This window comes from Castor canadensis, chromosome 10 (assembly GCF_047511655.1).
Source record: "Castor canadensis chromosome 10, mCasCan1.hap1v2, whole genome shotgun sequence".
NCBI classification, from domain to species: Eukaryota; Metazoa; Chordata; class Mammalia; order Rodentia; family Castoridae; genus Castor; species Castor canadensis.
Window position 1 is genome coordinate 93,459,767 of NC_133395.1, and position 144,179 is coordinate 93,603,945.

The window sequence follows — 144,179 nt, forward strand, 5'->3', positions numbered from 1 at the left end:
CCATTGAAGTGAAAGGGAGAAGCACTGTAGCTCTTGTAGAGAAGGATTAATTTTACAAGCAAGAGGGTCTTGCACCTTGTTAAGCTTGGTGAACTCTGTTAGTTTTTGAAAGGAACGCTGCCTAACTTTCAGCGTTTTCATGTGTGAGGAACATAAACTTTGTGCAAAATCACCGCCTTAAATAAAAGGGTGAGAAACTGCAGTTTTTGTAAGAGCATCCTGAATGTTAGAAACAAGAGGATCTAGCAACATTGTCAGTATCGTGAATTCAGTTTGCTCTATAAAGGAGTACTGCTTACCTCTCAGTGTTTTCCTGGATCAGCAACATCACCTTGCTGCTGATTCTCCCGATTCAAGTGAAAGGGAGAATCACTGCAGCTTTGTAAGGGAAGTATTAATGTTACAAGCAAGATGGTGCTGCACATTGTTAAGAATGGTGAACTGTGTTAGTTTTTGAAAGGAACGCTGCCTAACTTTCAGCGTTTTCATGTGTGAGGAACATAAACATTGTGCAAAATCACCACATACAAGTGAATGGGAGCAATACTGCACTTTTTAAAAGACATTCCTTAATGGTAGAAACAAGAATTTCTAGCAACTTGGTTAATATTGTGAATTCACTTTGCTACTTAAAAGAGTACTGCCTACGTCTCAGTGTTTTCCTGGATGAGCAGCATCACCTTTGTGTTGAATCACCCCATTCAAGTGAAAGGGAGAAGCACTGTAGCTCTTGTAGAGAAGGATTAATTTTACAAGCAAGAGGGTCTTGCACCTTCTTAAGCAATGTGAACTCTGTTAGCTTTTGAAAGGAACACTGCCTAACTTTCAGGGTTTTCATGTGTGAGGAACATAAACGTTGTGCAAAATCACCGCATACAAGCAAATGGGAGAAAAACTGCAGGTTTGTAAGAGAATCTTTAATGTTAGAAAAAAAGAGGGTCTAGCACCATGGTTAGTATTGTGAATCCATTTTGCTCTTTAAAGGAATTCTGCCTACTTAGCACTGTTTTCCCGGATGAGCAGTATCACTTTTGTGTTGAATCACCCCATTCAAGTGAATTGGAGAAGCCCTGTAGCACTTGTAAGAGAACGATTAACTTTACAAGCAAGAGTGTCTTGCACCTTGCTAAGCATGCTGAACTGTGTTAGTTTTTGAAAGGAATGCTGCCTAACCTTCAGGCTTTTCATGGGTGAGGAACATAAACTTTGTGCGAAAACACAGCCTTAAATAAAAGGGAGAAAAACTGTAGTTTTTGTAAGAGCATCCTGAATGTTAGAAACAAGAGGGTCTAGCAACATTGTCAGTATCGTGAATTCAATTTGCTCTATAAAGGAGTACTGCTTACATCTCAGTGTTTTCCTGGATCAGCAACATCACCTTGCTGCTGAATCTCCCCATTCAAGTGAAAGGGAGAAGCACTGCAGCTCTTGTAAGAGAAGCATTAATGTTACAAGCAAAAGGGCCTTGCACCTTGTTCAGCATGGTGAACTGAGTTAGCTTTTGAAAGGAACGCTGCCCAACTGTCAGCGTTTTCATGGGTGAGGATCATCAACTTTGTGCAAAATCACCACATACACTAAATGGGAGAAAACCTGCAGTTTTCTAAGAGAATCCTTAATGTTAGAAGTAAGAGGGTCTAGAAATTCAGTTACTATGGTGAATTCAGTTTGTTCTTTAAAGGAGTACTGCATTCATCTCAGTGTTTTCCTGGATGAGCTATATCACCTTTGTGTTGAATCATCCCACTCAAGGGAAAGGGAGAAGCAGTGCAGCTCTTGTAAGAGAAGCATTAATATTAAAAGCAAGAGGGTCTTGCACTTTTTTAATCAGGGTGAACTGAGCTAGTTTTTAAGAGGAACGCTGCCTAACTTTCAGTGTTTTCATGGGTGAGGAACATAAACTTTGTGCAAAATCACCACATAAAAGTAAATGGGAGAAAAACTGTAGCTTTTCTAAGAGATTCCTTAATGTTAGAAACAAGAAGGTCTAGCAACTTGGTTAATATTGTGAATTCAGTTTGCTCTTTAAAGGAGTACTTCGTAACGCTCAGTGTTTTCCTGGATGAGCAACATCACCTTTCAGCTGAATCACCCCATTCAAGTGAACGGGAGAATCACTGCAGCTGTGTAAGATAAGCATTAGTGTTAGAAGCAAGAGGGCCTTGTCACCTTGTTATGCATGGTGAACCGAGTTAGCATTTGAAAAGTACGCTTCCTGACTGTCAGTGTTTTCAAAGGTGAAGAATATCAACTTTGTGCAAAACAGCCTCTTTCAAGTGAATGGAGAAAAAGTGTAGCTTTTCTAAGAAAACAATTAATGTTAGAAGCAAGATGATTTAGCAGCATGTTTAAGTTTGAGAATTGAGTGTGCTGTTTAAGGCAATACGCTCTCCCTCTCAGTGTTTCCATGGGTGAGGAACCTCATCTTTGTGCATAAGGAGAGCACACAAGTGAATGGGAGAAAAACTGCAGTTTTTTAACAGAATCCATTTAAGTTATAAACAAGATGGTCTAGCAACTTGGATAATATTGTGAATTCAGTTTGCTCTTTAAAGGAGTACTGAATAATTCTCAGTGTATTCCTGGATCAGCAACATCACCTTTCTGCTGAATCTCCCCATTCAAGTGAAAGGGAGAAGCACTGCAGCTCTTGTAAGAGAAGCATTAATGTTACAAGCAAGAGGGCCTTGCACCTTGTTAACCATGGTGAGCTAAGTTAGCTTTTGAAAGGAACGCTGCCTAACTGTCTGCAATTTCATGGGTAAGGAATATCAACTTTGTGCAAAATCACCACATACAAGTAAAGGGCAGAAAAACTGCAGATTTGTAGGAGAATCCTTCATGTTAGAAAAAAGAGGGTCTAGCAACATGGTTAGTATGGTGAATTCAGTTTGCTCTTTAAAGGAGTACTGCCTGCCTCTCAGTGTTTTCCTGGATCAGCAACATCAACTTTCTGCTGAATCTCCCCATTCAAGTGAATGGGAGAAGCACTGCAGCTCTTATAAGAGAATCATTAATGTTCCAAGCAAGAGGGAATTTCACTTTGTTAAGCATGGTGAACTGAGTTAGCTTTTGAAAGGAACGCTGCCCAACTGTCAGCGTTTTCATGGGTGAGGATCATCAACTTTGTGCAAAATCACCACATACACTAAATGGGACAAAACCTGCAGTTTTCTAAGAGAATCCTTCATGTTAGAAACAAGAGGGTCTAGAAACTCGGTTACTATGGTGAATTCAGTTTGCTCTTTAAAGGAGTACTGCGTTCCTCTCAGTGTTTTCCTGGATGAACAATATCACCTTTGTGTAGAATCACCTCATTTAAGTGAAAGGGAGAAACACTGTAGCACTTGTAGAGAAGGATTAATTTTACAAGCAAGAGGGTCTTGCACCTTGTTAAGCTGGTGAACTGTGTTAGTTTTTGAAAGGAACGCTGCCTAAATTTCAGCGTTTTCATGTGTGAGGAACATAAACTTTGTGCAAAATCACCGCCTTAAATAAAAGGGAGAGAAACTGCAGTTTTTGTAAGAGCATCCTCAATGTTAGAAACAAGAGGGTCTAGCAACATTGTCAGTATCGTGAATTCAGTTTGCTCTATAAAGGAGTACTGCTTACCTCTCAGTGTTTTCCTGGATCAGCAACATCACCTTGCTGCTGAATCTTCCCATTCAAGTGAAAGGGAGAATCACTGCAGCTTTGTAACAGAAGCACTAATGTTCCAAGCAAGATGGTACTGCACCTTGTTAAGAATGGTGAACTGTGTTAGATTTTGAAAGGAACGCTGCCTAACTTTCAGGGTTTTCATGTGTGAGGAACATAAACATTGTGCAAAATCACCGCATACAAGTGAATGGGAGAAAAACTGCACTTTTTGAAAGACATTCCTTAATGTTAGAAACAAGAAGGTCTAGCAACTTGGTTAATATTGGGAATTCAGTTTGCTACTTAAAAAGAGTACTGCCTACCTCTCAGTGTTTTCCTGGATGAGCAGCATCACCTTTCTGCTGAATCTCCCCATTCAAGTGAGAGGGAGAAGCAATGCAGCTCTTATAAGAGAAGCATTAATGTACCAAGCGAGAGGGAATTTCACCTTGGTAAGCATGGTGAACTGAGTTAGCTTTTGAAAGGAATGCTGCCCAACTGTCAGCGTTTTCATGGGTGAGGATCATCAACTTTGTGCAAAATCACCACATACACTAAATGGGAGAAAACCTGCAGTTTTCTAAGAGAATCCTTATGTTAGAAGTAAGAGGGTCTAGACACTCAGTTACTATGGTGAACTCAGTTTGCTCTTTAAAGGAGTACTGCATTCATCTCAGTGTTTTCCTGGATGAGCTATATCACCTTTGTGTTGAATCACCCCACTCAAGTGAAAGGGAGAAGCAGTGCAGCTCTTGTAAGAGAAGCATTAATATTAAAAGCAAGAGGGTCTTGCACCTTGTTAAGCATGGTGAACTGAGCTAGTTTTTAAGAGGAACGCTGCCTAACTTTCAGTGTTTTCATGGGTGAGGAACATAAACTTTGTGCAAAATCACCACCTAAATGTAAATGGGAGAAATACTGTAGCTTTTCTAAGAGATTCCTTAATGTTAGAAACAAGAGGGTCTAGAAACTTGGTTAATATTGTGAATTCAGTTTGCTCTTTAAAGGAGTACTGCATAACGCTCAGTGTTTTCCTGGATGAGCAACATCACCTTTCTGCTGAATCACCCCATTCAAGTGAACGGGAGAATCACTGCAGCTGTGTAAGAGAAGCATTAGTGTTACAAGCAAGAGGGCCTGTCACCTTGTTATGCATGGTGAACCGAGTTAGCATTTGAAAAGTACGCTTCCTGACTGTCAGCGTTTTCAAAGGTGAAGAATATCAACTTTGTGCAAAACAGCCTCTTTCAAGTGAATGGAGAAAAAGTGTAGCTTTTCTAAGAAAACAATTAATGTTAGAAGCAAGATGATTTAGCAGCATGTTTAAGTTTGAGAATTGAGTGTGCTGTTTAAGGCAATACGCTCTCCCTCTCAGTGTTTCCATGGGTGAGGAACCTCATCTTTGTGCATAAGGAGAGCACACAAGTGAATGGGAGAAAAACTGCAGTTTTTTAACAGAATCCATTTAAGTTATAAACAAGATGGTCTAGCAACTTGGATAATATTGTGAATTCAGTTTGCTCTTTAAAGGAGTACTGAATACTTCTCAGTGTATTCCTGGATCAGCAACATCACCTTTCTGCTGAATCTCCCCATTCAAGTGAAAGGGAGAAGCACTGCAGCTCTTGTAAGAGAAGCATTAATGGTACAAGGAAGAGGGCCTTGCACCTTGTTCAGCATGGTGAAATGTGTAAGCTTTTGAAAGGAACGCTGCCCAATTATCAGCCTTTTCATGGGTGAGGATCGTCAACTTTGTGCAAAATCTCTGCATACCACTAAATGGGAGAAAAACTGCAGGTTTCTAGAGAATCTTTAACGTTAGAAACAAGAGGGTCTACCAACTTGGTTAATATATTGAATTCAGTTTGCTCTTTAAAGGAGTACTGAATACCTCTCAGTGCTTTCCTGGAAGAGCAACATCACCTTTGTGCAGAATCACCCCTTTCAAGTGAAAGGAGGAGCATTGCAGCTCTTGTAAGAGAAGCATTAATGTTACAAGCAAGAGGGCCTTGCACCTTGTTAAGCATGGTGAGCTAAGTTAGCTTTTGAAAGGAACGCTGCCTAACTGTCTGCAATTTCATGGGTAAGGAATATCAACTTTGTGCAAAATCACCACATACAAGTAAAGGGCAGAAAAACTGCAGATTTGTAGGAGAATCCTTCATGTTAGAAACAAGAGGGTCTAGAAACTCGGTTACTATGGTGAATTCAGTTTGCTCTTTAAAGGAGTACTGCGTTCCTCTCGGTGTTTTCCTGGATGAACAATATCACCTTTGTGTAGAATCACCCCATTCAAGTGAAAGGGAGAAGCACTGTAGCTCTTGTAGAGAAGGATTAATTTTACAAGCAAGAGGGTCTTGCACCTTGTTAAGCTTGGTGAACTGTGTTAGTTTTTGAAAGGAACGCTGCCTAACTTTCAGCGTTTTCATGTGTGAGGAACATAAACATTGTGCAAAATCACCACATACAAGTGAATGGGAGCAGTACTGCACTTTTTAAAAGACATTCTTTAATGGTAGAAACAAGAATTTCTAGCAACTTGGTTAATATTGTGAATTCACTTTGCTACTTAAAAGAGTACTGACTACGTCTCAGTGTTTTCCTGGATGAGCAGCATCACCTTTGTGTTGAATCACCCCATTCAAGTGAAAGGGAGAAGCACTGTAGCTCTTGTAGAGAAGGATTAATTTTACAAGCAAGATGGTCTTGCACCTTCTTAAGCAATGTGAACTCTGTTAGCTTTTGAAAGGAACGCTGCCTAACTTTCAGGGTTTTCATGTGTGAGGAACATAAACGTTGTGCAAAATCACCGCATACAAGCAAATGGGAGAAAAACTGCAGGTTTGTAAGAGAATCTTTAATGTTAGAAAAAAGAGGGTCTAGCACCATGGTTAGTATTGTGAATCCATTTTGCTCTTTAAAGGAATTCTGAGTACTTAGCACTGTTTTCCCGGATGAGCAATATCACTTTTGTGTTGAATCACCCCATTCAAGTGAATTGGAGAAGCCCTGTAGCACTTGTAAGAGAACGATTAACTTTACAAGCAAGAGTGTCTTGCACCTTGCTAAGCATGCTGAACTGTGTTAGTTTTTGAAAGGAATGCTGCCTAACCTTCAGCCTTTTCATGGGTGAGGAACATAAACTTTGTGCAAAATCACCGCATACAAGTGAATGGGAGAAATACTGCAGATTTGTAAGACAATCCTTCAGGTTAGAAACAAGAGAGTCTAGCAACATGGTTAGTATGGTGAATTCAGTTTGCTCTTTAAAGGAGTACTGCCTACCTCTCAGTGTTTTCCTGGATCAGCAACATCACCTTTCTGCTGAATCTCCCCATTCAAGTGAGTGGGAGAAGCACTGCAGCTCTTGTAAGAGAAGCATTAATGTTACAAGCAAGAGGGCCTTGCACCTTGTTCAGCATGGTGAACTGAGTTAGCTTTTGAAAGGAATGCTGCCCAACTGTCAGCGTTTTCATGGGTGAGGATCATCAACTTTGTGCAAAATCACCACATACACTAAATGGGAGAAAACCTGCAGTTTTCTAAGAGAATCCTTAATGTTAGAAGTAAGAGGGTCTAGACACTCAGTTACTATGGTGAATTCAGTTTGCTCTTTAAAGGAGTACTGCATTCATCTCAGTGTTTTCCTGGATGAGCTATATCACCTTTGTGTTGAATCACCCCACTCAAGTGAAAGGGAGAAGCAGTGCAGCTCTTGTAAGAGAAGCATTAATATTAAAAGCAAGAGGGTCGTGCACCTTGTTAAGCATGGTGATCTGAGCTAGTTTTTAAGAGGAACACTGCCTAACTTTCAGTGTTTTCATGGGTGAGGAACATAAACTTTGTGCAAAATCACCACCTAAATGTAAATGGGAGAAATACTGTAGCTTTTCTAAGAGATTCCTTAATGTTAGAAACAAGAGGGTCTAGAAACTTGGTTAATATTGTGAATTCAGTTTGCTCTTTAAAGGAGTACTGCATAACGCTCAGTGTTTTCCTGGATGAGCAACATCACCTTTCTGCTGAATCACCCCATTCAAGTGAATGGGAGAATCACTGCAGCTGTGTAAGAGAAGCATTAGTGTTACAATTAAGAGGGCCTGTCACCTTGTTTTGCATGGTGAACCGAGTTAGCATTTGAAAAGTACGCTTCCTGACTGTCAGCGTTTTCAAAGGTGAAGAATATCAACTTTGTGCAAAACAGCCTCTTTCAAGTAAATGGAGAAAAAGTGTAGCTTTTCTAAGAAAACAATTAATGTTAGAAGCAAGATGATTTAGCAGCATGTTTAAGTTTGAGAATTGAGTGTACTGTTTAAGGCAATACGCTCTCCCTCTCAGTGTTTCCATGGGTGAGGAACCTCATCTTTGTGCATAAGGAGAGCACACAAGTGAATGGGAGAAAAACTGCAGTTGTTTAACAGAATCCATTTAAGTTATAAACAAGATGGTCTAGCAACTTGGATAATATTGTGAATTCAGTTTGCTCTTTAAAGGAGTACTGAATACTTCTCAGTGTATTCCTGGATCAGCAACATCACCTTTCTGCTGAATCTCCCCATTCAAGTGAAAGGGAGAAGCACTGCAGCTCTTGTAAGAGAAGCATTAATGTTACAAGCAAGAGGGCCTTGCACCTTGATAAGCATGGTGAGCTAAGTTAGCTTTTGAAAGGAACGCTGCCTAACTTTCAGGGTTTTCATGTGTGAGGAACATAAACATTGTGCAAAATCACCGCATACAAGTGAATGGGAGAAAAACTGCACTTTTTGAAAGACATTCCTTAATGTTAGAAACAAGAAGGTCTAGCAACTTGGTTAATATTGGGAATTCAGTTTGCTACTTTAAAGAGTACTGCCTACCTCTCAGTGTTTTCCTGGATGAGCAGCATCACCTTTGTGTTGAATCACCCCATTCAAGTGAAAGGGAGAAGCACTGTAGCTCTTGTAGAGAAGGATTAATTTTACAAGCAAGAGGGTCTTGCACCTTCTTAAGCAATGTGAACTCTGTTAGCTTTTGAAACGAACGCTGCCTAACTTTCAGGGTTTTCATGTGTGAGGAACATAAACGTTGTGCAAAATCACCGCATACAAGCAAATGGGAGAAAAACTGCAGGTTTGTAAGAGAATCTTTAATGTTAGAAAAAAGAGGGTCTAGCACCATGGTTAGTATTGTGAATCCATTTTGCTCTTTAAAGGAATTCTGCCCACTTAGCACTGTTTTCCTGGATGAGCAATATCACTTTTGTGTTGAATCACCCCATTCAAGTGAATTGGAGAAGCCCTGTAGCACTTGTAAGAGAACGATTAACTTTACAAGCAAGAGTGTCTTGCACCTTGCTAAGCATGCTGAACTGTGTTAGTTTTTGAAAGGAATGCTGCCTAACCTTCATCCTTTTCATGGGTGAGGAACATAAACTTTGTGCAAAATCACCGCATACAAGTGAATGGGAGAAATACTGCAGATTTGTAAGAGAATCCTTCAGGTTAGAAACAAGAGGGTCTAGCAACATGGTTAGTATGGTGAATTCAGTTTGCTCTTTAAAGGAGTACTGCCTACCTCTCAGTGTTTTCCTGGATCAGCAACATCACCTTTCTGCTGAATCTCCCCATTCAAGTGAGAGGGAGAAGCAATGCAGCTCTTATAAGAGAAGCATTAATGTACCAAGCGAGAAGGAATTTCACCTTGGTAAGCATGGTGAACTGAGTTAGCTTTTGAAAGGAATGCTGCCCAACTGTCAGCGTTTTCATGGGTGAGGATCATCAACTTTGTGCAAAATCACCACATACACTAAATGGGAGAAAACCTGCAGTTTTCTAAGAGGATCCTTAATGTTAGAAGTAAGAGGGTCTAGACACTCAGTTACTATGGTGAATTCAGTTTGCTCTTTAAAGGAGTACTGCATTCATCTCAGTGTTTTCCTGGATGAGCTATATCACCTTTGTGTTGAATCACCCCACTCAAGTGAAAGGGAGAAGCAGTGCAGCTCTTGTAAGAGAAGCATTAATATTAAAAGCAAGAGGGTCATGCACCTTGTTAAGCATGGTGATCTGAGCTAGTTTTTAAGAGGAACACTGCCTAACTTTCAGTGTTTTCATGGGTGAGGAACATAAACTTTGTGCAAAATCACCACCTAAATGTAAATGGGAGAAATACTGTAGCTTTTCTAAGAGATTCCTTAATGTTAGAAACAAGAGGGTCTAGAAACTTGGTTAATATTGTGAATTCAGTTTGCTCTTTAAAGGAGTACTGCATAACGCTCAGTGTTTTCCTGGATGAGCAACATCACCTTTCTGCTGAATCAACCCATTCAAGTGAACAGGAGAATCACTGCAGCTGTGTAAGAGAAGCATTAGTGTTACAAGCAAGAGGGCCTGTCACCTTGTTATGCATGGTGAACCGAGTTAGCATTTGAAAAGTACGCTTCCTGACTGTCAGCGTTTTCAAAGGTGAAGAATATCAACTTTGTGCAAAACAGCCTCTTTCAAGTGAATGGAGAAAAAGTGTAGCTTTTCTAAGAAAACAATTAATGTTAGAAGCAAGATGATTTAGCAGCTTGTTTAAGTTTGAGAATTGAGTGTGCTGTTTAAGGCAATACGCTCTCCCTCTCAGTGTTTCCATGGGTGAGGAACCTCATCTTTGTGCATAAGGAGAGCACACAAGTGAATGGGAGAAAAACTGCAGTTTTTTAACAGAATCCATTTAAGTTATAAACAAGATGGTCTAGCAACTTGGATAATATTGTGAATTCAGTTTGCTCTTTAAAGGAGTACTGAATACTTCTCAGTGTATTCCTGGATCAGCAACATCACCTTTCTGCTGAATCTCCCCATTCAAGTGAAAGGGAGAAGCACTGCAGCTCTTGTAAGAGAAGCATTAATGGTACAAGGAAGAGGGCCTTGCACCTTGTTCAGCATGGTGAAATGTGTAAGCTTTTGAAAGGAACGCTGCCCAATTATCAGCCTTTTCATGGGTGAGGATCGTCAACTTTGTGCAAAATCTCTGCATACCACTAAATGGGAGAAAAACTGCAGGTTTCTAGAGAATCTTTAACGTTAGAAACAAGAGGGTCTACCAACTTGGTTAATATATTGAATTCAGTTTGCTCTTTAAAGGAGTACTGAATACCTCTCAGTGCTTTCCTGGAAGAGCAACATCACCTTTGTGCAGAATCACCCCTTTCAAGTGAAAGGAGGAGCATTGCAGCTCTTGTAAGAGAAGCATTAATGTTACAAGCAAGAGGGCCTTGCACCTTGTTAAGCATGGTGAGCTAAGTTAGCTTTTGAAAGGAACGCTGCCTAACTGTCTGCAATTTCATGGGTAAGGAATATCAACTTTGTGCAAAATCACCACATACAAGTAAAGGGCAGAAAAACTGCAGATTTGTAGGAGAATCCTTCATGTTAGAAACAAGAGGGTCTAGAAACTCGGTTACTATGGTGAATTCAGTTTGCTCTTTAAAGGAGTACTGCGTTCCTCTCAGTGTTTTCCTGGATGAACAATATCACCTTTGTGTAGAATCACCCCATTCAAGTGAAAGGGAGAAGCACTGTAGCTCTTGTAGAGAAGGATTAATTTTACAAGCAAGAGGGTCTTGCACCTTGTTAAGCTTGGTGAACTGTGTTAGTTTTTGAAAGGAACGCTGCCTAACTTTCAGCGTTTTCATGTGTGAGGAACATAAACATTGTGCAAAATCACCACATACAAGTGAATGGGAGCAGTACTGCACTTTTTAAAAGACATTCTTTAATGGTAGAAACAAGAATTTCTAGCAACTTGGTTAATATTGTGAATTCACTTTGCTACTTAAAAGAGTACTGCCTACGTCTCAGTGTTTTCCTGGATGAGCAGCATCACCTTTGTGTTGAATCACCCCATTCAAGTGAAAGGGAGAAGCACTGTAGCTCTTGTAGAGAAGGATTAATTTTACAAGCAAGAGGGTCTTGCACCTTCTTAAGCAATGTGAACTCTGTTAGCTTTTGAAAGGAACGCTGCCTAACTTTCAGGGTTTTCATGTGTGAGGAACATAAACGTTGTGCAAAATCACCGCATACAAGCAAATGGGAGAAAAACTGCAGGTTTGTAAGAGAATCTTTAATGTTAGAAAAAAGAGGGTCTAGCACCATGGTTAGTATTGTGAATCCATTTTGCTCTTTAAAGGAATTCTGAGTACTTAGCACTGTTTTCCCGGATGAGCAATATCACTTTTGTGTTGAATCACCCCATTCAAGTGAATTGGAGAAGCCCTGTAGCTCTTGTAAGAGAACGATTAACTTTACAAGCAAGAGTGTCTTGCACCTTGCTAAGCATGCTGAACTGTGTTAGTTTTTCAAAGGAATGCTGCCTAACCTTCAGCCTTTTCATGGGTGAGGAACATAAACTTTGTGCAAAATCACCGCATACAAGTGAATGGGAGAAATACTGCAGATTTGTAAGACAATCCTTCAGGTTAGAAACAAGAGAGTCTAGCAACATGGTTAGTATGGTGAATTCAGTTTGCTCTTTAAAGGAGTACTGCCTACCTCTCAGTGTTTTCCTGGATCAGCAACATCACCTTTCTGCTGAATCTCCCCATTCAAGTGAGTGGGAGAAGCACTGCAGCTCTTGTAAGAGAAGCATTAATGTTACAAGCAAGAGGGCCTTGCACCTTGTTCAGCATGGTGAACTGAGTTAGCTTTTGAAAGGAATGCTGCCCAACTGTCAGCGTTTTCATGGGTGAGGATCATCAACTTTGTGCAAAATCACCACATACACTAAATGGGAGAAAACCTGCAGTTTTCTAAGAGGATCCTTAATGTTAGAAGTAAGAGGGTCTAGACACTCAGTTACTATGGTGAATTCAGTTTGCTCTTTAAAGGAGTACTGCATTCATCTCAGTGTTTTCCTGGATGAGCTATATCACCTTTGTGTTGAATCACCCCACTCAAGTGAAAGGGAGAAGCAGTGCAGCTCTTGTAAGAGAAGCATTAATATTAAAAGCAAGAGGGTCATGCACCTTGTTAAGCATGGTGATCTGAGCTAGTTTTTAAGAGGAACACTGCCTAACTTTCAGTGTTTTCATGGGTGAGGAACATAAACTTTGTGCAAAATCACCACCTAAATGTAAATGGGAGAAATACTGTAGCTTTTCTAAGAGATTCCTTAATGTTAGAAACAAGAGGGTCTAGAAACTTGGTTAATATTGTGAATTCAGTTTGCTCTTTAAAGGAGTACTGCATAACGCTCAGTGTTTTCCTGGATGAGCAACATCACCTTTCTGCTGAATCAACCCATTCAAGTGAACAGGAGAATCACTGCAGCTGTGTAAGAGAAGCATTAGTGTTACAAGCAAGAGGGCCTGTCACCTTGTTATGCATGGTGAACCGAGTTAGCATTTGAAAAGTACGCTTCCTGACTGTCAGCGTTTTCAAAGGTGAAGAATATCAACTTTGTGCAAAACAGCCTCTTTCAAGTGAATGGAGAAAAAGTGTAGCTTTTCTAAGAAAACAATTAATGTTAGAAGCAAGACGATTTAGCAGCTTGTTTAAGTTTGAGAATTGAGTGTGCTGTTTAAGGCAATACGCTCTCCCTCTCAGTGTTTCCATGGGTGAGGAACCTCATCTTTGTGCATAAGGAGAGCACACAAGTGAATGGGAGAAAAACTGCAGTTTTTTAACAGAATCCATTTAAGTTATAAACAAGATGGTCTAGCAACTTGGATAATATTGTGAATTCAGTTTGCTCTTTAAAGGAGTACTGAATACTTCTCAGTGTATTCCTGGATCAGCAACATCACCTTTCTGCTGAATCTCCCCATTCAAGTGAAAGGGAGAAGCACTGCAGCTCTTGTAAGAGAAGCATTAATGGTACAAGGAAGAGGGCCTTGCACCTTGTTCAGCATGGTGAAATGTGTAAGCTTTTGAAAGGAACGCTGCCCAATTATCAGCCTTTTCATGGGTGAGGATCGTCAACTTTGTGCAAAATCTCTGCATACCACTAAATGGGAGAAAAACTGCAGGTTTCTAGAGAATCTTTAACGTTAGAAACAAGAGGGTCTACCAACTTGGTTAATATATTGAATTCAGTTTGCTCTTTAAAGGAGTACTGAATACCTCTCAGTGCTTTCCTGGAAGAGCAACATCACCTTTGTGCAGAATCACCCCTTTCAAGTGAAAGGAGGAGCATTGCAGCTCTTGTAAGAGAAGCATTAATGTTACAAGCAAGAGGGCCTTGCACCTTGTTAAGCATGGTGAGCTAAGTTAGCTTTTGAAAGGAACGCTGCCTAACTGTCTGCAATTTCATGGGTAAGGAATATCAACTTTGTGCAAAATCACCACATACAAGTAAAGGGCAGAAAAACTGCAGATTTGTAGGAGAATCCTTCATGTTAGAAACAAGAGGGTCTAGAAACTCGGTTACTATGGTGAATTCAGTTTGCTCTTTAAAGGAGTACTGCGTTCCTCTCGGTGTTTTCCTGGATGAACAATATCACCTTTGTGTAGAATCACCCCATTCAAGTGAAAGGGAGAAGCACTGTAGCTCTTGTAGAGAAGGATTAATTTTACAAGCAAGAGGGTCTTGCACCTTGTTAAGCTTGGTGAACTGTGTTAGTTTTTGAAAGGAACGCTGCCTAACTTTCCGCGTTTTCATGTGTGAGGAAGATAAACATTGTGCAAAATCACCGCATACAAGTGAATGGGAGCAATACTGCACTTTTTGAAAGACATTCCTTAATGTTAGAAACAAGAATTTCTAGCAACTTGGTTAATATTGTGAATTCACTTTGCTACTTAAAAGAGTACTGCCTACGTCTCAGTGTTTTCCTGGATGAGCAGCATCACCTTTGTGTTGAATCACCCCATTCAAGTGAAAGGGAGAAGCACTGTAGCTCTTGTAGAGAAGGATTAATTTTACAAGCAAGAGGGTCTTGCACCTTCTTAAGCAATGTGAACTCTGTTAGTTTTTGAAAGGAACGCTGCCTAACTTTCAGCGTTTTCATGTGTGAGGAACATAAACTTTGTGCAAAATCACCGCCTTAAATAAAAGGGAGAGAAACTGCAGTTTTTGTAAGAGCATCCTGAATGTTAGAAACAAGAGGATCTAGCAACATTGTCAGTATCGTGAATTCAGTTTGCTCTATAAAGGAGTACTGCTTACCTCTCAGTGTTTTCCTGGATCAGCAACATCACCTTGCTGCTGAATCTCCCCATTCAAGTGAAAGGGAGAATCACTGCAGCTTTGTAAGGGAAGTATTAATGTTACAAGCAAGATGGTGCTGCACCTTGTTAAGAATGGTGAACTGTGTTAGTTTTTGAAAGGAACGCTGCCTAACTTTCAGCGTTTTCATGTGTGAGGAACATAAACATTGTGCAAAATCACCGCATACAAGTGAATGGGAGAAAAACTGCACTTTTTGAAAGACATTCCTTAATGTTAGAAACAAGAAGGTCTAGCAACTTGGTTAATATTGTGAATTCAGTTTGCTACTTAAAAAGAGTACTGCCTACGTCTCAGTGTTTTCCTGGATGAGCAGCATCACCTTTGTGTTGAATCACCCCATTCAAGTGAAAGGGAGAAGCACTGTAGCTCTTGTAGAGAAGGATTAATTTTAGAAGCAAGAGGGTCTTGCACCTTCTTGAGCAATGTGACCTCTGTTAGCTTTTGAAAGGAACGCTGCCTAACTTTCAGGGTTTTCATGTGTGAGGAACATAAACGTTGTGCAAAATCACCGCATAGAAGCAAATGGGAGAAAAACTGCAGGTTTGTAAGAGAATCTTTAATGTTAGAAAAAAGAGGGTCTAGCACCATGGTTAGTATTGTGAATCCATTTTGCTCTTTAAAGGAATTCTGCCTACTTAGCACTGTTTTCCTGGATGAGCAATATCACTTTTGTGTTGAATCACCCCATTCAAGGGAATTGGAGAAGCCCTGTAGCACTTGTAAGAGAACGATTAACTTTACAAGCAAGAGTGTCTTGCACCTTGCTAAGCATGCTGAACTGTGTTAGTTTTTGAAAGGAAAGCTGCCTAACCTTCAGCCTTTTCATGGGTGAGGAACCTCATCTTTGTGCATAGGGAGAGCACACAAGTGACTGGGAGAAAAACTGCAGTTTTTTAACAGAATCCTTTTAAGTTATAAACAAGATGGTCTAGCAACCTGGATAATATTGTGAATTCAGTTTGCTGTTTAAAGGAGTACTGAATACTTCTCAGTGTATTCCTGGATCAGCAACATCACCTTTCTGCTGAATCTCCCCATTCAAGTGAAAGGGAGAAGCACTGCAGCTCTTGTAAGAGAAGCATTAATGGTACAAGCAAGAGGGCCTTGCACCTTGTTCAGCATGGTGAACTGAGTTAGCTTTTGAAAGGACCGCTGCCCAACTGTCAGCGTTTTCATGGGTGGGGATCGTCAACTTTGTGCAAAATCTCTGCATACCAGTAAATGGGAGAAAAACTGCAGGTTTCTAAGAGAATCTTTAACGTTAGAAACAAGAGGGTCTAGCAACTTGGTTAATATATTGAATTCAGTTTGCTCTTTAAAGGAGTACTGAATACCTCTCAGTGCTTTCCTGGAGGAGCAACATCACCTTTGTGCAGAATCACCCCTTTCAAGTGAAAGGAGGAGCATTGCAGCTCTTGTAAGAGAAGCATTAATGTTACAAGCAAGAGGGCCTTGCCCCTTGTTAAGCATGGTGAGCTAAGTTTGATTTTGAAAGGAACGCTGTCTAACTGTCTGCAATTTCATGGGTGAGGAATATCAACTTTGTGCAAAATCACCACATACAAGTGAAAGGGAGAAATACTGCAGATTTGTAAGAGAATCCTTCAGGTTAGAAACAAGAGGGTCTAGGAACATGGTTAGTATGGTGAATTCAATTTGCTCTTTAAAGGAGTACTGCCTAACTCTCAGTGTTTTCCTGGATCAGCAACATCACCTTTCTGCTGAATCTCCCCATTCAAGTGAGTGGGAGAAGCACTGCAGCTCTTATAAGAGAAGCATTAATGTTCCAAGCGAGAGGGAATTTCACCTTGTTAAGCATGGTGAACTGAGTTAGCTTTTGAAAGGAATCCTGCCCAACTGTCAGCGTTTTCATGGGTGAGGATCATCAACTTTGTGCAAAATCACCACATACACTAAATGGGATAAAACCTGCAATTTTCTAAGAGAATCCTTAATGTTACAAACAAGAGGGTCTAGCAACTTGGTTAATATTGTGAATTCAGTTTGCTCTTTAAAGGAGTACTGAGTAATGCTCAGTGTTTTCCTGGATGAGCAACATCACCTTTCTGCTGAATCACCCCATTCAAGTGAACGGGAGAATCACTGCAGCTCTGTAACAGAAGCATTACTGTTACAAGCAAGAGGGCCTGTCACCTTGTTATGCATGGTGAACCGAGTTAGCACTTGAAAAGAACGCTTCCTGACTGTCAGCGTTTTCAAAGGTGAAGAATATCAACTTTGTGCAAAACAGCCTCTTTCAAGTGAATGGAGAAAAAGTGTAGCTTTTCTAAGAAAACAATTAATGTTAGAAGCAAGACGATTTAGCAGCATGTTTAAGTTTGAGAATTGAGTATGCTGTTTAAGGCAATACGCTCTCCCTCTCAGTGTTTCCATGGGTGAGGAACCTCATCTTTGTGCATATGGAGAGCACACAAGTGACTGGGAGAAAAACTGCAGTTTTTTAACAGAATCCTTTTAAGTTATAAACAAGATGGTCTAGCAACCTGGAAAATATTGTGAATTCAGTTTGCTGTTTAAAGGAGTACTGAATACTTCTCAGTGTATTCCTGGATAAGCAACATCACCTTTCTGCTGAATCTCCCCATTCAAGTGAAAGGGAGAAGCACTGCAGCTCTTGTAAGAGAAGCATTAATGGTACAAGCAAGAGGGCCTTGCACCTTGTTCAGCATGGTGAACTGAGTTAGCTTTTGAAAGGAACGCTGCCCAACTGTCAGCGTTTTCATGGGTGGGGATCGTCAACTTTGTGCAAAATCTCTGCATGCCAGTAAATGGGAGAAAAACTGCAGGTTTCTAAGAGAATCTTTAACGTTAGAAACAAGAGGGTCTAGCAACTTGGTTAATATATTGAATTCAGTTTCCTCTTTAAAGGAGTACTGAATACCTCTCAGTGCTTTCCTGGAGGAGCAACATCACCTTTGTGCAGAATCACCCCTTTCAAGTGAAAGGAGGAGCACTGCAGCTCTTGTAAGAGAAGCATTAATGTTACAAGCAAGAGGGCCTTGCCCCTTGTTAAGCATGGTGAGCTAAGTTAGATTTTGAAAGGAACGCTGTCTAACTGTCTGCAATTTCATGGGTGAGGAATATCAACTTTGTGCAAAATCACCACATACAAGTGAATGGGAGAAATACTGCAGATTTGTAAGAGAATCCTTCAGGTTAGAAACAAGAGGGTCTAGCAACATGGTTAGTATGGTGAATTCAATTTGCTCTTTAAAGGAGTACTGCCTAACTCTCAGTGTTTTCCTGGATCAGCAACATCACCTTTCTGCTGAATCTCCCCATTCAAGTGAGTGGGAGAAGCACTGCAGCTCTTATAAGAGAAGCATTAATGTTCCAAGCGAGAGGGAATTTCACCTTGTTAAGCATGGTGAACTGAGTTAGCTTTTGAAAGGAATCCTGCCCAACTGTCAGCGTTTTCATGGGTGAGGATCATCAACTTTGTGCAAAATCACCACATACACTAAATGGGATAAAACCTGCAGTTTTCTAAGAGAATCCTTAATGTTAGAAACAAGAGGGTCTAGCAACTTGGTTAATATTGTGAATTCAGTTTGCTCTTTAAAGGAGTACTGCGTAATGCTCAGTGTTTTCCTGGATGAGCAACATCACCTTTCTGCTGAATCACCCCATTCAAGTGAACGGGAGAATCACTGCAGCTCTGTAACAGAAGCATTACTGTTACAAGCAAGAGGGCCTGTCACCTTGTTATGCATGGTGAACCGAGTTAGCATTTGAAAAGAACGCTTCCTGACTGTCAGCGTTTTCAAAGGTGAAGAATATCAACTTTGTGCAAAACAGCCTCTTTCAAGTGAATGGAGAAAAAGTGTAGCTTTTCTAAGAAAACAATTAATGTTAGAAGCAAGACGATTTAGCAGCATGTTTAAGTTTGAGAATTGAGTGTGCTGTTTAAGGCAATACGCTCTCCCTCTCAGTGTTTCCATGGGTGAGGAACCTCATCTTTGTGCATAAGGAGAGCACACAAGTGAATGGGAGAAAAACTGCAGTTTTTTAAGAGAATCCTTTTAAGTTATAAACAAGATGGTCTAGCAACTTGGATAATATTGTGAATTCAGTTTGCTGTTTAAACGAGTACTGAATACTTCTCAGTGTATTCCTGGATCAGCAACATCACCTTTCTGCTGAATCTCCCCATTCAAGTGAAAAGGAGAAGCACTGCAGCTCTTGTAAGAGAAGCATTAATGGTACAAGCAAGAGGGCCTTGCACCTTGTTCAGCATGGTGAACTCAGTTAGCTTTTGAAAGGAACGCTGCCCAACTGTCAGCGTTTTCATGGGTGAGGATCGTCAACTTTGTGCAAAATCTCTGCATACCAGTAAATGGGAGAAAAACTGCAGGTTTCTAAGAGAATCTTTAACGTTAGAAACAAGAGGGTCTAGCAACTTGGTTAATATATTGAATTCAGTTTGCTCTTTAAAGGAGTACTGAATACCTCTCAGTGCTTTCCTATAGGAGCAACATCACCTTTGTGCAGAATCACCCCTTTCAAGTGAAAGGAGGAGCATTGCAGCTCTTGTAAGAGAAGCATTAATGTTAAAAGCAAGAGGGCCTTGCCCCTTGTTAAGCATGGTGAGCTAAGTTAACTTTTGAAAGGAACGCTGCCTAACTGTCTGCAATTTCATGGGTGAGGAATATCAACTTTTTGAAAATCACCACATACAAGTAAAGGGCAGAAAAACTGCAGATTTGTAGAGAATCCTTCATGTTAGAAACTAGAGGGTCTAGCAACATGGTTAGTATGGTGAATTCAGTTTGCTCTTTAAAGGAGTACTGCCTACCTCTAAGTGTTTTCCTGGATCAGCAACATCAACTTTCTGCTGAATCTCCCCATTCAAGTGAATGGGAGAAGCACTGCAGCTCTTATAAGAGAAGCATTAATGTTCCAAGCAAGAGGGAATTTCACCTTGTTAAGCATGGTGAACTGAGGTAGCTTTTGAAAGGAAAGCTGCCCAACTGTCAGCGTTTTCATGGGTGAGGATCATCAACTTTGTGCAAAATCACCACATACACTAAATGGGAGAAAACCTGCAGTTTTCTAAGAGAATCCTTCATGTTAGAAACAAGAGGGTCTAGAAACTCGGTTACTATGGTGAATTCAGTTTGCTCTTTAAAGGAGTACTGCGTTCCTCTCAGTGTTTTCCTGGATGAACAATATCACCTTTGTGTAGAATCACCCCATTCAAGTGAAAGGGAGAAGCACTGTAGCTCTTGTAGAGAAGGATTAATTTTACAAGCAAGAGGGTCTTGCACCTTGTTAAGCTTGGTGAACTCTGTTAGTTTGTGAAAGGAACGCTGCCTAACTTTCAGCGTTTTCATGTGTGAGGAACATAAACTTTGTGCAAAATCACCGCCTTAAATAAAAGGGCGAGAAACTGCAGTTTTTGTAAGAGCATCCTGAATGTTAGAAACAAGAGGGTCTAGCAACATTGTCAGTATCGTGAATTCAGTTTGCTCTATAAAGGAGTACTGCTTACATCTCCGTGTTTTCCTGGATCAGCAACATCACCTTGCTGCTGAATCTCCCCATTCAAGTGAAAGGGAGAATCACTGCAGGTTTGTAAGGGAAGTATTAATGTTACAAGCAAGATGGTGCTGCACCTTGTTAAGAATGGTGAACTGTATTAGTTTTTGAAAGGAACGCTGCCTAACTTTCAGCGTTTTCATGTGTGAGGAACATAAACATTGTGCAAAATCACCGCATACAAGTGAATGGGAGAAAAACTGCACTTTTTGAAAGACATTCCTTAATGTTAGAAACAAGAAGGTCTAGCAACTTGGTTAATATTGTGAATTCAGTTTGCTACTTAAAAAGAGTACTGCCTACCTCTCAGTGTTTTCCTGGATGAGCAGCATCACTTTGTGTTGAATCACCCCATTCAAGTGAAAGGGAGAAGCACTGTAGCTCTTGTAGAGAAGGATTAATTTTACAAGCAAGAGGGTCTTGCAGCTTCTTAAGCAATGTGAACTCTGTTAGCTTTTGAAAGGAACGCTGCCTAACTTTCAGGGTTTTCATGTGTGAGGAACATAAACGTTGTGCAAAATCACCGCATACAAGCAAATGGGAGAAAAACTGCAGGTTTGTAAGAGAATCTTTAATGTTAGAAAAAAGAGGGTCTAGCACCATGGTTAGTATTGTGAATCCATTTTGCTCTTTAAAGGAATTCTGCCTACTTAGCACTGTTTTCCTGGATGAGCAATATCACTTTTGTGTTGAATCACCCCATTCAAGTGAATTGGAGAAGCCCTGTAGCACTTGTAAGAGAACGATTAACTTTACAAGCAAGAGTGTCTTGCACCTTGCTAAGCATGCTGAACTGTGTTAGTTTTTGAAAGGAATGCTGCCTAACCTTCAGCCTTTTCATGGGTGAGGAACATAAACTTTGTGCAAAATCACCGCGTACAAGTGAATGGGAGAAATACTGCAGATTTGTAAGAGAATCCTTCAGGTTAGAAACAAGAGGGTCTAGCAACATGGTTAGTATGGTGAATTCAGTTTGCTCTTTAAAGGAGTACTGCCTACCTCTCAGTGTTTTCCTGGATCAGCAACATCACCTTTCTGCTGAATCTCCCCATTCAAGTGAGTGGGAGAAGAAGTGCAGCTCTTATAAGAGAAGCATTAATGTTCCAAGCGAGAGGGAATTTCACCTTGTTAAGCATGGTGAACTGAGTTAGCTTTTGAAAGGAATGCTGCCCAACTGTCAGCGTTTTCATGGGTGAGGATCATCAACTTTGTGCAAAATCACCACATACGCTAAATGGGAGAAAACCTGCAGTTTTCTAAGAGAATCATTAATGTTAGAAACAAGAGGGTCTAGCAACTTGGTTAATATTGTGAATTCAGTTTGCTCTTTAAAGGAGTACTGCGTAATGCTCAGTGTTTTCCTGGATGAGCAACATCACCTTTCTGCTGAATCACCCCATTCAAGTGAAAGGGAGAAGCACTGTAGCTCTTGTAGAGAAGGATTAATTTTACAAGCAAGAGGGTCTTGCACCTTGTTAAGCTTGGTCAACTCTGTTAGTTTTTGAAAGGAACGCTGCCTAACTTTCAGCGTTTTCATGTGTGAGGAACATAAACTTTGTGCAAAATCGCCGCCTTAAATAAAAGGGAGAGAAACTGCAGTTTTTGTAAGAGCATCCTGAATGTTAGAAACAAGAGGGTCTAGCAACATTGTCAGTATCGTGAATTCAGTTTGCTCTATAAAGGAGTACTGCTTACCTCTCCGTGTTTTCCTGGATCAGCAACATCACCTTGCTGCTGAATCTCCCCATTCAAGTGAAAGGGAGAATCACTGCAGGTTTGTAAGGGAAGTATTAATGTTACAAGCAAGATGGTGCTGCACCTTGTTAAGAATGGTGAACTGTATTAGTTTTTGAAAGGAACGCTGCCTAACTTTCAGCGTTTTCATGTGTGAGGAACATAAACATTGTGCAAAATCACCGCATACAAGTGAATGGGAGAAAAACTGCACTTTTTGAAAGACATTCCTTAATGTTAGAAACAAGAAGGTCTAGCAACTTGGTTAATATTGTGAATTCAGTTTGCTACTTAAAAAGAGTACTGCCTACCTCTCAGTGTTTTCCTGGATGAGCAGCATCACTTTGTGTTGAATCACCCCATTCAAGTGAAAGGGAGAAGCACTGTAGCTCTTGTAGAGAAGGATTAATTTTACAAGCAAGAGGGTCTTGCAGCTTCTTAAGCAATGTGAACTCTGTTAGCTTTTGAAAGGAACGCTGCCTAACTTTCAGGGTTTTCATGTGTGAGGAACATAAACGTTGTGCAAAATCACCGCATACAAGCAAATGGGAGAAAAACTGCAGGTTTGTAAGAGAATCTTTAATGTTAGAAAAAAGAGGGTCTAGCACCATGGTTAGTATTGTGAATCCATTTTGCTCTTTAAAGGAATTCTGCCTACTTAGCACTGTTTTCCTGGATGAGCAATATCACTTTTGTGTTGAATCACCCCATTCAAGTGAATTGGAGAAGCCCTGTAGCACTTGTAAGAGAACGATTAACTTTACAAGCAAGAGTGTCTTGCACCTTGCTAAGCATGCTGAACTGTGTTAGTTTTTGAAAGGAATGCTGCCTAACCTTCAGCCTTTTCATGGGTGAGGAACATAAACTTTGTGCAAAATCACCGCGTACAAGTGAATGGGAGAAATACTGCAGATTTGTAAGAGAATCCTTCAGGTTAGAAACAAGAGGGTCTAGCAACATGGTTAGTATGGTGAATTCAGTTTGCTCTTTAAAGGAGTACTGCCTACCTCTCAGTGTTTTCCTGGATCAGCAACATCACCTTTCTGCTGAATCTCCCCATTCAAGTGAGTGGGAGAAGAAGTGCAGCTCTTATAAGAGAAGCATTAATGTTCCAAGCGAGAGGGAATTTCACCTTGTTAAGCATGGTGAACTGAGTTAGCTTTTGAAAGGAATGCTGCCCAACTGTCAGCGTTTTCATGGGTGAGGATCATCAACTTTGTGCAAAATCACCACATACGCTAAATGGGAGAAAACCTGCAGTTTTCTAAGAGAATCATTAATGTTAGAAACAAGAGGGTCTAGCAACTTGGTTAATATTGTGAATTCAGTTTGCTCTTTAAAGGAGTACTGCGTAATGCTCAGTGTTTTCCTGGATGAGCAACATCACCTTTCTGCTGAATCACCCCATTCAAGTGAAAGGGAGAAGCACTGTAGCTCTTGTAGAGAAGGATTAATTTTACAAGCAAGAGGGTCTTGCACCTTGTTAAGCTTGGTCAACTCTGTTAGTTTTTGAAAGGAACGCTGCCTAACTTTCAGCGTTTTCATGTGTGAGGAACATAAACTTTGTGCAAAATCGCCGCCTTAAATAAAAGGGAGAGAAACTGCAGTTTTTGTAAGAGCATCCTGAATGTTAGAAACAAGAGGGTCTAGCAACATTGTCAGTATCGTGAATTCAGTTTGCTCTATAAAGGAGTACTGCTTACCTCTCCGTGTTTTCCTGGATCAGCAACATCACCTTGCTGCTGAATCTCCCCATTCAAGTGAAAGGGAGAATCACTGCAGGTTTGTAAGGGAAGTATTAATGTTACAAGCAAGATGGTGCTGCACCTTGTTAAGAATGGTGAACTGTATTAGTTTTTGAAAGGAACGCTGCCTAACTTTCAGCGTTTTCATGTGTGAGGAACATAAACATTGTGCAAAATCACCGCATACAAGTGAATGGGAGAAAAACTGCACTTTTTGAAAGACATTCCTTAATGTTAGAAACAAGAAGGTCTAGCAACTTGGTTAATATTGTGAATTCAGTTTGCTACTTAAAAAGAGTACTGCCTACCTCTCAGTGTTTTCCTGGATGAGCAGCATCACTTTGTGTTGAATCACCCCATTCAAGTGAAAGGGAGAAGCACTGTAGCTCTTGTAGAGAAGGATTAATTTTACAAGCAAGAGGGTCTTGCAGCTTCTTAAGCAATGTGAACTCTGTTAGCTTTTGAAAGGAACGCTGCCTAACTTTCAGGGTTTTCATGTGTGAGGAACATAAACGTTGTGCAAAATCACCGCATACAAGCAAATGGGAGAAAAACTGCAGGTTTGTAAGAGAATCTTTAATGTTAGAAAAAAGAGGGTCTAGCACCATGGTTAGTATTGTGAATCCATTTTGCTCTTTAAAGGAATTCTGCCTACTTAGCACTGTTTTCCTGGATGAGCAATATCACTTTTGTGTTGAATCACCCCATTCAAGTGAATTGGAGAAGCCCTGTAGCACTTGTAAGAGAACGATTAACTTTACAAGCAAGAGTGTCTTGCACCTTGCTAAGCATGCTGAACTGTGTTAGTTTTTGAAAGGAATGCTGCCTAACCTTCAGCCTTTTCATGGGTGAGGAACATAAACTTTGTGCAAAATCACCGCGTACAAGTGAATGGGAGAAATACTGCAGATTTGTAAGAGAATCCTTCAGGTTAGAAACAAGAGGGTCTAGCAACATGGTTAGTATGGTGAATTCAGTTTGCTCTTTAAAGGAGTACTGCCTACCTCTCAGTGTTTTCCTGGATCAGCAACATCACCTTTCTGCTGAATCTCCCCATTCAAGTGAGTGGGAGAAGAAGTGCAGCTCTTATAAGAGAAGCATTAATGTTCCAAGCGAGAGGGAATTTCACCTTGTTAAGCATGGTGAACTGAGTTAGCTTTTGAAAGGAATGCTGCCCAACTGTCAGCGTTTTCATGGGTGAGGATCATCAACTTTGTGCAAAATCACCACATACGCTAAATGGGAGAAAACCTGCAGTTTTCTAAGAGAATCATTAATGTTAGAAACAAGAGGGTCTAGCAACTTGGTTAATATTGTGAATTCAGTTTGCTCTTTAAAGGAGTACTGCGTAATGCTCAGTGTTTTCCTGGATGAGCAACATCACCTTTCTGCTGAATCACCCCATTCAAGTGAAAGGGAGAAGCACTGTAGCTCTTGTAGAGAAGGATTAATTTTACAAGCAAGAGGGTCTTGCACCTTGTTAAGCTTGGTCAACTCTGTTAGTTTTTGAAAGGAACGCTGCCTAACTTTCAGCGTTTTCATGTGTGAGGAACATAAACTTTGTGCAAAATCGCCGCCTTAAATAAAAGGGAGAGAAACTGCAGTTTTTGTAAGAGCATCCTGAATGTTAGAAACAAGAGGGTCTAGCAACATTGTCAGTATCGTGAATTCAGTTTGCTCTATAAAGGAGTACTGCTTACCTCTCAGTGTTTTCCTGGATCAGCAACATCACCTTGCTGCTGAATCTCCCCATTCAAGTGAAAGGGAGAATCACTGCAGCTTTGTAAGGGAAGTATTAATGTTACAAGCAAGATGGTGCTGCACCTTGTTAAGAATGGTGAACTGTGTTAGTTTTTGAAAGGAACGCTACCTAACTTTTAGCGTTTTCATGTGTGAGGAACATAAACATTGTGCAAAATCACGGCATACAAGTGAATGGGAGAAAAACTGCACTTTTTGAAAGACATTCCTTAATGTTAGAAACAAGAAGGTCTAGCAACTTGATTAATATTGTGAATTCAGTTTGCTCTTTAAAGGAGTACTGCGTAATGCTCAGTGTTTTCCTGGATGAGCAACATCACCTTTCTGCTGAATCACCCCATTCAAGTGAACGGGAGAATCACTGCAGCTCTGTAACAGAAGCATTACTGTTACAAGCAAGAGGGACTGTCACCTCGTTATGCATGGTGAACCGAGTTAGCATTTGAAAAGAATGCTTCCTGACTGTCAGCGTTTTCAAAGGTGAAGAATATCAACTTTGTGCAAAACAGCCTCTTTCAAGTGAATGGAGAAAAAGTGTAGCTTTTCTAAGAAAACAATTAATGTTAGAAGCAAGATGATTTAGCAGCATGTTTAAGTTTGAGAATTGAGTATGCTGTTTAAGGCAATACGCTATCCCTCTCAGTGTTTCCATGGGTGAGGAACCTCATCTTTGTGCATAGGGAGAGCACACAAGTGACTGGGAGAAAAACTGCAGTTTTTTAACAGAATCCTTTTAAGTTATAAACAAGATGGTCTAGCAACCTGGATAATATTGTGAATTCAGTTTGCTGTTTAAAGGAGTACTGAATACTTCTCAGTGTATTCCTGGATCAGCAATATCACCTTTCTGCTGAATCTCCCCATTCAAGTGAAAGGGAGAAGCACTGCAGCTCTTGTAAGAGAAGCATTAATGGTACAAGCAAGAGGGCCTTGCACCTTGTTCAGCATGGTGAACTGAGTTAGCTTTTGAAAGGACCGCTGCCCAACTGTCAGCGTTTTCATGGGTGGGGATCGTCAACTTTGTGCAAAATCTCTGCATACCAGTAAATGGGAGAAAAACTGCAGGTTTCTAAGAGAATCTTTAACGTTAGAAACAAGAGGGTCTAGCAACTTGGTTAATATATTGAATTCAGTTTGCTCTTTAAAGGAGTACTGAATACCTCTCAGTCCTTTCCTGGAGGAGCAACATCACCTTTGTGCAGAATCACCCCTTTCAAGTGAAAGGAGGAGCATTGCAGCTCTTGTAAGAGAAGCATTAATGTTACAAGCAAGAGGGCCTTGCCCCTTGTTAAGCATGGTGAGCTAAGTTAGATTTTGAAAGGAACGCTGTCTAACTGTCTGCAATTTCATGGGTGAGGAATATCAACTTTGTGCAAAATCACCACATACAAGTGAAAGGGAGAAATACTGCAGATTTGTAAGAGAATCCTTCAGGTTAGAAACAAGAGGGTCTAGCAACATGGTTAGTATGGTGAATTCAATTTGCTCTTTAAAGGAGTACTGCCTAACTCTCAGTGTTTCCTGGATCAGCAACATCACCTTTCTGCTGAATCTCCCCATTCAAGTGAGTGGGAGAAGCACTGCAGCTCTTATAAGAGAAGCATTAATGTTCCAAGCGAGAGGGAATTTCACCTTGTTAAGCATGGTGAACTGAGTTAGCTTTTGAAAGGAATCCTGCCCAACTGTCAGCGTTTTCATGGGTGAGGATCATCAACTTTGTGCAAAATCACCACATACACTAAATGGGATAAAACCTGCAATTTTCTAAGAGAATCCTTAATGTTACAAACAAGAGGGTCTAGCAACTTGGTTAATATTGTGAATTCAGTTTGCTCTTTAAAGGAGTACTGCGTAATGCTCAGTGTTTTCCTGGATGAGCAACATCACCTTTCTGCTGAATCACCCCATTCAAGTGAACGGGAGAATCACTGCAGCTCTGTAACAGAAGCATTATTGTTACAAGCAAGAGGGCCTGTCACCTTGTTATGCATGGTGAACCGAGTTAGCATTTGAAAAGAACGCTTCCTGACTGTCAGCGTTTTCAAAGGTGAAGAATATCAACTTTGTGCAAAACAGCCTCTTTCAAGTGAATGGAGAAAAAGTGTAGCTTTTCTAAGAAAACAATTAATGTTAGAAGCAAGACGATTTAGCAGCATGTTTAAGTTTGAGAATTGATTATGCTGTTTAAGGCAATACGCTCTCCCTCTCAGTGTTTCCATGGGTGAGGAACCTCATCTTTGTGCATACGGAGAGCACACAAGTGACTGGGAGAAAAACTGCAGTTTTTTAACAGAATCCTTTTAAGTTATAAACAAGATGGTCTAGCAACCTGGATAATATTGTGAATTCAGTTTGCTGTTTAAAGGAGTACTGAATACTTCTCAGTGTATTCCTGGATCAGCAACATCACCTTTCTGCTGAATCTCCCCATTCAAGTGAAAAGGAGAAGCACTGCAGCTCTTGTAAGAGAAGCATTAATGGTACAAGCAAGAGGGCTTTGCACCTTGTTCAGCATGGTGAACTGAGTTAGCTTTTGAAAGGAACGCTGCCCAACTGTCAGCGTTTTCATGGGTGAGGATCGTCAACTTTGTGCAAAATCTCTGCATACCAGTAAATGGGAGAAAAACTGCAGGTTTCTAAGAGAATCTTTAACGTTAGAAACAAGAGGGTCTAGCAACTTGGTTAATATATTGAATTCAGTTTGCTCTTTGAAGGAGTACTGAATACCTCTCAGTGCTTTCCTGGAGGAGCAACATCACCTTTGTGCAGAATCACCCCTTTCAATTGAAAGGAGGAGCATTGCAGCTCTTGTAAGAGAAGCATTAATGTTACAAGCAAGAGGGCCTTGCCCCTTGTTAAGCATGGTGAGCTAAGTTAGCTTTTGAAAGGAACGCTGCCTAACTGTCTGCAATTTCATGGGTGAGGAATATCAACTTTGTGCAAAATCACCACATACAAGTAAAGGGCAGAAAAACTGCAGATTTGTAGGAGAATCCTTCATGTTAGAAACAAGAGGGTCTACCAACGTGGTTAGTATGGTGAATTCAGTTTGCTCTTTAAAGGAGTACTGCCTACCTCTCAGTGTTTTCCTGGATCAGCAACATCACCTTTCTGCTGAATCTCCCCATTCAAGTGAGTGGGAGAAGCACTGCAGCTCTTATAAGAGAAGCATTAATGTTCCAAGCAAGAGGGAATTTCACCTTGTTAAGCATGGTGAACTGAGGTAGCTTTTGAAAGGAAAGCTGCCCAACTGTCAACGTTTTCATGGGTGAGGATCATCAACTTTGTGCAAAATCACCACATACACTAAATGGGAGAAAACCTGCAGTTTTCTAAGAGAATCCTTCATGTTAGAAACAAGAGGGTCTAGAAACTCGGTTACTATGGTGAATTCAGTTTGCTCTTTAAAGGAGTACTGCGTTCCTCTCAGTGTTTTCCTGGATGAACAATATCACCTTTGTGTAGAATCACCCCATTCAAGTGAACGGGAGAAGCACTGTAGCTCTTGTAGAGAAGGATTAATTTTACAAGCAAGAGGGTCTTGCACCTTGTTAAGCTTGGTGAACTCTGTTAGTTTTTGAAAGCAACGCTGCCTAACTTTCAGCGTTTTCATGTGTGAGGAACATAAACTTTGTGCAAAATCACCGCCTTAAATAAAAGGGAGAGAAACTGCAGTTTTTGTAAGAGCATCCTGAATGTTAGAAACAAGAGGGTCTAGCAACATTGTCAGTATCGTGAATTCAGTTTGCTCTATAAAGGAGTACTGCTTACCTCTCAGTGTTTTCCTGGATCAGCAACATCACCTTGCTGCTGAATCTCCCCATTCAAGTGAAAGGGAGAATCACTGCAGCTTTGTAAGGGAAGTATTAATGTTACAAGCAAGATGGTGCTGCACCTTGTTAAGAATGGTGAACTGTGTTAGTTTTTGAAAGGAACGCTGCCTAATTTTCAGCGTTTTCATGTGTGAGGAACATAAACATTGTGCAAAATCACCGCATACAAGTGAATGGGAGAAAAACTGCACTTTTTGAAAGACATTCCTTAATGTTAGAAACAAGAAGGTCTAGCAACTTGGTTAATATTGTGAATTCAGTTTGCTACTTAAAAAGAGTACTGCCTACCTCTCAGTGTTTTCCTGGATGAGCAGCATCACTTTGTGTTGAATCACCCGATTCAAGTGAAAGGGAGAAGCACTGTAGCTCTTGTAGAGAAGGATTAATTTTACAAGCAAGAGGGTCTTGCACCTTCTTAAGCAATGTGAACTCTATTAGCTTTTGAAAGGAACGCTGCCTAACTTTCAGGGTTTTCATGTGTGAGGAACATAAACGTTGTGCAAAATCACCGCATACAAGCAAATGGGAGAAAAACTGCAGGTTTGTAAGAGAATCTTTAATGTTAGAAAAAAGAGGGTCTAGCACCATGGTTAGTATTGTGAATCCATTTTGCTCTTTAAAGGAATTCTGTCTACTTAGCACTGTTTTCCTGGATGAGCAATATCAATTTTGTGTTGAATCACCCCATTCAAGTGAATTGGAGAAGCCCTGTAGCACTTGTAAGAGAACAATTAACTTTACAAGCAAGAGTGTCTTGCACTTTGCTAAGCATGCTGAACTGTGTTAGTTTTTGAAAGGAATGCTGCCTAACCTTCAGCCTTTTCATGGGTGAGGAACATAAACTTTGTGCAAAATCACCGCATACAAGTGAATGAGAGAAATACTGCAGATTTGTAAGAGAATCCTTCAGGTTAGAAACAAGAGGGTCTAGCAACATGGTTAGTATGGTGAATTCAGTTTGCTCTTTAAAGGAGTACTGCCTACCTCTCAGTGTTTTCCTGGATCAGCAACATCACCTTTCTGCTGAATCTCCCCATTCAAGTGAGTGGGAGAAGCACTGCAGCTCTTATAAGAGAAGCATTAATGTTCCAAGCGAGAGGGAATTTCACCTTGTTAAGCATGGTGAACTGAGTTAGCTTTTGAAAGGAATGCTGCCCAACTGTCAGCGTTTTCATGGGTGAGGATCATCAACTTTGTGCAAAATCACCACCTACGCTAAATGGGAGAAAACCTGCAGTTTTCTAAGAGAATCCTTAATGTTAGAAACAAGAGGGTCTAGCAACTTGGTTAATATTGTGAATTCAGTTTGCTCTTTAAAGGAGTACTGCGTAATGCTCAGTGTTTTCCTGGATGAGCAACATCACCTTTCTGCTGAATCACCCCATTCAAGTGAACGGGAGAATCACTGCAGCTCTGTAAGAGAAGCATTAGTGTTACAAGCAAGAGGGCCTGTCACCTTGTTATGCATGGTGAACCGAGTTAGCATTTGAAAAGAACGCTTCCTGACTGTCAGCGTTTTCAAAGGTGAAGAATATCAACTTTGTGCAAAACAGCCTCTTTCAAGTGAATGGAGAAAAAGTGTAGCTTTTCTAAGAAAACAATTAATGTTAGAAGCAAGATGATTTAGCAGCATGTTTAAGTTTGAGAATTGAGTATGCTGTTTAAGGCAATACGCTCTCCCTCTCAGTGTTTCCATGGGTGAGGAACCTCATCTTTGTGCATACGGAGAGCACACAAGTGAATGGGAGAAAAACTGCAGTTTTTTAACAGAATCCTTTTAAGTTATAAACAAGATGGTCTAGCAACCTGGATAATATTGTGAATACAGTTTGCTGTTTAAAGGAGTACTGAATACTTCTCAGTGTATTCCTGGATCAGCAACATCACCTTTCTGCTGAATCTCCCCATTCAAATGAAAGGGAGAAGCACTGCAGCTCTTGTAAGAGAAGCATTAATGGTACAAGCAAGAGGGCCTTGCACCTTGTTCAGCATGGTGAACTGAGTTAGCTTTTGAAAGGAACGCTGCCCAACTGTCAGCGTTTTCATGGGTGAGGATCGTCAACTTTGTGCAAAATCTCTGCATACCAGTAAATGGGAGAAAAACTGCAGGTTTCTAAGAGAATCTTTAACGTTAGAAACAAGAGGGTCTAGCAACTTGGTTAATATATTGAATTCAGTTTGCTCTTTGAAGGAGTACTGAATACCTCTCAGTGCTTTCCTGGAGGAGCAACATCACCTTTGTGCAGAATCACCCCTTTCAATTGAAAGGAGGAGCATTGCAGCTCTTGTAAGAGAAGCATTAATGTTACAAGCAAGAGGGCCTTGCCCCTTGTTAAGCATGGTGAGCTAAGTTAGCTTTTGAAAGGAACGCTGCCTAACTGTCTGCAATTTCATGGGTGAGGAATATCAACTTTGTGCAAAATCACCACATACAAGTAAAGGGCAGAAAAACTGCAGATTTGTAGGAGAATCCTTCATGTTAGAAACAAGAGGGTCTACCAACGTGGTTAGTATGGTGAATTCAGTTTGCTCTTTAAAGGAGTACTGCCTACCTCTCAGTGTTTTCCTGGATCAGCAACATCACCTTTCTGCTGAATCTCCCCATTCAAGTGAGTGGGAGAAGCACTGCAGCTCTTATAAGAGAAGCATTAATGTTCCAAGCAAGAGGGAATTTCACCTTGTTAAGCATGGTGAACTGAGGTAGCTTTTGAAAGGAAAGCTGCCCAACTGTCAACGTTTTCATGGGTGAGGATCATCAACTTTGTGCAAAATCACCACATACACTAAATGGGAGAAAACCTGCAGTTTTCTAAGAGAATCCTTCATGTTAGAAACAAGAGGGTCTAGAAACTCGGTTACTATGGTGAATTCAGTTTGCTCTTTAAAGGAGTACTGCGTTCCTCTCAGTGTTTTCCTGGATGAACAATATCACCTTTGTGTAGAATCACCCCATTCAAGTGAACGGGAGAAGCACTGTAGCTCTTGTAGAGAAGGATTAATTTTACAAGCAAGAGGGTCTTGCACCTTGTTAAGCTTGGTGAACTCTGTTAGTTTTTGAAAGCAACGCTGCCTAACTTTCAGCGTTTTCATGTGTGAGGAACATAAACTTTGTGCAAAATCACCGCCTTAAATAAAAGGGAGAGAAACTGCAGTTTTTGTAAGAGCATCCTGAATGTTAGAAACAAGAGGGTCTAGCAACATTGTCAGTATCGTGAATTCAGTTTGCTCTATAAAGGAGTACTGCTTACCTCTCAGTGTTTTCCTGGATCAGCAACATCACCTTGCTGCTGAATCTCCCCATTCAAGTGAAAGGGAGAATCACTGCAGCTTTGTAAGGGAAGTATTAATGTTACAAGCAAGATGGTGCTGCACCTTGTTAAGAATGGTGAACTGTGTTAGTTTTTGAAAGGAACGCTGCCTAATTTTCAGCGTTTTCATGTGTGAGGAACATAAACATTGTGCAAAATCACCGCATACAAGTGAATGGGAGAAAAACTGCACTTTTTGAAAGACATTCCTTAATGTTAGAAACAAGAAGGTCTAGCAACTTGGTTAATATTGTGAATTCAGTTTGCTACTTAAAAAGAGTACTGCCTACCTCTCAGTGTTTTCCTGGATGAGCAGCATCACTTTGTGTTGAATCACCCGATTCAAGTGAAAGGGAGAAGCACTGTAGCTCTTGTAGAGAAGGATTAATTTTACAAGCAAGAGGGTCTTGCACCTTCTTAAGCAATGTGAACTCTATTAGCTTTTGAAAGGAACGCTGCCTAACTTTCAGGGTTTTCATGTGTGAGGAACATAAACGTTGTGCAAAATCACCGCATACAAGCAAATGGGAGAAAAACTGCAGGTTTGTAAGAGAATCTTTAATGTTAGAAAAAAGAGGGTCTAGCACCATGGTTAGTATTGTGAATCCATTTTGCTCTTTAAAGGAATTCTGTCTACTTAGCACTGTTTTCCTGGATGAGCAATATCAATTTTGTGTTGAATCACCCCATTCAAGTGAATTGGAGAAGCCCTGTAGCACTTGTAAGAGAACAATTAACTTTACAAGCAAGAGTGTCTTGCACTTTGCTAAGCATGCTGAACTGTGTTAGTTTTTGAAAGGAATGCTGCCTAACCTTCAGCCTTTTCATGGGTGAGGAACATAAACTTTGTGCAAAATCACCGCATACAAGTGAATGAGAGAAATACTGCAGATTTGTAAGAGAATCCTTCAGGTTAGAAACAAGAGGGTCTAGCAACATGGTTAGTATGGTGAATTCAGTTTGCTCTTTAAAGGAGTACTGCCTACCTCTCAGTGTTTTCCTGGATCAGCAACATCACCTTTCTGCTGAATCTCCCCATTCAAGTGAGTGGGAGAAGCACTGCAGCTCTTATAAGAGAAGCATTAATGTTCCAAGCGAGAGGGAATTTCACCTTGTTAAGCATGGTGAACTGAGTTAGCTTTTGAAAGGAATGCTGCCCAACTGTCAGCGTTTTCATGGGTGAGGATCATCAACTTTGTGCAAAATCACCACCTACGCTAAATGGGAGAAAACCTGCAGTTTTCTAAGAGAATCCTTAATGTTAGAAACAAGAGGGTCTAGCAACTTGGTTAATATTGTGAATTCAGTTTGCTCTTTAAAGGAGTACTGCGTAATGCTCAGTGTTTTCCTGGATGAGCAACATCACCTTTCTGCTGAATCACCCCATTCAAGTGAACGGGAGAATCACTGCAGCTCTGTAAGAGAAGCATTAGTGTTACAAGCAAGAGGGCCTGTCACCTTGTTATGCATGGTGAACCGAGTTAGCATTTGAAAAGAACGCTTCCTGACTGTCAGCGTTTTCAAAGGTGAAGAATATCAACTTTGTGCAAAACAGCCTCTTTCAAGTGAATGGAGAAAAAGTGTAGCTTTTCTAAGAAAACAATTAATGTTAGAAGCAAGATGATTTAGCAGCATGTTTAAGTTTGAGAATTGAGTATGCTGTTTAAGGCAATACGCTCTCCCTCTCAGTGTTTCCATGGGTGAGGAACCTCATCTTTGTGCATACGGAGAGCACACAAGTGAATGGGAGAAAAACTGCAGTTTTTTAACAGAATCCTTTTAAGTTATAAACAAGATGGTCTAGCAACCTGGATAATATTGTGAATACAGTTTGCTGTTTAAAGGAGTACTGAATACTTCTCAGTGTATTCCTGGATCAGCAACATCACCTTTCTGCTGAATCTCCCCATTCAAATGAAAGGGAGAAGCACTGCAGCTCTTGTAAGAGAAGCATTAATGGTACAAGCAAGAGGGCCTTGCACCTTGTTCAGCATGGTGAACTGAGTTAGCTTTTGAAAGGAACGCTGCCCAACTGTCAGCGTTTTCATGGGTGGGGATCATCAAATTTGTGCAAAATCTCTGCATACCAGTAAATGGGAGAAAAACTGCAGGTTTCTAAAAGAATCTTTAACGTTAGAAACAAGAGGTTCTAGCAACTTGTTTAACATATTGAATTCAGTTTGCTCTTTAAAGGAGTACTGAATACCTCTCAGTGCTTTCCTGGAGGAGCAACATCACCTTTGTGCAGAATCACCCCTTTCAAGTGAAACTAGGAGCATTGCAGCTCTTGTAAGAGAAGCATTAATGTTACCAGCAAGAGGGCCTTGCCCCTTGTTAAGCATGGTGAGCTAAGTTAGCTTTTGAAAGGAACGCTGTCTAACTGCTGCAATTTCAAGGGTTTGGAATATCAACTTTGTGCAAAATCACCACATACACGTGAATGGGAGAAATACTGCAGATTTGTAAGAGAATCCTTCAGGTTAGAAACAAGAGGGTCTAGCAATATGGTTAGTATTGTGAATTCAGTTTGCTCTTTAAAGGAGTACTGCCTACCTCTCAGTGTTTTCCTGGATCAGGAACATCACCTTTCTGCTGAATCTCCCGATTCAAATGAGTGGGAGAAGCACTGCAGCTCTTATAAGAGAAGCATTAATGTTCCAAGCGAGAGGGAATTTCACCTTGTTAAGCATGGTGAACTGAGTTAGCTTTGGAAAGGAATCCTGCCCAACTGTCAGCGTTTTCATGGGTGAGGATCATCAACTTTGTGCAAAATCACCACATACACTAAATGGGATAAAACCTGCAGTTTTCTAAGAGAATCCTTAATGTTAGAAACAAGAGGGTCTAACAACTTGGTTAATATTGTGAATTCAGTTTGCTCTTTAAAGGAGTACTGCGTAATGCTCAGTGTTTTCCTGGATGAGCAACATCACCTTTCTGCTGAATCACCCCATTCAAGTGAACGGGAGAATCACTGCAGCTCTGTAACAGAAGCATTACTGTTACAAGCAAGAGGGACTGTCACCTTGTTATGCATGGTGAACCGAGTTAGCATTTGAAAAGAACGCTTCCTGAATGTCAGCGTTTTCAAAGGTGAAGAATATCAACTTTGTGCAAAACAGCCTCTTTCAAGTGAATGGAGAAAAAGTGTAGCTTTTCTAAGAAAACAATTAATGTTAGAAGCAAGACGATTTAGCAGCATGTTTAAGTTTGAGAATTGAGTGTGCTGTTTAAGGCAATACGCTCTCCCTCTCAGTGTTTCCATGGGTGAGGAACCTCATCTTTGTGCATAAGGAGAGCACACAAGTGAATGGGAGAAAAACTGCAGTTTTTTAAGAGAATCCTTTTAAGTTATAAACAAGATGGTCTAGCAACTTGGATAATATTGTGAATTCAGTTTACTGTTTAAAGGAGTACTGAATACTTCTCAGTGTATTCCTGGATCAGCAACATCACCTTTCTGCTGAATCTCCCCATTCAAGTGAAAGGGAGAAGCACTGCAGCTCTTGTAAGAGAAGCATTAATGGTACAAGCAAGAGGCCTTGCACCTTGTTCAGCATGGTGAACTGAGTTAGCTTTTGAAAGGAACGCTGCCCAACTGTCAGCGTTTTCATGGGTGGGGATCGTCAACTTTGTGCAAAATCTCTGCATACCAGTAAATGGGAGAAAAACTGCAGGTTTCTAAGAGAATCTTTAACGTTAGAAACAAGAGGGTCTAGCAACTTGGTTAATATATTGAGTTCAGTTTGCTCTTTAAAGGAGTACTGAATACCTCTCAGTGCTTTCCTGGAAGAGCAACATCACCTTTGTGCAGAATCACCCCTTTCAAGTGAAAGGAGGAGCATTGCAGCTCTTGTAAGAGAAGCATTAATGTTCCAAGCAAGAGGGAATTTCACCTTGTTAAGCCTGGTGAACTGAGGTAGGTTTTGAAAGAAACGCTGCCCAACTGTCAGCGTTTTCATGGGTGAGGATCATCAACTTTGTGCAAAATCACCACATACACCAAATGGGAGAAAACCTGCAGTTTTCTAAGAGAATCCTTCATGTTAGAAACAAGAGGGTCTGGCAACATGGTTAGTATGGTGAATTCAGTTTGCTCTTTAAAGGAGTACTGCGTTCCTCTCAGTGCTTTCCTGGAGGAGCAACATCACCTTTGTGCAGAATCACCCCTTTCAAGTGAAAGGAGGAGCATTGCAGCTCTTGTAAGAGAAGCATTAATGTTACAAGCAAGAGGGCCTTGCCCCTTGTTAAGCATGGTGAGCTAAGTTAGCTTTTGAAAGGAACGCTGTCTAACTGTCTGCAATTTCATGGGTGAGGAATAACAACTTTGTGCAAAATCACCACATACAACTGAATGGGACAAATACTGCAGATTTGTAAGAGAATCCTTCAGGTTAGAAAAAAGAGGGTCTAGCAACATGGTTAGTATGGTGAATTCAGTTTGCTCTTTAAAGGAGTACTGCCTACCTCTCAGTGTTTTCCTGGATCAGCAACATCACCTTTCTGCTGAATCTCCCCATTCAAGTGAGTGGAAGAAGCACTGCAGCTCTTATGAGAGAAGCATTAATGTTCCATGCGAGAGGGAATTTCACCTTGTTAAGCATGGTGAACTGAGTTAGCTTTTGTAAGGAATCCTGCACAACTGTCAGCGTTTTCATGGGTGAGGATCATCAACTTTGTGCAAAATCACCACATACACTAAATGGGATAAAACCTGCAGTTTTCTAAGAGAATGCTTAATGTTAGAAACAAGAGGGTCTAGCAACTTGGTTAATATTGTGAATTCAGTTTGCTCTTTAAAGGAGTACTGCATAATGCTCAGTGTTTTCCTGGATGAGCAACATCACCTTGTTGCTGAATCTCCCCATTCAAGTGAACGGGAGAATCACTGCAGCTTTGTAACAGAAGCACTAATGTTCCAAGCAAGATGGTACTGCACCTTGTTAAGAATGGTGAACTGTGTTAGTTTTTGAAAGGAACGCTGCCTAACTTTCCGCGTTTTCATGTGTGAGGAAGATAAACATTGTGCAAAATCACCGCATACAAGTGAATGGGAGCAATACTGCACTTTTTGAAAGACATTCCTTAATGTTAGAAACAAGAATTTCTAGCAACTTGGTTAATATTGTGAATTCACTTTGCTACTTAAAAGAGTACTGCCTACCTCTCAGTGTTTTCCTGGATGAGCAGCATCACCTTTGTGTTGAATCACCCCATTCAAGTGAAAGGGAGAAGCACTGTAGCTCTTGTAGAGAAGGATTAATTTTACAAGCAAGAGGGTCTTGCACCTTCTTAATCAATGTGAACTCTGTTAGCTTTTGAAAGGAACGCTGCCTAACTTTCAGGGTTTTCATGTGTGAGGAACATAAACGTTGTGCAAAATCACCGCATACAAGCAAATGGGTGAAAAACTGCAGGTTTGTAAGAGAATCTTTAATGTTAGAAAAAAGAGGGTCTAGCACCATGGTTAGTATTGTGAATCCATTTTGCTCTTTAAAGGAATTCTGCCTACTTAGCACTGTTTTCCTGGATGAACAATATCACCTTTATGTAGAATCACCCCATTCAAGTGAATTGGAGAAGCCCTGTAGCACTTGTAAGAGAACGATTAACTTTACAAGCAAGAGTGTCTTGCACCTTGCTAAGCATGCTGAACTGTGTTAGTTTTTGAAAGGAATGCTGCCTAACCTTCAGCCTTTTCATGGGTGAGGAACATAAACTTTGTGCCAAAACACCGCCTTAAATAAAAGGGAGAAAAACTGTAGTTTTTGTAAGAGCATCCTGAATGTTAGAAACAAGAGGGTCTAGCAACATTGTCAGTATCGTGAATTCAATTTGCTCTATAAAGGAGTACTGCTTACATCTCAGTGTTTTCCTGGATCAGCAACATCACCTTGCTGCTGAATCTCCCCATTCAAGTGAAAGGGAGAAGCACTGCAGCTCTTGTAAGAGAAGCATTAATGTTACAAGCAAGAGGGCCTTGCACCTTGTTCAGCATGGTGAACTGAGTTAGCTTTTGAAAGGAACGCTGCCCAACTGTCAGCGTTTTCATGGGTGAGGATCATCAACTTTGTGCAAAATCACCTCATACACTAAATGGGAGAAAACCTGCAGTTTTCTAAGAGAATCCTTAATGTTAGAAGAAAGAGGGTCTAGAAATTCAGTTACTATGGTGAATTCAGTTTGTTCTTTAAAGGAGTACTGCATTCATCTCAGTGTTTTCCTGGATGAGCTATATCACCTTTGTGTTGAATCACCCCACTCAAGTGAAAGGGAGAAGCAGTGCAGCTCTTGTGAGAGAAGCATTAATATTAAAAGCAAGAGGGTCTTGCACCTTGTTAAGCATGGTGAACTGAGCTAGTTTTTAAGAGGAACGCTGCCTAACTTTCAGTGTTTTCATGGGTGAGGAACATAAACTTTGTGCAAAATCACCACCTAAAAGTAAATGGGAGAAAAACTGTAGCTTTTCTAAGAGATTCCTTAATGTTAGAAACAAGAGGGTCTAGAAACTTGGTTAATATTGTGAATTCAGTTTGCTCTTTAAAGGAGTACTGCGTAACGCTCAGTGTTTTCCTGGATGAGCAACATCACCTTTCTGCTGAATCACCACATTCAAGTGAACGGGAGAATCACTGCAGCTGTGTAAGAGAAGCATTAGTGTTACAAGCAAGAGGGCCTGTCACCTTGTTACGCATGGTGAACCGAGTTAGCATTTGAAAAGAACGCTTCCTGACTTTCAGCGTTTTCAAAGGTGAAGAATATCAACTTTGTGCAAAACAGCCTCTTTCAAGTGAATGGAGAAAAAGTGTAGCTTTTCTAAGAAAACAATTAATGTTAGAAGCAAGATGATTTAGCAGCATGTTTAAGTTTGAGAATTGAGTGTGCTGTTTAAGGCAATACGCTCTCCCTCTCAGTGTTTCCATGGGTGAGGAACCTCATCTTTGTGCATAAGGAGAGCACACAAGTGAATGGGAGAAAAACTGCAGTTTTTTAACAGAATCCTTTTAAGTTATAAACAAGATGGTCTAGCAACTTGGATAATATTGTGAATTCAGTTTGCTGTTTAAAGGAGTACTGAATACTTCTCAGTGTATTCCTGGATCAGCAACATCACCTTTCTGCTGAATCTCCCCATTCAAGTGAAAGGGAGAAGCACTGCAGCTCTTGTAAGAGAAGCATTAATGTTACAAGCAAGAGGGCCTTGCACCTTGTTAAGCATGGTGAGCTAAGTTAGCTTTTGAAAGGAACGCTGCCTAACTGTCTGCAATTTCATGGGTGAGGAATATCAACTTTGTGCAAAATCACCACATACAAGTAAAGGGCAGAAAAACTGCAGATTTGTAGGAGAATCCTTCATGTGAGAAACAAGAGGGTCTAGCAACATGGTTAGTATGGTGAATTCAGTTTGCTTTTTAAAGGAGTACTGCCTAACTCTCAGTGTTTTCCTGGATCAGCAACATCAACTTTCTGCTGAATCTCCCCATTCAAGTGAATGGGAGAAGCACTGCAGCTCTTATAAGAGAAGCATACATGTTCCAAGCCAGAGGGAATTTCACCTTGTTAAGCATGGTGAACTGAGGTAGCTTTTGAAAGGAACGCTGCACAACTGTCAGCGTTTTCATGGGTGAGGATCATCAACTTTGTGCAAAATCACCACATACAACTGAATGGGACAAATACTGCAGATTTGTAAGAGAATCCTTCAGGTTAGAAACAAGAGGGTCTAGCAACATGGTTAGTATGGTGAATTCAGTTTAATCTTTAAAGGAGTACTGCCTACCTCTCAGTGTTTTCCTGGATCAGCAACATCACCTTTCTGCTGAATCTCCCCATTCAAGTGAGTGGGAGAAGCACTGCAGCTCTTGTAAGAGAAGCATTAATGTTACAAGCAAGAGGGCCTTGCACCTTGTTCAGCATGGTGAACTGAGTTAGCTTTTGAAAGGAACGCTGCCCAACTGTCAGCGTTTTCATGGGTGAGGATCGTCAACTTTGTGCAAAATCTCTGCATACCAGTAAATGGGAGAAAAACTGCAGGTTTCTAAGAGAATCTTTAACGTTAGAAACAAGAGGGTCTAGCAACTTGGTTAATATATTGAATTCAGTTTGCTCTTAAAGGAGTACTGAATACCTCTCAGTGCTTTCCTGGAAGAGCGACATCACCTTTGTGCAGAATCACCCCTTTCAAGTGAAAGGAGGAGCATTGCAGCTCTTGTAAGAGAAGCATTAATGTTACAAGCAAGAGGGCCTTGCCCCTTGTTAAGCATGGTGAGCTACGTTAGCTTTTGAAAGGAACGCTGCCTAACTGTCTGCAATTTCATGGGTGAGGAATATCAACTTTTTGCAAAATCACCACATACAAGTAAAGGGCAGAAAAACTGCAGATTTGTAGGAGAATCCTTCATGTTAGAAACAAGAGGGTCTACCAACATGGTTAGTATGGTGAATTCAGTTTGCTCTTTAAAGGAGTACTGCCTACCTCTAAGTGTTTTCCTGGATCAGCAACATCAACTTTCTGCTGAATCTCCCGATTCAAGTGAATGGGAGAAGCACTGCAGCTCTTATAAGAGAAGCATTAATGTTCCAAGCAAGAGGGAATTTCACCTTGTTAAGCACGGTGAACTGAGGTAGCTTTTGAAAGGAAAGCTTCCCAACTGTCAGCGTTTTCATGGGTGAGGATCATCAACTTTGTGCAAAATCACCACATACACTAAATGGGAGAAAACCTGCAGTTTTCTAAGAGAATCCTTCATGTTAGAAACAAGAGGGTCTAGAAACTCGGTTACTATGGTGAATTCAGTTTGCTCTTTAAAGGAGTACTGCGTTCCTCTCAGTGTTTTCCTGGATGAACAATATCACCTTTGTGTAGAATCACCCCATTTAAGTGAAAGGGAGAAGCACTGTAGCTCTTGTAGAGAAGGATTAATTTTACAAGCAAGAGGGTCTTGCACCTTGTTAAGCTGGTGAACTCTGTTAGTTTTTGAAAGGAACGCTGCCTAAATTTCAGAGTTTTCATGTGTGAGGAACATAAACTTTGTGCAAAATCACCGCCTTAAATAAAAGGGAGAGAAACTGCAGTTTTTGTAAGAGCATCCTCAATGTTAGAAACAAGAGGGTCTAGCAACATTGTCAGTATCGTGAATTCAGTTTGCTCTATAAAGGAGTACTGCTTACCTCTCAGTGTTTTCCTGGATCAGCAACATCACCTTGTTGCTGAATCTCCCCATTCAAGTGAAAGGGAGAATCACTGCAGCTTTGTAACAGAAGCACTAATGTTCCAAGCAAGATGGTACTGCACCTTGTTAAGAATGGTGAACTGTGTTAGTTTTTGAAAGGAACGCTGCCTAACTTTCCGCGTTTTCACGTGTGAGGAACATAAACATTGTGCAAAATCACCGCATACAAGTGAATGGGAGCAATACTGCACTTTTTGAAAGACATTCCTTAATGTTAGAAACAAGAATTTCTAGCAACTTGGTTAATATTGTGAATTCACTTTGCTACTTAAAAGAGTACTGCCTACCTCTCAGTGTTTTCCTGGATGAGCAGCATCACCTTTGTGTTGAATCACCCCATTCAAGTGAAAGGGAGAAGCACTGTAGCTCTTGTAGAGAAGGATTAATTTTACAAGCAAGAGGGTCTTGCACCTTCTTAAGCAATGTGAACTCTGTTAGCTTTTGAAAGGAACGCTGCCTAACTTTCAGGGTTTTCATGTGTGAGGAACATAAACGTTGTGCAAAATCACCGCATACAAGCAAATGGGAGAAAAACTGCAGGTTTGTAAGAGAATCTTTAATGTTAGAAAAAAGAGGGTCTAGCACCATGGTTAGTATTGTGAATCCATTTTGCTCTTTAAAGGAATTCTGCCTACTTAGCACTGTTTTCCTGGATGAGCAATATCACTTTTGTGTTGAATCACCCCATTCAAGTGAATTGGAGAAGCCCTGTAGCACTTGTAAGAGAACAATTAACTTTACAAGCAAGAGTGTCTTGCACTTTGCTAAGCATGCTGAACTGTGTTAGTTTTTGAAAGGAATGCTGCCTAACCTTCAGCCTTTTCATGGGTGAGGAACATAAACTTTGTGCAAAATCACCGCATACAAGTGAATGAGAGAAATACTGCAGATTTGTAAGAGGATCCTTCAGGTTAGAAACAAGAGGGTCTAGCAACATGGTTAGTATGGTGAATTCAGTTTGCTCTTTAAAGGAGTACTGCCTATCTCTCAGTGTTTTCCTGGATCAGCAACATCACCTTTCTGCTGAATCTCCCCATTCAAGTGAGTGGGAGAAGCACTGCAGCTCTTATAAGAGAAGCATTAATGTTCCAAGCGAGAGGGAATTTCACCTTGTTAAGCATGGTGAACTGAGTTAGCTTTTGAAAGGAATGCTGCCCAACTGTCAGCGTTTTCATGGGTGAGGATCATCAACTTTGTGCAAAATCACCACATACGCTAAATGGGAGAAAACCTGCAGTTTTCTAAGAGAATCCTTAATGTTAGAAACAAGAGGGTCTAGCAACTTGGTTAATATTGTGAATTCAGTTTGCTCTTTAAAGGAGTACTGCGTAATGCTCACTGTTTTCCTGGATGAGCAACATCACCTTTCTGCTGAATCACCCCATTCAAGTGAACGGGAGAATCACTGCAGCTCTGTAAGAGAAGCATTAGTGTTACAAGCAAGAGGGCCTGTCACCTTGTTATGCATGGTGAACCGAGTTAGCATTTGAAAAGAACGCTTCCGAACTGTCAGCGTTTTCAAAGGTGAAGAATATCAACTTTGTGCAAAACAGCCTCTTTCAAGTGAATGGAGAAAAAGTGTAGCTTTTCTAAGAAAACAATTAATGTTAGAAGCAAGATGATTTAGCAGCATGTTTAAGTTTGAGAATTGAGTATGCTGTTTAAGGCAATACGCTCTCCCTCTCAGTGTTTCCATGGGTGAGGAACCTCATCTTTGTGCATACGGAGAGCACACAACTGAATGGGAGAAAAACTGCAGTTTTTTAACAGAATCCTTTTAAGTTATAAACAAGATGGTCTAGCAACCTGGATAATATTGTGAATACTTTTTGCTGTTTAAAGGAGTACTGAATACTTCTCAGTGTATTCCTGGATCAGCAACATCACCTTTCTGCTGAATCTCCCCATTCAAATGAAAGGGAGAAGCACTGCAGCTCTTGTAAGAGAAGCATTAATGGTACAAGCAAGAGGGCCTTGCACCTTGTTCAGCATGGTGAACTGAGTTAGCTTTTGAAAGGAACGCTGCCCAACTGTCAGCGTTTTCATGGGTGGGGATCGTCAAATTTGTGCAAAATCTCTGCATACCAGTAAATGGGAGAAAAACTGCAGGTTTCTAAGAGAATCTTTAACGTTAGAAACAAGAGGTTCTAGCAACTTGTTTAACATATTGAATTCAGTTTGCTCTTTAAAGGAGTACTGAATACCTCTCAGTGCTTTCCTGGAGGAGCAACATCACCTTTGTGCAGAATCACCCCTTTCAAGTGAAAGGAGGAGCATTGCAGCTCTTGTAAGAGAAGCATTAATGTTACAAGCAAGAGGGCCTTGCCCCTTGTTAAGCATGGTGAGCTAAGTTAGCTTTTGAAAGGAACGCTGTCTAACTGTCTGCAATTTCAAGGGTTTGGAATATCAACTTTGTGCAAAATCACCACATACACGTGAATGGGAGAAATACTGCAGATTTGTAAGAGAATCCTTCAGGTTAGAAACAAGAGGGTCTAGCAATATGGTTAGTATTGTGAATTCAGTTTGCTCTTTAAAGGAGTACTACCTACCTCTCAGTGTTTTCCTGGATCAGGAACATCACCTTTCTGCTGAATCTCCCGATTCAAATGAGTGGGAGAAGCACTGCAGCTCTTATAAGAGAAGCATTAATGTTCCAAGCGAGAGGGAATTTCACCTTGTTAAGCATGGTGAACTTAGTTAGCTTTGGAAAGGAATCCTGCCCAACTGTCAGCGTTTTCATGGGTGAGGATCATCAACTTTGTGCAAAATCACCACATACACTAAATGGGATAAAACCTGCAGTTTTCTAAGAGAATCCTTAATGTTAGAAACAAGAGGGTCTAGCAATATGGTTAGTATTGTGAATTCAGTTTGCTCTTTAAAGGAGTACTGCCTACCTCTCAGTGTTTTCCTGGATCAGGAACATCACCTTTCTGCTGAATCTCCCGATTCAAATGAGTGGGAGAAGCACTGCAGCTCTTATAAGAGAAGCATACATGTTCCAAGCAAGAGGGAATTTCACCTTGTTAAGCATGGTGAACTGAGGTACCTTTTGAAAGGAACGCTGCACAACTGTCAGCGTTTTCATGGGTGAGGATCATCAACTTTGTGCAAAATCACCACATACACTAAATGGGAGAAAACCTGCAGTTTTCTAAGAGAATCCTTCATGTTAGAAACAGGAGGGTCTAGAAACTCGGTTACTATGGTGAATTCAGTTTGCTCTTTAAAGGAGTACTGCGTTCCTCTCGGTGTTTTCCTGGATGAACAATATCACCTTTGTGTAGAATCACCCCATTCAAGTGAAAGGGAGAAGCACTGTAGCTCTTGTAGAGAAGGATTAATTTTACAAGCAAGAGGGTCTAGCACCTTGTTAAGCTGGTGAACTCTGTTAGTTTTTGATAGGATCGCTGCCTAACTTTCAGTGTTTTCATGGGTGAGGAACATAAACTTTGTGCAAAATCACCACCTAAAAGTAAATGGGAGAAAAACTGTAGCTTTTCTAAGAGATTCCTTAATGTTAGAAACAAGAGGGTCTAGCAACTTGGTTAATATTGTGAATTCAGTTTGCTCTTTAAAGGAGTACTGCGTAACGCTCAGTGTTTTCCTGGATGAGCAACATCACCTTTCTGCTGAATCACCCCATTCAAGTGAACGGGAGAATAACTGCAGCTCTGTAAGTGAAGCATTAGTGTTACAAGCAAGAGGGCCTGTCACCTTGTTATGCATGGTGAACCGAGTTAGCATTTGAAAAGAACGCTTCCTGACTGTCAGCGTTTTCAAAGGTGAAGAATATCAACTTTGTGCAAAACAGCCTCTTTCAAGTGAATGGAGAAAAAGTGTAGCTTTTCTAAGAAAACAATTAATGTTAGAAGCAAGATGATTTAGCAGCATGTTTAAGTTTGAGAATTGAGTGTGCTGTTTAAGGCAATACGCTCTCCCTCTCAGTGTTTCCACGGGTGAGGAACCTCATCTTTGTGCATAAGGAAAGCACACAAGTGAATGGGAGAAAAACTGCAGTTTTTTAACAGAATCCATTTAAGTTATAAACAAGATGGTCTAGCAACTTGGATAATATTGTGAATTCAGTTTGCTCTTTAAAGGAGTACTGAATACTTCTCAGTGTATTCCTGGATCAGCAACATCACCTTTCTGCTGAATCTCCCCATTCAAGTGAAAGGGAGAAGCACTGCAGCTCTTGTAAGAGAAGCATTAATGTTACAAGCAAGAGGGCCTTGCACCTTGTTCAGCATGGTGAACTGAGTTAGCTTTTGAAAGGAACGCTGCCCAACTGTCAGCGTTTTCATGGGTGAGGATCGTCAACTTTGTGCAAAATCTCTGCATACCAGTAAATGGGAGAAAAACTGCAGGTTTCTAAGAGAATCTTTAACGTTAGAAACAAGAGGTTCTAGCAACTTGGTTAATATATTGAATTCAGTTTACTCTTTAAAGGAGTACTGAATACCTCTCAGTGCTTTCCTGGAAGAGCAACATCACCTTTGTGCAGAATCACCCCTTTCAAGTGAAAGGAGGAGCATTGCAGCTCTTGTAAGAGAAGCATTAATGTTACAAGCAAGAGGGCCTTGCCCCTTGTTAAGCATGGTGAGCTACGTTAGCTTTTGAAAGGAACGCTGCCTAACTGTCTGCAATTTCATGGGTGAGGAATATCAACTTTTTGCAAAATCACCACATAGAAGTAAAGGGCAGAAAAACTGCAGATTTGTAGGAGAATCCTTCATGTTAGTAACAAGAGGGTCTACCAACATGGTTAGTATGGTGAATTCACTTTGCTCTTTAAAGGAGTACTGCCTACCTCTAAGTGTTTTCCTGGATCAGCAACATCAACTTTCTGCTGAATCTCCTGATTCAAGTGAATGGGAGAAGCACTGCAGCTCTTATAAGAGAAGCATTAATGTTCCAAGCAAGAGGGAATTTCACCTTGTTAAGCACGGTGAACTGAGGTAGCTTTTGAAAGGAAAGCTGCCCAACTGTCAGCGTTTTCATGGGTGAGGATCATCAACTTTGTGCAAAATCACCACATACACTAAATGGGAGAAAACCTGCAGTTTTCTAAGAGAATCCTTCATGTTAGAAACAAGAGGGTCTAGAAACTCGGTTACTATGGTGAATTCAGTTTGCTCTTTAAAGGAGTACTGCGTTCCTCTCAGTGTTTTCCTGGATGAACAATATCACCTTTGTGTAGAATCACCCCATTCAAGTGAAAGGGAGAAGCACTGTAGCTCTTGTAGAGAAGGATTAATTTTACAAGCAAGAGGGTCTTGCACCTTGTTAAGCTTGGTGAACTCTGTTAGTTTTTGAAAGGAACGCTGCCTAACTTTCAGCGTTTTCATGTGTGAGGAACATAAACTTTGTGCAAAATCACCGCCTTAAATAAAAGGGAGAGAAACTGCAGTTTTTGTAAGAGCATCCTGAATGTTAGAAACAAGAGGGTCTAGCAACATTGTCAGTATCGTGAATTCAGTTTGCTCTATAAAGGAGTACTGCTTACCTCTCAGTGTTTTCCTGGATCAGCAACATCACCTTGCTGCTGAATCTCCCCATTCAAGTGGAAGGGAGAATCACTGCAGCTTTGTAAGGGAAGTATTAATGTTACAAGCAAGATGGTGCTGCACCTTGTTAAGAATGGTGAACTGTGTTAGTTTTTGAAAGGAACGCTGCCTAACTTTCAGCGTTTTCATGTGTGAGGAACATAAACATTGTGCAAAATCACCCCATACAAGTGAATGGGAGAAAAACTGCACTTTTTGAAAGACATTCCTTAATGTTAGAAACAAGAAGGTCTAGCAACTTGGTTAATATTGTGAATTCAGTTTGCTACTTAAAAAGAGTACTGCCTACCTCTCAGTGTTTTCCTGGATGTGCAGCATCACTTTGTGTTGAATCACCCATTTCAAGTGAAAGGGAGAAGCACTGTAGCTCTTGTAGAGAAGGATTAATTTTACAAGCAAGAGGGTCTTGCACCTTCTTAAGCAATGTGAACTCTGTTAGCTTTTGAAAGGAACGCTGCCTAACTTTCAGGGTTTTCATGTGTGAGGAACATAAACGTTGTGCAAAATCACCGCATACAAGCAAATGGGAGAAAAACTGCAGGTTTGTAAGAGAATCTTTAATGTTAGAAGAAAGAGGGTCTAGCTCCATGGTTAGTATTGTGAATCCATTTTGCTCTTTAAAGGAATTCTGCCTACTTAGCACTGTTTTCCTGGATGAGCAATATCACTTTTGTGTTGAATCACCCCATTCAAGTGAATTGGAGAAGCCCTGTAGCACTTGTAAGAGAACGATTAACTTTACAAGCAAGAGTGTCTTGCACCTTGCTAAGCATGCTGAACTGTGTTAGTTTTTGAAAGGAATGCTGCCTAACCTTCAGCCTTTTCATGGGTGAGGAACATAAACTTTGTGCCAAAACACCGCCTTAAATAAAAGGGAGAAAAACTGTAGTTTTTGTAAGAGCATCCTGAATGTTAGAAACAAGAGGGTCTAGCAACATTGTCAGTATCGTGAATTCAATTTGCTCTATAAAGGAGTACTGCTTACATCTCAGGGTTTTCCTGGATCAGCAACATCACCTTGCTGCTGAATCTCCCCATTCAAGTGAAAGGGAGAAGCACTGCAGCTCTTGTAAGAGAAGCATTAATGTTACAAGCAAGAGGGCCTTGCACCTTGTTCAGCATGGTGAACTGAGTTAGCTTTTGAAAGGAACGCTGCCCAACTGTCAGCGTTTTTATGGGTGAGGATCATCAACTTTGTGCAAAATCACCACATACACTAAATGGGAGAAAACCTGCAGTTTTCTAAGAGAATCCTTAATGTTAGAAGTAAGAGGGTCTAGAAATTCAGTTACTATGGTGAATTCAGTTTGTTCTTTAAAGGAGTACTGCTTACATCTCAGTGTTTTCCTGGATCAGCAACATCACCTTGCTGCTGAATCTCCCCATTCAAGTGAAAGGGAGAAGCAGTGCAGCTCTTGTGAGAGAAGCATTAATATTAAAAGCAACAGGGTCTTGCACCTTGTTAAGCATGGTGAACTGAGCTAGTTTTTAAGAGGAACGCTGCCTAACTTTCAGTGTTTTCATGGGTGAGGAACATAAACTTTGTGCAAAATCACCACCTAAAAGTAAATGGGAGAAAAACTGTAGCTTTTCTAAGAGATTCCTTAATGTTAGAAACAAGAGGGTCTAGAAACTTGGTTAATATTGTGAATTCAGTTTGCTCTTTAAAGGAGTACTGCGTAACGCTCAGTGTTTTCCTGGATGAGCAACATCACCTTTCTGCTGAATCACCCCATTCAAGTGAATGGGAGAATCACTGCAGCTGTGTAAGAGAAGCATTAGTGTTACAAGCAAGAGGGCCTGTCACCTTGTTATGCATGGTGAACCGAGTTAGCATTTGAAAAGAACGCTTCCTGACTGTCAGCGTTTTCAAAGGTGAAGAATATCAACTTTGTGCAAAACAGCCTCTTTCAAGTGAATGGAGAAAAAGTGTAGCTTTTCTAAGAAAACAATTAATGTTAGAAGCAAGATGATTTAGCAGCATGTTTAAGTTTGAGAATTGAGTGTGCTGTTTAAGGCAATACGCTCTCCCTCTCAGTGTTTCCATGGGTGAGGAACCTCATCTTTGTGCATAAGGAGAGCACACAAGTGAATGGGAGAAAAACTGCAGTTTTTTAACAGAATCCTTTTAAGTTATAAACAAGATGGTCTAGCAACTTGGATAATATTGTGAATTCAGTTTGCTGTTTAAAGGAGTACTGAATACTTCTCAGTGTATTCCTGGATCAGCAACATCACCTTTCTGCTGAATCTCCCCATTCAAGTGAAAGGGAGAAGCACTGCAGCTCTTGTAAGAGAAGCATTAATGTTACAAGCAAGAGGGCCTTTCACCTTGTTAAGCATGGTGAGCTAAGTTAGCTTTTGAAAGGAACGCTGCCTAACTGTCTGCAATTTCATGGGTGAGGAATATCAACTTTGTGCAAAATCCCCGCATACAAGTGAATGGGAGAAATACTGCAGATTTGTAAGAGAATCCTTCAGGTTAGAAACAAGAGGGTCTAGCAATATGGTTAGTATTGTGAATTCAGTTTGCTCTTTAAAGGAGTACTACCTACCTCTCAGTGTTTTCCTGGAACAGGAACATCACCTTTCTGCTGAATCTCCCGATTCAAATGAGTGGGAGAAGCACTGCAGCTCTTATAAGAGAAGCATTAATGTTCCAAGCGAGAGGGAATTTCACCTTGTTAAGCATGGTGAACTTAGTTAGCTTTGGAAAGGAATCCTGCCCAACTGTCAGCGTTTTCATGGGTGAGGATCATCAACTTTGTGCAAAATCACCACATACACTAAATGGGATAAAACCTGCAGTTTTCTAAGAGAATCCTTAATGTTAGAAACAAGAGGGTCTAGCAATATGGTTAGTATTGTGAATTCAGTTTGCTCTTTAAAGGAGTACTGCCTACCTCTCAGTGTTTTCCTGGATCAGGAACATCACCTTTCTGCTGAATCTCCCGATTCAAATGAGTGGGAGAAGCACTGCAGCTCTTATAAGAGAAGCATACATGTTCCAAGCAAGAGGGAATTTCACCTTGTTAAGCATGGTGAACTGAGGTACCTTTTGAAAGGAACGCTGCACAACTGTCAGCGTTTTCATGGGTGAGGATCATCAACTTTGTGCAAAATCACCACATACACTAAATGGGAGAAAACCTGCAGTTTTCTAAGAGAATCCTTCATGTTAGAAACAGGAGGGTCTAGAAACTCGGTTACTATGGTGAATTCAGTTTGCTCTTTAAAGGAGTACTGCGTTCCTCTCGGTGTTTTCCTGGATGAACAATATCACCTTTGTGTAGAATCACCCCATTCAAGTGAAAGGGAGAAGCACTGTAGCTCTTGTAGAGAAGGATTAATTTTACAAGCAAGAGGGTCTAGCACCTTGTTAAGCTGGTGAACTCTGTTAGTTTTTGATAGGATCGCTGCCTAACTTTCAGTGTTTTCATGGGTGAGGAACATAAACTTTGTGCAAAATCACCACCTAAAAGTAAATGGGAGAAAAACTGTAGCTTTTCTAAGAGATTCCTTAATGTTAGAAACAAGAGGGTCTAGCAACTTGGTTAATATTGTGAATTCAGTTTGCTCTTTAAAGGAGTACTGCGTAACGCTCAGTGTTTTCCTGGATGAGCAACATCACCTTTCTGCTGAATCACCCCATTCAAGTGAACGGGAGAATAACTGCAGCTCTGTAAGTGAAGCATTAGTGTTACAAGCAAGAGGGCCTGTCACCTTGTTATGCATGGTGAACCGAGTTAGCATTTGAAAAGAACGCTTCCTGACTGTCAGCGTTTTCAAAGGTGAAGAATATCAACTTTGTGCAAAACAGCCTCTTTCAAGTGAATGGAGAAAAAGTGTAGCTTTTCTAAGAAAACAATTAATGTTAGAAGCAAGATGATTTAGCAGCATGTTTAAGTTTGAGAATTGAGTGTGCTGTTTAAGGCAATACGCTCTCCCTCTCAGTGTTTCCACGGGTGAGGAACCTCATCTTTGTGCATAAGGAAAGCACACAAGTGAATGGGAGAAAAACTGCAGTTTTTTAACAGAATCCATTTAAGTTATAAACAAGATGGTCTAGCAACTTGGATAATATTGTGAATTCAGTTTGCGCTTTAAAGGAGTACTGAATACTTCTCAGTGTATTCCTGGATCAGCAACATCACCTTTCTGCTGAATCTCCCCATTCAAGTGAAAGGGAGAAGCACTGCAGCTCTTGTAAGAGAAGCATTAATGTTACAAGCAAGAGGGCCTTGCACCTTGTTCAGCATGGTGAACTGAGTTAGCTTTTGAAAGGAACGCTGCCCAACTGTCAGCGTTTTCATGGGTGAGGATCGTCAACTTTGTGCAAAATCTCTGCATACCAGTAAATGGGAGAAAAACTGCAGGTTTCTAAGAGAATCTTTAACGTTAGAAACAAGAGGTTCTAGCAACTTGGTTAATATATTGAATTCAGTTTACTCTTTAAAGGAGTACTGAATACCTCTCAGTGCTTTCCTGGAAGAGCAACATCACCTTTGTGCAGAATCACCCCTTTCAAGTGAAAGGAGGAGCATTGCAGCTCTTGTAAGAGAAGCATTAATGTTACAAGCAAGAGGGCCTTGCCCCTTGTTAAGCATGGTGAGCTACGTTAGCTTTTGAAAGGAACGCTGCCTAACTGTCTGCAATTTCATGGGTGAGGAATATCAACTTTTTGCAAAATCACCACATAGAAGTAAAGGGCAGAAAAACTGCAGATTTGTAGGAGAATCCTTCATGTTAGTAAAAAGAGGGTCTACCAACATGGTTAGTATGGTGAATTCAGTTTGCTCTTTAAAGGAGTACTGCCTACCTCTAAGTGTTTTCCTGGATCAGCAACATCAACTTTCTGCTGAATCTCCCGATTCAAGTGAATGGGAGAAGCACTGCAGCTCTTATAAGAGAAGCATTAATGTTCCAAGCAAGAGGGAATTTCACCTTGTTAAGCACGGTGAACTGAGGTAGCTTTTGAAAGGAAAGCTGCCCAACTGTCAGCGTTTTCATGGGTGAGGATCATCAACTTTGTGCAAAATCACCACATACACTAAATGGGAGAAAACCTGCAGTTTTCTAAGAGAATCCTTCATGTTAGAAACAAGAGGGTCTAGAAACTCGGTTACTATGGTGAATTCAGTTTGCTCTTTAAAGGAGTACTGCGTTCCTCTCAGTGTTTTCCTGGATGAACAATATCACCTTTGTGTAGAATCACCCCATTCAAGTGAAAGGGAGAAGCACTGTAGCTCTTGTAGAGAAGGATTAATTTTACAAGCAAGAGGGTCTTGCACCTTGTTAAGCTTGGTGAACTCTGTTAGTTTTTGAAAGGAACGCTGCCTAACTTTCAGCGTTTTCATGTGTGAGGAACATAAACTTTGTGCAAAATCACCGCCTTAAATAAAAGGGAGAGAAACTGCAGTTTTTGTAAGAGCATCCTGAATGTTAGAAACAAGAGGGTCTAGCAACATTGTCAGTATCGTGAATTCAGTTTGCTCTATAAAGGAGTACTGCTTACCTCTCAGTGTTTTCCTGGATGAGCAGCATCACCTTTGTGTTGAATCACCCCATTCAAGTGAAAGGGAGAAGCACTGTAGCTCTTGTAGAGAAGGATTAATTTTACAAGCAAGAGGGTCTTGCACCTTGTTAAGCTTGGTGAACTCTGTTAGTTTTTGAAAGGAACGCTGCCTAACTTTCAGCGTTTTCATGTGTGAGGAACATAAACATTGTGCAAAATCACCGCATAGAAGTGAATGGGAGAAAAACTGCACTTTTTGAAAGGCATTCCTTAATGTTAGAAACAAGAAGGTCTAGCAACTTGGTTAATATTGGGAATTCAGTTTGCTACTTAAAGGAGTACTGCGTACCTCTCAGTGTTTTCCTGGATGAGCAACATCACCTTTGTGTTGAATCACCCCATTCAAGTGAAAGGGAGAAGCACTGTAGCTCTTGTAGAGAAGGATTAATTTTACAAGCAAGAGGGTCTTGCACCTTCTTAAGCAATGTGAACTCTGTTAGCTTTTGAAAGGAACGCTGCCTAACTTTCAGGGTTTTCATGTGTGAGGAACATAAACGTTGTGCAAAATCACCGCATACAAGCAAATGGGAGAAAAACTGCAGGTTTGTAAGAGAATCTTTAATGTTAGAAAAAAGAGGGTCTAGCACCATGGTTAGTATTGTGAATCCATTTTGCTCTTTAAAGGAATTCTGCCTACTTAGCAATGTTTTCCTGGATGAGCAATATCACTTTTGTGTTGAACCACCCCATTCAAGTGAATTGGAGAAGCCCTGTAGCACTTGTAAGAGAACGATTAACTTTACAAGCAAGAGTGTCTTGCACCTTGCTAAGCATGCTGAACTCTGTTAGTTTTTGAAAGGAATGCTGCCTAACCTTCAGCCTTTTCATGGGTGAGGAACATAAACTTTGTGCCAAAACACCGCCTTAAATAAAAGGGAGAAAAACTGTAGTTTTTGTAAGAGCATCCTGAATGTTAGAAACAAGAGGGTCTAGCAACATTGTCAGTATCGTGAATTCAATTTGCTCTATAAAGGAGTACTGCTTACATCTCAGTGTTTTCCTGGATCAGCAACATCACCTTGCTGCTAAATCTCCCCATTCAAGTGAAAGGGAGAAGCACTGCAGCTCTTGTAAGAGAAGCATTAATGTTACAAGCAAGAGGGCCTTGCACCTTGTTCAGCATGGTGAACTGAGTTAGCTTTTGAAAGGAACGCTGCCCAACTGTCAGCGTTTTCATGGGTGAGGATCATCAACTTTGTGCAAAATCACCACATACACTAAATGGGAGAAAACCTGCAGTTTTCTAAGAGAATCCTTAATGTTAGAAGAAAGAGGGTCTAGAAATTCAGTTACTATGGTGAATTCAGTTTGTTCTTTAAAGGAGTACTGCATTCATCTCAGTGTTTTCCTGGATGAGCTATATCACCTTTGTGTTGAATCACCCCACTCAAGTGAAAGGGAGAAGCAGTGCAGCTCTTGTGAGAGAAGCATTAATATTAAAAGCAAGAGGGTCTTGCACCTTGTTAAGCATGGTGAACTGAGCTAGTTTTTAAGAGGAACGCTGCCTAACTTTCAGTGTTTTCATGGGTGAGGAACATAAACTTTGTGCAAAATCACCACCTAAAAGTAAATGGGAGAAAAACTGTAGCTTTTCTAAGAGATTCCTTAATGTTAGAAACAAGAGGGTCTAGAAACTTGGTTAATATTGTGAATTCAGTTTGCTCTTTAAAGGAGTACTGCGTAACGCTCAGTGTTTTCTTGGATGAGCAACATCACATTTCTGCTGAATCACCCCATTCAAGTGAACGGGGGAATCACTGCAGCTGTGTAAGAGAAGCATTAGTGTTACAAGCAAGAGGGCCTGTCACCTTGTTATGCATGGTGAACCGAGTTAGCATTTGAAAAGAACGCTTCCTGACTGTCAGCGTTTTCAGAGGTGAAGAATATCAACTTTGTGCAAAACAGCCTCTTTCAAGTGAATGGAGAAAAAGTGTAGCTTTTCTAAGAAAACAATTAATGTTAGAAGCAAGATGATTTAGCAGCATGTTTAAGTTTGAGAATTGAGTGTGCTGTTTAAGGCAATACGCTCTCCCTCTCAGTGTTTCCATGGGTGAGGAACCTCATCTTTGTGCATAAGGAGAGCACACAAGTGAATGGGAGAAAAACTGCAGTTTTTTAACAGAATCCATTTAAGTTATAAACAAGATGGTCTAGCAACTTGGATAATATTGTGAATTCAGTTTGCTCTTTAAAGGAGTACTGAATACTTCTCAGTGTATTCCTGGATCAGCAACATCACCTTTCTGCTGAATCTCCCCATTCATGTGAAAGGGAGAAGCACTGCAGCTCTTGTAAGAGAAGCATTAATGTTACAAGCAAGAGGGCCTTGCACCTTGTTCAGCATGGTGAACTGAGTTAGCTTTTGAAAGGAACGCTGCCCAACTGTCAGCGTTTTCATGGGTGAGGATCGTCAACTTTGTGCAAAATCTCTGCATACCAGTAAATGGGAGAAAAACTGCAGGTTTCTAAGAGAATCTTTAACGTTAGAAACAAGAGGTTCTAGCAACTTGGTTAATATATTGAATTCAGTTTACTCTTTAAAGGAGTACTGAATACCTCTCAGTGCTTTCCTGGAAGAGCAACATCACCTTTCTGCAGAATCACCCCTTTCAAGTGAAAGGAGGAGCATTGCAGCTCTTGTAAGAGAAGCATTAATGTTACAAGCAAGAGGGCCTTGCCCCTTGTTAAGCATGGTGAGCTACGTTAGCTTTTGAAAGGAACGCTGCCTAACTGTCTGCAATTTCATGGGTGAGGAATATCAACTTTTTGCAAAATCACCACATAGAAGTAAAGGGCAGAAAAACTGCAGATTTGTAGGAGAATCCTTCATGTTAGAAACAAGAGGGTCTAGCAACATGGTTAGTATGGTGAATTCAGTTTGCTCTTTAAAGGAGTACTGCCTACCTCTAAGTGTTTTCCTGGATCAGCAACATCAACTTTCTGCTGAATCTCCCGATTCAAGTGAATGGGAGAAGCACTGCAGCTCTTATAAGAGAAGCATTAATGTTCCAAGCAAGAGGGAATTTCACCTTGTTAAGCATGGTGAACTGAGGTAGCTTTTGAAAGGAAAGCTGCCCAACTGTCAGCGTTTTCATGGGTGAGGATCATCAACTTTGTGCAAAATCACCACATACACTAAATGGGAGAAAACCTGCAGTTTTCTAAGAGAATCCTTCATGTTAGAAACAAGAGCGTCTAGAAACTCGGTTACTATGGTGAATTCAGTTTGCTCTTTAAAGGAGTACTGCGTTCCTCTCAGTGTTTTCCTGGATGAACAATATCACCTTTGTGTAGAATCACCCCATTCAAGTGAAAGGGAGAAGCACTGTAGCTCTTGTAGAGAAGGATTAATTTTACAAGCAAGAGGGTCTTGCACCTTGTTAAGCTTGGTGAACTCTGTTAGTTTTTGAAAGGAACGCTGCCTAACTTTCAGCGTTTTCATGTGTGAGGAACATAAACATTGTGCAAAATCACCGCATAGAAGTGAATGGGAGAAAAACTGCACTTTTTGAAAGGCATTCCTTAATGTTAGAAACAAGAAGGTCTAGCAACTTGGTTAATATTGGGAATTCAGTTTGCTACTTAAAGGAGTACTGCGTACCTCTCAGTGTTTTCCTGGATGAGCAACATCACCTTTGTGTTGAATCACCCCATTCAAGTGAAAGGGAGAAGCACTGTAGCTCTTGTAGAGAAGGATTAATTTTACAAGCAAGAGGGTCTTGCACCTTCTTAAGCAATGTGAACTCTGTTAGCTTTTGAAAGGAACGCTGCCTAACTTTCAGGGTTTTCATGTGTGAGGAACATAAACATTGTGAAAAATCACCGCATACAAGCAAATGGGAGAAAAACTGCAGGTTTGTAAGAGAATCTTTAATGTTAGAAAAAAGAGGGTCTAGGACCATGGTTAGTATTGTGAATCCATTTTGCTCTTTAAAGGAATTCTGCCTACTTAGCACTGTTTTCCAGGATGAGCAATATCACTTTTGTGTTCAATCACCCCATTCAAGTGAATTGGAGAAGCTCTGTAGCACTTGTAAGAGAACGATTAACTTTACAAGCCAGAGTGTCTTGCACCTTGCTAAGCATGCTGAACTGTGTTAGTTTTTGAAAGGAATGCTGCCTAACCTTCAGCCTTTTCATGGGTGAGGAACATAAACTTTGTGCAAAATCACCGCATACAAGTGAATGGGAGAAATACTGCAGATTTGTAAGAGAATCCTTCAGGTTAGAAACAAGAGGGTCTAGCATCATGGTTAGTATGGTGAATTCAGTTTGCTCTTTAAGGGAATACTGCCTACCTCTCAGTGTTTTCCTGGATCAGCAACATCACCTTTCTGCTGAATCTCCCCATTCAAGTGAGAGGGAGAAGGAATGCAGCTCTTATAAGAGAAGCATTAATGTACCAAGCGAGAGGGAATTTCACCTTGGTAAGCATGGTGAACTGAGTTAGCTTTTGAAAGGAATGCTGCCCAACTGTCAGCGTTTTCATGGGTGAGGATCATCAACTTTGTGCAAAATCACCACATACACTAAATGGGAGAAAACCTGCAGTTTTCTAAGAGAATCCTTAATGTTAGAAGTAAGAGGGTCTAGAAACTCAGTTACTATGGTGAATTCAGTTTGCTCTTTAAAGGAGTACTGCATTCATCTCAGTGTTTTCCTGGATGAGCTATATCACCTTTGTGTTGAATCACCCCACTCAAGTGAAAGGGAGAAGCAGTGCAGCTCTTGTAAGAGAAGCATTAATATTAAAAGCAAGAGGGTCTTGCACCTTGTTAAGCATGGTGAACTGACCTAGTTTTTAAGAGGAACGCTGCCTAACTTTCAGTGTTTTCATGGGTGAGGAACATAAACTTTGTGCAAAATCACCACCTAAAAGTAAATGGGAGAAAAACTGTAGCTTTTCTAAGAGATTCCTTAATGTTAGAAACAAGAGGGTCTAGCAACTTGGTTAATATTGTGAATTCAGTTTGCTCTTTAAAGGAGTACTGCGTTCCTCTCAGTGTTTTCCTGGATGAACAATATCACCTTTGTGTAGAATCACCCCATACAAGTGAAAGGGAGAAGCACTGTAGCTCTTGTAGAGAAGGATTAATTTTACAAGCAAGAGGGTCTTGCACCTTGTTAAGCTTGCTGAACTCTGTTAGTTTTTGAAAGGAACGCTGCCTAACTTTCAGCGTTCTCATGTGTGAGGAACATAAACTTTGTGCAAAATCACTGCCTTAAATAAAAGGGAGAGAAACTGCAGTGTTTGTAAGAGCATCCTGAATGTTAGAAACAAGAGGGTCTAGCAACATTGACAGTATCGTGAATTCAGTTTGCTCTATAAAGGAGTACTGCTTACCTCTCAGTGTTTTCCTGGATCAGCAACATCACCTTTCTGCTGAATCTCCCCATTCAAGTGAGTGGGAGAATCACTGCAGCTCTGTAAGAGAAGCATTAGTGTTACAAGCAAGAGGGCCTGTCACCTTGTTATGCATGGAGTTAGCATTTGAAAAGAACGCTTCCTGACTGTCAGCGTTTTCAAAGGTGAAGAATATCAACTTTGTGCAAAACAGCCTCTTTCAAGTGAATGGAGAAAAAGTGTAGCTTTTCTAAGAAAACAATTAATGTTAGAAGCAAGATGATTTAGCAGAATGTTTAAGTTTGAGAATTGAGTGTGTTGTTTAAGGCAATACGCTCTCCCTCTCAGTGTTTCCATTGGTGAGGAACCCCATCTTGGTGCATAAGGAGAGCACACAAGTGAATGGGAGAAAAACTGCAGTTTTTTAACAGAATACTTTTAAGTTATAAACAAGATGGTCTAGCAACTTGGATAATATTATGAATTCAGTTTGCTCTTTAAAGGAGTACTGAATACTTCTCAGTGTATTCCTGGATCAGCAACATCACCTTTATGCTGAATCTCCCCATTCAAGTGAAAGGGAGAAGCACTGCAGCTCTTGTAAGAGAAGCATTAATGGTACAAGGAAGAGGGCCTTGCACCTTGATCAGCATGGTGAACTGAGTAAGCTTTTGAAAGGAACGCTGCCCAATTATCAGCCTTTTCATGGGTGAGGATCGTCAACTTTGTGCAAAATCTCTGCATACCACTAAATGGGAGAAAATCTGCAGGTTTCTAGACAATCTTTAACGTTAGAAACAAGAGGGTCTACCAACTTGGTTAATATATTGAATTCAGTTTGCTCTTTAAAGGAGTACTGAATACTTCTCAGTGTATTCCTGGATCAGCAACATCACCTTTCTGCTGAATCTCCCCATTCAAGTGAAAGGGAGAAGCACTGCAGCTCTTGTAAGAGAAGCATTAATGTTACAAGCAAGAGGGCCTTGCACCTTGTTAAGCATGGTGAGCTAAGTTAGCTTTTGAAAGGAACGCTGTCTAACTGTCTGCAATTTCATGGGTGAGGAATATCAACTTTGTGCAAAATCACCACATACAAGTAAAGGGCAGAAAAACTGCAGATTTGTAGGAGAATCCTTCATGTTAGAAACAAGAGGGTCTAGCAACATGGTTAGTATGGTGAATTCAGTTTGCTTTTTAAAGGAGTACTGCCTACCTCGCAGTGTTTTCCTGGATAAGCAACATCAACTTTCTGCTGAATCTCCCCATTCAAGTGAATGGGAGAAGCACTGCAGCTCTTATAAGAGAAGCATTAATGTTCCAAGCAAGAGGGAATTTCACATTGTTAAGCATGGTGAACTGAGTTAGCTTTTGAAAGGAAGGCTGCCCAACTGTCAGCATTTTCATGGGTGAGGATCATCAACTTTGTGCAAAATCACCACATACACTAAATGGGCGAAAACCTGCATTTTTCTAAGAGAATCCTTCATGTTAGAAACAAGAGGGTCTAGAAACTCGGTTACTATGGTGAATTCAGTTTGCTCTTTAAAGGAGTACTGCGTTCCTCTCGGTGTTTTACTGGATGAACAATATCACCTTTGTGTAGAATCACCCCATTTAAGTGAAAGGGAGAAGCACTGTAGCTCTTGTAGAGAAGGATTAATTTTACAAGCAAGAGGGTCTTGCACCTTGTTAAGCTTGCTGAACTCTGTTAGTTTTTGAAAGGAACGCTGCCTAACTTTCAGCGTTTTCATGTGTGAGGAACATAAACTTTGTGCAAAATCACCGCCTTAAATAAAAGGGAGAGAAACTGCAGTTTTTGAAAGAGCATCCTGAATCTTAGAAACAAGAGGGTCTAGCAACATTGTCAGTATCGTGAATTCAGTTTGCTCTATAAAGGAGTACTGCTTACCTCTCAGTGTTTTCCTGGATCAGCAACATCACCTTGCTGCTGAATCTCCCCATTCAAGTGAAAGGGAGAAGCACTGCAGCTCTTGTAAGAGAAGCATTAATGTTACAAGCAAGAGGGCCTTGCACCTTGTTCAGCATGGTGAACTGAGTTAGCTTTTGAAAGGAACGCTGCCCAACTGTCAGCGTTTTTATGGGTGAGGATCATCAACTTTGTGCAAAATCACCACATACACTAAATGGGAGAAAACCTGCAGTTTTCTAAGAGAATCCTTAATGTTAGAAGTAAGAGGGTCTAGAAATTCAGTTACTATGGTGAATTCAGTTTGTTCTTTAAAGGAGTACTGCTTACATCTCAGTGTTTTCCTGGATCAGCAACATCACCTTGCTGCTGAATCTCCCCATTCAAGTGAAAGGGAGAAGCAGTGCAGCTCTTGTGAGAGAAGCATTAATATTAAAAGCAACAGGGTCTTGCACCTTGTTAAGCATGGTGAACTGAGCTAGTTTTTAAGAGGAACGCTGCCTAACTTTCAGTGTTTTCATGGGTGAGGAACATAAACTTTGTGCAAAATCACCACCTAAAAGTAAATGGGAGAAAAACTGTAGCTTTTCTAAGAGATTCCTTAATGTTAGAAACAAGAGGGTCTAGAAACTTGGTTAATATTGTGAATTCAGTTTGCTCTTTAAAGGAGTACTGCGTAACGCTCAGTGTTTTCCTGGATGAGCAACATCACCTTTCTGCTGAATCACCCCATTCAAGTGAATGGGAGAATCACTGCAGCTGTGTAAGAGAAGCATTAGTGTTACAAGCAAGAGGGCCTGTCACCTTGTTATGCATGGTGAACCGAGTTAGCATTTGAAAAGAACGCTTCCTGACTGTCAGCGTTTTCAAAGGTGAAGAATATCAACTTTGTGCAAAACAGCCTCTTTCAAGTGAATGGAGAAAAAGTGTAGCTTTTCTAAGAAAACAATTAATGTTAGAAGCAAGATGATTTAGCAGCATGTTTAAGTTTGAGAATTGAGTGTGCTGTTTAAGGCAATACGCTCTCCCTCTCAGTGTTTCCATGGGTGAGGAACCTCATCTTTGTGCATAAGGAGAGCACACAAGTGAATGGGAGAAAAACTGCAGTTTTTTAACAGAATCCTTTTAAGTTATAAACAAGATGGTCTAGCAACTTGGATAATATTGTGAATTCAGTTTGCTGTTTAAAGGAGTACTGAATACTTCTCAGTGTATTCCTGGATCAGCAACATCACCTTTCTGCTGAATCTCCCCATTCAAGTGAAAGGGAGAAGCACTGCAGCTCTTGTAAGAGAAGCATTAATGTTACAAGCAAGAGGGCCTTTCACCTTGTTAAGCATGGTGAGCTAAGTTAGCTTTTGAAAGGAACGCTGCCTAACTGTCTGCAATTTCATGGGTGAGGAATATCAACTTTGTGCAAAATCCCCGCATACAAGTGAATGGGAGAAATACTGCAGATTTGTAAGAGAATCCTTCAGGTTAGAAACAAGAGGGTCTAGCAATATGGTTAGTATTGTGAATTCAGTTTGCTCTTTAAAGGAGTACTACCTACCTCTCAGTGTTTTCCTGGAACAGGAACATCACCTTTCTGCTGAATCTCCCGATTCAAATGAGTGGGAGAAGCACTGCAGCTCTTATAAGAGAAGCATTAATGTTCCAAGCGAGAGGGAATTTCACCTTGTTAAGCATGGTGAACTTAGTTAGCTTTGGAAAGGAATCCTGCCCAACTGTCAGCGTTTTCATGGGTGAGGATCATCAACTTTGTGCAAAATCACCACATACACTAAATGGGATAAAACCTGCAGTTTTCTAAGAGAATCCTTAATGTTAGAAACAAGAGGGTCTAGCAATATGGTTAGTATTGTGAATTCAGTTTGCTCTTTAAAGGAGTACTGCCTACCTCTCAGTGTTTTCCTGGATCAGGAACATCACCTTTCTGCTGAATCTCCCGATTCAAATGAGTGGGAGAAGCACTGCAGCTCTTATAAGAGAAGCATACATGTTCCAAGCAAGAGGGAATTTCACCTTGTTAAGCATGGTGAACTGAGGTACCTTTTGAAAGGAACGCTGCACAACTGTCAGCGTTTTCATGGGTGAGGATCATCAACTTTGTGCAAAATCACCACATACACTAAATGGGAGAAAACCTGCAGTTTTCTAAGAGAATCCTTCATGTTAGAAACAGGAGGGTCTAGAAACTCGGTTACTATGGTGAATTCAGTTTGCTCTTTAAAGGAGTACTGCGTTCCTCTCGGTGTTTTCCTGGATGAACAATATCACCTTTGTGTAGAATCACCCCATTCAAGTGAAAGGGAGAAGCACTGTAGCTCTTGTAGAGAAGGATTAATTTTACAAGCAAGAGGGTCTAGCACCTTGTTAAGCTGGTGAACTCTGTTAGTTTTTGATAGGATCGCTGCCTAACTTTCAGTGTTTTCATGGGTGAGGAACATAAACTTTGTGCAAAATCACCACCTAAAAGTAAATGGGAGAAAAACTGTAGCTTTTCTAAGAGATTCCTTAATGTTAGAAACAAGAGGGTCTAGCAACTTGGTTAATATTGTGAATTCAGTTTGCTCTTTAAAGGAGTACTGCGTAACGCTCAGTGTTTTCCTGGATGAGCAACATCACCTTTCTGCTGAATCACCCCATTCAAGTGAACGGGAGAATAACTGCAGCTCTGTAAGTGAAGCATTAGTGTTACAAGCAAGAGGGCCTGTCACCTTGTTATGCATGGTGAACCGAGTTAGCATTTGAAAAGAACGCTTCCTGACTGTCAGCGTTTTCAAAGGTGAAGAATATCAACTTTGTGCAAAACAGCCTCTTTCAAGTGAATGGAGAAAAAGTGTAGCTTTTCTAAGAAAACAATTAATGTTAGAAGCAAGATGATTTAGCAGCATGTTTAAGTTTGAGAATTGAGTGTGCTGTTTAAGGCAATACGCTCTCCCTCTCAGTGTTTCCACGGGTGAGGAACCTCATCTTTGTGCATAAGGAAAGCACACAAGTGAATGGGAGAAAAACTGCAGTTTTTTAACAGAATCCATTTAAGTTATAAACAAGATGGTCTAGCAACTTGGATAATATTGTGAATTCAGTTTGCGCTTTAAAGGAGTACTGAATACTTCTCAGTGTATTCCTGGATCAGCAACATCACCTTTCTGCTGAATCTCCCCATTCAAGTGAAAGGGAGAAGCACTGCAGCTCTTGTAAGAGAAGCATTAATGTTACAAGCAAGAGGGCCTTGCACCTTGTTCAGCATGGTGAACTGAGTTAGCTTTTGAAAGGAACGCTGCCCAACTGTCAGCGTTTTCATGGGTGAGGATCGTCAACTTTGTGCAAAATCTCTGCATACCAGTAAATGGGAGAAAAACTGCAGGTTTCTAAGAGAATCTTTAACGTTAGAAACAAGAGGTTCTAGCAACTTGGTTAATATATTGAATTCAGTTTACTCTTTAAAGGAGTACTGAATACCTCTCAGTGCTTTCCTGGAAGAGCAACATCACCTTTGTGCAGAATCACCCCTTTCAAGTGAAAGGAGGAGCATTGCAGCTCTTGTAAGAGAAGCATTAATGTTACAAGCAAGAGGGCCTTGCCCCTTGTTAAGCATGGTGAGCTACGTTAGCTTTTGAAAGGAACGCTGCCTAACTGTCTGCAATTTCATGGGTGAGGAATATCAACTTTTTGCAAAATCACCACATAGAAGTAAAGGGCAGAAAAACTGCAGATTTGTAGGAGAATCCTTCATGTTAGTAAAAAGAGGGTCTACCAACATGGTTAGTATGGTGAATTCAGTTTGCTCTTTAAAGGAGTACTGCCTACCTCTAAGTGTTTTCCTGGATCAGCAACATCAACTTTCTGCTGAATCTCCCGATTCAAGTGAATGGGAGAAGCACTGCAGCTCTTATAAGAGAAGCATTAATGTTCCAAGCAAGAGGGAATTTCACCTTGTTAAGCACGGTGAACTGAGGTAGCTTTTGAAAGGAAAGCTGCCCAACTGTCAGCGTTTTCATGGGTGAGGATCATCAACTTTGTGCAAAATCACCACATACACTAAATGGGAGAAAACCTGCAGTTTTCTAAGAGAATCCTTCATGTTAGAAACAAGAGGGTCTAGAAACTCGGTTACTATGGTGAATTCAGTTTGCTCTTTAAAGGAGTACTGCGTTCCTCTCAGTGTTTTCCTGGATGAACAATATCACCTTTGTGTAGAATCACCCCATTCAAGTGAAAGGGAGAAGCACTGTAGCTCTTGTAGAGAAGGATTAATTTTACAAGCAAGAGGGTCTTGCACCTTGTTAAGCTTGGTGAACTCTGTTAGTTTTTGAAAGGAACGCTGCCTAACTTTCAGCGTTTTCATGTGTGAGGAACATAAACTTTGTGCAAAATCACCGCCTTAAATAAAAGGGAGAGAAACTGCAGTTTTTGTAAGAGCATCCTGAATGTTAGAAACAAGAGGGTCTAGCAACATTGTCAGTATCGTGAATTCAGTTTGCTCTATAAAGGAGTACTGCTTACCTCTCAGTGTTTTCCTGGATGAGCAGCATCACCTTTGTGTTGAATCACCCCATTCAAGTGAAAGGGAGAAGCACTGTAGCTCTTGTAGAGAAGGATTAATTTTACAAGCAAGAGGGTCTTGCACCTTGTTAAGCTTGGTGAACTCTGTTAGTTTTTGAAAGGAACGCTGCCTAACTTTCAGCGTTTTCATGTGTGAGGAACATAAACATTGTGCAAAATCACCGCATAGAAGTGAATGGGAGAAAAACTGCACTTTTTGAAAGGCATTCCTTAATGTTAGAAACAAGAAGGTCTAGCAACTTGGTTAATATTGGGAATTCAGTTTGCTACTTAAAGGAGTACTGCGTACCTCTCAGTGTTTTCCTGGATGAGCAACATCACCTTTGTGTTGAATCACCCCATTCAAGTGAAAGGGAGAAGCACTGTAGCTCTTGTAGAGAAGGATTAATTTTACAAGCAAGAGGGTCTTGCACCTTCTTAAGCAATGTGAACTCTGTTAGCTTTTGAAAGGAACGCTGCCTAACTTTCAGGGTTTTCATGTGTGAGGAACATAAACGTTGTGCAAAATCACCGCATACAAGCAAATGGGAGAAAAACTGCAGGTTTGTAAGAGAATCTTTAATGTTAGAAAAAAGAGGGTCTAGCACCATGGTTAGTATTGTGAATCCATTTTGCTCTTTAAAGGAATTCTGCCTACTTAGCAATGTTTTCCTGGATGAGCAATATCACTTTTGTGTTGAACCACCCCATTCAAGTGAATTGGAGAAGCCCTGTAGCACTTGTAAGAGAACGATTAACTTTACAAGCAAGAGTGTCTTGCACCTTGCTAAGCATGCTGAACTCTGTTAGTTTTTGAAAGGAATGCTGCCTAACCTTCAGCCTTTTCATGGGTGAGGAACATAAACTTTGTGCCAAAACACCGCCTTAAATAAAAGGGAGAAAAACTGTAGTTTTTGTAAGAGCATCCTGAATGTTAGAAACAAGAGGGTCTAGCAACATTGTCAGTATCGTGAATTCAATTTGCTCTATAAAGGAGTACTGCTTACATCTCAGTGTTTTCCTGGATCAGCAACATCACCTTGCTGCTAAATCTCCCCATTCAAGTGAAAGGGAGAAGCACTGCAGCTCTTGTAAGAGAAGCATTAATGTTACAAGCAAGAGGGCCTTGCACCTTGTTCAGCATGGTGAACTGAGTTAGCTTTTGAAAGGAACGCTGCCCAACTGTCAGCGTTTTCATGGGTGAGGATCATCAACTTTGTGCAAAATCACCACATACACTAAATGGGAGAAAACCTGCAGTTTTCTAAGAGAATCCTTAATGTTAGAAGAAAGAGGGTCTAGAAATTCAGTTACTATGGTGAATTCAGTTTGTTCTTTAAAGGAGTACTGCATTCATCTCAGTGTTTTCCTGGATGAGCTATATCACCTTTGTGTTGAATCACCCCACTCAAGTGAAAGGGAGAAGCAGTGCAGCTCTTGTGAGAGAAGCATTAATATTAAAAGCAAGAGGGTCTTGCACCTTGTTAAGCATGGTGAACTGAGCTAGTTTTTAAGAGGAACGCTGCCTAACTTTCAGTGTTTTCATGGGTGAGGAACATAAACTTTGTGCAAAATCACCACCTAAAAGTAAATGGGAGAAAAACTGTAGCTTTTCTAAGAGATTCCTTAATGTTAGAAACAAGAGGGTCTAGAAACTTGGTTAATATTGTGAATTCAGTTTGCTCTTTAAAGGAGTACTGCGTAACGCTCAGTGTTTTCTTGGATGAGCAACATCACATTTCTGCTGAATCACCCCATTCAAGTGAACGGGGGAATCACTGCAGCTGTGTAAGAGAAGCATTAGTGTTACAAGCAAGAGGGCCTGTCACCTTGTTATGCATGGTGAACCGAGTTAGCATTTGAAAAGAACGCTTCCTGACTGTCAGCGTTTTCAGAGGTGAAGAATATCAACTTTGTGCAAAACAGCCTCTTTCAAGTGAATGGAGAAAAAGTGTAGCTTTTCTAAGAAAACAATTAATGTTAGAAGCAAGATGATTTAGCAGCATGTTTAAGTTTGAGAATTGAGTGTGCTGTTTAAGGCAATACGCTCTCCCTCTCAGTGTTTCCATGGGTGAGGAACCTCATCTTTGTGCATAAGGAGAGCACACAAGTGAATGGGAGAAAAACTGCAGTTTTTTAACAGAATCCATTTAAGTTATAAACAAGATGGTCTAGCAACTTGGATAATATTGTGAATTCAGTTTGCTCTTTAAAGGAGTACTGAATACTTCTCAGTGTATTCCTGGATCAGCAACATCACCTTTCTGCTGAATCTCCCCATTCATGTGAAAGGGAGAAGCACTGCAGCTCTTGTAAGAGAAGCATTAATGTTACAAGCAAGAGGGCCTTGCACCTTGTTCAGCATGGTGAACTGAGTTAGCTTTTGAAAGGAACGCTGCCCAACTGTCAGCGTTTTCATGGGTGAGGATCGTCAACTTTGTGCAAAATCTCTGCATACCAGTAAATGGGAGAAAAACTGCAGGTTTCTAAGAGAATCTTTAACGTTAGAAACAAGAGGTTCTAGCAACTTGGTTAATATATTGAATTCAGTTTACTCTTTAAAGGAGTACTGAATACCTCTCAGTGCTTTCCTGGAAGAGCAACATCACCTTTCTGCAGAATCACCCCTTTCAAGTGAAAGGAGGAGCATTGCAGCTCTTGTAAGAGAAGCATTAATGTTACAAGCAAGAGGGCCTTGCCCCTTGTTAAGCATGGTGAGCTACGTTAGCTTTTGAAAGGAACGCTGCCTAACTGTCTGCAATTTCATGGGTGAGGAATATCAACTTTTTGCAAAATCACCACATAGAAGTAAAGGGCAGAAAAACTGCAGATTTGTAGGAGAATCCTTCATGTTAGAAACAAGAGGGTCTAGCAACATGGTTAGTATGGTGAATTCAGTTTGCTCTTTAAAGGAGTACTGCCTACCTCTAAGTGTTTTCCTGGATCAGCAACATCAACTTTCTGCTGAATCTCCCGATTCAAGTGAATGGGAGAAGCACTGCAGCTCTTATAAGAGAAGCATTAATGTTCCAAGCAAGAGGGAATTTCACCTTGTTAAGCATGGTGAACTGAGGTAGCTTTTGAAAGGAAAGCTGCCCAACTGTCAGCGTTTTCATGGGTGAGGATCATCAACTTTGTGCAAAATCACCACATACACTAAATGGGAGAAAACCTGCAGTTTTCTAAGAGAATCCTTCATGTTAGAAACAAGAGCGTCTAGAAACTCGGTTACTATGGTGAATTCAGTTTGCTCTTTAAAGGAGTACTGCGTTCCTCTCAGTGTTTTCCTGGATGAACAATATCACCTTTGTGTAGAATCACCCCATTCAAGTGAAAGGGAGAAGCACTGTAGCTCTTGTAGAGAAGGATTAATTTTACAAGCAAGAGGGTCTTGCACCTTGTTAAGCTTGGTGAACTCTGTTAGTTTTTGAAAGGAACGCTGCCTAACTTTCAGCGTTTTCATGTGTGAGGAACATAAACATTGTGCAAAATCACCGCATAGAAGTGAATGGGAGAAAAACTGCACTTTTTGAAAGGCATTCCTTAATGTTAGAAACAAGAAGGTCTAGCAACTTGGTTAATATTGGGAATTCAGTTTGCTACTTAAAGGAGTACTGCGTACCTCTCAGTGTTTTCCTGGATGAGCAACATCACCTTTGTGTTGAATCACCCCATTCAAGTGAAAGGGAGAAGCACTGTAGCTCTTGTAGAGAAGGATTAATTTTACAAGCAAGAGGGTCTTGCACCTTCTTAAGCAATGTGAACTCTGTTAGCTTTTGAAAGGAACGCTGCCTAACTTTCAGGGTTTTCATGTGTGAGGAACATAAACATTGTGAAAAATCACCGCATACAAGCAAATGGGAGAAAAACTGCAGGTTTGTAAGAGAATCTTTAATGTTAGAAAAAAGAGGGTCTAGGACCATGGTTAGTATTGTGAATCCATTTTGCTCTTTAAAGGAATTCTGCCTACTTAGCACTGTTTTCCAGGATGAGCAATATCACTTTTGTGTTCAATCACCCCATTCAAGTGAATTGGAGAAGCTCTGTAGCACTTGTAAGAGAACGATTAACTTTACAAGCCAGAGTGTCTTGCACCTTGCTAAGCATGCTGAACTGTGTTAGTTTTTGAAAGGAATGCTGCCTAACCTTCAGCCTTTTCATGGGTGAGGAACATAAACTTTGTGCAAAATCACCGCATACAAGTGAATGGGAGAAATACTGCAGATTTGTAAGAGAATCCTTCAGGTTAGAAACAAGAGGGTCTAGCATCATGGTTAGTATGGTGAATTCAGTTTGCTCTTTAAGGGAATACTGCCTACCTCTCAGTGTTTTCCTGGATCAGCAACATCACCTTTCTGCTGAATCTCCCCATTCAAGTGAGAGGGAGAAGGAATGCAGCTCTTATAAGAGAAGCATTAATGTACCAAGCGAGAGGGAATTTCACCTTGGTAAGCATGGTGAACTGAGTTAGCTTTTGAAAGGAATGCTGCCCAACTGTCAGCGTTTTCATGGGTGAGGATCATCAACTTTGTGCAAAATCACCACATACACTAAATGGGAGAAAACCTGCAGTTTTCTAAGAGAATCCTTAATGTTAGAAGTAAGAGGGTCTAGAAACTCAGTTACTATGGTGAATTCAGTTTGCTCTTTAAAGGAGTACTGCATTCATCTCAGTGTTTTCCTGGATGAGCTATATCACCTTTGTGTTGAATCACCCCACTCAAGTGAAAGGGAGAAGCAGTGCAGCTCTTGTAAGAGAAGCATTAATATTAAAAGCAAGAGGGTCTTGCACCTTGTTAAGCATGGTGAACTGACCTAGTTTTTAAGAGGAACGCTGCCTAACTTTCAGTGTTTTCATGGGTGAGGAACATAAACTTTGTGCAAAATCACCACCTAAAAGTAAATGGGAGAAAAACTGTAGCTTTTCTAAGAGATTCCTTAATGTTAGAAACAAGAGGGTCTAGCAACTTGGTTAATATTGTGAATTCAGTTTGCTCTTTAAAGGAGTACTGCGTTCCTCTCAGTGTTTTCCTGGATGAACAATATCACCTTTGTGTAGAATCACCCCATACAAGTGAAAGGGAGAAGCACTGTAGCTCTTGTAGAGAAGGATTAATTTTACAAGCAAGAGGGTCTTGCACCTTGTTAAGCTTGCTGAACTCTGTTAGTTTTTGAAAGGAACGCTGCCTAACTTTCAGCGTTCTCATGTGTGAGGAACATAAACTTTGTGCAAAATCACTGCCTTAAATAAAAGGGAGAGAAACTGCAGTGTTTGTAAGAGCATCCTGAATGTTAGAAACAAGAGGGTCTAGCAACATTGACAGTATCGTGAATTCAGTTTGCTCTATAAAGGAGTACTGCTTACCTCTCAGTGTTTTCCTGGATCAGCAACATCACCTTTCTGCTGAATCTCCCCATTCAAGTGAGTGGGAGAATCACTGCAGCTCTGTAAGAGAAGCATTAGTGTTACAAGCAAGAGGGCCTGTCACCTTGTTATGCATGGAGTTAGCATTTGAAAAGAACGCTTCCTGACTGTCAGCGTTTTCAAAGGTGAAGAATATCAACTTTGTGCAAAACAGCCTCTTTCAAGTGAATGGAGAAAAAGTGTAGCTTTTCTAAGAAAACAATTAATGTTAGAAGCAAGATGATTTAGCAGAATGTTTAAGTTTGAGAATTGAGTGTGTTGTTTAAGGCAATACGCTCTCCCTCTCAGTGTTTCCATTGGTGAGGAACCCCATCTTGGTGCATAAGGAGAGCACACAAGTGAATGGGAGAAAAACTGCAGTTTTTTAACAGAATACTTTTAAGTTATAAACAAGATGGTCTAGCAACTTGGATAATATTATGAATTCAGTTTGCTCTTTAAAGGAGTACTGAATACTTCTCAGTGTATTCCTGGATCAGCAACATCACCTTTATGCTGAATCTCCCCATTCAAGTGAAAGGGAGAAGCACTGCAGCTCTTGTAAGAGAAGCATTAATGGTACAAGGAAGAGGGCCTTGCACCTTGATCAGCATGGTGAACTGAGTAAGCTTTTGAAAGGAACGCTGCCCAATTATCAGCCTTTTCATGGGTGAGGATCGTCAACTTTGTGCAAAATCTCTGCATACCACTAAATGGGAGAAAATCTGCAGGTTTCTAGACAATCTTTAACGTTAGAAACAAGAGGGTCTACCAACTTGGTTAATATATTGAATTCAGTTTGCTCTTTAAAGGAGTACTGAATACTTCTCAGTGTATTCCTGGATCAGCAACATCACCTTTCTGCTGAATCTCCCCATTCAAGTGAAAGGGAGAAGCACTGCAGCTCTTGTAAGAGAAGCATTAATGTTACAAGCAAGAGGGCCTTGCACCTTGTTAAGCATGGTGAGCTAAGTTAGCTTTTGAAAGGAACGCTGTCTAACTGTCTGCAATTTCATGGGTGAGGAATATCAACTTTGTGCAAAATCACCACATACAAGTAAAGGGCAGAAAAACTGCAGATTTGTAGGAGAATCCTTCATGTTAGAAACAAGAGGGTCTAGCAACATGGTTAGTATGGTGAATTCAGTTTGCTTTTTAAAGGAGTACTGCCTACCTCGCAGTGTTTTCCTGGATAAGCAACATCAACTTTCTGCTGAATCTCCCCATTCAAGTGAATGGGAGAAGCACTGCAGCTCTTATAAGAGAAGCATTAATGTTCCAAGCAAGAGGGAATTTCACATTGTTAAGCATGGTGAACTGAGTTAGCTTTTGAAAGGAAGGCTGCCCAACTGTCAGCATTTTCATGGGTGAGGATCATCAACTTTGTGCAAAATCACCACATACACTAAATGGGCGAAAACCTGCATTTTTCTAAGAGAATCCTTCATGTTAGAAACAAGAGGGTCTAGAAACTCGGTTACTATGGTGAATTCAGTTTGCTCTTTAAAGGAGTACTGCGTTCCTCTCGGTGTTTTACTGGATGAACAATATCACCTTTGTGTAGAATCACCCCATTTAAGTGAAAGGGAGAAGCACTGTAGCTCTTGTAGAGAAGGATTAATTTTACAAGCAAGAGGGTCTTGCACCTTGTTAAGCTTGCTGAACTCTGTTAGTTTTTGAAAGGAACGCTGCCTAACTTTCAGCGTTTTCATGTGTGAGGAACATAAACTTTGTGCAAAATCACCGCCTTAAATAAAAGGGAGAGAAACTGCAGTTTTTGAAAGAGCATCCTGAATCTTAGAAACAAGAGGGTCTAGCAACATTGTCAGTATCGTGAATTCAGTTTGCTCTATAAAGGAGTACTGCTTACCTCTCAGTGTTTTCCTTGATCAGCAACATCACCTTGCTGCTGAATCTCCCCATTCAAGTGAAAGGGAGAATCACTGCAGCTTTGTAACAGAAGCACTAATGTTCCAAGCAAGATGGTGCTGCACCTTGTTAAGAATGGTGAACTGTGTTAGTTTTTGAAAGGAACGCTGCCTAACTTTCAGCGTTTTCATGTGTGAGGAACATAAACATTGTGCAAAATCACCGCATACAAGTGAATGGGAGCAAAACTGCACTTTTTGAAAGGCTTTCCTTAATGTTAGAAACAAGAAGGTCTAGCAACTTGGTTAATATTGTGAATTCAGTTTGCTACTTAAAAAGAGTACTGCCTACCTCTCAGTGTTTTCCTGGATGAGCAGCATCACCTTTGTGTTGAATCACCCCACTCAAGGGAAAGGGAGAAGCAGTGCAGGTCTTGTAAGAGAAGCATTAATATTAAAAGCAAGTTGGTCTTGCACCTTGTTAAGCATGGTGAACTGAGCTAGTTTTTAAGAGGAACGCTGCCTAACTTTCAGTGTTTTCATGAGTGAGGAACATAAACTTTGTGCAAAATCACCACCTAAAAGTAAATGGGAGAAAAACTGTAGCTTTTCTAAGAGATTCCTTAATGTTAGAAACAAGAGGGTCTAGCAACTTGGTTAATATTGTGAATTCAGTTTGCTCTTTAAAGGAGTACTGCGTAACGCTCAGTGTTTTCCTGGATGAGCAACATCACCTTTCTGCTGAATCACCCCATTCAAGTGAATGGGAGAATCACTGCAGCTGTGTAAGAGAAGCATTAGTGTTACAAGCAAGAGGGCCTGTCACCTTGTTATGCATGGTGAACCGAGTTAGCATTTGAAAAGAACGCTTCCTGACTGTCAGCGTTTTCAAAGGTGAAGAATATCAACTTTGTGCAAAACAGCCTCTTTCAAGTGAATGGAGAAAAAGTGTAGCTTTTCTAAGAAAACAATTAATGTTAGAAGCAAGATGATTTAGCAGCATGTTTAAGTTTGAGAATTGAGTGTGCTGTTTAAGGCAATACGCTCTCCCTCTCAGTGTTTCCATGGGTGAGGAACCTCATCTTTGTGCATAAGGAGAGCACACAAGTGAATGGGAGAAAAACTGCAGTTTTTTAACAGAATCCATTTAAGTTATAAACAAGATGGTCTAGCAACTTGGATAATATTGTGAATTCAGTTTGCTCTTTAAAGGAGTACTGAATACTTCTCAGTGTATTCCTGGATCAGCAACATCACCTTTCTGCTGAATCTCCCCATTCAAGTGAAAGGGAGAAGCACTGCAGCTCTTGTAAGAGAAGCATTAATGTTACAAGCAAGAGGGCCTTACACCTTGTTAAGCTGGTGAACTCTGTTAGTTTTTGAAAGGAATGCTGCCTAACTTTCAGCGTTTTCATGTGTGAGGAACATAAACTTTGTGCAAAATCACCGCCTTAAATAAAAGGAAGAGAATCTGCAGTTTTTGTAAGAGCATCCTGAATGTTAGAAACAAGAGGGTCTAGCAACATTGTCAGTATCGTGAATTCAGTTTGCTCTATAAAGGAGTACTGCTTACCTCTCAGTGTTTTCCTGGATCAGCAACATCACCTTGCTGCTGAATTTCCCCATTCAAGTGAAAGGGAGAATCACTGCAGCTTTGTAACAGAAGCACTAATGTTCCAAGCAAGATGGTGCTGCACCTTGTTAAGAATGGTGAACTGTGTTAGTTTTTGAAAGGAACGCTGCCTAACTTTCAGCGTTTTCATGTGTGAGGAACATAAACATTGTGCAAAATCACCGCATACAAGTGAATGGGAGAAAAACTGCACTTTTTGAAAGACATTCCTTAATGTTAGAAACAAGAAGGTCTAGCAACTTGGTTAATATTGTGAGTTCAGTTTGCTACTTAAAGGAGTACTGCCTACCTCTCAGTGTTTTCCTGGATGAGCAACATCACCTTTGTGTTGAATCACCCCATTCAAGTGAAAGGGAGAAGCACTGTAGCTCTTGTAGAGAAGGATTAATTTTACAAGCAAGAGGGTCTTGCACCTTCTTAAGCAATGTGAACTCTGTTAGCTTTTGAAAGGAACGCTGCCTAACTTTCAGGGTTTTCATGTGTGAGGAACATAAACGTTGTGCAAAATCACCGCATACAAGCCAAAGGGAGATAAACTGCAGTTTGTAAGAGAATCTTTAATGTTAGAAAAAAGAGGGTCTAGCACCATGGTTAGTATTGTGAATCCATTTTGCTCTTTAAAGGAATTCTGCCTACTTAGCACTGTTTTCCTGGATGAGCAATATCACTTTTGTGTTGAATCACCCCATGCAAGTGAATTGGAGAAGCCCTGTAGCACTTGTAAGAGAACGATTAACTTTACAAGCAAGAGTGTCTTGCACCTTGCTAAGCATGCTGAACTGTGTTAGTTTTTGAAAGGAATGCTGCCTAACCTTCAGCCTTTTCATGGGTGAGGAACATAAACTTTGTGCAAAATCACCGCATACAAGTGAATGGGAGAAATACTACAGATTTGTAAGAGAATCCTTCAGGTTAGAAACAAGAGGGTCTAGCAACATGGTTAGTATGGTGAATTCAGTTTGCTCTTTGAAGGAGTACTGCCTACCTCTCAGTGTTTTCCTGGATCAGCAACATCACCTTTCTGCTGAATCTCCCCATTCAAGTGAGAGGGAGAAGCAATGCAGCTCTTATAAGAGAAGCATTAATGTACCAAGCGAGAGGGAATTTCACCTTGGTAAGCATGGTGAACTGAGTTAGCTTTTGAAAGGAATGCTGCCCAACTGTCAGCGTTTTCATGGGTGAGGATCATCAACTTTGTGCAAAATCACCACATACACTAAGTGGGAGAAAACCTGCAGTTTTTTAAGAGAATCCTTAATGTTAGAAGTAAGAGGGTCTAGAATCTCAGTTACTATGGTGAATTCAGTTTGCTCTTTAAAGGAGTACTGCATTCATCTCAGTGTTTTCCTGGATGAGCTATATCACCTTTGTGTTGAATCACCCCACTCAAGTGAAAGGAGAAGCAGTGCAGCTCTTGTAAGAGAAGCATTAATATTAAAAGCAAGAGGGTCTTGCACCTTGTTAAGCATGGAGAACTGAGCTAGTTTTTAAGAGGAACACTGCCTAACTTTCAGTGTTTTCATGGGTGAGGAACATAAACTTTGTGCAAAATCACCACCTAAAATTAAATGGGAGAAAAACTGTAGCTTTTCTAAGAGATTCCTTAATGTTAGAAACAAGAGGGTCTAGCAACTTGGTTAATATTGTGAATTCAGTTTGCTCTTTAAAGGAGTACTGCGTAACGCTCAGTGTTTTCCTGGATGAGCAACATCACCTTTCTGCTGAATCACCCCATTCAAGTGAACGGGAGAATCACTGCAGCTCTGTAAGAGAAGCATTAGTGTTACAAGCAAGAGGGCCTGTCACCTTGTTATGCATGGTGAACCGAGTTAGCATTTGAAAAGAACGCTTCCTGACTGTCAGCGTTTTCAAAGGTGAAGAATATCAACCTAGTGCAAAACAGCCTCTTTCAAGTGAATGGAGAAAAAGTGTAGCTTTTCTAAGAAAACAATTAATGTTAGAAGCAAGATGATTTAGCAGCATGTTTAAGTTTGAGAATTGAGTGTGCTGTTTAAGGCAATACGCTCTCCCTCTCAGTGTTTCCATGGGTGAGGAACCTCATCTTTGTGCATAAGGAAAGCACACAAGTGAATGGGAGAAAAACTGCAGTTTTTTAACAGAATCCATTTAAGTTATAAACAAGATGGTCTAGCAACTTGGATAATATTGTGAATTCAGTTTGCTCTTTAAAGGAGTACTGAATACTTCTCAGTGTATTCCTGGATCAGCAACATCACCTTTCTGCTGAATCTCCCCATTCAAGTGAAAGGGAGAAGCACTGCAGCTCTTGTAAGAGAAGCATTAATGTTACAAGCAAGAGGGCCTTACCCCTTGTTAAGCATGGTGAGCTAAGTTAGCTTTTGAAAGGAACGCTGCCTAACTGTCAGCGTTTTCATGGGTGAGGATCGTCAACTTTGTGCAAAATTTCGGCATACCAGTAAATAGGAGAAAAACTGCAGGTTTCTAAGAGAATCTTTAACGTTAGAAACAAGAGGGTCTAGCAACTTGGTTAATATATTGAATTCAGTTTGCTCTTTAAAGGAGTACTGAATACCTCTCAGTGCTTTCCTGGAGGAGCAACATCACCTTTGTGCAGAATCACCCCTTTCAAGTGAAAGGAGGAGCATTGCAGCTCTTGTAAGAGAAGCATTAATGTTACAAGCAAGAGGGCCTTACCCCTTGTTAAGCATGGTGAGCTAAGTTAGCTTTTGAAAGGAACGCTGCCTAACTGTCTGCAGTTTCATGGGTGAGGAATATCAACTTTGTGCAAAATCACCACATACAAGTAAAGGGCAGAAAAACTGCAGATTTGTAGGAGAATCCTTCATGTTAGAAACAAGAGGGTCTAGCAACATGGTAAGTATGGTGAATTCAGTTTGCTCTTTAAAGTAGTACTGCCTACCTCTAAGTGTTTTCCTGGATCAGCAACATCAACTTTCTGCTGAATCTCCCCATTCAAGTGAATGGGAGAAGCACTGCAGCTCTTATAAGAGAAGCATTAATGTTCCAAGCAAGAGGGAATTTCACCTTGTTAAGCATGGTGAACTGAGGTAGCTTTTGAAAGGAACGCTGCCCAACTGTCAGCGTTTTCATGTGTAAGGACGATCAACTTTGTGCAAAATCACCACATACACTAAATGGGAGAAAACCTGCAGTTTTCTAAGAGAATCCTTCATGTTAGAAAAAAGAGGGTCTAGAAACTCGGTTACTATGGTGAATTCAGTTTGCTCTTTAAAGGAGTACTGCGTTCCTCTCAGTGTTTTCCTGGATGAACAATATCACCTTTGTGTAGAATCACCCCATTCAAGTGAACGGGAGAATCACTGCAGCTCTGTAAGAGAAGCATTAGTGTTATAAGCAAGAGGGCCTGTCACCTTGTTATGCATGGTGAACCCAGTTAACATTTGAAAAGAACGCTTCCTGACTGTCAGCGTTTTCAAAGGTGAAGAATATCAACTTTGTGCAAAACAGCCTCTTTCAAGTGAATGGAGAAAAAGTGTAGCTTTTCTAAGAAAACAATTAATGTTAGAAGCAAGATGATTTAGCAGCATGTTTAAGTTTGAGAATTGAGTGTGCTGTTTAAGGCAATACGCTCTCCCTCTCAGTGTTTCCATGGGTGAGGAACCTCATCTTTGTGCATAAGGAGAGCACAGAAGTGAATGGGAGAAAAACTGCAGTTTTTTAACAGAATCCTTTTAAGTTATAAACAAGATGGTCTAGCAACTTGGATAATATTGTGAATTCAGTTTGCTGTTTAAAGGAGTACTGAATACTTCTCAGTGTATTCCTGGATCAGCAACATCACCTTTCTGCTGAATCTCCCCATTCAAGTGAAAGGGAGAAGCACTGCAGCTGTTGTAAGAGAAGCATTAATGGTACAAGCAAGAGGGCCTTGCACCTTGTTCAGCATGGTGAACTGAGTTAGCTTTTGAAAGGAACGCTGCCCAACTGTCAGCGTTTTCATGGGTGAGGATCGTCAACTTTGTGCAAAATCTCTGCATACCAGTAAATGGGAGAAAAACTGCAGGTTTCTAAGAGAATCTTTAACGTTAGAAACAAGAGGGTCTAGCAACTTGGTTAATATATTGAATTCAGTTTGCTCTTTAAAGGAGTACTGAATACCTCTCAGTGCTTTCCTGGAGGAGCAACATCACCTTTGTGCAGAATCACCCCTTTCAAGTGAAAGGAGGAGCATTGCAGCTCTTGTAAGAGAAGCATTAATGTTACAAGCAAGAGGGCCTTGCCCCTTGTTAAGCATGGTGAGCTAAGTTAGCTTTTGAAAGGAACGCTGCCTAACTGTCTGCAATTTCATGGGTGAGGAATATCAACTTTGTGCAAAATCACCACACACAAGTAAAGGGCAGAAAAACTGCAGATTTGTAGGAGAATCCTTCATGTTAGAAACAAGAGGGTCTAGCAACATGGTTAGTATGGTGAATTCAGTTTGCTCTTTAAAGGAGTACTGCCTACCTCTAAGTGTTTTCCTGGATCAGCAACATCAACTTTCTGCTGAATCTCCCCATTCAAGTGAATGGGAGAAGCACTGCAGCTCTTATAAGAGAAGCATTAATGTTCCAAGCAAGAGGGAATTTCACCTTGTTAAGCATGGTGAACTGAGGTAGCTTTTGAAAGGAACGCTGCCCAACTGTCAGCGTTTTCATGGGTGAGGATCATCAACTTTGTGCAAAATCACCACATACACTAAATGGGAGAAAACCTGCAGTTTTCTAAGAGAATCCTTCATGTTAGAAACAAGAGGGTCTAGAAACTCGGTTACTATGGTGAATTCAGTTTGCTGTTTAAAGGAGTACTGCGTTCCTCTCAGTGTTTTCCTGGATGAACAATATCACCTTTATGTAGAATCACCCCATTCAAGTGAAAGGGAGAAGCACTGTAGCTCTTGTAGAGAAGGATTAATTTTACAAGCAAGAGGGTCTTGCACGTTGTTAAGCTTGGTGAACTCTGTTAGTTTTTGAAAGGAAAGCTGCCTAACTTTCAGCGTTTTCATGTGTGAGGAACATAAACTTTGCGCAAAATCACCGCCTTAAATAAAAGGGAGAGAAACTGCAGTTTTTGTAAGAGCATCCTGAACGTTAGAATCAAGAGGGTCTAGCAACATTGTCAGTATCGTGAATTCAGTTTGCTCTATAAAGGAGTACTGCTTACCTCTCAGTGTTTTCCTGGATCAGCAACATCACCTTGCTGCTGAATCTCCCCATTCAAGTGAAAGGGAGAATCACTGCAGCTTTGTAAGGGAAGTATTAATGTTACAAGCAAGATGGTGCTGCACCTTGTTAAGAATGGTGAACTGTGTTAGTTTTTGAAAGGAACGCTGCCTAACTTTCAGCGTTTTCATGTGTGAGGAACATAAAAATTGTGCAAAATCACCGCATACAAGTGAATGGGAGAAAAACTGCACTTTTTGAAAGACATTCCTTAATGTTAGAAACAAGAAGGTCTAGCAACTTGGTTAATATTGTGAATTCAGTTTGCTACTTTAAAGAGTACTGCCTACCTCTCAGTGTTTTCCTGGATGAGCAGCATCACCTTTGTGTAGAATCACCCCATTTAAGTGAAAGGGAGAAGCACTGTAGCTCTTGTAGAGAAGGATTAATTTTACAAGCAAGAGGGTCTTGCACCTTCTTAAGCAATGTGAACTCTGATAGCTTTTGAAAGGAACGCTGCCTAACTTTCAGGGTTTTCATGTGTGAGGAACATAAACGTTGTGCAAAATCACCGCATACAAGCAAATGGGAGAAAAACTGCAGGTTTGTAAGAGAATCTTTAATGTTAGAAAAAAGAGGGTCTAGCACCATGGTTAGGATTGTGAATCCATTTTGCTCTTTAAAGGAATTCTGCCTACTTAGCACTGTTTTCCTGGATGAGCAATATGACTTTTGTGTTGAATCACCCAATTCAAGTGAATTGGAGAAGACCTGTAGCACTTGTAAGAGAACGATTAACTTTACAAGCAAGAGTGTCTTGCACCTTGCTAAGCATGCTGAACTGTGTTAGTTTTTGAAAGGAATGCTGCCTAACCTTCAGCCTTTTCATGGGTGAGGAACATAAACTTTGTGCAAAATCACCGCATACAAGTGAATGGGAGAAATACTGCAGATTTGTAAGAGAATCCTTCAGGTTAGAAACAAGAGGGTCTAGCAACATGGTTAGTATGGTGAATTCAGTTTGCTCTTTAAAGGAGTACTGCCTACCTCTCAGTGTTTTCCTGGATCAGCAACATCACCTTTCTGCTGAATCTCCGCATTCAAGTGAGTGGGAGAAGCACTGCAGCTCTTATAAGAGAAGCATTAATGTTCCAAGCGAGAGGGAATTTCACCTTGTTAAGCATGGTGAACTGAGTTAGCTTTTGAAAGGAATGCTGCCCAACTGTCAGCGTTTTCATGGGTTAGGATCATCAACTTTGTGCAAAATCACCACATACGCTAAATGGGAGAAAACCTGCAGTTTTCTAAGAGAATCCTTAATGTTAGAAACAAGAGGGACTAGCAATTTGGTTAATATTGTGAATTCAGTTTGCTCTTTAAAGGAGTACTGAATACCTCTCAGTGCTTTCCTGGAGGAGCAACATCACCTTTGTGCAGAATCACCCCTTTGAAGTGAATGGGAGAAGCACTGCAGCTCTTATAAGAGAAGCATTAATGTTCCAAGCAAGAGGGAATTTCACCTTGTTAAGCTTGGTGAACTCTGTTAGTTTTTGAAAGGAACAGTGCCTAACTTTCAGCGTTTTCATGTGTGAGGAACATAAACGTTGTGCAAAATCACCGCCTTTAATAAAAGGGAGAAAAACTGCAGTTTTTCTAAGAGAATCCTGAATGTTAGAAACAAGAGGGTCTAGCAACATTGTTAGTATCGTGAATTTAGTTTGCTCTATAAAGGAGTACTGCTTACCTCTCAATGTTTTCCTAGATCAGCAACATCACCTTGCTGCTGAATCTCCCCATTGAATTGAAAGGGAGAATCACTGCAGCTTTGTAAGAGAAGCATTAATGTTACAAGCAAGATGGTGCTGCACCTTGTTAAGCATGGTGAACTGTGTTAGTTTTTGAAAGGAACGCTGCCTCACTTTCAGGGTTTTCATGTGTGAGGAACATAAACATTCTGCAAAATCACCGCATACAAGCAAATGGGAGAAAAACTGCAGGTTTGTAAGAGAATCTTTAATGTTAGAAAAAAGAGGGTCTAGCACCATGGTTAGTATTCTGAATTCATTTTGCTCTTTAAAGGAATTCTTCCTACTTAGCACTGTTTTCCTGGATGAGCAATATCACTTTTGTGTTGAGTCACCCCATTCAAGTGAGTTGGAGAAGCACTGTAGCACTTGTAACAGAACGATTAACTTTACAAACAATAGGGTCTTGTACCTTGCTAAGCATTGTGAATTGTGTTAGTTTTTGAAAGGAATGCTGCAGAACCTTCAGCCTTTTCATGGGTGAGGATCATCAACTTTGTGCAAAATCACCACATACAGTAAATGGAAAAAACCTGCAGTTTTCTAAGGGAATCGTCAATGTTAGAAGTAAGAGGGTCTAGAAACTCAGTTACTATGGTGAATTCAGTTTGCTCTTTAAGGAGTACTGCATTCATCTCAGTGTTTTCCTGGATGTGCTATATCATCTTTGTATTGAATCACCCCACTCAAGTGAAAGGGAGAAGCAGTGCAGCTCTTGTAAGAGAAGCATTAATATTAAAAGCAAGAAGGTCTTGCAACTTGTTAAGCATGGTGAACTGAGTTAGTTTTTTAGAGTAACGCTGCCCAACTGTAGCTTTATCATGTGTGAGGATCATGAACTTTGTGCAAAATCACCACATACAGTAAATGGGAGAAAACCTGCAGTTTTCTAAGAGAATCCTTAATGTGAGAAACAAGAGGGTCTAGCAACTTGGTTGATATTGTGAATTCAGTTTGGTCTTTAAAGGAGTACTGCGTAATGCTCAGTGTTTTCCTGGAAGAGCAACATCAAATTTCTGCTGAATCACCCCATTCAAGTGATCGGGAGAATCACTGCAGCTCTGTAAGAGAAGCATTAGTGTTACAAGCAAGAGGTCCTTTCACCTTGTTATGCATGGTGAACCGAGTTAGCATTTGAAAAGAACGCTTCCGGACTGTCAGCATTTTCAAAGGTGAAGAACATCAACTTTGTGCAAAACAGCCTCTTTAAAGTGAATGGAGGAAAACTGAAGCTTTTCTAAGAAAACAATTAATGTTAGAAGCAAGATGATTTAGCAGCATGTTTAAGTTTGAGAATTGAGTGTGCTGTTTAAGGCAATATGCTTAAACAAGAATGTCTCGCAACTTGGATAATATTGTGAATTCAGTTGGCTGTTTAAAGGAGTACTGAATACTTCGCAGTGTATTCCTGGATCAGCAACATCACCTTTCTGCTGAATCTCCCCATTCAAGTGAAATGGAGAAGCACTGCAGCTTTTGTAAGAGAAGCATTACTGTTACAAGCAACAGGGCCTTGCACGTTGTTAAGCATGGAGAACTGAGTTACCTTTTCAAAGGAACGCTACCCAACTGTCAGCGTTTTCATGGGTGAGGATCGTCAACTTTGTGCAAAATCTCTGCATACCAGTAAATGGGAGAAAAACTGCAGGTTTGTAACAGAATCTTTAACATTAGAAACAAGAGGGTCTAGCAATTTGGTTAATATATTGAATTCAGTTTGCTCTTTAAAGGAGTCCTGAATACCTCTCTGTGCTTTCCTGGAGGAGCAACATCACCTTTGTGCAGAATCACCCCTTTCAAGTGAAAGGGAGAAGCAGTGCAGCTCTTGTAAGAGAAGCATAATATTAAAAGCAAGAGCGTATTGCACCTTGTTAAGCATGGTGAACTGAGTTAGTTTTTAAGAGGAACGCTGCCTAACTTTCAGTGTTTTCATGGGTGAGGAGCATAAACCTTGTGCAAAATCACCGCCTTAAATAAAAGGAAGAATAACTGCAGTTTTTGTAAGAGAATCCTGAATGTTAGAAACAAGAGGGTCTAGCAACATTGTTAGAATCGTGAATTCAGTTTGCTCTATAAAGGAGTACTGCTTACCTCTCAGTGTTTTCCTGGATGAGCAACATCACCTTTCCGCTGAATCACCCCATTCAAGTGAACGGGAGTATCACTGCAGCTCTGTAAGAGAAGCATTAGTGTTACAAGCAAGAGGTTTGTAAGAGAGTCTTTAATGTTAGAAAAAAGAGGGTCTAGCACAAAGGTGATGTTGCTCCTCCAGGAAAGCACTGAGAGGTATTCAGTACTCCTTTAAAGAGTAAACTGAATTCAATATATTAACCAAGTTGCTAGACCCTCTTGTTTCTAACGTTAAAGATTCTCTTAGAAACTTGCAGTTTTTCTCCCATTTACTGGTATGCACAGATTTTGCACAAAGTTGACGATCCTCACCCACGAAAACGCTGACAATTGGGCAGCGTTCCTTTCAAAAGCTAACTCAGTTCACCATGCTGAACAAGGTGCAAGGCCCTCTTGCTTATACCATTAATACTTCTCTTACAAGAGCTGCAGTGCTTCTCCCTTTCACTTGAATGGGGAGATTCAGCAGAAAGGTGATGTTGCTGATCCAGTAGTACACTGAGAAGTATTCAGTACTCCTTTAAACAGCAAACTGAATTCACAATATTATGCAAGTTGCTAGACCATCTTGTTTATAACTTAAAAGGATTCTGTTAAAAAACTGCTGTTTTTCTCCCATTCACTTGTGTGCTCTCCTTATGCACAAAGATGAGGTTCCTCACCCATGGAAACACTGAGAGGGAGAGCTTATTGCCTTAAACACCACACTCAATTCTCAAACTTAAACATGCTGCTAAATCATCTTGCTTGTAACATTAATTGTTTTCTTAGAAAAGCTACACATTTTCTCCATTCACTTGAAAGAGGCTGTTTTGCACAAAGTTGATATTCTTCACCTTTGAAAACGCTGACAGTCAGGAAGCGTTCTTTTCAAATGCTAACTCGGTTCACCATGCATAACAAGGTGACAGGCCCTCTTGCTTGTAACACTAATGCTTCTCTTACAGAGCTGCAGTGATTCTCCCGTTCACTTGAATGGGGTGATTCAGCAGAAAGGTGATGTTGCTCATCCAGGAAAACACTGAGCGTTACACAGTACTCCTTTAAAGAGCAAACTGAATTCACAATATTAACCAAGTTGCTAGACCATCTTGTTTCTAACATTAAGGAATCTCTTAGAAAAGCTACAGTTTTTCTCCCATTTACTTTTATGTGGTGATTTTGCACAAAGTTTATGTTCCTCACCCATGAAAACACTGAAAGTTAGGCAGCGTTCCTCTTAAAAACTAGCTCAGTTCACCATGCTTAACAAGGTGCAAGACCCTCTTGCTTTTAATATTAATGCTTCTCTTACAAGAGCTGCACTGCTTCTCCCTTTCACTTGAGTGGGGTTATTCAACACAAAGGTGATATAGCTCATCCAGGACAACACTGAGATGAATGCAGTACTCCTTTAAAGAGCAAACTGAATTCACCATACTAACCATGTTGCTAGACCCTCTTGTTTCTATCATGAAGGATTCTCCTACAAATCTTCAGTTTTTCTGCCCTTTACTTGTATGTGGTGATTTTGCACAAAGTTGATATTCCTCACAAATGAAATTGCAGACAGTTAGGCAGCGTTCCTTTCAAAAGCTAACTTAGCTCACCATGCTTAACAAGGGTCAAGGCCCTCTTGCTTGTAACATTAATGCTTCTCTTACAAGAGCTGCAATGCTTCTCCCTTTCACTTGAAAGGGGTCATTCTGCACAAAAGTGATGTTGCTCCTCCAGGAAAGCACTGACAGGTATTCAGTACTCCTTTAAAGAGCAAACTGAATTCAATATATTAACCAAGTTGCTAGACCCTCTTGTTTCTAACGTTAAAGATTCTCTTAAAAACCTGCAGTTTTTCTCCCATTTACTGGTATGCAGAGATTTTGCACAAAGTTGACGATCCTCACCCATGAAAACCCTGAGAATTGGGCAGAGTTCCTTTCAAAATTAACTCAGTTCAATATGCTTAACAAGGTGCAAGGCCCTCTTGCTTGGAACATTAATGCTTCTCTTACAGAGCTGCAGTGATTCTCCAGTTCACTTGAATGGGGTGATTCTACACAAAGGTGATATTGTTCATCCAGGAAAACACTGAGAGGAACGCAGTACTCCTTTAAAGAGCAAACTGAATTCACCATAGTAACCGAGTTTCTAGACCCTCTTGTTTCTAACATGAAGGATTCTCTTAGAAAACTGCAGGTTTTCTCCCATTTAGTGTATGTGGTGATTTTGCACAAAGTTGATGATCCTCACCCATGAAAACGCTGACAGTTGGGCAGCGTTCCTTTCAAAAGCTACCTCAGTTCACCATGCTTAACAAGGTGAAATTCCCTCTTGCTTGGAACATTAATGCTTCTCTTATAAGAGCTGCAGTGCTTCTCCCATTCACTTGAAAGGGGAGATTCAGCAGAAAGTTGATGTTGCTGATCCAGGAAAACACTTAGAGGTAGGCAGTACTCCTTTAAAGAGCAAACTGAATTCACCATACTAACCATGTTGCTAGACCCTCTTGTTTCTAACATGAAGGATTCTCCTACAAATCTGCAGTTTTTCTGCCCTTTACTTGTATGTGGTGATTTTGCACAAAGTTGATATTCCTCACCCATGAAATTGCAGACAGTTAGACAGCGTTCCTTTCAAAAGCTAACTTAGCTCACCATGCTTAACAAGGGGCAAGGCCCTCTTGCTTGTAACATTAATGCTTCTCTTACAAGAGCTGCAATGCTCCTCCTTTCACTTGAAAGGGGTGATTCTGCACAAAGGTGATGTTGCTCCTCCAGGAAAGCACTGAGAGGTATTAAGTACTCCTTTAAAGAGCAAACTGAATTCAATATATTAACCAAGTTGCTAGACCCTCTTGTTTCTAACGTTAAAGATTCTCTTAGAAACCTGCAGTTTTTCTCCCATTTACTGGTATGCAGAGATTTTGCACAAAGTTGACGATCCTCACCCATGAAAACGCTGACAGTTGGGCAGCGTTCCTTTCAAAAGCTAACTCAGTTCACCATGCTGAACAAGGTGCAAGGCCCTCTTGCTTGTACCATTAATGCTTCTCTTACAAGAGCTGCAGTGCTTCTCCCTTTCACTTGAATGGGGAGATTCAGCAGAAAGGTGATGTTGCTGATCCAGGAATACACTGAGAAGTATTCAGTACTCCTTTAAACAGCAAACTGAATTCACAATATTATCCAAGTTGCTAGACCATCTTGTTTATAACTTAAAAGGATTCTCTTAAAAAACTGCAGTTTTTCTCCCATTCACTTGTGTGCTCTCCTTATGCACAAAGATGAGGTTCCTCACCCATGGAAACACTGAGAGGGAGAGCGTATTGCCTTAAACAGCACACTCAATTCTCAAACTTAAACATGCTGCTGAATCATCTTGCTTCTAACATTAATTATTTTCTTAGAAAAGCTACACTTTTTCTCCATTCACTTGAAAGAGGCTGTTTTGCACAAAGTTGATATTCTTCACCTTTGAAAACGCTGACAGTCAGGAAGCGTTCTTTTCAAATGCTAACTCGGTTCACCATGCATAACAAGGTGACAGGCCCTCTTGCTTGTAACACTAATGCTTCTCTTACAGAGCTGCAGTGATTCTCCCATTCACTTGAATGGGGTGATTCAGCAGAAAGGTGATGTTGCTCATCCAGGAAAACACTGAGCATTACGCAGTACTCCTTTAAAGAGCAAACTGAATTCACAATATTAACCAAATTGCTAGTCCCTCTTGTTTCTAACATTAAGGATTCTCTTAGAAAACTGCAGGTTTTCTCCCATTTACTGTATGTGGTGATTTTGCACAAAGTTGATGATCCTAACCCATGAAAACGCTGACAGTTGGGCAGCATTCCTTTCAAAAGCTAACTCAGTTCACCATGCTTAACAAGGTGAAATTCCCTCTCGCTTGGAACATTAATGCTTCTCTTATAAGAGCTGCAGTGCTTCTCCCACTCACTTGAATGCAGAGATTCAGCAGAAAGGTGATGTTGCTGATCCAGGAAAACACTAAGAGGTAGGCAGTACTCCTTCAAAGAGCAAACTGAATTCACCATACTAACCATGTTGCTAGACCCTCTTGTTTCTAACCTGAAGGATTCTCGTACAAATCTGCAGTATTTCTCCCATTCACTTGTATGCGGTGATTTTGCACAAAGTTTATGTTCCTCACCCATGAAAAGGCTGAAGGTTAGGCAGCATTCCTTTCAAAAACTAACACAGTTCAGCATGCTTAGCAAGGTGCAAGACACTCTGGCTTGTAAAGTTAATCGTTCTCTTACAAGTGCTACAGGGCTTCTCCAATTCACTTGAATGGGGTGATTCAACACAAAAGTGATATTGCTCATCCAGGAAAACAGTGCTAAGTAGGCAGAATTCCTTTAAAGAGCAAAATGGATTCACAATCCTAACCATGGTGCTAGACCCTCATTTTTCTAACATTAAAGATTCTCTTACAAACCTGCAGTTTTTCTCCCATTTGCTTGTATGCGGTGATTTTGCACAACGTTTATGTTCCTCACACATGAAAACCCTGAAAGTTAGGCAGCGTTCCTTTCAAAAGCTATCAGAGTTCACATTGCTTAAGAAGGTGCAAGACCCTCTTGCTTGTAAAATTAATCCTTCTCTACAAGAGCTACAGTGCTTCTCCCTTTCACTTGAATGGGGTGATTCAACACAAAGGTGATGCTGCTCATCCAGGAAAACACTGAGAGGTAGGCAGTACTCTTTAAAGTAGCAAACTGAATTCACAATATTAACCAAGTTGCTAGACCTTCTTGTTTCTAACATTAAGGAATGTCTTTCAAAAAGTGCAGTTTTTCTCCCATTCACTTGTATGCGGTGATTTTGCACAATGTTTATGTTCCTCACACATGAAAACGCTGAAAGTTAGGCAGCGTTCCTTTCAAAAACTAACACAGTTCACCATTCTTAACAAGGTGCAGCACCATCTTGCTTGTAACATTAGTGCTTCTGTTACAAAGCTGCAGTGATTCTCCCTTTCACTTGAATGGGGAGATTCAGCAACAAGGTGATGTTGCTGATCCAGGAAAACACTGAGAGGTAAGCAGTACTCCTTTATAGAGCAAACTGAATTCACGATACTGACAATGTTGCTAGACCCTCTTGATTCTAACGTTCAGGATGCTCTTACAAAAACTGCAGTTTCTCTCCCTTTTATTTAAGGCGGTGATTTTGCACAAAGTTTATGTTCCTCACACATGAAAACGCTGAAAGTTAGGCAGCGTTCCTTTCAAAAACTAACAGAGTTCACCAAGCTTAACAAGGTGCAAGACCCTCTTGCTTGTAAAATTAATCCTTCTCTACAAGAGCTACAGTGCTTCTCCCTTTCACTTGAATGGGGTGATTCTACATAAAGGTGATATTGTTCATCCAGGAAAACACTGAGAGGAACGCAGTACTCCTTTAAAGAGCAAACTGAATTCACCATAGTAACCGAGTTTCTAGACCCTCTTGTTTCTAACATGAAGGATTCTCTTAGAAAACTGCAGGTTTTCTCCCATTTAGTGTATGTGGTGATTTTGCACAAAGTTGATGATCCTCACCCATGAAAACGCTGACAGTTGGGCAGCGTTCCTTTCAAAAGCTACCTCAGTTCACCATGCTTAACAAGGTGAAATTCCCTCTTGCTTGGAACATTAATGCTTCTCTTATAAGAGCTGCAGTGCTTCTCCCATTCACTTGAATGGGGAGATTCAGCAGAAAGGTGATGTTGCTGATTCAGGAAAACACTTAGAGGTAGGCAGTACTCCTTTAAAGAGCAAACTGAATTCACCATACTAACCATGTTGCTAGACCCTCTTGTTTCTAACATGAAGGATTCTCCTACAAATCTGCAGTTTTTCTGCCCTTTACTTGTATGTGGTGATTTTGCACAAAGTTGGTATTCCTCACCCATGAAATTGCAGACAGTTAGGCAGCGTTCCTTTCAAAAGCTAACTTAGCTCACCATGCTTAACAAGGGGCAAGGCCCTCTTGCTTGTAACATTAATGCTTCTCTTACAAGAGCTGCAATGCTCCTCCTTTCACTTGAAAGGGGTGATTCTGCACAAAGGTGATGTTGCTCCTCCAGGAAAGCACTGAGAGGTATTCAGTACTCCTTTAAAGAGCAAACTGAATTCAATATATTAACCAAGTTGCTAGACCCTCTTGTTTCTAACGTTAAAGATTCTCTTAGAAACCTGCAGTTTTTCTCCCATTTACTGGTATGCAGAGATTTTGCACAAAGTTGACGATCCTCACCCATGAAAACGCTGACAGTTGGGCAGCGTTCCTTTCAAAAGCTAACTCAGTTCACCATGCTGAACAAGGGGCAAGGCCCTCTTGCTTGTACCATTAATGCTTCTCTTACAAGAGCTGCAGTGCTTCTCCCTTTCACTTGAATGGGGAGATTCAGCAGAAAGGTGATGTTGCTGATCCAGGAATACACTGAGAAGTATTCAGTACTCCTTTAAACAGCAAACTGAATTCACAATATTATCCAAGTTGCTAGACCATCTTGTTTATAACTTAAAAGGATTCTCTTAAAAAACTGCAGTTTTTCTCCCATTCACTTGTGTGCTCTCCTTATGCACAAAGATGAGGTTCCTCACCCATGGAAACACTGAGAGGGAGAGCGTATTGCCTTAAACAGCACACTCAATTCTCAAACTTAAACATGCTGCTAAATCATCTTGCTTCTAACATTAATTGTTTTCTTAGAAAAGCTACACTTTTTCTCCATTCACTTGAAAGAGGCTGTTTTGCACAAAGTTGATATTCTTCACCTTTGAAAACGCTGACAGTCAGGAAGCGTTCTTTTCAAATGCTAACTGGGTTCACCATGCATAACAAGGTGACAGGCCCTCTTGCTTGTAACACTAATGCTTCTCTTACAGAGCTGCAGTGATTCTCCCGTTCACTTGAACGGGGTGATTCAGCAGAAAGGTGATGTTGCTCATCCAGGAAAACACTGAGCATTACGCAGTACTCCTTTAAAGAGCAAACTGAATTCACAATATTAACCAAATTGCTAGTCCCTCTTGTTTCTAACATTAAGGATTCTCTTAGAAAACTGCAGGTTTTCTCCCATTTAGCGTATGTGGTGATTTTGCACAAAGTTGATGATCCTAACCCATGAAAACGCTGACAGTTGGGCAGCATTCCTTTCAAAAGCTAACTCAGTTCACCATGCTTAACAAGGTGAAATTCCCTCTCGCTTGGAACATTAATGCTTCTCTTATAAGAGCTGCAGTGCTTCTCCCACTCACTTGAATGCGGAGATTCAGCAGAAAGGTGATGTTGCTGATCCAGGAAAACACTGAGAGGTAGGCAGTACTCCTTTAAAGAGCAAACTGAATTCACCATACTAACCATGTTGCTAGACCCTCTTGTTTCTAACCTGAAGGATTCTCTTACAAATCTGCAGTATTTCTCCCATTCACTTGTATGCGGTGATTTTGCACAAAGTTTATGTTCCTCACCCATGAAAAGGCTGAAGGTTAGGCAGCATTCCTTTGAAAAACTAACACAGTTCAGCATGCTTAGCAAGGTGCAAGACACTCTGGCTTGTAAAGTTAATCGTTCTCTTACAAGTGCTACAGGGCTTCTCCAATTCACTTGAATGGGGTGATTCAACACAAAAGTGATATTGCTCATCCAGGAAAACAGTGCTAAGTAGGCAGAATTCCTTTAAAGAGCAAAATGGATTCACAATCCTAACCATGGTGCTAGACCCTCTTTTTTCTAACATTAAAGATTCTCTTACAAACCTGCAGTTTTTCTCCCATTTGCTTGTATGCGGTGATTTTGCACAACGTTTATGTTCCTCACACATGAAAACCCTGAAAGTTAGGCAGCGTTCCTTTCAAAAGCTATCAGAGTTCACATTGCTTAAGAAGGTGCAAGACCCTCTTGCTTGTAAAATTAATCCTTCTCTACAAGAGCTACAGTGCTTCTCCCTTTCACTTGAATGGGGTGATTCAACACAAAGGTGATGCTGCTCATCCAGGAAAACACTGAGAGGTAGGCAGTACTCTTTAAAGTAGCAAACTGAATTCACAATATTAACCAAGTTGCTAGACCTTCTTGTTTCTAACATTAAGGAATGTCTTTCAAAAAGTGCAGTTTTTCTGCCCTTTACTTCTATGCGGTGATTTTGCACAAAGTTGATATTCCTTACCCATGCAATTGCAGACAGTTAGGCAGCGTTCCTTTCAAAAGCTAACTTAGTTCACCATGCTTAACAAGGTGCAAGGCCCTCTTGCTTGTAACATTAATGCTTCTCTTACAAGAGCTGCAGTGATTCTCCCTTTCATTTGAAAGGGGTGAATCTGCACAAAGTTGATGTTGCTCCTCCAGGAAAGCACTGAGAGGTATTCAGTACTCTTTTAAAGAGCAAACTGAATTCAATATATTAACCAAGTTGCTCGACCCTCTTGTTTCTAACGTTAAAGATTCTCTTAGAAACCTGCAGTTTTTCTCCCATTTACTGGTATGCAGAGATTTTGCACAAAGTTGACGATCCTCACCCATGAAAACGCTGACAGTTGGGCAGCGTTCCTTTCAAAAGCTATCTCAGTTCACCATGCTTAACAAGGTGCAAGGCCCTCTTGCTTGTAACATTAATGCTTCTCTTGCAAGAGCTGCAGTGCTTCTCCCTTTCACTTGAATGGGGAGATTTAGCAGAAAGGTGATGTTGCTGATCCAGGAAAACAGTGAGAGGTAGGCAGTACTCCTTTAAAAAGCAAACTGAATTCACCATACTAACCATGTTGCTAGACCCTCTTGTTTCTAACATGAAGGATTCTCTTACAAATCTGCAGTTTTCTGCCCTTTACTTGTATGAGGTGATTTTGCACTGAAAGGAATAGGAAGTCTCAGTGGGCCCCAACCCCCTTGTTGGAGAAACCAGTACCAAACACCCCTTGTAGATAAGATAAGCCATGCGGCAGGGCTTGGTTATGGCATATAGAATGTGGGGAATGTGAGCGGGAGGTACATGCAAGATGTGAGGTACGTGCAAGATGTGAGGTACGCGCAAGATGTGCTCTGCCTGCTTGCCCAATGTTGATAACGAAAATATGCACGCCCCCACGGTCTATATAAGATTTCCCCTAAAGAGGCTCAGGGTCGTGTTTTTCCTAACCGGTCCTGCGTGTCCGTGTGGGAGCTCGACCCTGGCTAGCCAGCCCAATAAACTCTGCTTTGTAGATTGCATTCACGCCTGGCTCTCTGTCTCTTGGGGGAATAGGATTCTGGGTCCTAACATTTAAAGTCCCACCGAGATTTCATTTTCTCGAGAGACAGAACCTGCCTGCGAGAAAGCAGGGGCGATCCCAAGTCCTAGGCGTTGGGAGGGGATCCCAGACCCTCATTTGGAGGAACTTGAGTGTTCCATTTGGGCCGTGGCGGGGATTCGGCCAATCCCCAGGGAGATTCATTCTGGGAATCTCGCAAAGAGGACCACAGGGTCCTATTGGGAGAGGCTTTCCTCTCATTTGGGCTCGAGCATTTTAGGAACCCTGGCACCAGGTGAAGAACTAATTGAACTAGTCAACCGACCACCCGTCAAGTGGACGCCTTTCGGCCTGATATCCCAGTTGGACGGTGAGGAGGTTGAATGGGGTGCGCACCAGTGTGAGAGAAGGACCGGTCCGAGCGAGTGCTGGAGAGTGTTTTGTGTGTGTGGAATTATTGTTGTCTTCACCCTTTTTGTTCTCTCTCTCCCGGTGTTTGATTCTCCTTCCACAATGGGACAGGGGTAGACAACCTCAAAGTCTTTGATCCTTTCTCACTTTTCAGAAGTTAAAGAAAGGGCCTTAAATGCGGGTCTGATCATCAAGAAAGGTAAGTTCGACACCTTTTGTTCTACAGAGTGGCCCACCTTTGGAGTCGGGTGGCCCATTCAAGGTTCCCTCTCCCTAGACATGATCACTAAGGTTAAAGCAGTCATTTTTCAGCCAGACAATCGAGGCCATCCAGACCAAGTTCCTTACATTTTGGTTTGGGAGGATCTGGTGAGGAACCCTCTCCCTTGGTTAACAGTTTTTCTGACCCACCCCTCCTGTTCGGCCCCCGGGGCTAAAACCCCAGTCACGCCCACCTTGGTCATAAAGGAGGAGGAAAAACTTACTCTTCCCACCTTGACCGGTCCTCAAATTAGGGCATCTCCTTCACCATCTCCGGTCTTACCAGGAGAAACTCCGTCTTCTTTCTAACGTTAAAGATTCTCTTAGAAACCTGCAGTTTTTCTCCCATTTACTGTGCCCCCGAGGGATCTGGGAAAGGGAAGGGGAAGATGGGCCCTCCTCATCAACACAGGGGGAAGAAACTGTCCCTACACTTCCAGTCTGGATGGTAGGCCAAGGGGGACCGGGAGGGGGGCAACATTTTCAGTACTGGCCCTTCTCCTCCAGTGATCTATATAACTGGAGGACACAGAACCCTCCCTTTTCAGAAGACCCTAAGTGTCTCATAGATCTCCTGGAGTCCATCATGCATACACACCGCCCCACATGGGATGACTGTCATCAGCTGCTCAATACCTTCTTTACGATGGAGGAACGAGAGCGCATCCTCAATGAAGTGAGAAAAAACATCTTGGGGGATAATGGGAGACCCACAACTCTCCAACCTGCCATAGACGAGGCCTTCTCCCTACGCTGCCCTGATTAGGATTTTGGGACTGCAGAAGGTAGGGAGAGTCTCCAAATTTACCGCCTGACTCTTATGGCCAGTCTCTGAGCGGCCGCAAGGAGGCCCACCAACTTTGCAAAAGTAAAAGCAGTCATCCAAGGGAAAAACGAAAGCCCGGCCGGTTTGTTGGAGTGCCTCTATGAGGCATACCTTCAGTACACCCCTATTGACCCTGAGGCGGAGCTCCACCGGTCTGCTGTGGTACTCTCATTCATAAATCAGGCAGCTCCAGACATCAGGAGAAAACTCAATAAACAGGAAAACTTAGGGGAGATGACCATTAGGGAAATGCTACAGGTAGCAGAGAAGGTCTTTACCACTAGGGAAACTCCAGAAGAAAGGGAGGAAAGGCAGAGAAAGAAAGACAGGGAGGTCCAGAAGAAATTGAGAAAGGAGGACAGGGAGTTCCAAGCTAAGGAGAACCGAAAGCAACAAAGAGAAATGGCCCGTATTTTCCTAGTGGGTGTCTGGGACCAACCCAGGGGAGGGGGCCATGCCCGGACCCCTGATAAGGAACACTGTTTTTACCGTAAGGAGACTGGGCACTCGAAAAGAGAGTGCCCTAAGTTAAAGGGAAGAAGAGGGTTTGGAAGGAGACCAGGGGAAAACAGGGAAAGGGAACGAGCAGTAGAACAGGCCAGAGTCCTCCTAGCTGGAGAAGAGGACTGAAAGAGATGGGGCTTGGACCCCCTCCCCGAGTCTTGGGTAACAATACATGTGGAGGGGAAGCCGATGGGATTCATGGTGGATACCGGCGCCCAGTATTTGGTCTTAAACAAGGCACATGGACCTTTGAACAAGGAACGAACAAGTGTTGTTCAGGGGGCCACCAGTACGCAGTTATGTACATGGACTACCAAAAAAAAGGTAAACTTAGGAAAACACCAGGTCACACACTCCTTCCTGGTCATTCCTGAGAGCCCAGCTCCCCTGCTCGGACGGGACTTACTCACCAAAGTAGGGGCCCGTATCTATTTTGAACCAGATGGAATAATTGTGACTGATCAGGAGGGGAGCCCAATACACGTCCTGCCCTTATCATTGGCTGACAAGTATCGGCTGTTTGAGGACCGACAGGAGCCAGAAGGGGACATAGCCCAATGGCTAAAAAGGTTCCCCACGGCCTGGGCAGAGACTGCGGAAATTGGGCTCGCCAAGCACCTCCCTCCTGTATTTATACAATTAAAGGCTTCCGCTCTTCCCATTCGGGTGAAACAGTATCCTATGCCCGAGAAAGCTCAAAAAGGCATAGCTCCCCATATCCACAGGCTATTAAAGGAAGGAATACTGCAGCCTTGTCGGTCCGCCTGGAATACACCTCTGCTCCCCGTCCAAAAGCCAGGAAGCAAGGACTATAGGCCTGTGCAGGACCTGCGAAAGGTAAACAAGTGGACGGAGGACATTCATCCCACCATTCCGAATCCCTATACCTTGCTCAGCCACCTACCCCCCTCACAAATATGGTATACAACCCTTGACTTGAAAGATGCCTTCTTCAGCATTCCATTGTCAGAAATCAGCCAGCCGCTATTTGCTTTCGAATGGCAAGAGGATGGGTGCCAATCCAGACAGCTCACTTGGACCAGACTGCCGCAAGGATTTAAAAACTCTCCCACCTTGTTTAATGAGGCCCTGAGCCAGGACCTGGAACCTTTTTGCTGGAGCCACCCACGAGTCACTCTATTACAGTATGTTGATGATTTACTGTTAGCGGCAGAAACCCGAGAGGAATGCAACGAGGCTACTAAACACCTGCTAATGGAATTAGGTGAGCTGGGATATCAGGCGAGTGCCAAGAAAACCCACATCTGTAAAAGGTCAGTGACATATCTGGGTTATCGGATCGCACATGGGGCAAGATGGCTGACTGATGCCATGAAACAGACTATTTTGGCTATCCCATCCCCCACATCCACTAGGGGAGTAAGAGAGTTCCTGGGCTCCGCAGGATTCTGTAGACTCTGGATTCCGGGATTTGCGGAGATAGCCAGACCCCTATATGAGGCCACCAAAGAGGCTCCAGATTGGAGATGGGGGGAGAGAGAACAACAGGCTTTTGACCAGCTAAAGGATGCTCTTTTACAGGTCCCTGCCTTAGCCTTGCCAGATCCTACAAGACCATTCACTGTATTTGTAGATGAAAAAAAAGGGGTAGCCAAAAGAGTCTTGACCCAACAACTAGGTCCTTGGAAGAGGCCAGTGGCATACCTTCCCAAGAAATTAGATGCAGTAGCGGCGGGATGGCCCCCCTGCCTTCGTATCATAGCGGCCATCACCGTGCTAGTGAGAGAAGCCAATAAATTAACCTTTGGACAGGCCCTCTGGGTCACAGCCCCTCACCCGGTGGAGGGAATTCTTAAACAACCCACGGGGAAATGGATGATGAATGCCAGGCTCACTCATTACCAGGGGCTCTTGTTGGATTCCCCTCAGATCACATTCACAGATCCCGTAACCCTGAACCCTGCCACCCTGTTGCCTAACCCGGAACTACAGACACATGTCCATGACTGCAAAGAATTCCTCTCCGAAGTCACACAGGTGAGGGCTGACCTAAAGGATACCCCCTGTCCAGCTGCAAATTAAACTGGTACACTGATGGAAGCAGCTTTGTCCAAGATGGAGTCCGAAGGGCCGGGGCGGCGGTAGTTGACCAAGAAGGAAATGTGGTATGGAGCAGCGCCTTCCCACCCAGAACCTCAGCCCAAAAAGCGGAGTTAATTGCCTAGGAAGAGGCCCTGGAGAGGGCAAAAGGAAAGTGAGTCAATATCTACACCGATAGTCGCTATGCTTTCGGTACCATCCATGTCCACGGGGCCATCTATCGCGAAAGAGGATTCCGCACAGCTGAAGGGAAAACTCTAAAGAACCTGGCCGAGGTCCAGCATCTATTAATGGCAGTGGAAAAACCGAAGGTGGTGGCAGTGATGTATGTCCCAGGCCACCAGTCTGCCAAGACGCTGGAAGCTGTCGGTAACAACAGAGCAGATCAAGAAGCAAAGAGAGCAGCAATGGTGAGTCCTTCCATGGTCGCGGCTGTAGATGTGCCTGTCCCAGAGCTCCCTTCACTACCCCCTCGACCAGAGTACTCCACGGAGGATTTCACTTGGATGAGAGCCCACTCCCCCATTAGAGAAAGGGAAGACAGATGGAGAAGCAACTTGGAAGGCAAGCTAATTCTGCCCAAAAAACTCGGCCGATTCCTGTTGGCTAACTTACATAAGTCCACCCACTTGGGGCGGAGAAAATTGCTAGACCTGCTAACATCTATGCAGCTCCGATTTCCGAACCAGACCGTGGCTGTCCATCAAATTGTGGAAGATTGTGCCAGCTGCTCAGTCATGAAACCAGGACGAAGGGAGGGGCACCACACAGGTACTCAGGAATGGGAGAGGGCCCCGGGAAGAAGTTGGGAAGTGGATTTTACTGAGGTAAAACCAGGAAAGTTTGGTTTCAAATATTTGCTGGTATTCATAGACACCTTTTCGGGCTGGGTGGAGGCATTTCCTACAAAGAAGGAGATGAGTCAGGTAGTGGCAAAGGCCTTGCTAGAGGAAATCATACCCAGATATGGGGTGCCCGAGGCAATTGGGTCAGAAAACGGTCTGGCTTTTGTTAGTAAAGTCCTGCAGGGGCTAGCCCAGGCTATGGGGGCCAATTGAAAGCTACATTGTGAATATAACCCCCAGAGCTCAGGGCAAATAAAAAGGATGAATAGGACACTAAAGGAGACTTTAGCCAAATTGACCCTGGAGACTGGTGGTGATTGGGTGACACTCCTTCCCCTGGCCATCTTCCGAGTCCGGAACTCCCCTTATGTCCATGGGCTAACCCCCTTTGAGATCCTGTATGGGGCTCCACCCCCATCATTCAAAGGACCTTAAGCCCGGGACTAGGTGATCTGGCCTCAAATTACCTGACTATGCTACAGGCTCTAGCTAAGGTACAACAACAGATTTGGCCCTTAATTCGAGCATACCACGCTGCTGAGAGGGTCCCGGCTTTGGAACATGGCATAGTCCCAGGTGACATGGTATGGGTTAAAAGGCATCAGTCCAAAACCCTAGAGCCTAGATGGAAAGGGCCTTATGTTGTTCTGTTTACTACCCCTACCACCCTCAAGGTTGACAGCATCGGACCTTGGATCCATTACTCCCACGTGTGTCGAGCCAATCATCAAAAACAAAAAGGGGCTAAAGAGTGGACCGTACGGCGGCACCCAGACAACCCATTAAAGCTAAAGCTCTTGTAGGCCCAAAAACATGCAGAGTCTTCAGGAGCCATCACGAGTGAGTTGGATGATCTTCCTGATCCTGCTCATTGCCCGGAGCAGGAGCCTTGCCAAAACCAACCCTCACCAGCCTTATAAACAAACCTGGATACTCACCGATGGGGAGACACATACCACACTCAATGAGACTACTCACACTGCCCCATTGGGAACTTGGTGGCCGGAACTACAATTCTGCTTCAGAGACATCAATCCTGCCTACAGGTCCACCGCCCCGGACTCAGCTCGACGCTATGGTTTTTATGCTTGCCCGGGCCACAAAAAGAGCAAAGACTGCAGGGGGATACAATACTCTTTCTGTAAGTCGTGGGCATGCGTCACATCTAACGATGGTGAATGGAAATGGGAAGTATCAAAACCAGACCTGCTCACATTTGCATTTGTAAATGGGGCACTGGGGGGAACACCATGGGGAAGCAGATGGGGGGGGAGGCCTAAGCCTTCCAATTTTCAACCGCGGTTGCTGGCCCACAGATCTAGATAGAATCAAGGTCACTTTCACTGAAGCTGGCAAAAAGGACACCTCAGGATGGATGCAAGGAAGGATATGGAAAATTGTATTTTATAAATATGGTAGACACGCTGGCTTGACCATAGTAGTCAGATTGAAAATTGAGCTGAGCCCATGGGGCCACTGTCCACAGCAGTAGGAACTAATAAGGTACTTAGGCCACCCTATGTAAAGCCACCTCCCCAACCTTCCACAACTCACCACCTTCCCTCAACCTTAGCCCAGGCTAATGTCACAACTCCAAGACCATCAGGAACCAGCCCTCCCCTGGTGAGGCCCAGTCTCACGACCGGGTCCAAGGACCCCCTCTGGGACCTGGTAGATGCTGCATTCCTGACGTTAAACCACACCAACCCTAGCATGACTACCTCCTGCTGGCTGTGCTATGATGTGAGGCCCCCATTCTATGAGGTAATAGGGCTAAATGTCACCTATAATAGCTCAACTAGTGAAAACCCCACCCAATGTTCCTGGGAAAACCATAAAAGAGGTCTGACCATACAACAGATAAGTGGCCAAGGAACCTGCTTAGGAAAGGTGCCAAGGGGTAGACAAGACTTATGTAGTGTTATTAAAGCCAATCAAACCTGGGCCAGCACTATTAACTGGATAGTTCCAAAGGACGAGGGGTGGTGGCTATGCTCGTGGTCCGGACTCACCCCGTGCCTATCACCTAAGGTGTTTAACAGCTCTAGAAAATTCTGTGTCATAGTGGCTGTGCTGCCCCACATCCTCTATCATTTGGAGGAGAGTCTATATTCATACTGGAATACAAAAATGGTTAAAAAAAGAAAAAAGAGAAAACCTATTTCCACACTAACTATTGCTGCCTTACTCAGCCTAGGGGTAGCAGGGGCAGGAACCAGCATAGCCTCCTTGGCCACCCAGCATAAAGGGATGTCTTCGCTGCGCGCAGCCATAGACGAAGATATAAAAAAAATAGAAACCTCCATTAGCCACCTAGAAAAATCCCTTACTTCTCTATCTGAGGTCGTACTTCAAAACCGAAGAGGTCTGGACTTGTTGTTCCTCCAAAAGGGGGGACTATGTGTTGCTCTAGGGGAAGAATGTTGTTTTTACACCGACCACACCGGAGTTGTTCGTGACTCCATGTCTAAACTTCGAAAGAGCCTAAAACAAAGAAAACGAAAAAAAGAGGCTGGGGAAAGCTGGTTCAAGTCTTGGTTTAACCAGTCCCCATGGTTAGCTACCCTCCTATCTACACTGGCAGGGGCAATAATAATCCTCCTATTACTTGCTACCATAGGACCCTGGATTCTAAACCAACTCATGACTTTTGTCAAAAGTCAAATTAATACTATCCAACTTCTGGTCCTCCGCCAACAATATCAGGCTCTTCATCCCCGTGAGAATGATTCCTCGGCAGTCTCCACGGTACAGGCCCACGGTAGCACAGCTGCTCTGAGGTACCTACTCCATTCAAGGCACTGCCAGACACAGTAAACCTTAATGTGGTATTCAGCATGGATAGAGTGCCTTCTTCCACAGCCGGTGCAGAGAATCTCCACTTCACGTTAAACGGAGAAATGAGGACGGCCCCGGGGCTGCCAGTGGCCGGCACCCAGATGGCTTGGGAAGACACGGACCAGCTTACTGTCGATTAGTACACTAACACTCCCTGCTTATACCTTTGAAACTCTTGTCTGATACCTTGTTCTGCTTTCTCCCTCTTGTCTGTATATTTGTTTTCCCCTTTTCTTTAACTTCTTGCTTTCCATCTCAGCTCACTCTTCCATTCTAAATATTACCATTGTTATTATTACAAGCTAGAAAATACTTAATTATACACAGTACAGGGACAGTAACAACACCAAGGAAAATGACGGGAAGAAAGAAAAAACAGGGAAACCAGTTTCCCCACAGCAAAAAATTAGTACAGGAACCAGAGGGGAATGAAGAGAACAGAAACTCAGATCCAGACTCCAACAAAATGAAGATAAACTATGCCAAAGGACCCAATGAAGCCCACAAGAATAATATAAAGGAAGACATACTACAAGTACTCAATGAGAATTTTATAGAGATGATACTGGATAGGGTCAACCAAAATGTACAGGAGACACTCAAGAAATTCCAAGACAACAAAAATAGAGAATTTGAAAAAGCAAAAGAAGAAATAAAGGAAACCATAGAAGCACTGTATAAACACCAAAGTGAAAGAGAGAACACAATGAATTAATGGATAAATGAACTCAGGACAAAAATAGACAACAATAAAGAAGAAAACTGCCAGGATATGGAAAACCTCAGAAAAAAGAATGAAACAGAACTGCAAAACAAAATGGAAGGACAATCCAGCAGAATAGAAAAAACAGAAGACAGAATCTCAGAACTTGAAGATGAAATGGTAATTAAAGGAAAAACCAAAGAACTATTAATTCAACAACTCAAGACCTGTGAAAAGAAAATGCAAGAACTCACTGACTCCATCAAAAGACCAAACTTGAGAATCATGGGCATCGAAGAAGGAGAAGAGGTGCAAGTGAAGGGAATGCATAATATATACAACAAAATAATAATGGAAAATTTCCCAAATCTAGAGAAAGATATTCCCATACAAATGCAAGAGGCCTCCAGGACACCAAACAGACCAGATCAAAATAGAACTACTCCACGACATATCATCATTAAAACAACAAGTTCAGAAACTAAGGAAAGAATAATGAAGACTGTAAGAGAGAAAAAACAAGTAACATACAAAGGTAAACCCATCAAAATCACAGCAGACTTCTCAACAGAAACATTAAAAGCAAGAAGAGCGCGGGGTGAGATCTTCTGGGCACTGAATGAAAATAACTTCAACCCCAGGATACTCTACCCAGCAAAGCTATCATTCAAAATAGATGGAGCAATAAGTCTTCCATGATAAGCAGAAACTAAAACAATATGTGACCACAAAGCCACCATTACAAAAGATTCTGCAAGGGATCCTGCACACAGAAAGTGACACCCAACGTAACCATGAAAAGGCAGGCAGCACCAAACCACAGGATAAGAAAAAGCAAGACAGTAGAGAGTAACATCAAGTTAGGTACACACAATCAAACCTTCAAATAACTAAGACAACTAAATGGCAGGAATCACCACATACCTATCAGTACTAACACTTAATGTTAATGGACTTAATTCACACATCAAAAGACACCGTTTGACAAAATGGATTAAAAAAGAAGATCCAACAGTTTGTTGCTTACAGGAGACCCATCTCACTGACAGAAATAAGCATATGCTTAGGATGAAAGGCTGGAAGAAGATGTACCAAGACAATGGCCCCCGAAAACAAGCAGGAGTAGCAATATTTATCTCTGACAAAGTAGACTTCAAACCTACATTGATCAAATGAGATAAAGAAGGACATTCCATACTAATAAAAGGGGAAATAGACCAAAAGGAAGTAATAATCATCAATCTGTACACACCCAATGTCAACGCACCCAATTTCATCAAACATACCCTGAAAGACCTAAAAGCATATATAAATGCCAACACAGTGGTTGTGGGAGACTTTAACACTCCATTATCATCAATAGATAGGTCATCCAAACAAAAACTCAATAAAGAAATCCAAGATCTAAAATATGCAATAGATCAAGTGGACCTAGTAGATGTCTACAGAACATTTCATCCAACCTCTACACAATATACATTCTTCTCAGCAGCCCATGGAACCTTCTCCAAAATAGATCATATCCTAGGGCACAAAGCAAGCCTCAGCAAATATAAGAAAATAGAAATAATACTGTGCATACTATCTGACCACAATGCAGTAAAAGTAGAACTCAACAACAAAAGTAAAGACAAAAAACATGCAAACAGGTGGAAACTAAATAACTCATTACTTAATGAAGAGTGGATCATCGATGCAATAAAAGAGGAAATTAAAAAGTTCCTGGAAGTCAATGAGAACGAAAACACAACCTACCGGAACCTATGGGACACAGCTAAGGCAGTCTTGAAAGGAAAGTTTATAACCATGACTGCATATATTAAAAAGATTGAAAGATCCCAAATCAATGACCTAATGATACATCTCAAACTCCTAGAAAAACAAGAACAAGCAAATCCCAAAACAAATAAAAGGAGAGAAATAATAAAAATAAGAGCTGAAATCAACGAAATAGAAACCAAAAAAAACCATACAAAGGATTAATGAAACAAAAAGTTGGTTCATTGAAAAAATAAACAAGATCAATAGACCCCTGGCAAACCTGACTAAAATGAGGAGAGAAAAAACCCAAATTAGTAGAATTAGGAATGCAAAAGGGGAGATAACAACAAACACCATGGAAGTCCAGGAAATCATCAGAGACTACTTTGAGAACCTATATTCAAATAAATTTGAAAATCTTAAAGAAATGGACAGATTTCTAGATACATATGATCATCCAAAACTGAACCAAGAGGAAATTAATCACCTGAATAGCTCTATAACACAAAATGAAATTGAAGCAGCAATCAAGAGTCTCCCCAAAAAGAAAAGTCCAGGACCTGATGGATTCTCTGCTGAATTCTATCAGACCTTTAAAGAAGAACTGATACCAACCCTCCTTAAACTGTTCCATGAAATAGGAAGGGAAGGAAACCTGCCAAACACATTTTATGAAGCCAGTATTACACTTATCCCAAAACCAGGCAAAGACACCTCCAAAAAGGAGAACTATAGGCCAATCTCCTTAATGAACATTGATGAAAAAATCCTCAACAAAATAAGGCAAACCGAATTCAGCAACACATCAAAAAGATTATTCACCACGACCAAGTAGGTTTCATCCCAGGGATGCAGGGGTGGTTCAACATACAAAAATCAATAAACATAATAAACCACATTAACAGAAGCAAAGACAAAAACCACTTGATCATCTCAATAGATGCAGAAAAAGCCTTTGATAAAATCCAACATCATTTCATAATAAAAGCTCTAAGAAAACTAGGAATAGAAGGAAAGTTCCTCAACATTATAAAAGCTATATATGACAAACCTACAGCCAGCATTATACTTAACGGAGAAAAATTAAAACCATTCCCTCTAAAATCAGGAACCAGACAAGGATGCCCACTATCTCCACTCCTATTCAACATAGTACTGGAATTCCTAGCCAGAGCAATTAGGCAAGAAGAAGGAATAAAAGGAATACAAATAGGTAAAGAAACTGTCAAAATATCCCTATTTGCAGACGACATGATCCTATACCTTAAAGACCCAAAAAACTCTACTCAGAAGCTTCTAGACATCATCAATAGCTATAGCAAGGTAGCAGGATATAAAATCAACATAGAAAAATCATTAGCATTTCTATACACTAATAATGAACAAACTGAAAAAGAATATATGAAAACAATTCCATTTACAATAGCCTCAAAAAAAATCAAATACCTAGGTGTAAACCTAACAAAAGATGTGAAAGACCTCTACAAGGAAAACTATACACTTCTGAAGAAAGAGATTGAGGAAGACTATAGAAAGTGGAGAGATCTCCCATGCTCATGGATTGGTAGAATCAACATAGTAAAAATGTCGATACTCCCCAAAGTAATCTACATGTTTGATGCAATTCCCATCAAAATTCCAATGACATTCATTAAAGAGATTGAAAAATCTACTGTGAAATTTATATGGAAACACAAGAGGCCACGAATAGCCAAGGCAATACTCAGTCAAAAGAACTATGCAGGAGGTATCACAATACCTGACTTCAAACTATATTACAAAGCAATAACAATAAAAACAGCATGGTACTGGCACAAAAACAGACATGAAGACCAGTGGAACAGAATAGAAGATCCAGATATGAAGCCACACAACTATAAGCAACTTATCTTTGACAAAGGAGCTAAAAATATACGATGGAGAAATATCAGCCTCTTCAACAAAAACTGCTGGGAAAACTGGTTAGCAGTCTGCAAAAAACTGAAACTAGATCCATGTATATCACCCTATACCAAGATTAACTCAAAATGGATCAAGGATCTTAATATCAGACCCCAAACTCTTAAGTTGATACAAGAAAGAGTAGGAAATACTCTGGAGTTAGTAGGTATAGGTAAGAACTTTCTCAATGAAACCCCAGCAGCACAGCAACTAAGAGATAGCATAGATAAATGGGACCTCATAAAACTAAAAAGCTTCTGTTCATCAAAAGAAATGGTCTCTAAACTGAAGAGAACACCCACAGAGTGGGAGAAAATATTTGCCAACTATACATCAGACAAAGGACTGATAACCAGAATATACAGGGAACTTAAAAAACTAAATTCTCCCAAAACTAATGAACCAATAAAGAAATGGGCATGTGAACTAAACAGAACTTTCTCAAAAGAAGAAATTCAAATGGCCAGAAAACACATGAAAAAATGCTCACCATCTCTAGCAATAAAGGAAATGCAAATTAAAACCACGCTAAGATTCCACCTCACCCCTGTTAGAATAGCCATCATCAGCAACACCAACAACAACAGGTGTTGGCGAGGATGCGGGGAAAAAGGAACCCTCTTACACTGCTGGTGGGAATGTAGACTAGTACAACCACTCTGGAAAAACATTTGGAGGCTACTTAAAAAGCTGGACATCGATCTACCATTTGATCCAGCAATACCACTCTTGGGGATATACCCAAAAGACTGTTACTCCAGAGGCACCTGCACATCCATGTTTATTGCGGCACTATTCACAATAGCCAAGTTATGGAAACAGCCAAGATGCCCCAGCACTGACGAATGGATTAAGAAAATGTAGTATCTATACACAATGGAATTTTATGCAGCCATGAAGAAGAACGAAATGTTATCATTCGCTGGTAAATGGATGGAATTGGAGAACATCATTCTGAGTGAGGTTAGCCTGGCCCAAAAGACCAAAAATCGTATGTTCTCCCTCATATGTGGACATTAGATCAAGGGCAAACACAACAAGGGGATTAGACTATGAGCACATGATAAAAGCGAGAGCACACAAGGGAGGGGTTAGGATAGGTAAGACACCTAAAAAACTAGCTAGCATTTGTTGCCCTTAATGAAGAGAAACTAAAGCAGATACCTCAAAGCAACTGAGGCCAATAGGAAAAGGGGAACAGGTACTAGAGAAAAGGTTAGATCAAAAAGAATTAACCTAGAAGGTAACACCCACGCACAGGAAATCAATGTGAGTCAATGCCCTGTATAGCTATCCTTATCTCAACCAGCAAAAACTCTTGTTCCTTCCTATTATTGCTTATATTCTCTCTACAACAAGATTAGAAATAAGGGCAAAATAATTTCTGCTGGGTATTGTGGGGGAGAGGGAGGGGGCGGAGTGGGTGGTAAGGGAGGGGGTGGGGGCAGTGGGGAGAAATGAACCAATCCTTGTATGCACATATGAATAATAAAAGAAAAATTAAAAAAATAAATAAATAAATAAAACAGTTTTGAGGCAAAAAAAAAAAAGAGAATGATTCCTCAATTTAGGCCATAAAAAAAGGGGGGAATGAAAGGAAAAGGATGTCTTAGCGGACCCCACCCCCCTAAGGAATAGGATGTCTTAGCGGACCCCACCCCCCTGTTGGAGAAACCAGTACCAAATGCCCCATGTAGATAAGATAAGCAGAGCAGCAGGGCTCGGCTCGGGCATATAGAATGTGAGGAATGTGAGCAGGTTCCAAAAGATGACGGGATGTACGTGCAAGATGTGCTCTGCCTGCTTGCTCAATGTTGATAACGTAAATATGCGCGCAAATGGTGACCTTTTACTCTATAGGCTAGGAAGTACACGTACTGTTAAATGAATAGGCTAGAGATGTATGTGGTGTTACAAAATCATTGGCTATGTGCCGCACGGGCTTTTGCTGTAATGGCAGGTAGTGGTCTATATAAGCTCTCCCCTAAAGAGGCACAGGGTCGTGTTTTCCTAACCGGTCCTGCGTGTCCTTGTGAGAACTCCACCCTGGCTAGCCAGCCCAATAAACTCTGCATTGTTGATTGCATTCAAGCGTGGCTCTCTGTCTCTCGGGGGTCGTAACACGTACCTCTCAGTGTTTTCCTGGATCAGCAACATCACCTTTCTGCTGAATCTCCCCACTCAAGTGAATGGGAGAAGCACTGCAGCTCTTATAAGAGAAACATTAATGTTCCAAGCAAGAGGGAATTTCACCTTGTTAAGCATGGTGAACGGAGTTAGCTTTTGAAAGGAATGCTGCCCAACTGTCAGCATTTTCATGGGTGAGGAACATAAACTTTGTGCAAAATCACCGCATAAAAGTAAATGGGAGAAAAACTGCAGCTTTTGTAAAAGATTCCTTAATGTTAGAAACAAGAGGGTCTAGCAACTTGGTTAATATTGTGAATTCAGTTTGCTCTTTAAAGGAGTACTGCGTAACGCTCAGTGTTTTCCTTGATGAGCAACATCACCTTTCTGCTGAATCACCCCATTCAAGTGAACGGGAGAATCACTGCAGCTCTGTAAGAGAAGCATTAGTGTTACAAGCAAGAGGGCCTTTCACCATGTTAAGCATGGTGAACTGAGTTAGTTTTTAAGAGGAACGCTGCCTAACTTTCAGTGTTTTCATGGGTGAGGAACATCATCTTTGGGCATAACGAGAGCATACAAGTGAATGGGAGAAAAACTGCAGTTTTTTAAGAGAATCCTTTTAAGTTATAAACAAGATGGTCTAGCAACTTGGATAATATTGTGAATTCAGTTTGCTGTTTAAAGGAGTACTGAATACTTCTCAGTGTATTCCTGGATCAGCAACATCACCATTCTGCTGAATCTCCCCATTCAAGTGTATGGGAGAATCACTGCAGCTCTGTAAGAGAAGCATTAGTGTTACAAGCAAGAGGGCCTTTCACCTTGTTATGCATGGTGAACCGAGTTAGCTTTTGAAAGGAATGCTGCCCAACTGTCAGCGTTTTCATGGGTGAGGATCATCAACTTTGTGCAAAATCACCACATACGCTAAATGGGAGAAAACCTGCAGTTTTCTAAGAGAATCCTTAATGTTAGAAACAAGAGGGTCTAACAACTTGGTTCATATTGTGAATTCAGTTTGCTCTTTAAAGGAGTACTGCGTAATGCTCAGTGTTTTCCTGGATGAGCAACATCACCTTTCTGCTGAATCACCCCATTAAAGTGAACGGGAGAATCACTGCAGCTCTGTAAGAGAAGCATTAGTGTTACAAGCAAGAGGGCCTGTCACCTTGTTATGCATGGTGAACCGAGTTAGCATTTGAAAAGAACGCTTCCTGACTGTCAGCGTTTTCAAAGGTGAAGAATATCAACTTTGTGCAAAACAGCCTCTTTCAAGTGAATGGAGAAAAAGTGTACCTTTTCTAAGAAAACAATTAATGTTAGAAGCAAGATGATTTAGCAGCATGTTTAAGTTTGAGAATTGAGTGTGCTGTTTAAGGCAATACGGTCTCCCTCTCAGTGTTTCCATGGGTGAGGAACCTCATCTTTGTGCATAAGGAGAGCACACAAGTGAATGGGAGAAAAACTGCAGTTTTTAAGAGAATCCTTTTAAGTTATAAACAAGATGGTCTAGCACCTTGGATAATATTGTGAATTCAGTTTGCTGTTTAAAGGAGTACTGAATACTTCTCAGTGTATTCCTGGATCAGCAACATCACCTTTCTGCTGAATCTCCCCATTCAAGTGAAAGGGAGAAGCACTGCAGCTCTTGTAAGAGAAGCATTAATGGTACAAGCAAGAGGGCCTTGCACCTTATTCACCATGGTGAACTGAGTTAGCTTTTGAAAGGAACGCTGCCCAACTGTCAGCGTTTTCATGGGTGAGGATCGTCAACTTTGTGCAAAATCTCTGCATACCAGTAAATGGGAGAAAAACTGCAGGTTTCTAAGAGAATCTTTAACGTTAGAAACAAGAGGGTCTAGCAACTTGGTTAATATATTGAATTCAGTTTGCTCTTTAAAGGAGTACTGAATACCTCTCAGTGCTTTCCTGGAGGAGCAACATCACCTTTGTGCAGAATCACCCCTTTCAAATGAAAGGAGGAGCATTGCAGCTCTTGTAAGAGAAGCATTAATGTTACAAGCAAGAGAGCCTTGCCCCTTGTTAAGCATGGTGAGCTAAGTTAGCTTTTGAAAGGAACGCTGTCTAACTGCAATTTCATGGGTGAGGAATATCAACTTTGTGCAAAATCACCACATACAAGTAAAGGGCAGAAAAACTGCAGATTTGTAGGAGAATCCTTCCTGTTAGAAACAAGATGGTCTAGCAACATGGTTAGTACGGTGAATTCAGTTTGCTCTTTAAAGGAGTACTGCCTACCTCTAAGTGTTTTCCTGGATCATCAACATCAACTTTCTGCTGAATCTCCCCATTCAAGTGAATGGGAGAAGCACTGCAGCTCTTATAAGAGAAGCATTAATGTTCCAAGCAAGAGGGAATTTCACATTGTTAAGCATGGTGAACTGAGTTAGCTTTTGAAAGGAACGCTGCCCAACTGTCAGCGTTTTCATGGGTGAGGATCATCAACTTTGTGCAAAATCACCACATACACTAAATGGGAGAAAACCTGCAGTTTTCTAAGAGAATCCTTCATGTTAGAAACAACAGGGTCTAGAAACTCGGTTAGTATGGTGAATTCAGTTTGCTCTTTAAAGGAGTACTGCATTCCTCTCAGTGTTTTCCTGGATGAACAATGTCACCTTTGTGTAGAATCACCCCATTCAAGTGAAAGGGAGAAGCACTGTAGCTCTTGTAGAGAAGGATTAATTTTACAAGCAAGAGGGTCTTGCACCTTGTTAAGCTTGGTGAACTCTGTTAGTTTTTGAAAGGAACGCTGCCTAACTTTCAGCGTTTTCATGTGTGAATATCATAAACTTTGTGCAAAATCACCGCCTTAAATAAAAGGGAGAGAAACTGCAGTTTTTGTAAGAGCATCCTGAATGTTAGAAACAAGAGGGTCTAGCAACATTGTCAGTATCGTGAATTCAGTTTGCTTTATAAAGGAGTACTGCTTACCTCCCAGTGTTTTCCTGGATCAGCAACATCACCTTGCTGCTGAATCTCCCCATTCAAGTGAAAGGGAGAATCACTGCAGCTTTGTAAGGGAAGTATTAATGTTACAAGCAAGATGGTGCTGCACCTTGTTAAGAATGGTGAACTGTGTTAGTTTTTGAAAGGAAAGCTGCCTAACTTTCAGCGTTTTCATGTGTGAGGAACATAAACATTGTGCAAAATCACCGCATACAAGTGAATGGGAGAAAAACTGCACTTTTTGAAAGACATTCCTTAATGTTAGAAACAAGAAGGTCTAGCAACTTGGGTAATATTGTGAATTCAGTTTGCTACTTAAAAAGAGTACTGCCTACCTCTCAGTGTTTTCCAGGATGAGCAGCATCACCTTTGTGTTGAATCACCCCATTCAAGTGAAAGGGAGAAGCACTGTAGCTCTTGTAGAGAAGGATTAATTTTACCAGCCAGAGGGTCTTGCACCTTCTTAAGCAATGTGAGCTCTGTTAGCTTTTGAAATTAAGGCTGACTAACTTTCAGGGTTTTCATGTGTGAGGAACATAAACATTGTGCAAAATCACCGCATACAAGCAAATGGGAGAAAAACTGCAGGTTTGTAAGAGAATCTTTAATGTTAGAAAAAAGAGGGTCTAGCACCATGGTTAGTATTGTGAATCCATTTTGCTCTTTAAAGGAATTCTGCCTACTTAGCACTGTTTTCCTGGATGAGCAATATCACTTTTCTGTTGAATCACCCCATTCAAGTGAATTGGAGAAGCCCTGTAGCACTTGTAAGAGAACGATTAACTTTACAAGCCAGAGTGTCTTGCACCTTGCTAAGCATGCTGAACTGTGTTAGTTTTTGAAAGGAATGCTGCCTAACCTTCAGCCTTTTCATGGGTGAGGAACATAAACTTTGTGCAAAATCACCGCATACAAGTGAATGGGAGAAATACTGCAGATTTGTAAGAGAATCCTTCAGGTTAGAAACAAGAGGGTCTAGCAACATGGTTAGTATGGTGAATTCAGTTTGCTCTTTAAAGGAGTACTGCCTACCTCTCAGTGTTTTCCTGGATCAGCAACATCACCTTTCTGCTGAATCTCCCCATTCAAGTGAAAGGGAGAAGCACTGCAGCTCTTGTAAGAGAAGCATTAATGTTACAAGCAAGAGGGCCTTGCACCTTGTTAAGCATGGTGAGCTAAGTTAGCTTTTGAAAGGAACGCTGCCTAACTGTCTGCAATTTCATGGGTAAGGAATATCAACTTTGTGCAAAATCACCATATACAAGTAAAGGGCAGAAAAACTGCAGATTTGTAGGAGAATCCTTCATGTTAGAAAAAAGAGGGTCTAGCAACATGGTTAGTATGGTGAATTCAGTTTGCTCTTTAAAGGAGTACTGCCTGCCTCTCAGTGTTTTCCTGGATCAGCAACATCAACTTTCTGCTGAATCTCCCCTTTCAAGTGAATGGGAGAAGCACTGCAGCTCTTATAAGAGAATCATTAATGTTCCAAGCAAGAGGGAATTTCACTTTGTTAAGCATGGTGAACTGAGTTAGCTTTTGAAAGGAACGCTGCCCAACTGTCAGCGTTTTCATGGGTGAGGATCATCAACTTTGTGCAAAATCACCACATACACTAAATGGGAGAAAACCTGCAGTTTTCTAAGAGAATCCTTCATGTTAGAAACAAGAGGGTCTAGAAACTCGGTTACTATGGTGAATTCAGTTTGCTCTTTAAAGGAGTACTGCGTTCCTCTCAGTGTTTTCCTGGATGAGCTATATCACCTTTGTGTTGAATCACCCCACTCAAGTGAAAGGGAGAAGCAGTGCAGCTCTTGTAAGAGAAGCATTAATATTAAAAGCAAGAGGGTCTTGCACCTTGTTAAGCATGGTGAACTGAGCTAGTTTTTAAGAGGAACGCTGCCTAACTTTCAGTGTTTTCATGGGTGAGGAACATAAACTTTGTGCAAAATCACCACCTAAATGTAAATGGGAGAAATACTGTAGCTTTTCTAAGAGATTCCTTAATGTTAGAAACAAGAGGGTCTAGAAACTTGGTTAATATTGTGAATTCAGTTTGCTCTTTAAAGGAGTACTGCATAACGCTCAGTGTTTTCCTGGATGAGCAACATCACCTTTCTGCTGAATCACCCCATTCAAGTGAACGGGAGAATCACTGCAGCTGTGTAAGAGAAGCATTAGTGTTACAAGCAAGAGGGCCTGTCACCTTGTTATGCATGGTGAACCGAGTTAGCATTTGAAAAGTACGCTTCCTGACTGTCAGCGTTTTCAAAGGTGAAGAATATCAACTTTGTGCAAAACAGCCTCTTTCAAGTGAATGGAGAAAAAGTGTAGCTTTTCTAAGAAAACAATTAATGTTAGAAGCAAGATGATTTAGCAGCATGTTTAAGTTTGAGAATTGAGTGTGCTGTTTAAGGCAATACGCTCTCCCTCTCAGTGTTTCCATGGGTGAGGAACCTCATCTTTGTGCATAAGGAGAGCACACAAGTGAATGGGAGAAAAACTGCAGTTTTTTAACAGAATCCATTTAAGTTATAAACAAGATGGTCTAGCAACTTGGATAATATTGTGAATTCAGTTTGCTCTTTAAAGGAGTACTGAATACTTCTCAGTGTATTCCTGGATCAGCAACATCACCTTTCTGCTGAATCTCCCCATTCAAGTGAAAGGGAGAAGCACTGCAGCTCTTGTAAGAGAAGCATTAATGGTACAAGGAAGAGGGCCTTGCACCTTGTTCAGCATGGTGAAATGTGTAAGCTTTTGAAAGGAACGCTGCCCAATTATCAGCCTTTTCATGGGTGAGGATCGTCAACTTTGTGCAAAATCTCTGCATACCACTAAATGGGAGAAAAACTGCAGGTTTCTAGAGAATCTTTAACGTTACAAACAAGAGGGTCTACCAACTTGGTTAATATATTGAATTCAGTTTGCTCTTTAAAGGAGTACTGAATACCTCTCAGTGCTTTCCTGGAAGAGCAACATCACCTTTGTGCAGAATCACCCCTTTCAAGTGAAAGGAGGAGCATTGCAGCTCTTGTAAGAGAAGCATTAATGTTACAAGCAAGAGGGCCTTGCACCTTGTTAAGCATGGTGAGCTAAGTTAGCTTTTGAAAGGAACGCTGCCTAACTGTCTGCAATTTCATGGGTAAGGAATATCAACTTTGTGCAAAATCACCACATACAAGTAAAGGGCAGAAAAACTGCAGATTTGTAGGAGAATCCTTCATGTTAGAAACAAGAGGGTCTAGAAACTCGGTTACTATGGTGAATTCAGTTTGCTCTTTAAAGGAGTACTGCGTTCCTCTCAGTGTTTTCCTGGATGAACAATATCACCTTTGTGTAGAATCACCCCATTCAAGTGAAAGGGAGAAGCACTGTAGCTCTTGTAGAGAAGCATTAATTTTACAAGCAAGAGGGTCTTGCACCTTGTTAAGCTTGGTGAACTGTGTTAGTTTTTGAAAGGAACGCTGCCTAACTTTCAGCGTTTTCATGTGTGAGGAACATAAACATTGTGCAAAATCACCACATACAAGTGAATGGGAGCAGTACTGCACTTTTTAAAAGACATTCTTTAATGGTAGAAACAAGAATTTCTAGCAACTTGGTTAATATTGTGAATTCACTTTGCTACTTAAAAGAGTACTGCCTACGTCTCAGTGTTTTCCTGGATGAGCAGCATCACCTTTGTGTTGAATCACCCCATTCAAGTGAAAGGGAGAAGCACTGTAGCTCTTGTAGAGAAGGATTAATTTTACAAGCAAGAGGGTCTTGCACCTTCTTAAGCAATGTGAACTCTGTTAGCTTTTGAAAGGAACGCTGCCTAACTTTCAGGGTTTTCATGTGTGAGGAACATAAACGTTGTGCAAAATCACCGCATACAAGCAAATGGGAGAAAAACTGCAGGTTTGTAAGAGAATCTTTAATGTTAGAAAAAAGAGGGTCTAGCACCATGGTTAGTATTGTGAATCCATTTTGCTCTTTAAAGGAATTCTGAGTACTTAGCACTGTTTTCCCGGATGAGCAATATCACTTTTGTGTTGAATCACCCCATTCAAGTGAATTGGAGAAGCCCTGTAGCACTTGTAAGAGAACGATTAACTTTACAAGCAAGAGTGTCTTGCACCTTGCTAAGCATGCTGAACTGTGTTAGTTTTTCAAAGGAATGCTGCCTAACCTTCAGCCTTTTCATGGGTGAGGAACATAAACTTTGTGCAAAATCACCGCATACAAGTGAATGGGAGAAATACTGCAGATTTGTAAGACAATCCTTCAGGTTAGAAACAAGAGAGTCTAGCAACATGGTTAGTATGGTGAATTCAGTTTGCTCTTTAAAGGAGTACTGCCTACCTCTCAGTGTTTTCCTGGATCAGCAACATCACCTTTCTGCTGAATCTCCCCATTCAAGTGAGTGGGAGAAGCACTGCAGCTCTTGTAAGAGAAGCATTAATGTTACAAGCAAGAGGGCCTTGCACCTTGTTCAGCATGGTGAACTGAGTTAGCTTTTGAAAGGAATGCTGCCCAACTGTCAGCGTTTTCATGGGTGAGGATCATCAACTTTGTGCAAAATCACCACATACACTAAATGGGAGAAAACCTGCAGTTTTCTAAGAGAATCCTTAATGTTAGAAGTAAGAGGGTCTAGACACTCAGTTACTATGGTGAATTCAGTTTGCTCTTTAAAGGAGTACTGCATTCATCTCAGTGTTTTCCTGGATGAGCTATATCACCTTTGTGTTGAATCACCCCACTCAAGTGAAAGGGAGAAGCAGTGCAGCTCTTGTAAGAGAAGCATTAATATTAAAAGCAAGAGGGTCGTGCACCTTTTTAAGCATGGTGATCTGAGCTAGTTTTTAAGAGGAACACTGCCTAACTTTCAGTGTTTTCATGGGTGAGGAACATAAACTTTGTGCAAAATCACCACCTAAATGTAAATGGGAGAAATACTGTAGCTTTTCTAAGAGATTCCTTAATGTTAGAAACAAGAGGGTCTAGAAACTTGGTTAATATTGTGAATTCAGTTTGCTCTTTAAAGGAGTACTGCGTAATGCTCAGTGTTTTCCTGGATGAGCAACATCACCTTTCTGCTGAATCACCCCATTCAAGTGAACGGGAGAATCACTGCAGCTCTGTAAGAGAAGCATTAGTGTTACAAGCAAGAGGGCCTGTCACCTTGTTATGCATGGTGAACCGAGTTAGCATTTGAAAAGAACGCTTCCTGACTGTCAGCATTTTCAAAGGTGAAGAATATCAACTTTGTGCAAAACAGCCTCTTTCAAGTGAATGGAGAAAAAGTGTAGCTTTTCTAAGAAAACAATAATGTTAGAAGCAAGATGATTTAGCAGCAAGTTTAAGTTTGAGAATTGAGTGTGCTGTTTAAGGCAATACGCTCTCCCTCTCAGTGTTTCCACGGGTGAGGAACCTCATCTTTGTGCATAAGGAAAGCACACAAGTGAATGGGAGAAAAACTGCAGTTTTTTAACAGAATCCATTTAAGTTATAAACAAGATGGTCTAGCAACTTGGATAATATTGTGAATTCAGTTTGCTGTTTAAAGGAGTACTGAATACTTCTCAGTGTATTCCTGGATCAGCAACATCACCTTTCTGCTGAATCTCCCCATTCAAGTGAAAGGGAGAAGCACTGCAGCTCTTGTAAGAGAAGCATTAATGTTACAAGCAAGAGGGCCTTGCCCCTTGTTAAGCATGGTGAGCTAAGTTAGCTTTTGAAAGGAACGCTGTCTAACTGTCTGCAATTTCATAGGTGAGGAATATCAACTTTGTGCAAAATCACCACATACAAGTAAAGGGCAGAAAAACTGCAGATTTGTAGGAGAATCCTTCATGTGAGAAACAAGAGGGTCTAGCAACATGGTTAGTATGGTGAATTCAGTTTGCTTTTTAAAGGTGTACTGCCTACCTCTCAGTGTTTTCCTGGATCAGCAACATCAACTTTCTGCTGAATCTCCCCATTCAAGTGAATGGGAGAAGCACTGCAGCTCTTATAAGAGAAGCATTAATGTTCCAAGCAAGAGGGAATTTCACATTGTTAAGCATGGTGAACTGAGTTAGCTTTTGAAAGGAAGGCTGCCCAACTGTCAGCGTTTTCATGGGTGAGGATCATCAACTTTGTGCAAAATCACCACATACACTAAATGGGAGAAAACCTGCAGTTTTCTAAGAGAATCCTTCATGTTAGAAACAAGAGGGTCTAGAAACTCGGTTAGTATGGTGAATTCAGTTTGCTCTTTAAAGGAGTACTGCGTTCCTCTCGGTGTTTTCCTGGATGAACAATATCACCTTTGTGTAGAATCACCCCATTTAAGTGAAAGGGAGAAGCACTGTAGCTCTTGTAGAGAAGGATTAATTTTACAAGCAAGAGGGTCTTGCACCTTGTTAAGCTTGCTGAACTCTGTTAGTTTTTGAAAGGAACGCTGCCTAACTTTCAGCGTTTTCATGTGTGAGGAACATAAACTTTGTGCAAAATCACCGCCTTAAATAAAAGGGAGAGAAACTGCAGTTTTTGTAAGAGCATCCTGAATGTTAGAAACAAGAGGGTCTAGCAACATTGTCAGTATCGTGAATTCAGTTTGCTCTATAAAGGAGTACTGCTTACCTCTCAGTGTTTTCCTGGATCAGCAACATCACCTTGCTGCTGAATCTCCCCATTCAAGTGAAAGGGAGAATCACTGCAGCATTGTAACAGAAGCACTAATGTTCCAAGCAAGATGGTGCTGCACCTTGTTAAGAATGGTGAACTTTGTTAGTTTTTGAAAGGAACGCTGCCTAACTTTCAGGGTTTTCATATTTGAGGAACATAAACATTGTGCTAAATCACCGCATACAAGTGAATGGGAGAAAAACTGCACTTTTTGAAAGGCATTCCTTAATGTTAGAAACAAGAAGGTCTAGCAACTTGGTTAATATTGTGAATTCAGTTTGCTACTTAAAAAGAGTACTGCCTACCTCTCAGTGTTTTCCTGGATGAGCAGCATCACCTTTGTGTTGAATCACCCCATTCAAGTGAAAGGGAGAAGCACTGTAGCTCTTGTAGAGAAGGATTAATTTTACCAGCAAGAGGGTCTTGCATCTTCTTAAGCAATGTGAGCTCTGTTAGCTTTTGAAATTAAGGCTGACTAACTTTCAGGGTTTTCATGTGTGAGGAACATAAACGTTGTGCAAAATCACCGCATACAAGCAAATGGGAGAAAAACTGCAGGTTTGTAAGAGAATCTTTAATGTTAGAAAAAAGAGGGTCTAGCACCATGGTTAGTATTGTGAATCCATTTTGCTCTTTAAAGGAATTCTGCCTACTTAGCACTGTTGTCCTGGATGAGCAATATCACTTTTGTGTTGAATCACCCCATTCAAGTGAATTGGAGAAGCCCTGTAGCACTTGTAAGAGAACGATTAACTTTACAAGCAAGAGTGTCTTGCACCTTGCTAAGCATGCTGAACTGTGTTAGTTTTTGAAAGGAATGCTGCCTAACCTTCAGCCTTTTCATGGGTGAGGAACATAAACTTTGTGCAAAATCACCACATACAAGTGAATGGGAGAAATACTGCAGATTTGTAAGAGAATCCTTCAGGTTAGAAACAAGAGGGTCTAGCAACATGGTTAGTATGGTGAATTCAGTTTGCTCTTTAAAGGAGTACTGCCTACCTCTCAGTGTTTTCCTGGATCAGCAACATCACCTTTCTGCTGAATCTCCCAATTCAAGTGAGTGGGAGAAGCACTGCAGCTCTTATAAGAGAAGCATTAATGTTCCAAGCGAGAGGGAATTTCACCTTGTTAAGCATGGTGAACTGAGTTAGCTTTTGAAAGGAATGCTGCCCAACTGTCAGCGTTTTCATGGGTGAGGATCATCAACTTTGTGCAAAATCACCACATACGCTAAATGGGAGAAAACCTGCAGTTTTCTAAGAGAATCCTTAATGTTAGAAACAAGAGGGTCTAACAACTTGGTTCATATTGTGAATTCAGTTTGCTCTTTAAAGGAGTACTGCGTAATGCTCAGTGTTTTCCTGGATGAGCAACATCACCTTTCTGCTGAATCACCCCATTAAAGTGAACGGGAGAATCACTGCAGCTCTGTAAGAGAAGCATTAGTGTTACAAGCAAGAGGGCCTGTCACCTTGTTATGCATGGTGAACCGAGTTAGCATTTGAAAAGAACGCTTCCTGACTGTCAGCGTTTTCAAAGGTGAAGAATATCAACTTTGTGCAAAACAGCCTCTTTCAAGTGAATGGAGAAAAAGTGTAGCTTTTCTAAGAAAACAATTAATGTTAGAAGCAAGATGATTTAGCAGCATGTTTAAGTTTGAGAATTGAGTGTGCTGTTTAAGGCAATACGGTCTCCCTCTCAGTGTTTCCATGGGTGAGGAACCTCATCTTTGTGCATAAGGAGAGCACACAAGTGAATGGGAGAAAAACTGCAGTTTTTAAGAGAATCCTTTTAAGTTATAAACAAGATGGTCTAGCACCTTGGATAATATTGTGAATTCAGTTTGCTGTTTAAAGGAGTACTGAATACTTCTCAGTGTATTCCTGGATCAGCAACATCACCTTTCTGCTGAATCTCCCCATTCAAGTGAAAGGGAGAAGCACTGCAGCTCTTGTAAGAGAAGCATTAATGGTACAAGCAAGAGGGCCTTGCACCTTATTCACCATGGTGAACTGAGTTAGCTTTTGAAAGGAACGCTGCCCAACTGTCAGCGTTTTCATGGGTGAGGATCGTCAACTTTGTGCAAAATCTCTGCATACCAGTAAATGGGAGAAAAACTGCAGGTTTCTAAGAGAATCTTTAACGTTAGAAACAAGAGGGTCTAGCAACTTGGTTAATATATTGAATTCAGTTTGCTCTTTAAAGGAGTACTGAATACCTCTCAGTGCTTTCCTGGAGGAGCAACATCACCTTTGTGCAGAATCACCCCTTTCAAATGAAAGGAGGAGCATTGCAGCTCTTGTAAGAGAAGCATTAATGTTACAAGCAAGAGAGCCTTGCCCCTTGTTAAGCATGGTGAGCTAAGTTAGCTTTTGAAAGGAACGCTGTCTAACTGCAATTTCATGGGTGAGGAATATCAACTTTGTGCAAAATCACCACATACAAGTAAAGGGCAGAAAAACTGCAGATTTGTAGGAGAATCCTTCCTGTTAGAAACAAGATGGTCTAGCAACATGGTTAGTACGGTGAATTCAGTTTGCTCTTTAAAGGAGTACTGCCTACCTCTAAGTGTTTTCCTGGATCATCAACATCAACTTTCTGCTGAATCTCCCCATTCAAGTGAATGGGAGAAGCACTGCAGCTCTTATAAGAGAAGCATTAATGTTCCAAGCAAGAGGGAATTTCACATTGTTAAGCATGGTGAACTGAGTTATCTTTTGAAAGGAACGCTGCCCAACTGTCAGCGTTTTCATGGGTGAGGATCATCAACTTTGTGCAAAATCACCACATACACTAAATGGGAGAAAACCTGCAGTTTTCTAAGAGAATCCTTCATGTTAGAAACAACAGGGTCTAGAAACTCGGTTAGTATGGTGAATTCAGTTTGCTCTTTAAAGGAGTACTGCATTCCTCTCAGTGTTTTCCTGGATGAACAATGTCACCTTTGTGTAGAATCACCCCATTCAAGTGAAAGGGAGAAGCACTGTAGCTCTTGTAGAGAAGGATTAATTTTACAAGCAAGAGGGTCTTGCACCTTGTTAAGCTTGGTGAACTCTGTTAGTTTTTGAAAGGAACGCTGCCTAACTTTCAGCGTTTTCATGTGTGAATATCATAAACTTTGTGCAAAATCACCGCCTTAAATAAAAGGGAGAGAAACTGCAGTTTTTGTAAGAGCATCCTCAATGTTAGAAACAAGAGGGTCTAGCAACATTGTCAGTATCGTGAATTCAGTTTGCTTTATAAAGGAGTACTGCTTACCTCCCAGTGTTTTCCTGGATCAGCAACATCACCTTGCTGCTGAATCTCCCCATTCAAGTGAAAGGGAGAATCACTGCAGCTTTGTAAGGGAAGTATTAATGTTACAAGCAAGATGGTGCTGCACCTTGTTAAGAATGGTGAACTGTGTTAGTTTTTGAAAGGAAAGCTGCCTAACTTTCAGCGTTTTCATGTGTGAGGAACATAAACATTGTGCAAAATCACCGCATACAAGTGAATGGGAGAAAAACTGCACTTTTTGAAAGACATTCCTTAATGTTAGAAACAAGAAGGTCTAGCAACTTGGGTAATATTGTGAATTCAGTTTGCTACTTAAAAAGAGTACTGCCTACCTCTCAGTGTTTTCCAGGATGAGCAGCATCACCTTTGTGTTGAATCACCCCATTCAAGTGAAAGGGAGAAGCACTGTAGCTCTTGTAGAGAAGGATTAATTTTACCAGCAAGAGGGTCTTGCACCTTCTTAAGCAATGTGAGCTCTGTTAGCTTTTGAAATTAAGGCTGACTAACTTTCAGGGTTTTCATGTGTGAGGAACATAAACATTGTGCAAAATCACCGCATACAAGCAAATGGGAGAAAAACTGCAGGTTTGTAAGAGAATCTTTAATGTTAGAAAAAAGAGGGTCTAGCACCATGGTTAGTATTGTGAATCCATTTTGCTCTTTAAAGGAATTCTGCCTACTTAGCACTGTTTTCCTGGATGAGCAATATCACTTTTCTGTTGAATCACCCCATTCAAGTGAATTGGAGAAGCCCTGTAGCACTTGTAAGAGAACGATTAACTTTACAAGCCAGAGTGTCTTGCACCTTGCTAAGCATGCTGAACTGTGTTAGTTTTTGAAAGGAATGCTGCCTAACCTTCAGCCTTTTCATGGGTGAGGAACATAAACTTTGTGCAAAATCACCGCATACAAGTGAATGGGAGAAATACTGCAGATTTGTAAGAGAATCCTTCAGGTTAGAAACAAGAGGGTCTAGCAACATGGTTAGTATGGTGAATTCAGTTTGCTCTTTAAAGGAGTACTGCCTACCTCTCAGTGTTTTCCTGGATCAGCAACATCACCTTTCTGCTGAATCTCCCCATTCAAGTGAATGGGAGAAGCACTGCAGCTCTTATAAGAGAAGCATTAATGTTCCAAGCAAGAGGGAATTTCACATTGTTAAGCATGGTGAACTGAGTTAGCTTTTGAAAGGAACGCTGCCCAACTGTCAGCGTTTTCATGGGTGAGGATCATCAACTTTGTGCAAAATCACCACATACACTAAATGGGAGAAAACCTACAGTTTTCTAAGACAATCCTTCATGTTAGAAACAAGAGGGTCTAGAAACTCGGTTACTATGGTGAATTCAGTTTGCTCTTTAAAGGAGTACTGCGTTCCTCTCAGTGTTTTCCTGGATGAACAATATCACCTTTGTGTAGAATCACCCCATACAAGTGAAAGGGAGAAGCACTGTAGCTCTTGTAGAGAAGGATTAATTTTACAAGCAAGAGGGTCTTGCACCTTGTTAAGCTTGCTGAACTCTGTTACTTTTTGAAAGGAACGCTGCCTAACTTTCAGCGTTCTCATGTGTGAGGAACATAAACTTTGTGCAAAATCACCGCCTTAAATAAAAGGGAGAGAAACTGCAGTTTTTGTAAGAGCTTCCTGAATGTTAGAAACAAGAGGGTCTAGCAACATTGACAGTATCGTGAATTCAGTTTGCTCTATAAAGGAGTACTGCTTACCTCTCAGTGTTTTCCTGGATCAGCAACATCACCTTTCTGCTGAATCTCCCCATTCAAGTGAGTGGGAGAAGCACTGCAGCTCTTATAAGAGAAGTATTAATGTTCCAAGCGAGAGGGAATTTCACCTTGTTAAGCATGGTGAAGTGAGTTAGCTTTTGAAAGGAATGCTGCCCAACTGTCAGCGTTTTCATGGGTGAGGATCATCAACTTTGTGCAAAATCACCACATACGCTAAATGGGAGAAAACCTGCAGTTTTCTAAGAGAATCCTTAATGTTAGAAACAAGAGGGTCTAGCAACTTGGTTAATATTGTGAATTCAGTTTGCTCTTTAAAGGAGTACTGCGTAATGCTCAGTGTTTTCCTGGATGAGCAACATCACCTTTCTGCTGAATCACCCCATTCAAGTGAACGGGAGAATCACTGCAGCTCTGTAACAGAAGCATTACTGTTACAAGCAAGAGGGACTGTCACCTTGTTATGCATGGTGAACCGAGTTAGCATTTGAAAAGAATGCTTCCTGACTGTCAGCGTTTTCAAAGGTGAAGAATATCAACTTTGTGCAAAACAGCCTCTTTCAAGTGACTGGAGAAAAAGTGTAGCTTTTCTAAGAAAACAATTAATGTTAGAAGCAAGATGATTTAGCAGCATGTTTAAGTTTGAGAATTGAGTATGATGTTTAAGGCAATACGCTCTCCCTCTCAGTGTTTCCATGGGTGAGGAACCTCATCTTTGTGCATAAGGAGAGCACACAAGTGACTGGGAGAAAAACTGCAGTTTTTTAACAGAATCCTTTTAAGTTATAAACAAGATGGTCTAGCAACCTGGATAATAGTGTGAATTCAGTTTGCTGTTTAAAGGAGTACTGAATACTTCTCAGTGTATTCCTGGATCAGCAACATCACCTTTCTGCTGAATCTCCCCATTCAAGTGAAAGGGAGAAGCACTGCAGCTCTTGTAAGAGAAGCATTAATGTTACAAGCAAGAGGGCCTTGCACCTTGATAAGCATGGTGAGCTAAGTTAGCTTTTGAAAGGAACGCTGCCTAACTTTCAGGGTTTTCATGTGTGAGGAACATAAACATTGTGCAAAATCACCGCATACAAGTGAAAGGGAGAAAAACTGCACTTTTTGAAAGACATTCCTTAATGTTAGAAACAAGAAGGTCTAGCAACTTGGTTAATATTGGGAATTCAGTTTGCTACTTTAAAGAGTACTGCCTACCTCTCAGTGTTTTCCTGGATGAGCAGCATCACCTTTGTGTTGAATCACCCCATTCAAGTGAAAGGGAGAAGCACTGTAGCTCTTGTAGAGAAGGATTAATTTTACAAGCAAGAGGGTCTTGCACCTTCTTAAGCAATGTGAACTCTGTTAGCTTTTGAAACGAACGCTGCCTAACTTTCAGGGTTTTCATGTGTGAGGAACATAAACATTGTGCAAAATCACCGCATACAAGCAAATGGGAGAAAAACTGCAGGTTTGTAAGAGAATCTTTAATGTTAGAAAAAAGAGGGTCTAGCACCATGGTTAGTATTGTGAATCCATTTTGCTCTTTAAAGGAATTCTGCCCACTTAGCACTGTTTTCCTGGATGAGCAATATCACTTTTGTGTTGAATCACCCCATTCAAGTGAATTGGAGAAGCCCTGTAGCACTTGTAAGAGAACGATTAACTTTACAAGCAAGAGTGTCTTGCACCTTGCTAAGCATGCTGAACTGTGTTAGTTTTTCAAAGGAATGCTGCCTAACCTTCAGCCTTTTCATGGGTGAGGAACATAAACTTTGTGCAAAATCACCGCATACAAGTGAATGGGAGAAATACTGCAGATTTGTAAGAGAATCCTTCAGGTTAGAAACAAGAGGGTCTAGCAACATGGTTAGTATGGTGAATTCAGTTTGCTCTTTAAAGGAGTACTGCCTACCTCTCAGTGTTTTCCTGGATCAGCAACATCACCTTTCTGCTGAATCTCCCCATTCAAGTGAGAGGGAGAAGCAATGCAGCTCTTATAAGAGAAGCATTAATGTACCAAGCGAGAGGGAATTTCACCTTGGTAAGCATGGTGAACTGAGTTAGCTTTTGAAAGGAATGCTGCCCAACTGTCAGCGTTTTCATGGGTGAGGATCATCAACTTTGTGCAAAATCACCACATACACTAAATGGGAGAAAACCTGCAGTTTTCTAAGAGAATAGTTATGTTAGAAGTAAGAGGGTCTAGACACTCAGTTACTATGGTGAATTCAGTTTGTTCTTTAAAGGAGTACTGCATTCATCTCAGTGTTTTCCTGGATGAGCTATATCACCTTTGTGTTGAATCACCCCACTCAAGTGAAAGGGAGAAGCAGTGCAGCTCTTGTAAGAGAAGCATTAATATTAAAAGCAAGAGGGTCTTGCACCTTGTTAAGCATGGTGAACTGATCTAGTTTTTAAGAGGAACGCTGCCTAACTTTCAGTGTTTTCATGGGTGAGGAACATAAACTTTGTGCAAAATCACCACCTAAATGTAAATGGGAGAAATACTGTAGCTTTTCTAAGAGAATCCTTAATGTTAGAAACAAGAGGGTCTAACAACTTGGTTCATATTGTGAATTCAGTTTGCTCTTTAAAGGAGTACTGCGTAATGCTCAGTGTTTTCCTGGATGAGCAACATAACCTTTCTGCTGAATCACCCCATTCAAGTGAACGGGAGAATCACTGCAGCTCTGTAAGAGAAGCATTAGTGTTACAAGCAAGAGGGCCTGTCACCTTGTTATGCATGGTGAACCGAGTTCGCATTTGAAAAGTACGCTTCCTGACTTTCAGCGTTTTCAAAGGTGAAGAATATCAACTTTGTGCAAAACAGCCTCTTTCAAGTGAATGGAGAAAAAGTGTAGCTTTTCTAAGAAAACAATTAATGTTAGAAGCAAGATGATTTAGCAGCATGTTTAAGTTTGAGAATTGATTGTGCAGTTTAAGGCAATACGCTCTCCCTCTCAGTGTTTCCATGGGTGAGGAACCTCATCTTTGTGCATAAGGAGAGCACACAAGTGAATGGGAGAAAAACTGCAGTTTTTTAAGAGAATCCTTTTAAGTTATAAACAAGATGGTCTAGCACCTTGGATAATATTGTGAATTCAGTTCGCTGTTTAAAGGAGTACTGAATACTTCTCAGTGTATTCCTGGATCAGCAATATCACCTTTCTGCTGAATCTCCCCATTCAAGTGAAAGGGAGAAGCACTGCAGCTCTTATAAGAGAAGCATACATGTTCCAAGCAAGAGGGAATTTCACATTGTTAAGCATGGTGAACTGAGTTAGCTTTTGAAAGGAAGGCTGCCCAACTGTCAGCGTTTTCATGGGTGAGGATCATCAACTTTGTGCAAAATCACCACATACACTAAATGGGAGAAAACCTGCAGTTTTCTAAGAGAATCCTTCATGTTAGAAACAAGAGGGTCTAGAAACTCGGTTAGTATGGTGAATTCAGTTTGCTCTTTAAAGGAGTACTGCGTTCCTCTCGGTGTTTTCCTGGATGAACAATATCACCTTTGTGTAGAATCACCCCATTGAAGTGAAAGGGAGAAGCACTGTAGCTCTTGTAGAGAAGGATTAATTTTACAAGCAAGAGGGTCTTGCACCTTGTTAAGCTTGCTGAACTCTGTTAGTTTTTGAAAGGAACGCTGCCTAATTTTCAGCGTTTTCATGTGTGAGGAACATAAACTTTGTGCAAAATCACCGCCTTAAATAAAAGGGAGAGAAACTGCAGTTTTTGTAAGAGCATCCTGAATGTTAGAAACAAGAGGGTCTAGCAACATTGTCAGTATCGTGAATTCAGTTTGCTCTATAAAGGAGTACTGCTTACCTCTCAGTGTTTTCCTGGATCAGCAACATCACCTTGCTGCTGAATCTCCCCATTCAAGTGAAAGGGAGAATCACTGCAGCTTTGTAACAGAAGCACTAATGTTCCAAGCAAGATGGTGCTGCACCTTGTTAAGAATGGTGAACTGTGTTAGTTTTTGAAAGGAACGCTGCCTAACTTTCAGGGTTTTCATGTTTGAGGAACATAAACATTGTGCTAAATCACCGCATACAAGTGAATGGGAGAAAAACTGCACTTTTTGAAAGGCATTCCTTAATGTTAGAAACAAGAAGATCTAGCAACTTGGTTAATATTGTGAATTCAGTTTGCTACTTAAAAAGAGTACTGCCTACCTCTCAGTGTTTTCCTGGATGAGCAGCATCACCTTTGTGTTGAATCACCCCATTCAAGTGAAAGGGAGAAGCACTGTAGCTCTTGTAGAGAAGGATTAATTTTACCAGCAAGAGGGTCTTGCATCTTCTTAAGCAATGTGAGCTCTGTTAGCTTTTGAAATTAAGGCTGACTAACTTTCAGGGTTTTCATGTGTGAGGAACATAAACGTTGTGCAAAATCACCGCATACAAGCAAATGGGAGAAAAACTGCAGGTTTGTAAGAGAATCTTTAATGTTAGAAAAAAGAGGGTCTAGCACCATGGTTAGTATTGTGAATCCATTTTGCTCTTTAAAGGAATTCTGCCTACTTAGCACTGTTGTCCTGGATGAGCAATATCACTTTTGTGTTGAATCACCCCATTCAAGTGAATTGGAGAAGCCCTGTAGCACTTGTAAGAGAACGATTAACTTTACAAGCAAGAGTGTCTTGCACCTTGCTAAGCATGCTGAACTGTGTTAGTTTTTGAAAGGAATGCTGCCTAACCTTCAGCCTTTTCATGGGTGAGGAACATAAACTTTGTGCAAAATCACCACATACAAGTGAATGGGAGAAATACTGCAGATTTGTAAGAGAATCCTTCAGGTTAGAAACAAGAGGGTCTAGCAACATGGTTAGTATGGTGAATTCAGTTTGCTCTTTAAAGGAGTACTGCCTACCTCTCAGTGTTTTCCTGGATCAGCAACATCACCTTTCTGCTGAATCTCCCAATTCAAGTGAGTGGGAGAAGCACTGCAGCTCTTATAAGAGAAGCATTAATGTTCCAAGCGAGAGGGAATTTCACCTTGTTAAGCATGGTGAACTGAGTTAGCTTTTGAAAGGAATGCTGCCCAACTGTCAGCGTTTTCATGGGTGAGGATCATCAACTTTGTGCAAAATCACCACATACGCTAAATGGGAGAAAACCTGCAGTTTTCTAAGAGAATCCTTAATGTTAGAAACAAGAGGGTCTAACAACTTGGCTCATATTGTGAATTCAGTTTGCTCTTTAAAGGAGTACTGCGTAATGCTCAGTGTTTTCCTGGATGAGCAACATCACCTTTCTGCTGAATCACCCCATTCAAGTGAACGGGAGAATCACTGCAGCTCTGTAAGAGAAGCATTAGTGTTACAAGCAAGAGGGCCTGTCACCTTGTTATGCATGGTGAACCGAGTTAGCATTTGAAAAGAACGCTTCCTGACTGTCAGCGTTTTCAAAGGTGAAGAATATCAACTTTGTGCAAAACAGCCTCTTTCAAGTGAATGGAGAAAAAGTGTAGCTTTTCTAAGAAAACAATTAATGTTAGAAGCAAGATGATTTAGCAGCATGTTTAAGTTTGAGAATTGAGTGTGCTGTTTAAGGCAATACGGTCTCCCTCTCAGTGTTTCCATGGGTGAGGAACCTCATCTTTGTGCATAAGGAGAGCACACAAGTGAATGGGAGAAAAACTGCAGTTTTTAAGAGAATCCTTTTAAGTTATAAACAAGATGGTCTAGCACCTTGGATAATATTGTGAATTCAGTTTGCTGTTTAAAGGAGTACTGAATACTTCTCAGTGTATTCCTGGATCAGCAACATCACCTTTCTGCTGAATCTCCCCATTCAAGTGAAAGGGAGAAGCACTGCAGCTCTTGTAAGAGAAGCATTAATGGTACAAGCAAGAGGGCCTTGCACCTTATTCACCATGGTGAACTGAGTTAGCTTTTGAAAGGAACGCTGCCCAACTGTCAGCGTTTTCATGGGTGAGGATCGTCAACTTTGTGCAAAATCTCTGCATACCAGTAAATGGGAGAAAAACTGCAGGTTTCTAAGAGAATCTTTAACGTTAGAAACAAGAGGGTCTAGCAACTTGGTTAATATATTGAATTCAGTTTGCTCTTTAAAGGAGTACTGAATACCTCTCAGTGCTTTCCTGGAGGAGCAACATCACCTTTGTGCAGAATCACCCCTTTCAAGTGAAAGGAGGAGCATTGCAGCTCTTGTAAGAGAAGCATTAATGTTACAAGCAAGAGAGCCTTGCCCCTTGTTAAGCATGGTGAGCTAAGTTAGCTTTTGAAAGGAACGCTGTCTAACTGCAATTTCATGGGTGAGGAATATCAACTTTGTGCAAAATCACCACATACAAGTAAAGGGCAGAAAAACTGCAGATTTGTAGGAGAATCCTTCCTGTTAGAAACAAGATGGTCTAGCAACATGGTTAGTACGGTGAATTCAGTTTGCTCTTTAAAGGAGTACTGCCTACCTCTAAGTGTTTTCCTGGATCATCAACATCAACTTTCTGCTGAATCTCCCCATTCAAGTGAATGGGAGAAGCACTGCAGCTCTTATAAGAGAAGCATTAATGTTCCAAGCAAGAGGGAATTTCACATTGTTAAGCATGGTGAACTGAGTTATCTTTTGAAAGGAACGCTGCCCAACTGTCAGCGTTTTCATGGGTGAGGATCATCAACTTTGTGCAAAATCACCACATACACTAAATCGGAGAAAACCTGCAGTTTTCTAAGAGAATCCTTCATGTTAGAAACAACAGGGTCTAGAAACTCGGTTAGTATGGTGAATTCAGTTTGCTCTTTAAAGGAGTACTGCATTCCTCTCAGTGTTTTCCTGGATGAACAATGTCACCTTTGTGTAGAATCACCCCATTCAAGTGAAAGGGAGAAGCACTGTAGCTCTTGTAGAGAAGGATTAATTTTACAAGCAAGAGGGTCTTGCACCTTGTTAAGCTTGGTGAACTCTGTTAGTTTTTGAAAGGAACGCTGCCTAACTTTCAGCGTTTTCATGTGTGAATATCATAAACTTTGTGCAAAATCACTGCCTTAAATAAAAGGGAGAGAAACTGCAGTTTTTGTAAGAGCATCCTGAATGTTAGAAACAAGAGGGTCTAGCAACATTGTCAGTATCGTGAATTCAGTTTGCTTTATAAAGGAGTACTGCTTACCTCCCAGTGTTTTCCTGGATCAGCAACATCACCTTGCTGCTGAATCTCCCCATTCAAGTGAAAGGGAGAATCACTGCAGCTTTGTAAGGGAAGTATTAATGTTACAAGCAAGATGGTGCTGCACCTTGTTAAGAATGGTGAACTGTGTTAGTTTTTGAAAGGAAAGCTGCCTAACTTTCAGCGTTTTCATGTGTGAGGAACATAAACATTGTGCAAAATCACCGCATACAAGTGAATGGGAGAAAAACTGCACTTTTTGAAAGACATTCCTTAATGTTAGAAACAAGAAGGTCTAGCAACTTGGGTAATATTGTGAATTCAGTTTGCTACTTAAAAAGAGTACTGCCTACCTCTCAGTGTTTTCCAGGATGAGCAGCATCACCTTTGTGTTGAATCACCCCATTCAAGTGAAAGGGAGAAGCACTGTAGCTCTTGTAGAGAAGGATTAATTTTACCAGCAAGAGGGTCTTGCACCTTCTTAAGCAATGTGAGCTCTGTTAGCTTTTGAAATTAAGGCTGACTAACTTTCAGGGTTTTCATGTGTGAGGAACATAAACATTGTGCAAAATCACCGCATACAAGCAAATGGGAGAAAAACTGCAGGTTTGTAAGAGAATCTTTAATGTTAGAAAAAAGAGGGTCTAGCACCATGGTTAGTATTGTGAATCCATTTTGCTCTTTAAAGGAATTCTGCCTACTTAGCACTGTTTTCCTGGATGAGCAATATCACTTTTCTGTTGAATCACCCCATTCAAGTGAATTGGAGAAGCCCTGTAGCACTTGTAAGAGAACGATTAACTTTACAAGCCAGAGTGTCTTGCACCTTGCTAAGCATGCTGAACTGTGTTAGTTTTTGAAAGGAATGCTGCCTAACCTTCAGCCTTTTCATGGGTGAGGAACATAAACTTTGTGCAAAATCACCGCATACAAGTGAATGGGAGAAATACTGCAGATTTGTAAGAGAATCCTTCAGGTTAGAAACAAGAGGGTCTAGCAACATGGTTAGTATGGTGAATTCAGTTTGCTCTTTAAAGGAGTACTGCCTACCTCTCAGTGTTTTCCTGGATCAGCAACATCACCTTTCTGCTGAATCTCCCCATTCAAGTGAATGGGAGAAGCACTGCAGCTCTTATAAGAGAAGCATTAATGTTCCAAGCAAGAGGGAATTTCACATTGTTAAGCATGGTGAACTGAGTTAGCTTTTGAAAGGAACGCTGCCCAACTGTCAGCGTTTTCATGGGTGAGGATCATCAACTTTGTGCAAAATCACCACATACACTAAATGGGAGAAAACCTACAGTTTTCTAAGACAATCCTTCATGTTAGAAACAAGAGGGTCTAGAAACTCGGTTACTATGGTGAATTCAGTTTGCTCTTTAAAGGAGTACTGCGTTCCTCTCAGTGTTTTCCTGGATGAACAATATCACCTTTGTGTAGAATCACCCCATACAAGTGAAAGGGAGAAGCACTGTAGCTCTTGTAGAGAAGGATTAATTTTACAAGCAAGAGGGTCTTGCACCTTGTTAAGCTTGCTGAACTCTGTTACTTTTTGAAAGGAACGCTGCCTAACTTTCAGCGTTCTCATGTGTGAGGAACATAAACTTTGTGCAAAATCACCGCCTTAAATAAAAGGGAGAGAAACTGCAGTTTTTGTTAGAGCATCCTGAATGTTAGAAACAAGAGGGTCTAGCAACATTGACAGTATCGTGAATTCAGTTTGCTCTATAAAGGAGTACTGCTTACCTCTCAGTGTTTTCCTGGATCAGCAACATCACCTTTCTGCTGAATCTCCCCATTCAAGTGAGTGGGAGAAGCACTGCAGCTCTTATAAGAGAAGTATTAATGTTCCAAGCGAGAGCTAATTTCACCTTGTTAAGCATGGTGAAGTGAGTTAGCTTTTGAAAGGAATGCTGCCCAACTGTCAGCGTTTTCATGGGTGAGGATCATCAACTTTGTGCAAAATCACCACATACGCTAAATGGGAGAAAACCTGCAGTTTTCTAAGAGAATCCTTAATGTTAGAAACAAGAGGGTCTAGCAACTTGGTTAATATTGTGAATTCAGTTTGCTCTTTAAAGGAGTACTGCGTAATGCTCAGTGTTTTCCTGGATGAGCAACATCACCTTTCTGCTGAATCACCCCATTCAAGTGAACGGGAGAATCACTGCAGCTCTGTAACAGAAGCATTACTGTTACAAGCAAGAGGGACTGTCACCTTGTTATGCATGGTGAACCGAGTTAGCATTTGAAAAGAATGCTTCCTGACTGTCAGCGTTTTCAAAGGTGAAGAATATCAACTTTGTGCAAAACAGCCTCTTTCAAGTGACTGGAGAAAAAGTGTAGCTTTTCTAAGAAAACAATTAATGTTAGAAGGAAGATGATTTAGCAGCATGTTTAAGTTTGAGAATTGAGTATGCTGTTTAAGGCAATACGCTCTCCCTCTCAGTGTTTCCATGGGTGAGGAACCTCATCTTTGTGCATAAGGAGAGCACACAAGTGACTGGGAGAAAAACTGCAGTTTTTTAACAGAATCCTTTTAAGTTATAAACAAGATGGTCTAGCAACCTGGATAATAGTGTGAATTCAGTTTGCTGTTTAAAGGAGTACTGAATACTTCTCAGTGTATTCCTGGATCAGCAACATCACCTTTCTGCTGAATCTCCCCATTCAAGTGAAAGGGAGAAGCACTGCAGCTCTTGTAAGAGAAGCATTAATGGTACAAGCAAGAGGGCCTTGCACCTTGTTCAGCATGGTGAACTGAGTTAGCTTTTGAAAGGAACGCTGCCCAACTGTCAGCGTTTTCATGGGTGGGGATCGTCAACTTTGTGCAAAATCTCTGCATACCAGTAAATGGGAGAAAAACTGCAGGTTTCTAAGAGAATCTTTAACGTTAGAAACAAGAGGGTCTAGCAACTTGGTTAATATATTGAATTCAGTTTGCTCTTTAAAGGAGTACTGAATACCTCTCAGTGCTTTCCTGGAGGAGCAACATCACCTTTGTGCAGAATCACCCCTTTCAAGTGAAAGGAGGAGCATTGCAGCTCTTGTGAGAGAAGCATTAATGTTACAAGCAAGAGGGCCTTGCCCCTTGTTAAGCATGGTGAGCTAAGTTAGCTTTTGAAAGGAACGCTGTCTAACTGTCTGCAATTTCATGGGTGAGGAATATCAACTTTGTGCAAAATCACCACCTACAAGTGAATGGGAGAAATACTGCAGATTTGTAAGAGAATCCTTCAGGTTAGAAACAAGAGGGTCTAGCAACATGGTTAGTATGGTGAATTCAGTTTGCTCTTTAAAGGAGTACTGCCTACCTCTCAGTGTTTTCCTGGATCAGCAACATCACCTTTCTGCTGAATCTCCCCATTCAAGTGAGTGGGAGAAGCACTGCAGCTCTTATAAGAGAAGCATTAATGTTCCAAGCGAGAGGGAATTTCACCTTGTTAAGCATGGTGAACTGAGTTAGCTTTTGAAAGGAATCCTGCCCAACTGTCAGCGTTTTCATGGGTGAGGATCATCAACTTTGTGCAAAATCACCACATACACTAAATGGGATAAAACCTGCAGTTTTCTAAGAGAATCCTTAATGTTAGAAACAAGAGGGTCTAGCAACTTGGTTAATATTGTGAATTCAGTTTGCTCTTTAAAGGAGTACTGCGTAATGCTCAGTGTTTTCCTGGATGAGCAACATCACCTTTCTGCTGAATCACCCCATTCAAGTGAACGGGAGAATCACTGCAGCTCTGTAAGAGAAGCATTAGTGTTACAAGCAAGAGGGCCTGTCACCTTGTTATGCATGGTGAACCGAGTTCGCATTTGAAAAGAACGCTTCCTGACTTTCAGCGTTTTCAAAGGTGAAGAATATCAACTTTGTGCAAAACAGCCTCTTTCAAGTGAATGGAGAAAAAGTGTAGCTTTTCTAAGAAAACAATTAATGTTAGAAGCAAGACGATTTAGCAGCATGTTTAAGTTTGAGAATTGAGTGTGCTGTTTAAGGCAATACGCTCTCCCTCTCAGTGTTTCCATGGGTGAGGAACCTCATCTTTGTGCATAAGGAGAGCACACAAGTGAATGGGAGAAAAACTGCAGTTTTTTAAGAAAATCCTTTTAAGTTATAAACAAGATGGTCTAGCAACTTGGATAATATTGTGAATTCAGTTTGCTGTTTAAAGGAGTACTGAATACTTCTCAGTGTATTCCTGGATCAGCAACATCACCTTTCTGCTGAATCTCCCCATTCAAGTGAAAGGGAGAAGCACTGCAGCTCTTGTAAGAGAAGCATTAATGGTACAAGCAAGAGGGCCTTGCACCTTGTTCAGCATGGTGAACTGAGTTAGCTTTTGTAAGGAACACTGCCCAACTGTCAGCGTTTTCATGGGTGAGGATCGTCAACTTTGTGCAAAATCTCTGCATACCAGTAAATGGGAGAAAAACTGCAGGTTTCTAAGAGAATCTTTAACGTTAGAAACAAGAGGGTCTAGCAACTTGGTTAATATATTGAATTCAGTTTGCTCTTTAAAGGAGTACTGAATACCTCTCAGTGCTTTCCTGGAAGAGCAACATCAACTTTGTGCAGAATCACCCCTTTCAAGTGAAAGGAGGAGCATTGCAGCTCTTGTAAGAGAAGCATTAATGTTACAAGCAAGAGGGCCTTGCCCCTTGTTAAGCATGGTGAGCTAAGTTAGCTTTTGAAAGGAACGCTGCCTAACTGTCGGCAATTTCATGGGTTAGGAATATCAACTTTTTGCAAAATCACCACATACAAGTAAAGGGCAGAGAAACTGCAGATTTGTAGGAGAATCCTTCATGTTAGAAACAAGAGGGTCTAGCAACATGGTTAGTATGGTGAATTCAGTTTGATCTTTAAAGGAGTACTGCCTACCTCTCAGTGTTTTCCTGGATCAGCAACATCAACTTTCTGCTGAATCTCCCGATTCAAGTGAATGGGAGAAGCACTGCAGCTCTTATAAGAGAAGCATTAATGATCCAAGCAAGAGGGAATTTCACATTGTTAAGCATGGTGAACTGAGGTAGCTTTTGAAAGGAAAGCTGCCCAACTGTCAGCGTTTTCATGGGTGAGGATCATCAACTTTGTGCAAAATCACCACATACACTAAATGGGAGAAAACCTACAGTTTTCTAAGAGAATCCTTCATGTTAGAAACAAGAGGGTCTAGAAACTCGGTTACTATGGTGAATTCAGTTTGCTCTTTAAAGGAGTACTGCGTTCCTCTCAGTGTTTTCCTGGATGAACAATATCACCTTTGTGTAGAATCACCCCATTGAAGTGAAAGGGAGAAGCACTGTAGCTCTTGTAGAGAAGGATTAATTTTACAAGCAAGAGGGTCTTGCACCTTGTTAAGCTTGGTGAACTCTGTTAGTTTTTGAAAGGAACGCTGCCTAACTTTCAGCGTTTTCATGTGTGAGGAACATAAACTTTGTGCAAAATCACCGCCTTAAATAAAAGGGTGAGAAACTGCAGTTTTTGTAAGAGCATCCTGAATGTTAGAAACAAGAGGATCTAGCAACATTGTCAGTATCGTGAATTCAGTTTGCTCTATAAAGGAGTACTGCTTACCTCTCAGTGTTTTCCTGGATCAGCAACATCACCTTGCTGCTGAATCTCCCGATTCAAGTGAAAGGGAGAATCACTGCAGCTTTGTAAGGGAAGTATTAATGTTACAAGCAAGATGGTGCTGCACATTGTTAAGAATGGTGAACTGTGTTAGTTTTTGAAAGGAACGCTGCCTAACTTTCAGCGTTTTCATGTGTGAGGAACATAAACATTGTGCAAAATCACCACATACAAGTGAATGGGAGCAATACTGCACTTTTTAAAAGACATTCCTTAATGGTAGAAACAAGAATTTCTAGCAACTTGGTTAATATTGTGAATTCACTTTGCTACTTAAAAGAGTACTGCCTACGTCTCAGTGTTTTCCTGGATGAGCAGCATCACCTTTGTGTTGAATCACCCCATTCAAGTGAAAGGGAGAAGCACTGTAGCTCTTGTAGAGAAGGATTAATTTTACAAGCAAGAGGGTCTTGCACCTTCTTAAGCAATGTGAACTCTGTTAGCTTTTGAAAGGAACACTGCCTAACTTTCAGGGTTTTCATGTGTGAGGAACATAAACGTTGTGCAAAATCACCGCATACAAGCAAATGGGAGAAAAACTGCAGGTTTGTAAGAGAATCTTTAATGTTAGAAAAAAAGAGGGTCTAGCACCATGGTTAGTATTGTGAATCCATTTTGCTCTTTAAAGGAATTCTGCCTACTTAGCACTGTTTTCCCGGATGAGCAGTATCACTTTTGTGTTGAATCACCCCATTCAAGTGAATTGGAGAAGCCCTGTAGCACTTGTAAGAGAACGATTAACTTTACAAGCAAGAGTGTCTTGCACCTTGCTAAGCATGCTGAACTGTGTTAGTTTTTGAAAGGAATGCTGCCTAACCTTCAGGCTTTTCATGGGTGAGGAACATAAACTTTGTGCGAAAACACAGCCTTAAATAAAAGGGAGAAAAACTGTAGTTTTTGTAAGAGCATCCTGAATGTTAGAAACAAGAGGGTCTAGCAACATTGTCAGTATCGTGAATTCAATTTGCTCTATAAAGGAGTACTGCTTACATCTCAGTGTTTTCCTGGATCAGCAACATCACCTTGCTGCTGAATCTCCCCATTCAAGTGAAAGGGAGAAGCACTGCAGCTCTTGTAAGAGAAGCATTAATGTTACAAGCAAAAGGGCCTTGCACCTTGTTCAGCATGGTGAACTGAGTTAGCTTTTGAAAGGAACGCTGCCCAACTGTCAGCGTTTTCATGGGTGAGGATCATCAACTTTGTGCAAAATCACCACATACACTAAATGGGAGAAAACCTGCAGTTTTCTAAGAGAATCCTTAATGTTAGAAGTAAGAGGGTCTAGAAATTCAGTTACTATGGTGAATTCAGTTTGTTCTTTAAAGGAGTACTGCATTCATCTCAGTGTTTTCCTGGATGAGCTATATCACCTTTGTGTTGAATCATCCCACTCAAGGGAAAGGGAGAAGCAGTGCAGCTCTTGTAAGAGAAGCATTAATATTAAAAGCAAGAGGGTCTTGCACTTTTTTAATCAGGGTGAACTGAGCTAGTTTTTAAGAGGAACGCTGCCTAACTTTCAGTGTTTTCATGGGTGAGGAACATAAACTTTGTGCAAAATCACCACATAAAAGTAAATGGGAGAAAAACTGTAGCTTTTCTAAGAGATTCCTTAATGTTAGAAACAAGAAGGTCTAGCAACTTGGTTAATATTGTGAATTCAGTTTGCTCTTTAAAGGAGTACTTCGTAACGCTCAGTGTTTTCCTGGATGAGCAACATCACCTTTCAGCTGAATCACCCCATTCAAGTGAACGGGAGAATCACTGCAGCTGTGTAAGATAAGCATTAGTGTTAGAAGCAAGAGGGCCTTGTCACCTTGTTATGCATGGTGAACCGAGTTAGCATTTGAAAAGTACGCTTCCTGACTGTCAGTGTTTACAAAGGTGAAGAATATCAACTTTGTGCAAAACAGCCTCTTTCAAGTGAATGGAGAAAAAGTGTAGCTTTTCTAAGAAAACAATTAATGTTAGAAGCAAGATGATTTAGCAGCATGTTTAAGTTTGAGAATTGAGTGTGCTGTTTAAGGCAATACGCTCTCCCTCTCAGTGTTTCCATGGGTGAGGAACCTCATCTTTGTGCATAAGGAGAGCACACAAGTGAATGGGAGAAAAACTGCAGTTTTTTAACAGAATCCATTTAAGTTATAAACAAGATGGTCTAGCAACTTGGATAATATTGTGAATTCAGTTTGCTCTTTAAAGGAGTACTGAATACTTCTCAGTGTATTCCTGGATCAGCAACATCACCTTTCTGCTGAATCTCCCCATTCAAGTGAAAGGGAGAAGCACTGCAGCTCTTGTAAGAGAAGCATTAATGTTACAAGCAAGAGGGCCTTGCACCTTGTTAACCATGGTGAGCTAAGTTAGCTTTTGAAAGGAACGCTGCCTAACTGTCTGCAATTTCATGGGTAAGGAATATCAACTTTGTGCAAAATCACCACATACAAGTAAAGGGCAGAAAAACTGCAGATTTGTAGGAGAATCCTTCATGTTAGAAAAAAGAGGGTCTAGCAACATGGTTAGTATGGTGAATTCAGTTTGCTCTTTTAAGGAGTACTGCCTGCCTCTCAGTGTTTTCCTGGATCAGCAACATCAACTTTCTGCTGAATCTCCCCATTCAAGTGAATGGGAGAAGCACTGCAGCTCTTATAAGAGAATCATTAATGTTCCAAGCAAGAGGGAATTTCACTTTGTTAAGCATGGTGAACTGAGTTAGCTTTTGAAAGGAACGCTGCCCAACTGTCAGCGTTTTCATGGGTGAGGATCATCAACTTTGTGCAAAATCACCACATACACTAAATGGGAGAAAACCTGCAGTTTTCTAAGAGAATCCTTCATGTTAGAAACAAGAGGGTCTAGAAACTCGGTTACTATGGTGAATTCAGTTTGCTCTTTAAAGGAGTACTGCGTTCCTCTCAGTGTTTTCCTGGATGAACAATATCACCTTTGTGTAGAATCACCTCATTTAAGTGAAAGGGAGAAACACTGTAGCACTTGTAGAGAAGGATTAATTTTACAAGCAAGAGGGTCTTGCACCTTGTTAAGCTGGTGAACTGTGTTAGTTTTTGAAAGGAACGCTGCCTAAATTTCAGCGTTTTCATGTGTGAGGAACATAAACTTTGTGCAAAATCACCGCCTTAAATAAAAGGGAGAGAAACTGCAGTTTTTGTAAGAGCATCCTCAATGTTAGAAACAAGAGGGTCTAGCAACATTGTCAGTATCGTGAATTCAGTTTGCTCTATAAAGGAGTACTGCTTACCTCTCAGTGTTTTCCTGGATCAGCAACATCACCTTGCTGCTGAATCTCCCCATTCAAGTGAAAGGGAGAATCACTGCAGCTTTGTAACAGAAGCACTAATGTTCCAAGCAAGATGGTACTGCACCTTGTTAAGAATGGTGAACTGTGTTAGATTTTGAAAGGAACGCTGCCTAACTTTCAGGGTTTTCATGTGTGAGGAACATAAACATTGTGCAAAATCACCGCATACAAGTGAATGGGAGAAAAACTGCACTTTTTGAAAGACATTCCTTAATGTTAGAAACAAGAAGGTCTAGCAACTTGGTTAATATTGGGAATTCAGTTTGCTACTTAAAAAGAGTACTGCCTACCTCTCAGTGTTTTCCTGGATGAGCAGCATCACCTTTCTGCTGAATCTCCCCATTCAAGTGAGAGGGAGAAGCAATGCAGCTCTTATAAGAGAAGCATTAATGTACCAAGCGAGAGGGAATTTCACCTTGGTAAGCATGGTGAACTGAGTTAGCTTTTGAAAGGAATGCTGCCCAACTGTCAGCGTTTTCATGGGTGAGGATCATCAACTTTGTGCAAAATCACCACATACACTAAATGGGAGAAAACCTGCAGTTTTCTAAGAGAATCCTTATGTTAGAAGTAAGAGGGTCTAGACACTCAGTTACTATGGTGAACTCAGTTTGCTCTTTAAAGGAGTACTGCATTCATCTCAGTGTTTTCCTGGATGAGCTATATCACCTTTGTGTTGAATCACCCCACTCAAGTGAAAGGGAGAAGCAGTGCAGCTCTTGTAAGAGAAGCATTAATATTAAAAGCAAGAGGGTCTTGCACCTTGTTAAGCATGGTGAACTGAGCTAGTTTTTAAGAGGAACGCTGCCTAACTTTCAGTGTTTTCATGGGTGAGGAACATAAACTTTGTGCAAAATCACCACCTAAATGTAAATGGGAGAAATACTGTAGCTTTTCTAAGAGATTCCTTAATGTTAGAAACAAGAGGGTCTAGAAACTTGGTTAATATTGTGAATTCAGTTTGCTCTTTAAAGGAGTACTGCATAACGCTCAGTGTTTTCCTGGATGAGCAACATCACCTTTCTGCTGAATCACCCCATTCAAGTGAACGGGAGAATCACTGCAGCTGTGTAAGAGAAGCATTAGTGTTACAAGCAAGAGGGCCTGTCACCTTGTTATGCATGGTGAACCGAGTTAGCATTTGAAAAGTACGCTTCCTGACTGTCAGCGTTTTCAAAGGTGAAGAATATCAACTTTGTGCAAAACAGCCTCTTTCAAGTGAATGGAGAAAAAGTGTAGCTTTTCTAAGAAAACAATTAATGTTAGAAGCAAGATGATTTAGCAGCATGTTTAAGTTTGAGAATTGAGTGTGCTGTTTAAGGCAATACGCTCTCCCTCTCAGTGTTTCCATGGGTGAGGAACCTCATCTTTGTGCATAAGGAGAGCACACAAGTGAATGGGAGAAAAACTGCAGTTTTTTAACAGAATCCATTTAAGTTATAAACAAGATGGTCTAGCAACTTGGATAATATTGTGAATTCAGTTTGCTCTTTAAAGGAGTACTGAATACTTCTCAGTGTATTCCTGGATCAGCAACATCACCTTTCTGCTGAATCTCCCCATTCAAGTGAAAGGGAGAAGCACTGCAGCTCTTGTAAGAGAAGCATTAATGGTACAAGGAAGAGGGCCTTGCACCTTGTTCAGCATGGTGAAATGTGTAAGCTTTTGAAAGGAACGCTGCCCAATTATCAGCCTTTTCATGGGTGAGGATCGTCAACTTTGTGCAAAATCTCTGCATACCACTAAATGGGAGAAAAACTGCAGGTTTCTAGAGAATCTTTAACGTTAGAAACAAGAGGGTCTACCAACTTGGTTAATATATTGAATTCAGTTTGCTCTTTAAAGGAGTACTGAATACCTCTCAGTGCTTTCCTGGAAGAGCAACATCACCTTTGTGCAGAATCACCCCTTTCAAGTGAAAGGAGGAGCATTGCAGCTCTTGTAAGAGAAGCATTAATGTTACAAGCAAGAGGGCCTTGCACCTTGTTAAGCATGGTGAGCTAAGTTAGCTTTTGAAAGGAACGCTGCCTAACTGTCTGCAATTTCATGGGTAAGGAATATCAACTTTGTGCAAAATCACCACATACAAGTAAAGGGCAGAAAAACTGCAGATTTGTAGGAGAATCCTTCATGTTAGAAACAAGAGGGTCTAGAAACTCGGTTACTATGGTGAATTCAGTTTGCTCTTTAAAGGAGTACTGCGTTCCTCTCGGTGTTTTCCTGGATGAACAATATCACCTTTGTGTAGAATCACCCCATTCAAGTGAAAGGGAGAAGCACTGTAGCTCTTGTAGAGAAGGATTAATTTTACAAGCAAGAGGGTCTTGCACCTTGTTAAGCTTGGTGAACTGTGTTAGTTTTTGAAAGGAACGCTGCCTAACTTTCAGCTTTTTCATGTGTGAGGAACATAAACATTGTGCAAAATCACCACATACAAGTGAATGGGAGCAGTACTGCACTTTTTAAAAGACATTCTTTAATGGTAGAAACAAGAATTTCTAGCAACTTGGTTAATATTGTGAATTCACTTTGCTACTTAAAAGAGTACTGACTACGTCTCAGTGTTTTCCTGGATGAGCAGCATCACCTTTGTGTTGAATCACCCCATTCAAGTGAAAGGGAGAAGCACTGTAGCTCTTGTAGAGAAGGATTAATTTTACAAGCAAGATGGTCTTGCACCTTCTTAAGCAATGTGAACTCTGTTAGCTTTTGAAAGGAACGCTGCCTAACTTTCAGGGTTTTCATGTGTGAGGAACATAAACGTTGTGCAAAATCACCGCATACAAGCAAATGGGAGAAAAACTGCAGGTTTGTAAGAGAATCTTTAATGTTAGAAAAAAGAGGGTCTAGCACCATGGTTAGTATTGTGAATCCATTTTGCTCTTTAAAGGAATTCTGAGTACTTAGCACTGTTTTCCCGGATGAGCAATATCACTTTTGTGTTGAATCACCCCATTCAAGTGAATTGGAGAAGCCCTGTAGCACTTGTAAGAGAACGATTAACTTTACAAGCAAGAGTGTCTTGCACCTTGCTAAGCATGCTGAACTGTGTTAGTTTTTCAAAGGAATGCTGCCTAACCTTCAGCCTTTTCATGGGTGAGGAACATAAACTTTGTGCAAAATCACCGCATACAAGTGAATGGGAGAAATACTGCAGATTTGTAAGACAATCCTTCAGGTTAGAAACAAGAGAGTCTAGCAACATGGTTAGTATGGTGAATTCAGTTTGCTCTTTAAAGGAGTACTGCCTACCTCTCAGTGTTTTCCTGGATCAGCAACATCACCTTTCTGCTGAATCTCCCCATTCAAGTGAGTGGGAGAAGCACTGCAGCTCTTGTAAGAGAAGCATTAATGTTACAAGCAAGAGGGCCTTGCACCTTGTTCAGCATGGTGAACTGAGTTAGCTTTTGAAAGGAATGCTGCCCAACTGTCAGCGTTTTCATGGGTGAGGATCATCAACTTTGTGCAAAATCACCACATACACTAAATGGGAGAAAACCTGCAGTTTTCTAAGAGAATCCTTAATGTTAGAAGTAAGAGGGTCTAGACACTCAGTTACTATGGTGAATTCAGTTTGCTCTTTAAAGGAGTACTGCATTCATCTCAGTGTTTTCCTGGATGAGCTATATCACCTTTGTGTTGAATCACCCCACTCAAGTGAAAGGGAGAAGCAGTGCAGCTCTTGTAAGAGAAGCATTAATATTAAAAGCAAGAGGGTCGTGCACCTTGTTAAGCATGGTGATCTGAGCTAGTTTTTAAGAGGAACACTGCCTAACTTTCAGTGTTTTCATGGGTGAGGAACATAAACTTTGTGCAAAATCACCACCTAAATGTAAATGGGAGAAATACTGTAGCTTTTCTAAGAGATTCCTTAATGTTAGAAACAAGAGGGTCTAGAAACTTGGTTAATATTGTGAATTCAGTTTGCTCTTTAAAGGAGTACTGCATAACGCTCAGTGTTTTCCTGGATGAGCAACATCACCTTTCTGCTGAATCACCCCATTCAAGTGAATGGGAGAATCACTGCAGCTGTGTAAGAGAAGCATTAGTGTTACAATTAAGAGGGCCTGTCACCTTGTTTTGCATGGTGAACCGAGTTAGCATTTGAAAAGTACGCTTCCTGACTGTCAGCGTTTTCAAAGGTGAAGAATATCAACTTTGTGCAAAACAGCCTCTTTCAAGTAAATGGAGAAAAAGTGTAGCTTTTCTAAGAAAACAATTAATGTTAGAAGCAAGATGATTTAGCAGCATGTTTAAGTTTGAGAATTGAGTGTACTGTTTAAGGCAATACGCTCTCCCTCTCAGTGTTTCCATGGGTGAGGAACCTCATCTTTGTGCATAAGGAGAGCACACAAGTGAATGGGAGAAAAACTGCAGTTGTTTAACAGAATCCATTTAAGTTATAAACAAGATGGTCTAGCAACTTGGATAATATTGTGAATTCAGTTTGCTCTTTAAAGGAGTACTGAATACTTCTCAGTGTATTCCTGGATCAGCAACATCACCTTTCTGCTGAATCTCCCCATTCAAGTGAAAGGGAGAAGCACTGCAGCTCTTGTAAGAGAAGCATTAATGTTACAAGCAAGAGGGCCTTGCACCTTGATAAGCATGGTGAGCTAAGTTAGCTTTTGAAAGGAACGCTGCCTAACTTTCAGGGTTTTCATGTGTGAGGAACATAAACATTGTGCAAAATCACCGCATACAAGTGAATGGGAGAAAAACTGCACTTTTTGAAAGACATTCCTTAATGTTAGAAACAAGAAGGTCTAGCAACTTGGTTAATATTGGGAATTCAGTTTGCTACTTTAAAGAGTACTGCCTACCTCTCAGTGTTTTCCTGGATGAGCAGCATCACCTTTGTGTTGAATCACCCCATTCAAGTGAAAGGGAGAAGCACTGTAGCTCTTGTAGAGAAGGATTAATTTTACAAGCAAGAGGGTCTTGCACCTTCTTAAGCAATGTGAACTCTGTTAGCTTTTGAAACGAACGCTGCCTAACTTTCAGGGTTTTCATGTGTGAGGAACATAAACGTTGTGCAAAATCACCGCATACAAGCAAATGGGAGAAAAACTGCAGGTTTGTAAGAGAATCTTTAATGTTAGAAAAAAGAGGGTCTAGCACCATGGTTAGTATTGTGAATCCATTTTGCTCTTTAAAGGAATTCTGCCCACTTAGCACTGTTTTCCTGGATGAGCAATATCACTTTTGTGTTGAATCACCCCATTCAAGTGAATTGGAGAAGCCCTGTAGCACTTGTAAGAGAACGATTAACTTTACAAGCAAGAGTGTCTTGCACCTTGCTAAGCATGCTGAACTGTGTTAGTTTTTGAAAGGAATGCTGCCTAACCTTCATCCTTTTCATGGGTGAGGAACATAAACTTTGTGCAAAATCACCGCATACAAGTGAATGGGAGAAATACTGCAGATTTGTAAGAGAATCCTTCAGGTTAGAAACAAGAGGGTCTAGCAACATGGTTAGTATGGTGAATTCAGTTTGCTCTTTAAAGGAGTACTGCCTACCTCTCAGTGTTTTCCTGGATCAGCAACATCACCTTTCTGCTGAATCTCCCCATTCAAGTGAGAGGGAGAAGCAATGCAGCTCTTATAAGAGAAGCATTAATGTACCAAGCGAGAAGGAATTTCACCTTGGTAAGCATGGTGAACTGAGTTAGCTTTTGAAAGGAATGCTGCCCAACTGTCAGCGTTTTCATGGGTGAGGATCATCAACTTTGTGCAAAATCACCACATACACTAAATGGGAGAAAACCTGCAGTTTTCTAAGAGGATCCTTAATGTTAGAAGTAAGAGGGTCTAGACACTCAGTTACTATGGTGAATTCAGTTTGCTCTTTAAAGGAGTACTGCATTCATCTCAGTGTTTTCCTGGATGAGCTATATCACCTTTGTGTTGAATCACCCCACTCAAGTGAAAGGGAGAAGCAGTGCAGCTCTTGTAAGAGAAGCATTAATATTAAAAGCAAGAGGGTCATGCACCTTGTTAAGCATGGTGATCTGAGCTAGTTTTTAAGAGGAACACTGCCTAACTTTCAGTGTTTTCATGGGTGAGGAACATAAACTTTGTGCAAAATCACCACCTAAATGTAAATGGGAGAAATACTGTAGCTTTTCTAAGAGATTCCTTAATGTTAGAAACAAGAGGGTCTAGAAACTTGGTTAATATTGTGAATTCAGTTTGCTCTTTAAAGGAGTACTGCATAACGCTCAGTGTTTTCCTGGATGAGCAACATCACCTTTCTGCTGAATCAACCCATTCAAGTGAACAGGAGAATCACTGCAGCTGTGTAAGAGAAGCATTAGTGTTACAAGCAAGAGGGCCTGTCACCTTGTTATGCATGGTGAACCGAGTTAGCATTTGAAAAGTACGCTTCCTGACTGTCAGCGTTTTCAAAGGTGAAGAATATCAACTTTGTGCAAAACAGCCTCTTTCAAGTGAATGGAGAAAAAGTGTAGCTTTTCTAAGAAAACAATTAATGTTAGAAGCAAGACGATTTAGCAGCTTGTTTAAGTTTGAGAATTGAGTGTGCTGTTTAAGGCAATACGCTCTCCCTCTCAGTGTTTCCATGGGTGAGGAACCTCATCTTTGTGCATAAGGAGAGCACACAAGTGAATGGGAGAAAAACTGCAGTTTTTTAACAGAATCCATTTAAGTTATAAACAAGATGGTCTAGCAACTTGGATAATATTGTGAATTCAGTTTGCTCTTTAAAGGAGTACTGAATACTTCTCAGTGTATTCCTGGATCAGCAACATCACCTTTCTGCTGAATCTCCCCATTCAAGTGAAAGGGAGAAGCACTGCAGCTCTTGTAAGAGAAGCATTAATGGTACAAGGAAGAGGGCCTTGCACCTTGTTCAGCATGGTGAAATGTGTAAGCTTTTGAAAGGAACGCTGCCCAATTATCAGCCTTTTCATGGGTGAGGATCGTCAACTTTGTGCAAAATCTCTGCATACCACTAAATGGGAGAAAAACT